This window comes from Anthonomus grandis, chromosome 18 (assembly GCF_022605725.1).
Source record: "Anthonomus grandis grandis chromosome 18, icAntGran1.3, whole genome shotgun sequence".
In the NCBI taxonomy this organism is placed as follows: domain Eukaryota; kingdom Metazoa; phylum Arthropoda; class Insecta; order Coleoptera; family Curculionidae; genus Anthonomus; species Anthonomus grandis.
In genome coordinates this window covers 4117600-4261778 of record NC_065563.1, presented here as the reverse complement: position 1 = coordinate 4261778, position 144179 = coordinate 4117600, and the positions used below count along the sequence as shown (strand labels likewise).

Genomic DNA, 144179 nt, shown 5'->3' with positions numbered 1-144179 from the left:
CATGCCACTGCACCCCTGTATATTAAACCTATATTATAAAATAATAGTGTAAATACCTGAGTCAGTTCCTGCAACAGCTGGAATTAATGACCCCTTATCTTCTGCAATAGCTGGAACTATTATTCTATCATTAAGAATTCGTATTTTTGCAGAAAGTAAGGGGGGTGCACTATAGGAGTGATCATGTACTGCAGTTTTAGAACTGCCTTCAAGAGACGGAAATAGAGTTGAAACGGAACTAAATGTGACATATGTAAAGAAAATTTAACTTTAAAAGATGACCTTCAAATTGATGATAATCATACTCTTATTAAAAATTTGACAAGAGGGTGTCTTAAATTTCCTAAAGATTATATAAGTAACATTGTTTTATATGAATATATTATTTTTAATCAAATTTTACAAAACTCTGAAGATGACTTCCTAGCGATTCATAATAAAAAAAAGTTTTTAGCAATGACCACATTGGAATATCTTAAGAACAATAATTTTCTAGACAGCTTTCCAAAATGTCATATTCATAGTAGTGCAACTAATGTAAAAATTATTATTAATTCTGTTACCAATACTCTTTTAAAAAATTACTGTGGCAAAAAAAATTATCGACTTGGGAAAGGCAGTAAAAGGAAATTAGATACACAAACTTCTTAAATTTGCTTAAATTACACCCCCGCCAATTTATGACATGAATTTTTGAAGTTTAATTTCTTTTTCAAATCTGTTTAAAAAAAAATACAAAAAAACCAAAAAATAAAAAAAAGATGAAATATGAACATACTAGTTAAGATAAGTGATACCTACAATTAGTTAGTAATACTAAGTATTATTTTTGATATTAGTATGAGCCCCAAATTCTATATACAACCCTCGATACAAATAATTTTTTTAAAATTTCAACCCTCATTTCAATTCTTATTTTTGCAATTACCCTTATTGAAATGAAGGTTAAGATAATTCATTTTTAATAATTAGTTTGTTTACATACCTCATGAATTGTTTTTTTTATTTTATCAAAGCCAAATATTTTTCTGTCAAAGAATAAAAACCATCCCTTATTTTCTACCCCTTTTTCAGAACCGATATTACTCAAAAGATATCCTAACTAATAGTTTATAGGAATGCAACATGTGTACCAAATTTCAAATTAAAATCTTAACTTCTTCGAAAGTTATCGAGGCAATACACCGGTTATGAGGTTATTCCAGAGACAGATAAAGACACAATTATTTGCCTAAATTAGGTTTTTACAAGTCTTAACACCCATACTCGTTAAAAAACATTCTACTTTAAATATAACGGCCGATATTATCCTAAATACACGTCCTTATCGCTACCGAGATTCATAAACGTGTGCAAAGCATTTGCCTTCTTGTGATGACGTCACAGCGAATCCCCGCGGCCTTCTTTATTTCGGTGGTGTTGCTCAAAGGCGACTCGCTGAGAGGTGACGAGCGACTGACACAAAGACGCCGCGTGGGTAGCGGTTATTTATAGAACATCAAAAGGCCGTTAGCGGCATGGTGCAAAGGCGACGTTGCCGCGGATTAACTTATTTTAAATTGTGTTGAATTTATAGTTTTTATCCGTTGTAGAATTACAACAAATGTCACAATAAATTATTTTTACATAACGGATTATAAAGCTAAGTTGGTCATGCTTTGGTCAATCAATTTTAAATTCTTTGAGGACAAATAAGCGGTTGAATTAAGTTTTGAAAGAATATTTGTCACTTTAACAGTTTGTGAATTTTAGATAATTAAATTAAATAACCAAAAATATTTCACAATAAATACGCGCTCTTCTATTATTTCACGCACATGTTTAAAATTTCGAATATGTGTTAAGTAGCATTCTGTAGTGAATTGCAAATACAAATTTTGTATTTTTCAGACATACTTAAGATCCTAACGTACCATAGCGTCACTGTACGTTATTTAAAAAAAATTGAGTTTTCTTTCATAAACTTTAATTTTTATTCCTTCTCTACAATAAAAACCGCTAGGTTCTAGGAGTCAAGTTAATTCTTCAGAATATTGGCGCGACTTTTAAAATTGACATAAATAGTAGTAAATAGATATTTCAAGTAGTCTTAAGTTATCGTGTTTAGTGTGTACGTATAAAATAAATCAGTTAACTATTTTTGTACATCGAGTGTTTTAATTTACACCTTAACGGTAAAAATGCTACAATTTGAAAACATACCTGACCTCACTACAACAGGTTTTTAAAGTTACAAAATCAATGTCTGAGGGTTTTTCTGCAGTTTCTGCTGTGGTACCACAGGGCAGTAATTTGAGGCCGTTGCTTTTTTGAATTCCTATTGATAGCCATCCAAGGGTGGTAAAACACTGGGAAAGTCTCCTTTTTGTTGATGACTTTAAGATCTAGAAGTTGCAAGAAGATATAAACTTTGTAGAAAATTGTTGTTGTTAAGCAAAATCGATATCAAATTTCCTTATTTCATTAATAATAAATTATTAATTAATAAAACAGAGATAAAGGAAAATTATTTTTCAAAGTAATATAAAATTCAATAGTCATTTTGAGAATATTACTAATAAAGTGTATGGTGCACTTGGTATTGTTATAAGGAATTCAAGGAACTTCACATATATTAATGCTACAATAACTGTATATAATGCACTAGTAAGATGTGATACAATAAAAAAAATTCAGAAAAAAATATTAAGTTATCTTTATGTTAACATAGGTAATATTTACCTGTACATAGTTTCGTATAAAACCATGCTAAAGGACTTTAATATTCAAACTTTAGAAATAAGGAGAAAAAACTAAATTTTTTAGAGCCGAATAGAGGCCTACCAGATGAAATGCTGTAACTGCACTAAAAAAGTCAATAAAACTGATAATTTAAATATTTGGACATATGTTTCTTTTTATTCACTTATAAATAAAAAAATAATTGTAGCTTGAACTTTGATAGCTTGCTACATCTATAAATGCTTATTCTGCTCTACATGTTGGATAAAAATATGTTTAAGTAAATTCTGTAATGTTGTGACGAATTCATGATGAGTTAGTTACCTATGTTGTTGGGTATTACGTCAGTAATAGAGTAAAAATTCATTTAGAAAATACTATATCATACACTCAAATATTGAAAAGAAGAAAACAACTTATTTTTTGTTTTTAAAAGATATATAAACTTAAATTTTTAACAAAACCTTTCGTTATATTTAATTTAATGTAAGTTCACTAAGTCTTAAATACAATAATTTACTTGAGGTATATTAGATTTTTTTTATATACACAGGAGCTGAGGATTGATCTATTAATCTCTGAGCTCGTTTCTTCTTTTTAATATACTACCTCATTTTATTATAGATATTGAACTTGAAAACGATGAGAAAACCCTAATTTTAAAAAAGGTTGATGTTAATACATACTTTTTAAATGAAATTTAATTATTAATTTTACAAGCATTCCAAACATTAAAAGCAATAATGGTAATGTCATTTAAAATAAAAAGTTGAGGTGATTTTTAGGGGATCACATGTCGGGGGTAGTGTTTATAAGTAATTTTAATTATACATTTTCTTTAAAAAAATTATACTTTAAAATAAAAAAGTTACAGCCTGTGAGGTTTATAGTGGAACACCCTGTATAAATTAAGTTTCCTATTGTAAAACATATTTTATTTTTATCATTTTATTATATTATATTTTTTTTATTTTATATTTTAATATATGTATTCTCATTTAAAACAAAACTCTTTTAATGATCTATAATAATTCTATCTCAATTTAATTAATTCCATATTTAATTAATAACTTGATATATTTAAAATAACGTATATTGCTAAAGATCTCTAATAATCATTAAGTCAAGAGGATACCCAAAAATATTAATTGGCCGGGCAGTCAGAAAGCAACGTTTGAGAGAAATGTGTGTATGTTGGTGTGTTGGAAAAAGAGTTGTGTTTACTGGTTAAATCAGGCTGCTAAGTTTAATAGTGGTGAATATGTGAGAAATAGTTGATCTTGAGTAGATATATGGCCATTATGAGTAAGTCTGTACAGATCTGTTTTTATATTGCGCATCTTGAAGATGCCCGCACAAGTAGGTGTTAAAGCCTCTGTTCAATTAGGAACGAATGCGCAATACCTCGAGTGCTGTCTGCAGTGGCAGCTTTTGGGGTAGAGCCACAGTGCCACGGCTCTACCTAATAAACGTTGAAAATAAAAAAAAAATATTTTTTTAATTTAACTTCAGTCCAAAAAAATATCTGTATATTAATATTTAATACCAATTATAAAATTAAATACTGGAACGCAGCCAGTGCAAGATTCCGCTAATGCGAAATCGAAGACGTAGTTGTCGCGCCAGGCCCCGTATCGATGCGTGTTACATCGAATAATCACAGCAAATGTCCTTGAAACAATGTGGTAAAGCTACGACAAATTAAATAATTTTGGGCCGGGCTCCAAACCAATACAATCTTTTCTAGCAAAACGCGCGTGATATTGTTTGTTTTGATTATCCATCGGGCATTCGCGGTTCCGTAGAGATCTTTTATTTTATTTGGCTGGCGTTTTCGGCTTTGTTGGTGTTTTTTATTTTTATTGAATATTAAAAACAATGAATAAAATTAGTTTTTTAAAAGCAAATCCATTTTCCACTTTATCATTGGAACAAGAAGTAGAAATAAAGGAGTTGCCCGATTTAAATATAGAAAAATTTTTTTGAGTTATTAAAAACAATAAAATTACTATTTGTGTACCTTACTGTAAATATGGAAAACTGTATGTTGCCTGTGACCTGAAGTATTGACATTTCCACGTAGTTTTTGTAAGTTCATTTCCTTTATTTTAAAAATCCTAAATTTCAAAATTTTTAAAATGTATATTTTTATCTAAAAAAAAAATAGAAAACTTATTGCGTTATAATTTTGATAATAAAATGTAATAATTTCGATCACTCGTTCGGTGATGATAAAATTAGATCAAGGTCTGGCCCTACCTCCCTGAACTGTCAGGAGCCGCCACTGGCTGTCTGGTAAGACTGGGGGCCTTACCTGGGGCTCGATTGACAGGAATAAACAGAAGGATATAGTAGAAATATATCCTTTGTCTAATTCGTTGAGATGCTTACTGTTTAGCGGCAGTGGAGCGTCTGGGGAAGCCCTTACTATTCTAGGTGACACTAGCTAGTCGTCAACTAAATGAAGATAACATGTTTGACATAATATGTATATATTGAAATGTGACATTGTGTAAATTGATGTTGACTGAGATGATGCAAGGGAACGGAAGTTTCCCGGTGAGTATATCTTATTATTGCCAAAAGTTGACAGAACAGTAAATATTGTTTTTTTATTTATTTTTATGTGATGTTCGAGTTTATGTCTAACAATATCAGAAGGATGACTGTTGAGTGAATTTGCATTGTAGAGACCCATTAGCTAAGAACAACTCTGACAGGTAATAAACCACATTTTAAAGCGTATTTTACACTATAAAGGAAATAAATATTAAAATAATTATTATTGAGTCTTTTTTGTTCTTGTTAAAATAATTGCCGAGCTCTACATAATTTCGTTTCGGATAATCTCTATGTGGCGTACGTGACCAAGCGCGCATCAGCAGGCGGTCCCGCCGGTTCCAAAAAAAACGACCGAGACTCGACCAGACAACAGCGAGAAGCCGAAGAAAGCGCATCACATCATTTTAACATGAATTTGTATTTTCGATCGATTAAAGATTATTACTTAATATGTAAATATCATAATACGTAATCATTAGAAGTTTTAAAAAGCAGATCATAAAATCGGTTTTATTTCATAAAATTCTACATGGTCCTTCGGCCGTATGGTTTTTTAAACCTAGGGAAGTATAGTAAAAACAACAAACAGTTAAAAATAGCAAGTAATCAAATATTGCATCATTATCTGGACTCTTGTGTTTTGTGGTGTGGTTCAATCGGAAGAAATCATCCTGCGAATGAAGTCAGTTCCTTTATTGATTATCATTTATCTATCAGTTCTATTTTCTTGGTTTCCTTTTTTACCGTAGTAGTTTTATTTGTGTCGTTTAATGTAGATTTTTATTTATTATCGGGCTATAAACGATATTTAACATGGGCTTTTTTTTTAACTGTCATTTTTGTTGGTATATCGATTTATAAACGTTTATTGTTACCTTTGTTAAACAAATATGGCTAATAACGATAATCAAAATCACTCCAGCTCCTCCGATGAGGTCAGCTCGAGGGTTAAGCAATTAATAATAATAAGGGGACAAATAAAGGGTTTCATAACAAGATTTGGTACATTTCTCGACAATTTTACAGATTCTAAAAGCGCAACTTTGGAAATTCGCTTAAAATCTTTGAAAGTAACATACTAAAAGAATTTAATGAAATTCAAGGAGAAATTAGAGCTCCTGGAGGAAGCAGAAATCAACACTGACGAGCGAGAGACATTTGAAGATAAATATTTCGAATTATCGGGTCGCGCTGTCGATATTTTACGACGTTTACAAGAAAAGCAAGTACAATAAAAAATCATGTCAAGGCATTATTTAACATTCATAACGTGTCTCGGGAGTACAGTCTTAGAAATTTTTTAGACGACTTTCAAAAAAGGTTTAGGGCTTTAAAAGTTTTAGATGAACCCGTCGAACAATGGTCAACCTTATTAATTTATTTAATAACTACCAAGTTAGACTTAAAAACATTCAATCAATGGGAAGAGCGAATTATTAATAAGCCTTTAGTTAATCCACACATATCAGATTTATTAGACTTTTTATCAGATCGTTGTAAATTATTGGAAACATCAGATATCCAGCAAAAATCTACTGATTTTAAAACACAAAAAAGTTTGTCAAAACGAGTTTTAACAAGCATTAAATCAACAAATAGCGGCTTTTGTTGTGATCTCTCCCTTCTAGTTCTAAACTCAATAACCTAAAATTTACCCAACGCTTATTTTAAAAAATCATGGTTACCAATACCGGAAGGCATAATTTTATCAGATCGTAGTTTTAATTCGCCTGCACCCATCGATATATTAATAGGGGCAAGTGTTTATTATAATTTATTAAAACCTGAACAAAAAAGATTAGGCGATTCCTTACCGGTTCTTCAAAATACATTTTTAGGGTGGATTATTTCAGGACCTTTACCAATAAATCGGACTAACAAAATAAAACAATAATTTATCTTTAACCAACGCGAATTTAGAAAGACAATTAGAGAACTTTTGGCGTATAGAGGATTATCCTGTTAAAAAATTCTATACGTCTGAAGAACAGGAATGCGAACGAACTTTTAAAGAAACTGTTCATCGTGACGTTGATGGGAGTTTTATCGTATCATTACCTATTAAAGAAAACTCGAGTCTTATAGGAGATTCGCTACCTAATGCGTTAAGTCGGTTAAAATCAATGAAACGTAAATTTAGGAAAAACGCTGATTTTCGCAAAAAATACATAAACTTTATGACTGAATATCAAGAATTGGGCCACATGAGAAAAATTGACATAAAAAACCTAAATCTTGAAAACACTGGAAAAAACATTTTTTATTTGCCGCATCACGGTGTTTGTAATAATAATAGCGTCACAACTTCTTTGCGGGTGGTTTTTGATGCCTCGTGTGCTTCATCTACTGGTACATCATTGAACGATATCCTTATGATTGGTCCAACCATACAGGATGAGTTGTTTTCTATTTTGATCAGATTCCGACAGCATAACGTTGTGTTAACCGCCGATGTTAGCAAAATGTATCGACAAGTTAAAATATTTGTACAAAAAGGGGTATTCTCTCAAAAATATCAACAATATTCGATCCGTTAGGTTTGATTGCACCTGTAATAATACGTACTAAAGTTTTAATCCAAAAATTATGGCAATGTAAACAGGGTTGGGATGAACGTATATCTCCCGACATTGCACAAAATTGGATCGAACTACTGCACGAATTACCATCTTTAAATAATATAAAAATTGTACGTCAAGCTATTAGCCCACATGCAAAGCTCATTGAGTTACACATTTTTTGCGATGCATCCCAGATTGCTTATGGTAGTTGTGCTTATTTAAGGTCAGTAGATTAACCCTGGATAAAAAACTCAGCTTCAAGAAACATGTAATCCAGGCTACAAATAAAGCCACGAAAACTCTTATGTACTGTAAGAGAATGTTCGGTAGATCATGGGGACTGTCACCAAAAATGGTACATTGGATGTACACGACAATGGTTAGACCCATCATTACATACGCAGCACCTATATGGTGGCATGCGGCAGAAAAGCGGACTGTAATACAGATACTCAACAAAACACAACGAATAGCATGTCTGGGCATAACAGGAGCGATGTCAACAACGCCGACTGCTGCCCTAGAGAACCTGATAGGACTAAGCCCGCTACACTTAGTGGTACGGGCTGAAGCTATTTATTTATTTATTTATTTATTCATGCCAAAAAGTATAAAGCTTTTATACAGGTCAGTCAAAAATATAACTCCAAATAAAAGTATTAAACTGTAAATGTTCGTTTTACCTAAGAACAAAAACAAAACACATATAAGCCTAAAAAGTAATGCTTAAAAACACTTAACACTAAAAGTCAAGAGACCCAACCTATACAATAGCACTGAAATTTGAGCTCAGGAATTCCTCAAATGAATAAAAAGCATTGGTGACTAAAAAATGTTTTACCTTTGTCTTATAAGCATTAAGAGGCAAATCCTTAACGGAGACCGGCAGGACATTAAAGAACTTAATTCCATAATAAGACACGCCATTACGGGTACGCTCGAGTCTCCTAAATGGTGCCACCAAGGAGCCGCTATTTCTGGTGTCATGACTGTGAGTGCTAGCATGAGTCGCAAACCTGGGTAGGTTTTCCCTAATGAATACAAGGCACAGAAGTATGAAGACGCTTGGCAAGGTGAGAACTCTCAGAGGCCTGAAGTGGACCCTACAACAATCCCTGTATCCAATCTGCGCAATCACTCGCAGACATCGACGTTGCAATGCAAAAATCCTGGGCATATGCGCTGAATGACCCCAGTTTAGTAAGTTATACGTCATTAGAGAGTGAAAATATCCAAAGTAAGCTGTCCTGAGAGTACCTGCGGGGACAGACCCAGACAAATTGCGAATCAGGAAAGTACACCTTGATAATTTGGTTGACAATTCATCTATGTGACCTTGCCACGTCAAACCACTATCCAATCTAACACCCAGAAAATCCACAGACACACCTAAAGATTGTTGCTGGGAATCAACGTCCCGAAGGGAAAAAATTATATTTTAAGTTTTGGACTCATTTAAGCACAATCTATTGGAAGCGGCTCAGTCTATAAACTGAGAACAAGATTCTTGAGCCTTGAGCGAAATGTTTGCGCAACTCCTATCAGTACACAGGGATGTAGTATCATCAGCATACAAATAGAAAGTGCAATCAGGGTGACAAGTTGGTAGGTCATTAACAAATATAAGAAACAGGATAGGCCCGAGAACGGATCCCTGAGGCACTCCATGCTCAATCGACAAACTCTGAGACCTACATCCCCCAAAACAAACAAACTGACTTCGGTCACTCAAGTAGGACTGTAGCAGTGACAGACTTCTCGAACAAAATTTGTAGTGGTTGAGCTTTTGAAGAAGAATATTATGCTCCACACAATCAAAAGCCCTAGATAAATCGTAAAATGAGGCTTGGGAGTACAGAGCACTTTCAAATCCGTCAAGCACCACGTCACACAGGTTCTGGACCGCACCAGTGGTGGAGTGTTTCTTTCTAAACCCATGTTGGTTCACATAAAATAAAGAGTTTTGTTCAAAATACTCCTCTATTTGAGTCTTGAGTAAAGACTCAAAAATCTTTCCGATGATAGGCACCAGAGAAATGGGACGGTAGTTTTCAACATCCACTTTTGAACCCTTTTTGTGAATAGGAATGACCTTAGCAATTTTAAGACAGGATGGAAATGTGCCTTCAAAGATAGCCAGGTTGATTAGTTTGGTCAGGGGAACAATAATTAAATTCTTAATAGTCTTTATGAGTCTGATATTCAAATCATATGGATCATTGCTTGCATTATTCTTCATGCCATCAATCATCAAGGAAAAGCCGGGTCCGCAAGGGCCAGTCAAATAAGCTAAAGGATTTTTGGGAGGCAGAGGAAGAGTCTCTTTTAGTTTGGCAGGAACATTCACGAAAGATTCATTAAAATGGCTGGCATTAATATCACTCAGCTCCGATTCCTTTACGCTAGGGTTCAGAGCTGTAATTACCCTCCACATTGCCCGGACAGGGTTACTTGACTGGCTAATGAAGTTGTCATTGACCTTTCTCCTCCTTGTCTGAATTTTAAGCCGGTATTTGATACGGTAGGTGCGGATAGTATCACTTGATATCAAATTGGGGTATTGGGGCAAAGCTATATCGGGGGCGAAAAGACTGCTGTCAAATGGCGCAACAATCCTATCGAAAGATGGGCACAATGCCTTATTTGACAAGATACAGGACCTTGGGCGCCTGGCCCTAAGAACAGACAGAACCAAGGTCACATACCTAGACAAACCTTTTGTCATCAAAGAGAAAAGGGGACCACTGGACGCAGAAGCGGACAGGCAAAGAGGTTACTCAGTATGGCACACGGCAACCAAACGATCCAAGATCGGGGTAGCTGTGGGCATGGTGGAGGACAACAGGGCAAACAACTTATGCTAAACCTGGGCCTGGAAACAACAAACTTACAGGCAAGAATAATAGGAATGCAAACCTGTGTCCAACTGATGAGAGAAGGGCTGCCAAGAGGCAAAACCTTCGCAATTTTCACAGGAGACCAGGCTGCAACACTTGCACTACAACAGTTCGAGACTAAGTCAAGAACTGTGCAAAGCTGCTGGGAGGATCTCAGGAACCTCGCCGAAGCGCAAAATAGGCCAGAGATAATCCTAGCAGAGAATATGGGCAACAATAAGGCTGCAAGAAGGGCTATCCAACTTGCAACTCAGGGAGCTAGCAACGGCCTGGTAGGCCCTGAACCAACATGTTGTGTCAACGATAAGACCTGGAAGAGGGAAATCGGCAACTGGCTAACAAACCAGAACAAATCCTACTGGGAACAGCTGCCAAAGATGGAACAATCCAAACAACTTATAGGCAGCCCACCCTTCAAGAAGGGTGAGAACATACTGGGCCTCTCCAGACAACAACTGCAAAGGGTCGCGGGGCTATTTACAGGCCATGCGCCCAGCAGGAAACACCTGCATACGCTAGGGAAATCAGTTACCTCGCTATGTAGGGGATGCAATGAGGAGGACGAAACAACTCTTCACATACTGTGCTTCTGTGAAGCATTTAATCAAACCAGGGCAACATTCCTGGGGGAAGAGAAACCCACACCAGAGGGTATAAGAAATCTACCACTGGGCACAATCCTGGACTTCCTTGAAGCTACAGAATTGAACCTGTGGGACTAAACATATGGGACGCAATAGGACTGCTTCTTAGCAGACCGCAGTGTAGAGAGCCACAAGGCACCACCCAGCGGTGGAGTTTTAGTGGGTATAGGCCGAAACTGACTCCACACTACTGGGGGCGGCGCCGCGTAACCAGTGTTCATAAAGAATGTCTCCACCGACCCCAAAAAAAAAAAAAAAAAAATTTAAAAAAAAAAAATTAAAATGGTATAATAACTACTCATTTGCTATGCGCAAGATCTCGTGTAGCTCCCTTAAAAACTCTTACAATACCGCGGTTAGAGTTATGTAGCGCAGTGTTAGGTGTTAAACTATATCAAAAGATAATAGAGTTAATAAATATAATAATCGATCATTTTTATTTTTGGAGTGACAGTACAATTGTCTTAAGCTGGCTTCAACTATCTCCAAGTAAATTAAAAATATTCGTGGCCTCTAGAACGGCAGAAATTCAGACAAAAAAGAACCCAAATCAGTGGTATCACGTTCCCACAAAAGGTTACCCTGCGGATTTGTTATCTCGCGGTGTAAGTGTTAACGATTTGGAAAATTCGCGTCTTTGGTGGTTTGGGCCAGAGTGGCTTTCGGATGCTGATACCAAATCGTGGCCTATACTTAAATCGATTAATAATAATTTACCGGTATTAAAAACAAAAAATATCGTAACTTTAACAGCGTGTAAAAATGACTTAAATATCTTTGAAAGATTTTCAACGTGGTATCGTTTAAATCGGGTTATTGCCTTTTGTTTTAGATTCTACCACAACTGTAAATATAAAAATCAAAGATTATTTGGTCAGTTAACCGTAGACGAATTGGTTCAATCACAGCTTAAACTTTTAAGAATTGCTCAAACTGAAATGTACCTCAATGAATTAACGAGTGCAAAGCTTTGTAAGCCTTTGCATAAAAAATCAAAATTACTATCTCTTAACCCCATTTTAGGGCCAAATGAATTTTTAAGGGTTGGGGGACGTTTAAACAAATCTAGTTTAAGTTATGATAAAAAACACCAAATAATCTTAGCTCCAAAGCATCCTTTAACAAAACTGATAATCCTAAATGAACATCATAAGCACCTGCATTCAGGTACTTTATCAGTCTTGAATGCTTTAAGGGAACAATACTGGGTGGTTCACGGCCGCCGGGAAGTTAGGAGCATTTTAAATAAGTGTATTACTTGTTTCAGAATCAAACCAAAATCACTTGTCCGTCAAATGGGTAACTTACCATTTGATCGTATTAATCAAAATCGGCCTTTCCTTATAACAAGGGGAGATTTCGCAGGTCCCTTTTTGATTAAGGATGGGAAGCTTAAAAATAGAGCCTTAGTTAAAGCCTACTTAGACAATTTATACAATTTATAGTGATCATGGAACAAATTTTAAAGGGGCCAGTAATGATTTGAAAAGGTTGTATAAAGAAATTCCTAAAATTGTTGAGGATGCAGAAATATCAAATTTTCTTTTAAAAAATGACATCAAGTGGTCTTTCATACCTCCTCGTGCACCTCATCACGGTGGACTGTGGGAGGCTTCGGTTAAACGAGCAAAATTTCATGTAACGAGGATCATTGGTAAAAAACAAATTACTTTTGAACAATTAACTACATTATTCGCACAGGTAGAGGCTGCTATAAATTCTTCTCCTATTTCTCCAATGTCTGAAAATCCTACCGACCTCTCCTGTCTTACCCCCGGTCATTTTCTAATCGGGCATCCTTACCTCAAACTAACTTACAAAACATACCATCGAATCGATTGAACCATTTCGAGGAGCTGCAACAAATGTTCCAGAATTTCTGGCGGCGGTGGTCAAGAGACTACTATAGACTATATACTAGCCATGCAGCAACGCTCCAAATGGAAAGAGGCTATTGAAGATCCATTGAAGGTGTGCTCCTTGGTCCTTCTTATTGACGACAACCTCCCTCCACTATACTGGCGCATGGGTCGAGTGGTTGAACTTTATAGTGGCGTTTCGCGAGTGGCCACAGTGAACACAAGCGGCGGTATTATGAAGCGGGCAGTGCAAAAACTCTATCTTCTCCCTATTGACTATTAAGTTCCTGACTGAAAGACTGTGTCATTTCAAAGACCGCCGGTATGTCGGGCTCTACATAATTTCATTTCGGATAAGCTCTATGTGGCGTACGTGACCAAGCGCGCATAAGCAGGCGGTCTCGCCGGTTCCAAAAAAAACGACCGAGACTCGACCAGACAACAGCGAGAAGCCGAAGAAAGCGCATCGCATCATTTTAACATGAATTTGTATTTTCGATCGATTAAAGATTATTATTTAATATGTAAATATCATAATACGTAATCATTAGAAGTTTTAAAAAGCAGATCATAAAATCGGTTTAATTTCATAAAATTCTACAATAATTATTATTAATTTCTTTGAAATGTCTTTTTTGTTCTTGAATGGCTGAAGAGCTTCTATCTTTCTTCAAGATTCATTGTATTTAGGTCCAATGTAGAAAGATTCGATATTTTTCTTTTATCATGAAAGTGAAAACTGAAATTTAATTTTGAGAGTGATATGTCATTCATAGTTAATTTGGCTCGGTTTATAAGTCCTTGAGAGGAATGGCTTGATTTAGATAATGCATTCATTGGTAGTTCCTATCAAATAACAACTATGAAGTAAGACATTGCCTTTGAAAATTGGGCATGACACTGGAGCATTCGATTGGCTGGAATGGATATCAACCATTTTCCATCCATAATTCTATTAACTTAAATATCTTGGAGTTCTATGCAAAAAGTTGTAGACACGTTGTAGCATTATGCAGGCAGTATGAGCATCTTTACCTTAGAACATTGAATACACTAGATGACTAGAATAAACATTGGCTGCTTTGGATTGAGCGCAACATCTACACAGGGGGCATAGGAGATATTTTGTTGATAAACATGCTTAGTATTCCATGTTGCCAGTGATTACTCAATTTTAACATAAGAAAATAAAGTGATATAATAAATTATTATAATTAGCAGAAACTGAGTTGCATCCTTTATTGTAAAGCAAAAGAAAAGGTGAAACTCATTTAATTACCAAAACTATTTTGTACTATATTTACACTAAACTTTAATAAAGTGCACCTTTCGTACAGTATTAGTATTAAAGGATGTTTTGAGTGGTTTCAGTGCGTTTTTTAAATTAATATTAAGACTAAAAACTCCCTTTTTGCTGAAAAATGATAAAGAAGTCTGAAGTGGGTCACATGTATTCGAAAAAAAAAGGAAATTCAAATCGTTCTTTTCACGGGCGAGTTAGGTGTCATCCTTCTAAATTATAATATTATAAAAGACGGCATATTTGTAAAATATCTATTAATGTATTGGATACCAAAATATTAATAAAAATGTGTAATATTAAGTAGTAGTAGTCAGGGTGGGGGAGCTAGAGCTCGGCAAGTAGGCCTGAGCAGTCCCTTTTCGCCAACCCCAGAATCACCCACCCCCACGCCTCCACTCCCAATGCGCGGTCTCCACTGAGTCGGCCCGTCCTTTTAATAAAGGCATGCATGTTGTCCCAGTCCAGATCTTTAAAATATTCCCTCTGGAGTGTTGTTGCTCTGAAAGTTTTCCTTCTCAGGCGACTCCACCTATCACAGATACCAAGTATGTGGTATGAAGTTTCCTCCCCTGTACCGCAATCCGGACAGAGTGGGCTTTCTCTTATACCAAGAAGGTGTAGATGCCTGTTTAGACTGTTGTGCTCGGTCAGGATTCCCACCAAGTCTTTGATACTTGGTCGAGTCTTTGTTAGCAGTCGCCTTGCTTTAGAGCCGTCTTGGTCTGGTATCATTTCCTTGGCCTGTCTACATCCTTCTGTCCTTCTCCAATTCTTCCTTGTTTTTTCCCAGGCTCAATTATTAAGTGCCTGGGAGATTTGTTTTTTGCTAAAGCCGAAACAAAGTTCAGGGCCTACGAAGGGGTTAACGGAACCTTGTCTTGCCAGTTCGTCGGCCCGCTCGTTGCCACTCCCCGACACCTTGGTGTCCTGGGACCCACCTCAGTCTCACCACAGTATAACAATAAACCAGTACGTCGACTCTCCAACATATCATTCATAATAACTCTCGGCGTTTCGTGACCTTCAAGCAAGCCCGTTTTTACTATGCGAGCAAAATTTTACGATATTCTCAGCGGCTGAATTGGTGCTTTTCATCCATGATCCTCCTGTGTACCAGGCCTGGAAACCACTTGCCTCTTGAATTTGGTTCGCCGACCAATCTTTCTTTTGTCGGAATTTCGACTTGAAACCCCTTCTTTAACCTTAGTTTGCCACTTTCTTTAGTGCATCTGGATGTCACAATTGGTATGTTCTTACACATCCTGAGAGCAATTGTCATATGGCCTTGTCCTAAGTGAACATTGCGCCACCCTCCGCTATCTCTCATCCTCTTATACGCCGCCATGGCCTCCCTCTCAATCCAGACTGGGAGGTCCGGTAGACCAAGAAAAATATTTAGTGGTGCCGCAGGTGTTGTTCTCATAGCTCCAGTAATTCCCAAGCCGACCAATCTTTGCATTCTGGTCAGCTTTTGAGCGTTGGTGACCTTCTATACGGCTGGCCACCATACCACGGATCCGTACGAGATCCTCGGTCGTATGACTGCGGTATAAAGCCACTGGAGAACGTGAGGCTTTGGACCCCATCTTGTGTTAAAATAAATCCATGCTATTCAGTTTATTATTTAGTCTAATGTAAGTAACGCCATCTAGATAATATGTACAATGTAACACATGTTCCACTGTTTGTTTGCTATGTGCGGTTAATGATTACTAGTTAGCAAGCGTGTCGCTTTATTTCGATCCACGAACCCGTTTTTCAATATCTTGTACCTATTGTTCGCCGTAATTGCCATATTAGGGCTGTTGCCTTAGTTACTGCCTGCTCTACGTGAGTTTTAAACGTGAGCTTGCTGTCTAAAATGACTCCCAAGTATTACTTAATGTTACTGCCTTAAAATTAGGCAAGTCTGATACATAATGGGAGGTTTAAAGCCTGTCAAATTCCGCCTCTTAGTAAAGAGAATGAACTCGGTCTTTTCAGGGTTGACCGACAGCCCTGTCTACTGACACCACTGTTCCACTATCCTGCACGCGACTTGCATTCGCTCACAGACTGTGTTCACGAATTTACCGGTGACCATCACTAGGGCAATCTCTTGCTGCCAACTCTCCTGGGAAGGCATGTGGCCTCGTAAGGACTGATGAGTATACTGTTTAGCCGTACTACCTCTGTACCTAGTTCCTCTTTGGAGGATATGGCTCCACCTAGAGTACCCATGAACTGAACATGACCCTCTTTAAATTTGGTCCAGTCGGTGGCCCTCCGGTTTCTCTTGAGGGGCTGTTCCTCCTTATCAATGATCGGACATTGATACGTCCTGTGATACCCTCCAGTTTTCAACCCTTTCCGCAAATGACCGTGTTACCAGCGTTATGTCGATAACCTCTCGTCTAACTCTATTGACAAAAGTCGGTTCCGCATTTACGTTTGTTACCTCCAGGTTTTCCGCTACTACATATTCTAATAATGCCGTACCCCTGGCGTTGGAATCCGTACTTCCCCATACAATGTTGTGAGCGTTTGCGTCACACCCCGCGATTAATGGAAAATTACTATCCTTATTGTATTTAAATACCTTTTTAGTTCTTCCGTCGGGGGAAGTTGTCCATTATCATACGGAAGATATAAACTGCATATTATTAACTTATATTTTGTGCCACTTACCGTGTACTCCAGCAGAGCTGCCGTAGAATTCTTGGAGCTTACTTGTGGTAAAGGTGTTAGTTGAAGCTCCCTGGATGCTAAGAGACACGTTCTGGGCCTCTGGTCTCCTTCACCACCGGCTATAAGTTTAAAGCCAGTGCCCCTAGTCCTCTTATTTGTTCCCTAAAAAAATAGGGTTCTTGTATTAATACAATTTCTCCAGCCTGACCAGTCATGATGCTCGCCAATTCGGCAGTTGCATCTCGACTATGTTGGATATTGCTTTGACTTACATCCATGGGTGTAGGGGTAGCCCTCTTACCTGCCTAAGACTGCCCTTCTGGTGGCTTGGAGGTTACGGCTACGGTGCTGGGCCTGGTGGGCGTTCGCCGAACAGTCACTCGAAAAGCTAGGACAGTGACCAGTTCGAAGAAGAGTGTCCACCTGGCCTCCTCCAGTCGAGCAGCAACGTCCCTGCTCACCATGAAGTGAAGGTTAAAACTTCGAGACTCGCCTTCCGTCCTCAGGTGTTGCCAGCTGGGGACACTTAAGGCCCTATTTTGTATGTCAAGGATTTCCCTGACATACTCTAAGTCTGGCCGCTCCGGTGTCCTCAGAGTGAAGACTATCTCCACTGGCCATGGGGCGTCAGATGACTTCGCCGCGGTGAAGGTGTCACCCTCCTCGGTCAGTGGTTGACAGGAGCTCAAAAGCTAGTCCCTTGAGGGTTTGTCCTCCGCCGTGACCAGAACATCTTTTTGAGGGATGGACCTGCGCTGTTGCCTAGGCTTCTTATGCTGGCGGTCATGTGGGGTGTCCTTTTTGATTTGCCTCTTTTTGCTAGAAGCGCCGGTGCTGGGTGGGTGGTTCGCTGACAGCGGCGGGTGCCGTGGGCAGGATGATTGGCTTCAGCTTATCTACCTCTCGCCTTACATCTCTTGTCCTTGGTCCACGCCCTTTTACTAGCTGGCGACTTCTCTGGTGTTGCCCGCTGTTCGAGACTTTGGTGGTGCCCTTAGAGCTGCCTCCTACAAGAGGATTTGTAGAAGCGGAAGCTGATCCTGGAGGAACTGTTGATCCCTCCTGGCTGGCTTCTCGCTGTAATATGTCAAGGGAATCGTCCTAAAAGGACCAATAAAACAACCATATCTTTGTGTAATGTGAAAAGCTGAACTGATTTATTAAAAGCAATTATTATATCAATTACACCATATTTCTATAACACAATTACCCAAGTTAAATAGTACCTACGTTAGCAAAACTTGCCTAGAAACCAATGAACTACTAATTATTACTGACTACAGCTAAAGTATTAATTTCCACATCAACCAATACATTAATTACCAAATATCCTTATTTATATATTACACGCTCCTCCTTCTTCCTCCGTCATTCCTCTTTGCGCCTCTTTGTGCGGTTGCGTGCAGTTGCCTGCTTCTTTGTTTTTCTTGTGTAGCAATTTTTCGACTTCGGTAGCATTAACTCCCGCCTGGTCAAAACCTTTTGGTCTTCCCTGGTCGAGGAGTTTTCGCTTACTTCAGCTTCTGAGTTGCTGGCGGCTGGTACCTTAGCTGGCGGACCTTAGCAGCTCCTCCTCCTGGATAGATGAAAAGTCCATCCTGGCTTCGGGGGATTTGGGGGTAGGATCCCCTGTCTTGTTTGTGGGCTCTTTTTCTCCGACGTCCCTTTCTTGTAAGTTCATAATAAGTTCAATTTTTGGGTTGGTGAGAAAATTAAGTAAGTATATTATTAAAATCTAGCAAATTTATTGCTTATTCGAACCCGAAAAGCCGCAAAATTAATGTGTGCAAAAATGAAGGTAGTATCTGGTCGATATCTAGCAACCAAAATCGAGAACGCAGCATATGTCGTTTGCCAGCAACATATTTATAGTCGGCGCCCATAATTTAATCAATATAATGCCCGTCCATCGTGCCGAAAATCTCCTGGAATTTTTCCAAAAGAGTTTTAATAATTTTTTGTCTAGATATTAACAAATAAAACAGAATAAAATATAACAGATAAAAAACTAAATCGGTTTATAGTGGGTATAAACCGCGACAAACTAAGGTTTTTTTTAATAAAAATTAATTAAAAGGTTAACTTCCAAAGGATTTGAATTAAACTTTTTTTTGTAATATATATATACCTATCTAAACGGATTTGAGCTGGTTGCAAACCTCTAAGAACGAAAGATTTATTGAGTTAGATGTTATAAACGGCTATAACTACCAAAGGATATGGATAAAACTTTGCCTTATAGCCGTTAGGAGTTACATAGCACTTTATATTTTTTAACATCTAATAATTGAATAATTTTTTACACAAAAACTTTCGTTTGTAGAGGTTTATAACCACTATAAATCGATTTAGTTATTAATTATCAATATCTGGACAAAAAAATATTAAAATTCCTTGGGCATTTCAGGAGATACGGACATTATATCGATTAAAGAACAGCGGGCGCAGACTATAAATAGGTTGCTAGCAAAATACGCTGCGTTCTAGATTTTGGCTGTTGGATATCGATTGGGCGCTAGCTTCACAAATATGAAAAAATATCTAGAAACAAATATCTACAACACAAAGTGGCAATATCGGATACGTGCATTGTAAACATAGAGGTATTCTACGTTGCCAAGTTGCTGTTTTTCTTTAATTTACTTGTCAGGCATCTTTTTTTATTTTGAAAAAATGGTTTATTACTCTCAAAGTAGCCGACCCTGGTAGCGCGGTGGGTATATACCTGCCCAGCAATCGTGTGCCAGACTTGGCATGGTCGTTTGTGATGTCCGATTTAGTTTATACGAGCCCTAACAACTATATATTGGAACAAGTAGTCATTTTACGAATAAAATTCCACAAAACCGTAATTCTTTTAATTTATTTTTTTTTTATTTAAAAATAATAAATTTATAACATTTTTCATGTTTTAGAGAATTATTTTTAAGGTTTAATAAAATTTTGATGTTAAATAATATTCATTTAATTTTTTGATAATCAAAAAATGTTGACAACTAAATGTTGGAACATGGGTTGCTTTTGCTCAAATTTTTCCATATTATTATTTTTTTCCATTAGTTTTATTAGCATGACGCGAAGATGGCTTTGAATAAACAAAAGTCAGTAGTGCGTTGTCAACAACAAAAATTTTGATGCGTCACTTGACCATTAATAATCAATTACTGTCATTTTTATTACGAGTAAAATACAATAATGGCTCGTGGAAAACCTACTGATCTAAAAGTGCACGAAATTATTATCCGGTAGTACCATAAAGGGAAAACAATGCGAGAAATCTCCAGTGAATTAAATGTTGCAACAACTACTATATTTAATATAATTAAAAAAATATGGTGAAACTGCCAGTATTGGTGTTCGCGGCAAAAGTTCAGGACGTCCTAAAGTTGTTTCTCAAAGAAATGTAGGAGATTAAAATTTGTAAGTCGGGAAGAAGAAATACTCTACGAGAAGTAACTGCAAGGTGGAATAGAGAAAGTGGGATAAATGTTTCCAGAGAATGCTGCCGCAAATATATCCACAAGAGCGGTCTTAGTTTTCATAAGGTATGTTTAATAGGCTGTTCTGTGCTATATTATTTTCATTTTTCTCATTTTTTCGCCTAGGCCAAAGAAAAACCATTGTTAACGGAGACTCAAAAAAGGAATCGTTACATTTGGGCCAAATCAAAACTCTCGTGGACCAAAGAAAATTGGAGCAAAGTTATTTATAGCGACGAAAGCAAATTTGATGTCTGTGTCGGAGATTATCGAAAGCGTGTGATTCGGGACAAAACAGAAGCATTCCATAAGGATTGTCTTAAAAGGACTGTAAAGTTTCCACAGGGCATCATGGTGTGGGGTTGTATGTCAGCTAAAGGGTTGGGAACGTTACACTTTATTGATGGCATAGTAAATGCAGAAAAATATCAAGACATTCTCGAACATTCGCTTTTACCAAGTGCAGCAAATTTATATCCATCTGGAGATTTTATCTTTCAACAGGACGCTGCCTCATGTCATACTGCTAAATCTACCAAAAAAATGGATGAGGGAACATAATATGAAAGTGTTGTCACACCCCTCTAGCAGCCCGGATCTCAATCCAATCGAAACACTTTGGCACAAAATGAAGCAACGCCTAAGAAATAGTCCGCAGCGTACTTTGCCACAACTACGTGCTAAACTACAGGAAATATGGGATAGTTTCACCCCTGAATTTTGTGAAGGTCTAGTTGGTACAATGCCTCATAGAGTTCAGGCTGTTATTCAAGCTAAGGGCGACGTTACGCCTTACTAATTTGTATTTTCCTTTTTTAAAACTCACTTGTTCCAATATTTAGTTGTCAGCATTTTTCAATTATTTACCAAGTAATTAAATACTAAATAACTTAAAATATATAAACGAATTATAAAAACAATATTAAACATTATAAAAAAGCTTGTTCATTTCATATTTATGATTAAAAAAAATAATAATAAAATATTTTCGCTAAATAGGCATTTTATTTCAAAATAACTGCTTGTTCCAACATATAGTTGTTAGGGCTCGTATATTAAAAACTTATATAGAGGCTTTTTGTGACTAAATGTGCTCAACACAAGGTCAATAAATTTAAAAAAAAACTCTCAACGTATATATTAATGGTTTTTGGGGTAGGTTTAAGATATAAGAATAGGTATAATTGATACTAGTGATATCTGATTCGACCAATGGTAATACTAATCTAAAGGTGATAATAGCACCGTTTGAGTCAAATTAAATTTAATTTCAATAATCTAAAAATTTAAAATGTTTTAGATATTAACTGGTATTGGCAAACTATCAATTGTTAATCTATTTTTTACCATATTTATTTGTTTTATTAATCCAGTTAGATCAATTACTGAATTATGTAATGGGTTTAACTTAGCAAAAGATATAGCTACTTCTGTTTTTTCCAACTATACTATAAATGATTTGATATATCATTGATGTTTGATGAATTATAAAATGAAGTTTAAAATATTGAAAACTTTTGATTGATAGAGTGATACTTGATTAATTGTCGTTTTTAATTGTGACTTTTTGTTTAAATGTGACTTTTTAGAATATATTGATTTGCAGAAACATTTGATCGCATCATTTTGATCAATATTTCCAGTAATTACTTTTATTAAGGAGCCAAGAGGATTTAAAATATCTCGTTTTTGTTTTTCAATATGTATATTTGTGTTTATTTGTCTAATACTATGTTCAATTCGTTTTTCATAAGCAAATAACGCTAACAAGGTGTTTTCACATTCTCTCATATAAATAAAATCAGTATTTAAAGCGTTAATTAAGATTTTCGCATAATTTTTGAAAGTATAAAATTCTTTTATAATAAGAGTGAAATCTTACCTAATTTGTACGGCAGTATTCCAGGATTATTATTTAGATCATGGAATTTTACTCCATTCCCGTTGGTATAGATGATTCCGATCATCAATCTGCAACAAGTGGCATTATTTTAGCTTCCTTTACATGAATTATTTCTTTTTTATTGTCATTTTGATTTTGAATCACTGAAATTTTATTATCTTCTAATATCTGTGTTCATATAGTGGATCTTGATTTAACTTTACCAAGCCTTTATACTTGATATTCTCATTGTAGATTTCCAGATTTTCGATTTTTGTTATGTTTTTCAATATTTTGTTCTTTTAACTTAATAGTATCATTTTAAATTTTTTGGTATAATGCCTCGGTTTAAATTCGATACAAATTTATATATTCCGGATAAATATGAGCAGCCATTAATTTCATGGGATCTTATGTATCCATAAGTAGATTAGTTTAAAGGATGTAAAATTTGTACTGGAATGTATAGTATTGTTAGAAGCAATAAATGCATATGGCATTATAAATACAATGTCTTTATTTTTATCTTTTTCTTTTAAAAGTCTAATATGTTCAATTAAAGTTGAATTTAATCTTTTATTAGGGCTGTTTGATTCGGGCTGTTGTGGGGTTGTAAAATGAAAGAAAAATACTATACCAGAGTTTAAACTACTGAAATTAGTGTACCAAAATAGGGTAATACTTCATCAAATTCTGAAAAAATTATCAATTAAGACAAGGAATATTTAATTTCAAAAGATGATAAAAAAGTTACTTTTGTGTTTGACAGCTAGTCAAAAGCAGGCATTTATAGCAGGTGACTTTAATATTGAACTTTTAAAACCTAATAGAAATAAACAAGAACTCATTTAATTACTATCCAATAATTACAAAAAAAAAAAGACTAGGTTAAATATTTGCATTGATAATATATTTACCAATATTGATATTGCTTGTGTGCTAGGCATGACTGCAAACTCATATTTCAAATCATAAAGGGCAAAAAATAATCTTCGAAACTAAAAACCAGTATATATACCGAAAACAATATAAAATTTTTTTTCCTCAAACAAACCTTTTTTTATTCAATAGCTAAAAGAAGAGAATTGGGCTGACGTTTTTGGTCAGAATGATTGTGATGTAAATAGCTAATGGTGTGCTTTTACAAATATATTTGAACCAATTTTTAATCAAAGTTTTCTAAAAAAACTAATATGTAAGAAAAATAAAAAAGATCTCTTTAAATATAATAAGGAAGTAAAGTATCAATTAGATGTTTATTTGATGATTTTTTTCGATGTATGCAAATAGATACAAAATTGTAAAAACAGAGTGAGATAACCAGAGGTTGATAAAATGCACATAAATATAGCAGCTAACCATAGAAGCTTCTTGTTAAGGCCTATAAAGCCCAAACGAACTTTTAAGTGTTCCTAAAAAAGTAAAGCATGGCCTGCATCCTAATGCATTTGACAACTATACAGTGTGTCTCAAAATAAGCGAATTTATACGTAAAAATTACAAAAAAAATTGTAGTTGAAATTTGACCGTTTGACATCTAGCCCTGCTTGATAAAAAAATAAAATTTCGCATATTTTTTTTTTTAATCAAGCATGCCTTGATGCGAGCTTGTTTTAAATTTTATGAGTAGGTAAAGTAGTATTTCTAGGCAAGATATAAAAAAAGTTCATAAGAAAAAGTTGTTTAGAATGCAAAATTATGCCCGAATACCAAATTTCACAACCATACGCCTACTTTGAGTTTTACTTTTGTGTACCAATTAATTTTTTTAATCATATTTAATTATTAGAGAAAAACTAACTAATTTATCTAATAGTAAAATAATCTAATAGTTAAATCACTGATCTAAGAGTTACAAACCATCCCCAAAAATGTGTTTGTAATAAAATGTACATAGTACGTCTAATTTAATAAGAAAATTTATTTTATTTACTTATTTTAAATTTATTCAATGTAGCACCTCGAAACATTTTTCAATCGAATTATCGAAACATTTTCCAATACCTTTCCTAAACTTTTTTAAAAGAATTTCTAACTTGTTCAATGTTAATTTAATTACAAGGGTCTCTAATTCTTTGTTTTAATAATTCCCTGTTATTTGCTAATGGCTCGGAATAAACAATTTGCTTCAGCCGGCCCTATAAAATAGGAATCAAAAATGGTTAAATCAGGTGATTAATCAGACCATTGATTTGGAAAAGTTCTATTCAACCTTCTGCTACTCGAATAGTGGAGTGTGCTGGACAACCGTCGTGTTGAAAATAAAGATTTATTCTTTGATCAACTGATAAAGGTTGTAAGTATTATTCAAAAAATCTTTCCAAAATTTAAAGATACGTTTTGTAATTAAGAGATTCTTCAATAAACTATGGTCCAATAATCCAATATAAATGGAAAGATATGGCACACCATGCGTTGACTTGGAAGTACCTTGGTTTAAATGCTTTAATATTATTGGCATGATAAATTCTTTGTAATTCAGATTTTCTTATGTTCAGCACCGCCGACCTCAGCAATTGACTCAAAAGCAAGGATTGTAGCAGCATCGTTGTCATCGTATTTGTCTGCTTTTTCTTTTATCTCAACACTACCCGTAGCCTCAAAAAGTTTAATTAGTCGTCTAAAGTAAAAAGTTTAATTAGCAGAAGATATTGTTACTTCGACTTATTCGCGGATATTTTTCACGAAAAAAAGGATTCAAAACGTACTTTAACGACATACTATTTCCACTACCATACAATTGCACAATGACAATTATCTGCTCCAAATTATTTTTTTTTTTTTAATTACTAACTTTACGATAAAATAATGATATAAGTTTTTTGTACATAACTTTGACAGTGACAATGTTTTATAGTAGCTGCTACATTTAATTGAGAATGTTTATATTTTAAAAAGTTCAACAAAAACTCGTAAATGCAGTAAAAAAGAACCCAATATAATAAGCAGCATGCATTCCACGAGCCGAAAAAATTCCTACCGATCGTAAAAAAAATTAGTCCAAGAACAATAATTCTTAAAATAATTTTCACTATTTTAAATGTTAATATTGAAAAGTGAGAATAAATAATAATTTAAATGTAAAAACAAAGTAGGCCTATGGTTATGAAATTTGGTATTCGGGCTTAATTTTGCATTCTAAACAACTTTTTCTTTAAACTTTTTTTATATCTTGCCTAGATATACTACTTGATCATGCTTGATTTAGAAAATTAAAATATGCAAAATGTTATTTTTTAATTAAGCAGGGCTGGATGCCTAACGGTCAAATATCAACCCTAAATTTTTTTTATAATTTTTATGTATAAATTCGCTATATCCTGGGACGCACAGTAGACTGATCAGCCTACTTCCAAGTTTTTCAAAGCTGTTTAAGTTAATTGTTTGCAATCAGCTTCTCAGTTTTTTAAAAGAATGCAATATTTTGTCTGATAATCAACATAGATATCTTGAGAATAAATCTACACAAACTACCATATTTCAGTTTCACTTGTGTAGTCTTGAGGAATTTGGAGAGGCAAAAGCTTTCATGAGGAATATTTTTTAGATCTTTCTAAGGCATATGATTGATTAGATAGAAATTTATTAATAAAGAAATTACAGTAATATGGGGTGAGAAATAATTTCTTAAAATGGTTCACTTCTTATCTCAACAATAGAGTCCAACAAGTAATGTTAACAAGCAAAATATCACAAATTTAGATTATTTAATTAATGGTGTTCATAAATGACTTGCCTTTTCAAATTATTGACAATATTCAAACAGTATGTAATTTACCCTAAGAATATTTGCAGATGATGACAAATTTATTAGTGGCTTTTCCAGACATACTAAGCTATGCTAGAATAAAGATCTACTGTTTCAAGAAAGCAAAGATTGGTTTAGTAAAAACAAGTTTTTACTGAATGAACAAAAAACGACTGTTTTGATTTTTAAAGCAAAACAAAACAAGGAAGCGACCCCAAAAGAAGTAAACCTCAACAATTACAAGGTTAAAGTGTGTGTACATATTGATGAATTTTTAGGCTTTTTATATCACATTAAATATTTACAAATTAAATTAAATAAAGCTTATTTTTGTTTCTGTACAGTGCTAAATGAATGGATTAGTATTTTGAAAACTGAGTCCGCAGCTAGGCATGGCATTATTTTCTGGGCAGCCAACTCTAAGATAAAACATATATTTGACATTCAAAAAAAGGTAATTAGAATAATGTTTCAGATGCAGTAGTTAGAATCTTGTAAAGGTATTTTTAGATCTAAGGGAATTTTAACTGTGTAACTTGTTTATATTTGAAGCAGTGATGTTTTTATTTAAGAATAGAGATAAGTTTCCTACTTCTGTTAATCATGGGTTTAATACTCGCATATGTAATATTAACTACCCTATACAGGGTGTCTCACGACGAATAGACGCGATCGATATCTCGGAAACTAATTTTCCAAAAATTTTGAAAATTTGGCAACATGGCACAGTCGATGGGGGCTACACAACTAAAATATTTTGACACTTGTGACGTTTCCGGTTATACCGGAAGTAGGTGTCAACTTCGTTATTTTAAATGGAACACCCTGTATATTTTTACATTTTTGACTTTTACGTGAAATTCTAAGTATATTTTGTGTATAATGTCCTATACCTAAGTGTAACCGTTTTTGACATATTTTTAATTTCATGTCAAAAACTATGTTTATAAGCCCTAACATAATTACCGATTACTCCCTTTTAGTAGCCTTCATTTATTGGTTAGTTTTGGTTTTATTTTAGAGGAAGGACCACTTTAAAAGACTAATATAATATTTGGCTAAAAAAAAGATACAGGGGGGTCAAAAACTAGCATTAAAATGAAAAAATCATTAAAAGTCAATTTTTTTAATGGAAACCCCCTATTTTTATAATTTTTTCATAAAGATAATTAAAAATAAGGTTAATTTTGTATAAGGTTATCTAGTCCAAAAATTGATAGTTTCCGAAATATTGGCAGTTTAAATTTGGCCTAATATTAAAGGTATAGGACATTATACAAAAAATATACTTAGAATTTCACGTAAAAGTCAAAAATGTAAAAATATACAGGGTGTTCCATTTAAAATAACGAAGTTGACACCTACTTCCGGTATAACCGGAAACGTCACAAGTGTCAAAATATTTTAGTTGTGTAGCCCCCATCGACTGTGCCATGTTGCCAAATTTTCAAAATTTTTGGAAAATTAGTTTCCGAGATATCGATCGCGTCTATTCGTCGTGAGACACCCTGTATAGAGGCTTTCACTCTTTGAACAGAGTCCCTACTATATGTGCATTAAGTTATTTAATAAACTTCCACATAAAATATAAACTATAGGATATCAATCGAAACAGGTTTAAACAGAATGTGAAACTGAAAGGTGAATACCTAAGCATGTAAACTTATATGTAGTTATGTCAGGGAGATGTTTTTTTTACTAAATAGGCCTTTTTTGGTGATATCATTTTATTTGATATAAGTTTTCATGTATAATGTTACTTCATAGTACTAAATAAAGAAATATATTATTATTATTCCCTAATATGAGTGTATCTATATAAATAACTTCAAATAGTTTCAAATGTTTGCTATTATATTTAGATTTTCGACAGATTTCACAATTATCAATATATTTTATAATAAAATTTTTCATTGATTTCCAATAATAGATTAATTTTATTAGAGTGAAAGTTTCTTGAATTCTGCAATGAATAGTTTTTCCCTTATGAGAAAATTGAATTATTCAATTTTTTTCTTCAGGTTTAACATTATTTATTACTTGGTAAAATTCAATTAATGTCAATTCATTAAAATGGTTACTTAAAACTTGTTGGAAAACTGGACATAAATCTTGTGAGAAAAAGCATATGTAATTTTTTTTTCTAAAAAGAAAATCCTAAAGTTATTATAGGAAATACTCTTTCAAAAAGTGCTTATAAGAAGACTATTGAACACCCCCAAATCCCTTAAGCAACTTTTCCAACAAAATATTGATGCTAACCACATCAAAAGCCTTTTTCAGATCAATGGACACTGCCACAACCACTTGTTTTTTTATCCAAAGCTCATTAAACATAATCTATAAAATCCACAGCGACACCAAGTGTGCTACTATTTTTTACAAAAATATATTGAAAATTATCAATGAATTGATGAGTATTAATAAATATTACTATTCATTTTTTAAATATTTTTTCACTATTTTGGAGTATACGCTCACTACTGAATTAAGCCTGTAGTTATTTATTTTTCATGTCCAACAGAGAACACATAACCAAAATCCTTGAAAAAATAGTACCCATGCTTTCTGCTTTGTATAGGAGTAGCAACTATTTAACTAGGGGAAGTAAATTTAAGATTTATAATGCTTTTTTTCTAACACATTTTCAATACCTTTTGCCAGTTTGGGGTTTGTGTGGGGAAACTAACTTTTATAAGGCACAAATATTAGAAAATTGAGTTGCTAATGTATTATTAAACTATGATTGGCTCACCAGTATTAACATGATTTATCTAGAACTGAATTTACATAAGTTGAAGACATTTTAGAAAATGAACAATGTAAAATGATTTATGAAATTCTTCATGGTCAGCAAAAATGTAACATAAATATTTTATTTCATTGTGATGTGCATAATTATCAATGCATAATTATAAGCCCTATATACCTTAAAAGAAAAAGATCAATGATAAAGAAAGCATCAAGTTTACAATAAGTATCACATGACTGACCTGGTCAAAGAAATGCCCTTTTCCATACACTGTAAGCAAGTGCTTTGTTTACAAAATAAATCTTTTAAGTAATCTTACCATAGCAATCTCACCATTTTAAGAATATTTGAGCAATGCCACAATCCTTTATTGCTATTAATGATAATCAAAAATATTGGGAATTTTCTTTAAGTTATTCTTAATTATATTAATTAATAAATTGTTCATTGGCAAGTATTTTCCAAAACCACCCATTGCTCTCTGAACCTTAAAAAATTAAAGGATACAGTCCATCTGATTGCTGCTTCCTTTGATCTTTTATGTGCTAGCTTCTTGGTAATTATTAAAATTGTGGAGTTCTGAACTAAATAAGATGGCAAAGACAGATATACAGTATCTTCTAGCGAATTAAAAATTAGTTTTTGTTATAGGGTTAATACTTGGTATCTGTTTGCTAATACTATTACAGGCCTATATTAACTAATTTCATTATTATACTGTTCCATAAGTTTTATAATGATAGAAGTTGTTTATTTGATATAAAAAATATTATGACTTAGAATAGGGCAAGAAAAAAGCAAATACATATACTCTCAAAAGTGTTATAAACTATATAATTAAATTTCTAATTAAGAGAAAAACAGGGATATTCATTTCTTAGATGGGTAAGTCGGTAAGTGATTGCTCCCTTACCAGATTTATTCAGGGTCAAACATTATTAAGTGTAAACAGTATTAAGTGTCAAACATTAAATGAGAAATATTTTGACTTACGCTATTTTAAATCAAATACATGGGTCCTTCTTGCATGGATCCCTTTGGCCATTGCTGCCTCCTTATTCAGGAAAAGATTTAAAATCTTATCTACCAGCCCTATGCATGCCACTTTCTATCTTGCCGTCTTCCATGGGTGCGTACACGATATGCTGGAATTGTAAAAGGGTCTTTTCTGGAATTTCACACTTATTTTCTGACCATTGCCTACAACGTAAAAGAAAAAAAAAGGAAATAATGGTTAGTATTCAAGACACAGAACAAAAAATATATAGCTTGCCGCCGTCTCACATTTTAACATTTAACACTGTTAGTGATGCGAAGAGTCCGGATTAATCGTCCGTTCAATCCGAATATCAAATTATTCCGAATCAATCCGGATATCTAAATCGTCCGGATACATGCCGCCCGTTCGTTCGACCGACAATGAAATAAAAGCTTACACGAAGTGACACGATGTTCTACGTTCCACCGGCTAAGAGAATCCGAATTAAATCGTCCGGACAAATAACCCGGCAATCGGCAATATCGTCGCGTCGCCTTGTGTAAACCTATTGCTTTATCTATCCTTATTGTACTCATTTAGAAACATAAGAGACAATATGAGAACGCCCAAACTTTTTTGTAAACAAAGCATTTTTGTAGTGTTATTTTGCATTGTTTAAAATACACTTGATTTATTACATACATAATTAGCTATTTCAGTTTGAACATCATGTAGAAATGCGTAAAAACGAAATGTCTAATGGGTTGCATAATGCATACCTTATATTCGAAAAACAGCTATAAAAAACGTTTATCGGACGGTCGAGCATCGAGCCCGAAACATGGCATAATTTGCCGAACGGGCGAGACATCGAGCGGATGAATTCATCCGGATGAAAAAACCGAATTTTCAATTCATCCGAATCAATGCTGTCCGGATATTGAATTAATCCGGATTTTTACAACACTAAACACTGTTGTTACTGACAGCTGCCAATGTTATCTGTCAATACCAAGTGTCAAACGAAAAGAAAACAAACTAATGCTTCATCCAGATGTTACAGATATCGACGCTACTGGTCGATATTAATTTGGGATTCATTCTTCATTCCCTCGAAGTATCGTATACTTTTGTATATATATGTTACCGCTAATATGCATAATAGCTAGACATATTGGGAATTATGCGTAAATACTAAAACCGTTGGTAGTTATGCAAAATAGCGGCGCGTATCAGAAATTATTATTAAATTCAATTAGAAATTAAATATTTTATAATTATTAAAGATTTCTTAAATAGTTTTTATTATTGTACGTTTATGGCCACGGTTGCTCCTGATTTGATGTTATGACATAGTATATGAGTAAACTATACAGTGCGAACGTAAAGGTTGGAATAAATTCATTTAAAATTCAGGGGTATGTTCAAAAAAAAAACGCTCGGACATGTCGATTTTTATTTTTAACTGCGGGTTTTCTTACTATAATTTTATGTATACAGGGTGGCCCAAAAATAAGTTACGGTCATCAACGTAATTTTTTTAAATGTAAACACCTATTTTTTATTTTAGATTTAGGTTCTACATCAAATTCTAAGTACATTTCATGTACCATGTCCTATACCTTAACTCGACCGTTGACGATTGAACACAATAAAAGGCTATTTTTGGAAGAGTTATTTATATCAAGCAAGAATACATAAAAATATTTTAATTAATTTATTAAGTGTTGAAAATGGCTGCCACGAACCTCTTGGCAATATCCCAGTCGATGCTGAAATTCTTGTAAAACGTTATCGATAACAGAAGGTTCTATCAATCTTATTTCTTCCGTTATTCTAATTTTTAAGTCTTCAATGTTGTTTGGCCGATTAACATAAACTTTGGACTTAAGATACCCCCACAAAAAAAATCTAAAGGAGTCAGATCCGGCGATCTGGCCGGCCATTCAATTGCACCCCTCCGACCAATCCAACGTCCAGGGAAAACGGTATCCAGGTACTGGCGCACGGGACGAGTGTAATGGGCTGGAGCTCCATCTTGCTGATACCATAAGGAATTATCTAATATATCCGGGTCTTCTGGATCGGGGTATAAAGTGGCAAGGCATGGAACCAAGTCATTTTCTAAAAACTCTAAATACCTCTCACCATTCAAGTATCCTTCAAAGAAAAAGGGCCCTATAACCCTGTTTTCAATCACCCCCGCCCAAACATTTACTTTTTGAGGGACTTGGCTGTGGCACTCCATCATCCAGTGCGGATTTTCAGTAGCCCAATATCGGCAGTTTTGCCGGTTTACACTACCATGAAGACAAAACGTTGCCTCATCAGAAAATACAATTTTTTTTGAAAATTGTGGATTAGCATGGCACAAGTCCATAAGTCTCTCACAAAATTCTAAACGCCTATCTGGGTCATCTTCATTTAGTTCATGAACCAATTGAACTTTGTAAGGGTGCCATTTATTTATACCTAAATACTTAACGACGGATGTCTGGGATATCTGATTTTCTAACGCAATATTGCGAGTCGTTTTATGGCAATCTTCTTCAACTGCCAGCAAAACATTTAGTTGCTTCTCTTCTGATATACTTGACCGACCTTTCGTATAATTATCCCTGACATGACCCAAATCCCGATATTTCTGTTCTATTTTACTGACAGTACTTTGAGATATACGTGGCCTATCAGGATACTTGGCATGATAAATTTCAGACTTCCATCTGAGTGCGCATCCTGTTTCCATAACCAATCATCATCAAAATCTCTATTTGCTCTCGCTCACTAAGACGTACCATTTTTTGAAATTTTAATTTTATCTTTTGATAAACTTAACACAAGCAAAACTTTGCTTAGGCATCTAAATCAAACTAAATTCACTCAAAATTATTTGATGTCAACAAATTGTGACAAGTTAACAATCAAAAACACCAACCACAAATGTAAATAACCAAACAATAACTGATAGGTCGCTTGATATAAATAACTCTTCCAAAAATAGCCTTTTATTGTGTTCAATCGTCAACGGTCGAGTTTAGGTATAGGACATGGTACATGAAATGTACTTAGAATTTGATGTAGAACCTAAATCTAAAATAAAAAATAGGTGTTTACGTTTAAAAAAAATACGTTGATGACCGTAACTTATTTTTGGGCCACCCTGTATACATAAAATTATAGTAAGAAAACCCGCAGTTAAAAATAAAAATCGACATGTCCGAGCGTTTTTTTTTGAACATACCCCTGAATTTTAAATGAATTTATTCCAACCTTTACGTTCGCACTGTATATTATATGAGTGAACTTGAGAAAAGATCGGCTTAAATCGCATTTTTTCCCATGGTGCGGGACAAACAGCACAAGTTTTTACTATCGCAATGGTCCACAAAAACACTCAAATACGTCTTTTTTCAACCAAACACTAAAGAAAAAATAGAACTTCTCAAATGCCGTGTTACCATTTCAAATTTTTTTCAAGCGGTTTTAGGAATAAAATGTTAATAACTTTTTTTGCATTGAAGACCTTATTTTTGAGCTTAGAATAACATATATCTATTTCTACTTTTTATTTTTAATCCAAAATCTAACATCAATAAGCTAAATTAATATTATTAGTTTTTCAATTTATCTCTTTCTTTGAAGGATTTTTTGTTTTGTTTATTACAGGTCGCAGGGCCAGACTCAAAGACAGCAGAGATTGATTTGAAACAGGATTGCTTTACGCATTGACAATTCTATGTAGCCTGTTCTAGAACAAGTTCACCAAAAAATTTATCAATTCTGGCAAAAGAAGGCAAAACAAAAAAAGTTGTTTACAAAGAAGTTCTTCAGTAGAACTTTTCTTTTATTTTCAAATTTGACGCAAACAACGCCGCGGGCATTTAGCTAGTTCATAAAACGTTTGTTGGCATTTAGTAGAATTATTTATTTTTATTATTTTATATATTTCTATCCATTTTCGGGTCTTCTGGCACCGTGATTACCACTTTGAGTACACTGTTCTCTGTTGCAAGAGGGCTACCTACTTTTATAGCTGTGTATACTGTGTCGGCCCATTTTAAGGCCTGCTATTTTCTCAAAATTATCAACTTTACGTAGTAATAATGTCTTTTTTCGGGACAGTATTATTTTCCCCTAATTTCATAATTAGTTTAAGTGTAGTGGCAACAGCGCTCATGTGTCAATCTATTTATAATTACGCGCTGTTATTTCCCCGCTGCCCGGACAATAAGTTAGTCGTCTATTGTCGTGAGTCATCCATTCGGTAACGATTAAGTAACGTCGTGCGGCCACCTTGTTTTGGCCCTCTGTAATTATGCGGTTACTCATGTATATTTTAAGTTTAATGTTTGCTAAATACTCCCTATAACTGTATGTGTGAAAGTGAAGAAGTGTTTATTTGTTTTGTTTATCATTTGTAACTCAAGTAAGAATAAATTACGTTCTGAGTTCGAGGAATTCGTAGTTTATCATTTGCCCTGTATCCGAGTATTTTAAGTGGATAAAGCAGCTAAGACGGGTAGTTTCAGCTGGCCCCCACAGTCTTCTTCTCCCGTTTGTGTTTTCGCATCTGTAGATTTCTTAGCTACTAAATTATTTAATATTTTTTCATATTTTGCGATCTTAGCGTTTTGTTCCTCTTTTGTCTGATGACTTTCGTATTTGTCACTTTTATATTCTGCAACCGTTTATGGAACTGTTAATCCTATTTGCTTTGCTAAAGTTTTAATATTTTTGTGTACATTTTGCGTTTGGTCACAAAACTTCATTAGTTCGTCAACCCTAGTTTTCAGTACTTCAAGGTTTCTCGATATAATCCAAAATATATTCTGTGCTTCTGGAGTAGCTTTTCGTTTCCTTTTTTTGTTTTTGTTGCATACTGCTTCTTCCTCTTCACTTGTCTGGTGTTCCTTTACCTCCTACGGTATGGTACCCTTTGCCAATAGGGGTGTCCTGGATATATTGTTTCTCGCTGGGAAGAATCCATCTCTAATAATCCCTTTCTCTTTCTTTTCTAAGTCGCATAGGTCTGCTCCCAGGCCTGGTTCCCTGCCAATGGAAATGGGCAGTTTTTTGGCTGAAGGTCGGGCGGGGCCTGCTCGCTTACCCGCGTCACCGACCGGAACTGGGGATCCATGCCCGTGCTCCGTAAACTTTTCTCCTGTAGTTTTACCCTCCTATTATTTATTTATAGTTCTTGTCCAAAGCCGAGTCATTATCATGTTATCAATTTATTTTATTTTCATTTTTTTATGTTTTATATTTTTTATTGGATCCCTAGCCTTCGCTACCTTATAAGCCCTAAACCTAATAGCGCCGGGATCGGAAATATCAAGGGTTGACCAAGAGCGGTCGAAATAGAAAGACGAAAAAAGTCTCGCCATAAGTTTAGAGGAAAGAACGCGGGTGAAGGAAAGAAAGTGAGTATGAAGGTAAGTACCTGAGCCGCCCTTTGCATACAGTAATACAATCTCGCCGTAGAAGCATTCGAGATTGGATAACTGGGAAACAGCTCGTTTATTACTTCCGACACTCTATCATCTGTCAATTTTATTGGTTCTGTATCGCCTTTTATGTTTTTCCTGACAATGCGATAGGCTTGTCCCCACAGGTCGTTCTCCAGTTCATTGCAGAGTTCTTTCCACATTTTTGTTTTTTCCTTTCTAATTTCGTCCTTGAGCGCTTTTCTTGCGTTTATGTGTTCTTCATGGGCAGCACTTTGCTGTTCGACTGTTGCCAAGTCAAATTTTGTTTGTTTGAGACCTTTGTTTTGCCCTGCGAATTCTTTGGCAGCTCTTTCTTAGTGTCTCTATTTTTTCACTCCACCAGTATGGGATTCTTTGTCTGTTTGGTCCATAATGTTTATCAGTAGAATCGTTGAGAATCTTTCTGACCATATTTGTCAGATTGTAGCGATTTTCTGGTTTTTCTTCCTCGGTTAATTCATTCATCTTCTCACGTAGCCTTTCTCTGTTGATTATGGTTTTATTTTTGAATGTCATGCTTGATATGTTTTTCACGAGAATTTCAAAAGCTATATGTAGGTGTAGTGATCCAAAACCCTCCACTCTCTAATTTTTTTAGCTATTCCTTGCGTAGATAGAGTTAAGTCTATGTTAGATCTCGTGTTTCTCCTTACGAATGAGGGAGGTTCCGTCATTATGAACTGCTAGTCCAAGTCTTGCCACGGCCTCCAAGATATATTGTCCTTTTTTATCTGTTTCCGGCGAACCCCATTCTTCTGTTTCGTATTGAAATCACCAGCTATTACTGCCTCTCCTCCTGTAGTCTCTACCATATCTAGCAGTGTATCAATGTAAGCTTTATACTGTTGCAGCAAAATATTTGGAGATGCCTAAAATCCATAGATATTCTAGCTGAAGTCCCAGCACTCCATTCTCTTTTATAACCCTCTTAACATTATTGTTTTTGTTTAAGAGTTTAAGGGCCACCCAGCTTGCCCTGTCTGTAATCCAGGATGGCTTTTTTGTTAATTTTATATTTTGCTCACTCACTACTAAAATATCTGTAGATTCTTCTGCTGCAACTTTCGCTGCCATATCGTGGGCACCAGCGGAGCGGTCGGTGTTTATTTGGAGATTCTTTAACATATTTGATTGAATTTAGTAAACAAGTAAAATATGTAAATCGATTAAGAACTAGTACTAGAAGGAATATATCACAGTCTTTTTCCAGTCAAAGTTCATATCACAGTTTTATCACAGATATTAGGTTTCTCTTTATCACAGTCGTATTTTCTCTCCTTCTTGGCTTACGAAATGGCTCTCTTCAAAGCAGTACATCGGCCTGTTCCCATTTTGTGTCCCTTATTGCACATGAGGCAGTTTGCCTGCTAGCAGCCAGTGTATTTCGGGCATTAGAGCGAAGTGAACTGAGTCTAAGTTCTTCTGTTGGCTTTATTTAGTTTTATAATAGCCTCTCTAATATCTTCTTCCGTCGTTGTTATATCCAGACCTGTGATGTGTAGTACTACGTTTTGCTAGTTCTTATACCCAGCTATCCTAACTTTTATGTTTTCCATAGTTTCTTCTATTTTTTGCTTAAGGAATTTCACTGCTTAATCGTTTTTATCCGTAACCAAGAGAACACTGCCACTTTTTGCTTCTTACATTTTCTGAATTCTCTTTTTACTGTGCCTCTTAATTTGGCTTTCAGTTCCTTTGCAATCTTTTCAAAGGGGTGGTTGCCCTTCTTGAGGATTATGGCGGTTGTGTCTCTCTGCCCTCTCCTTCTGTCGTTTTCTTTTAGTCTTTCTTCTTTCTGCAGGTCTTTCTCATTGTTTGTATAGATGGTTACGTATGTATTTTGGCCATAAAAAATGGCCTCAACCATTTTTGTAAGCCTGTGAATTTCCATTCCTTCTATCTTATGGATTGCCACTTTTTCATCATCTATAGTTTTCTCTATTGATTCTATTTCCAAAGTTCCTTCTCACTAGTTCCCTGGTTTGTTCTAATGATCTTTTGATTTGTGATTTCTTATTTGGTTTTTGTGGTCTTTAGTATTGTGCGGTTGTAGACCTCAAAATTGGCTTCCGTGTCGATGATTTCTCGATATCGCTCTTGCTACTTAAACACCGCCTGGATGCTCGTACACATTTCTAATTCGTTTGGAGATACTAAAACGACTTTAACCGTTGCCTCTTTTGTTTTGAGGGGGTTACCTACTTTTATTTCCGTGTTCAGATAAACATTGTCCTTCCAGTCTTTTTGAGGTTCCGTGTTCCATACATCGTAAGATGTTAGTTTTTCTATGTCAAGTAAATCTCTTTCACCTTGCTGAATTCACACTGAAGTTTGTGTACCTTCATCTATCTTCTCCCTTTTTTTTTGTTAGGAAACTATCAAAGTTTTCCTAACAAAAAAAAACCTTTCCAATTTACTGGCCGCTTGATTGATAGGCTTGTGCTATCTTTTACTTGTTTGTAGACATTTTGATTTGCTCGTCCGAACTTCGTTTATGTTTTGCAATAATTCTGTAATATTTTATTGCATCCTTTGTTGTGCCCTTTGTTGTGCGTATCCATCTTGTGGCATTCTCTTTTGGGTTATGGAGATATTTCTGTGAGTGATACATCCGTACGTTTGCTCTTATCTGTTATTCTTGTAAAAAACTACTCTCCGATGCGTTTGAATCTCTTCTTACAACATCAGGTGAATCAAATGTTCTTCTTATTGATCTTCTGCGTTATTCGGGGTCTTCAAATCTTAGTAGTAGTTCACGTTAATTTTTGTCAATACTTTGGTTACATAGTTTGGTGTTAGTGCTACTTAGTTTGATGGATTCTGTGTTCTGTAATGGTAGATTGTCCCCCCCAGAATCTGTGGGATAGCCTTTCATAGCGGAGGAGTGGGATTCCCCGGTATAGCACATACCATTGCCGGTATCCACCTGGGGTACTTTATTCATCCCTTTGTCTGCCATTTTGGTTTTTGTTGCAGTTTATACATACTGCCAGGTAAGTCCATTATTCTTTGCCAGGTCATCATTAATCATAATCAAGTAAGTTTTTTTTGGGGTAGGGATAGGAAAAAGAAGGAGTCTCCTAGCCCTCGAAAACCTAATAGCATCGAAGGGGATAAAAACACAGCTCTTAGCAGGGGTACTAAGAAAATTGATTTTAAGAGGTAAGTATAACCAGTCAAAGGTAGGTAGATTAGGAAACGTTAAGTAAACGTCTGAGCCGTCCTTAGCAGACAAACTCTCGTTCCAATTGGTCTCGAGTTCCCATGCTTGTCCGAGCCCGCTCCACTAACGGCAAGGTCCAGCAGCTCGTTGAGGGGGAACCCAACCCAACCCAACCCTTTTTTTTGTTTATAGACGGAAACTGCATTGACGCGCCACTGGCGAATTTTCAACACCAGTGTTGTGGGACTCCACCACCTTTATCTTTCGCATAGAAACAGAGTATGCTCCGGGTATCGACATCCTCACAATATATACATTTCCCATCAGCGACTTTTTTAATCCGGAATTCCGGAAAGTATACGAAAGAAATAAACCGTGTCCCGAAAGGACCGGTGTTAAAAAGTAGTCTAAGGTTCGGTGATAGCAGTTTACCCAAGCGTCAATGTTTGAATTAATCGCTTTGTACACTGCGCATTAGTTTTGTTCATTTGTCACTTTTGCTGCCATTTTCTCAAGGTTTCCTCCCTTGCTAGTCTTCTTTATTTCTTCCTTGTTCTGTCTTAACTATTTCTTCTATAATATACTCAATCGGTGAAATACCAGTGATTACTTGAATTGCGGAACTAGAAATAATGCGGTACCCACATGCTACTCGAAGAAGGGATTTTCTTTGTGTGCTTTTCAGAATTTGCTGGTACTTTTTCATGCCGGGTATGTAACCCCATACCGTACATCCGTAGAGAAGTGTTGACTCTGTGACCAAATAGAGAACTTTGCGTTTTGCATATTTTGGCCCTTCCATATTTGTCATCAGTATTGCTAATTCGCGAATCTTAACGTCAGCTTTTTTGCATGCCATTTGCACATGTGGTCGGAAGTACATATTTTGCCCGATTCTTACACCCAAGTAATTTATGTATGGTGATTGTGATAGAGGCATACCGCCTACGTTAAAAACAATATCTTTGCGGTCTTTCTTCCCCCATAGAATAACAGCCTCCGTTTTCTCCGGTGCTAGCTCCAGTTCGTTTCGCGTCATCCAATTCTCGATCTGTCCGATAGCGGAGTTTGTAATTTGTAATTAAAGTTTTGCTATGGTGTTTATTAGGCACAGGGGTCTATAGAAGGTAGGTTGGTCGAAAGGTTTTCCTGGTTTAAGAAGAAAAACTAGCCGAGCAATTTTCCAATTATCTGGGAATATCTGTTCTGCCAGCAACTGGTTAATTAAATTAATTAAGATCCCCGGAGCCTGCTCAAATTCCACCAATACTTCTGCTGGCACTCCATTAGGACCTAGTGCCCCTTTTGTTTTCATTGTCTGAGCCGCCTGATTAATTTCCTTGATGGAAAATTGTTTTGGTGCATCTCCAGTAACTCTTGGATGTTGCTCCTTCACCTTATTTTCTCCAATTTAGCTGGGCTTACAGAACCTCTGAGCTCTTAACCACTAACTGGTATGCTTGTCTCCAAACATCGTCTTCTAATTCTCTGCATAGTTATGATTATTATTTAATTATTAAATTACATAATCTCTGCATTTTTCCACCTGTCTCTTTTTCTTTTCTAATTTCGTCGGCTAAAGTTTTTTAATTTTTTGAAATTCTCTTCAATGCTTCTATTTGCTCTTCCCTTACGTTGTTTCTGTACGCCCGTTATTTTATTCTGCGCTTCTTAATGCATTCGCTTCTAAGGCTTTCTATTTTGTCAGTCCACCAGTAAGTCGGACCTTGTCGGCTTGGGCATGAAATATTCTGGGTTCTCTTTCTATAGATCAAACTTAAGGTTTCGCTTAGTTGTAATAAAGTTAAAGAATTATCTTGATATTGCACGTCTCGGATAGCCTCAGTGAGCAATTGTTTATTTACTTCTTTGCAGTTCTGCTATTTATTGTTAAAAGTATATGTCTATAATACTGTTCTATGTCTATATAATATGTTTTAATAGATTTAATGCTAACGTTTAACTCATTTGGCTTCTTTTTTGACTAAAGATCGGCTTTAGTAACTTCGGCTCGATAAGCACTGGTGGGATATTTTTAGGAGTATAAAAGTCGTGTTGGTGGTTGTGGAAGAGCAGGAGAGGGAGCAACACTTGCATAAGATTTAGTGCTCTCTATCTTTTTTATTTGTTCCTGTAGCATATCAATTATTATTGGTTCATCATTTATTATTGTAGTTTTGTCTAGAATTGTGTTTTTGAGACAGTCTTTAAAATCATGCTCTACAGGATTTGCAGAAAATTTTAATTGTCGCTCTGCGGGGCATGCATCTTACCTCAGATCTAGTTAATTCAGAGCAATCTCAGTAATATGTTTTGCAAGAATCACAGGCAAAAACATACATTTTTTCCCTCTTATTTTTTTTGCACTTTATGCAGGAATTATCACCCATGCTTTATTTGACAATAAACTTAACTTTTTCAACCAAATTATAGACGAGTGTAAACAGTAATACAAGCAGTGTTGAAGCGTCGCTGAATAAAGTTGTCGAAAAAAATAGTCGAACATTTGTAGTAGTCATTATTTTTTTCAAATCTTCCTTCAATGTTTTTTTCAAATCCTTGGATTCAATTTTCCTTTTCCCTGCCAGCGTACCCAGGTAGGGCCAGTCCTAGAAAATGAAATAAACGTCAATTTTCCTGGCGAGTGGGAATTAAAAACGTGTTACTTACTCTGCAGAAAATTAAGTGTTAGAAACAAAATATCTTTTCAGTCAGGTGTTATGATTTAATTTTTTTTTAATCTATAATTAAATATTCTCCAACATTCGATATAGTATACTGTTAGCGGCTCAATATAATTTAAATCCCGCGAAACCATCGCATCTCGTAGTTTCCGCTCCCGACGAGACAATCAGAGCCATCTAGGATTAAATCCGAATATAATTGGTAGAAAACAACATCCAGCGCTATCTAGTTACAGACGACAGTACTTTTTCCAGTAAAGGGAATAAGAGAAATCTGAAATAACATCAATTTATACGGTCAATAGCAACATCTTCTATTGAATAGCAATACCACGAAGAACGTTCTAGCTGGAAAGGAAAGGCAGTAATAGCGAGTATGAGACAAGGACGGAAATAGAGTCGAGAATCAGTATTTTCTACGTATTTCCGGAGCAGGAATATTTCAATATATAAGCGGGTTCGTGAGTCAGAGCAATGCAATTCAATTCGACGAGACAATGAATACAATTCAATTCAGTTCGGAGCTTAATACGAGCGAATATTTCATGCACCATAGTGTCTTATAGTTTAGTTGCGTCGACACGAGATTTAATTTACGTTTACTGCGCAACAATTTGATACTGGAAATATTACTTTGTCAAATGGATATCCGGAAATTTTTTGAAAGAGGAGAGACAAAACAAAACAAAACCTAATATGACTATTTGATACGTCATGGAAGTTAGCAACAGAATCAGAAACGAAAATCAAATTTTTACAGTCGCCCAGATAAGTTCTGCACGCAATCTATTTTTTTGCATATTGAAGGATTAAATCTGATTTTAAACATTTAAAATAAAGTTAAGAGAAAGACTAAATTAATTATATATAGACCAAAAAAGTGTAGATTTGATTTTTTTTTCGGTATAAAAGATAAATGTTTGTTAAATAATAAATAACGTAAAAAAAACACAGTAATTGTTAAAAATTTTGTTACACCTTTAAACTTGGTGTATAAATATAAGATAATAAAATACATGATATATCTCAGAGACACACGTTTTTTCAGGGGATGAAGGGGTGTAAGCCACCCCCAAATAGTTTAAAAAATTGTAGTAATTAGTAATAATTTTGTTACACGTTCAAACTTGGTGAATAAATAAAAGATAATAAAATACACCATATATCTCAGAGACACAAGTTTTTTCAGGGGATGAAGGGGTGTAAGCCACCCCCAAATAGTTTAAAAAATTGTAGTAATTAGTAATAATTTTGTTACACCTTCAAACTTGGTGTATAAATATAAGATAATAAAATACATGATATATCTCAGAGACACACGTTTTTTCAGGGGATGAAGGGGTGTAAGCCACCCCCAAATAGTTTAAAAAATTGTAGTAATTAGTAATAATTTTGTTACACATTCAAACTTAATGTATAAATATAAGATAATAAAATACATGATATATCTCAGAGACACACGGTTTTTCAGGGGATGAAGGGGTGTAAGCCACCCCCAAATAGTTTAAAAAATTGTAGTAATTAGTAATAATTTTGTTACACCTTCAAACTTGGTGTATAAATATAAGATAATAAAATACATGATATATCTCAGAGACACACGTTTTTTCAGGGGATGAAGGGGTGTAAGCCACCCCCAAATAGTTTGAAAAATTGTAGTAATTAGTAATAATTTTGTTACACATTCAAACTTGGTGTATAAATATAAGATAATAAAATACATGATATATCTCAGAGACACAAGTTTTTTCAGGGGATGAAGGGGTGTAAGCCACCCCCAAATAGTTTAAAAAATTGTAGTAATTAGTAATAATTTTGTTACACATTCAAACTTGGTGTATAAATATAAGATAATAAAATACATGATATATCTCAGAGACACACGTTTTTTCAGGGGATGAAGGGGTGTAAGCCACCCCCAAATAGTTTGAAAAATTGTAGTAATTAGTAATAATTTTGTTACACATTCAAACTTAATGTATAAATATAAGATAATAAAATACATGATATATCTCAGAGACACACGGTTTTTCAGGGGATGAAGGGGTGTAAGCCACCCCCAAATAGTTTAAAAAATTGTAGTAATTAGTAATAATTTTGTTACACCTTCAAACTTGGTGTATAAATATAAGATAATAAAATACATGATATATCTCAGAGACACACGTTTTTTCAGGGGATGAAGGGGTGTAAGCCACCCCCAAATAGTTTGAAAAATTGTAGTAATTAGTAATAATTTTGTTACATATTCAAACTTGGTGTATAAATATAAGATAATAAAATACATGATATATCTCAGAGACACACGTTTTTTCAGGGGATGAAGGGGTGTAAGCCACCCCCAAATAGTTTAAAAAATTGTAGTAATTAGTAATAATTTTGTTACACATTCAAACTTGGTGTATAAATATAAGATAATAAAATACATGATATATCTCAGAGACACACGTTTTTTCAGGGGATGAAGGGGTGTAAGCCACCCCCAAATAGTTTGAAAAATTGTAGTAATTAGTAATAATTTTGTTACACATTCAAACTTGGTGTATAAATATAAGATAATAAAATACATGATATATCTCAGAGACACACGTTTTTTCAGGGGATGAAGGGGTGTAAGCCACCCCCAAATAGTTTAAAAAATTGTAGTAATTAGTAATAATTTTGTTACACCTTCAAACTTGGTGTATAAATATAAGATAATAAAATACATAATATATCTCAGAGACACACGTTTTTTCAGGGGATGAAGGGGTGTAAGCCACCCCCAAATAGTTTAAAAAATTGTAGTAATTAGTAATAATTTTGTTACACATTCAAACTTAATGTATAAATATAAGATAATAAAATACATGATATATCTCAGAGACACACGGTTTTTCAGGGGATGAAGGGGTGTAAGCCACCCCCAAATAGTTTAAAAAATTGTAGTAATTAGTAATAATTTTGTTACACCTTCAAACTTGGTGTATAAATAAAAGATAATAAAATACACCATATATCTCAGAGACACAAGTTTTTTCAGGGGATGAAAGGGTGTAAGCCACCCCCAAATAGTTTAAAAAATTGTAGTAATTGGTAATAATTTTGTTACACCTTCAAACTTGGTGTATAAATATAAGATAATAAAATACATGATATATCTCAGAGACACACGTTTTTTCAGGGGATGAAGGGGTGTAAGCCACCCCCAAATAGTTTAAAAAATTGTACTAATTAGTAATAATTTTGTTACACCTTCAAACTTGGTGTATAAATATAAGATAATAAAATACATGATATATCTCAGAGACACACGTTTTTTCAGGGGATGAAGGGGTGTAAGCCACCCCCAAATAGTTTAAAAAATTGTAGTAATTAGTAATAATTTTGTTACACGTTCAAACTTGGTGAATAAATAAAAGATAATAAAATACACCATATATCTCAGAGACTCAAGTTTTTTCAGGGGATGAAGGGGTGTAAGCCACCCCCAAATAGTTTAAAAAATTGTAGTAATTAGTAATAATTTTGTTACACATTCAAACTTGGTGTATAAATATAAGATAATAAAATACATGATATATCTCAGAGACACACGGTTTTTCAGGGGATGAAGGGGTGTAAGCCACCCCCAAATAGTTTAAAAAATTGTAGTAATTAGTAATAATTTTGTTACACCTTCAAACTTGGTGTATAAATATAAGATAATAAAATACATGATATATCTCAGAGACACACGTTTTTTCAGGGGATGAAGGGGTGTAAGCCACCCCCAAATAGTTTAAAAAATTGTAGTAATTAGTAATAATTTTGTTACACATTCAAACTTGGTGTATAAATATAAGATAATAAAATACATGATATATCTCAGAGACACACGGTTTTTCAGGGGATGAAGGGGTGTAAGCCACCCCCAAATAGTTTAAAAAATTGTAGTAATTAGTAATAATTTTGTTACACCTTCAAACTTGGTGTATAAATAAAAGATAATAAAATACACCATATATCTCAGAGACACAAGTTTTTTCAGGGGATGAAAGGGTGTAAGCCACCCCCAAATAGTTTAAAAAATTGTAGTAATTGGTAATAATTTTGTTACACCTTCAAACTTGGTGTATAAATATAAGATAATAAAATACATGATATATCTCAGAGACACACGTTTTTTCAGGGGATGAAGGGGTGTAAGCCACCCCCAAATAGTTTAAAAAATTGTACTAATTAGTAATAATTTTGTTACACCTTCAAACTTGGTGTATAAATATAAGATAATAAAATACATGATATATCTCAGAGACACACGTTTTTTCAGGGGATGAAGGGGTGTAAGCCACCCCCAAATAGTTTAAAAAATTGTACTAATTAGTAATAATTTTGTTACACGTTCAAACTTGGTGAATAAATAAAAGATAATAAAATACACCATATATCTCAGAGACTCAAGTTTTTTCAGGGGATGAAGGGGTGTAAGCCACCCCCAAATAGTTTAAAAAATTGTACTAATTAGTAATAATTTTGTTACACCTTCAAACTTGGTGTATAAATATAAGATAATAAAATACATGATATATCTCAGAGACACACGTTTTTTCAGGGGATGAAGGGGTGTAAGCCACCCCCAAATAGTTTAAAAAATTGTAGTAATTAGTAATAATTTTGTTACACCTTCAAACTTGGTGTATAAATATAAGATAATAAAATACATGATATATCTCAGAGACACACGTTTTTTCAGGGGATGAAGGGGTGTAAGCCACCCCCAAATAGTTTAAAAAATTGTACTAATTAGTAATAATTTTGTTACACCTTCAAACTTGGTCTATAAGTAAAAGATAATATAAATCATAGTATTTCATTAACATATATAACAAAATAGGTTTATAATAATGTTCTAATAATTCGTTAGAACAATAATTACAGTTAACATCATATGCGCTTGAGGCTTAAGCGGACGGTTCTCTAGTCGAGATCGAGAAGCAAAAACCCGATTGTAAGGCGTCGCCGCTATTTATACATTGCCCCCACTAGATGCATTTTGCTTCGAGAAGACGGTGAAAGTTAATATACTGACGACCAGGAGTCCAAATAATATATCAATATTTTGGACTTAGGACGGAATTTTGTGCGCTTATTCGCTTACTTTGCTATATAACATTTAGATGTTTTGTCTAGTGAGGTTGTAAAGTAGAGGTTTTTTATTAATTAGTTTGGGTGATTTTAATTTATGTTATTTATTTGTTTATACAAATGTCTTTCTAATTTTTTTATGATTTTCTTTTTACACTGCAGTTAAGTTGGATTATATTAGGTTAGTTAAGGTTAAGTTAGGTAATTGGGTAAGGTAAGCTTAGGCAAAGCTGGGTAAGGTTAGGTAAAGTTAGATATCTTAAAGGTCGGATATCTTAAAATGCGGTAGGTTTAGCAATGCAAGTGTTGAGTCTTGGTTTAAAACTGTAAAATATGAGATTTTAAACGAAAAGAGAAATTTAAAACTAGGTCGTTTTGTAACCGAAATTCAAACTCGTATAAGATCTAATCTAAAAGTTATAAAACTATCGATAGGGAAAAAACCATTTAATCCTAATAAAGAATTGATAAATAAAAGGAAAAGACTTGAAATTGATAATCCAGCAGCTGAAGAAACTTGGAAAAAACAAAAAAAAACAAAAAGGTTTTTTTTAGAAAAATTATTTACAAAAATACGTTAATGCCAACGTATTAAAGACAAAAGATTCTCAAACTGACCTAATTGTTGAAAATCTTCAAGAAGAAGTTAAAGAGAATTTTAAACCAATAAATATGGAAGAACCACCAGTTCTAGAAGAAAATCATGTAAATAAAAAACTATTACTTGAGTTAGGGACCGAAAAAAAAAGTAAATGATATACAAGAGCAACCAGCAGAATTTGCACTTGAAAATGGTCTTCTGTTTAATAGTGATTACTATATGTCGTGCTCAGAAATTTGCTCATTTAAAGTTGGACGTTATTCTTATATGGGACAAACTATTACCCTCACTAGTTCAGATTTTAGAACATTAGAGTCAACATTACAAAATTGCAATGAAGTATCGAAAGTTCGATCGTGTACCAGTCGATGGCTAACGGATTACGTTATTGATTGTGCGGCATTTAGTATTTTGAAAGAAATAGATAACATTTATTACGTTGACACCATTTCATCCTCGTTAATACTAAATGATGATCTACAGAGTTTTGCTCATTATTCTAAATTTCAACCTCTTATAAAATCTTTTGACGGAATTAAGTTAATGTTAATGCCCTATAATGTTTTTAGTAATCACTGGATTTTAATAATTTTGGACCTTTCAGAAAACAAAATATTTATATTGAATCCGGGTGGTGCAATGCCTTCCGAAGAAGAAATATTTAAAAAAATTAAAAAATTCTTTATTACCAGAGATCAAAAAAATAAAATTGAAAAATTAAATGTTAGAAAATGGTCAATGTCTCATATAGACTACTACCCCCAACAAACAGACTTGTACAACTGTGGAATTTACGTAATTTATTATATATTATTATTATCAATAAATTCCAATATTCAGTCCTGTTTCTTAAATAAAAATATTTTCAATCCCGAAACTTTTCGAATTACTATTCAAAATATACTTTTAATTGCATCACAAAAAATGTTTCACGTATGTCTAATCTGTGGCCAAAAAACCACAGATCCCTATATCGAATGTCATATCTGCAAACGTTGGGTTCACTATAAACAATGTTCCAATATTGAAGAAGACCAAACATCACTGGAAAAGGCAGCAAATGAAAATTATTTATATTTTTGTTCTTTATGTCAAATTAAAAAAAATCCATTTAAAACTACGGATAACGACAAAGAACTTAAATTAGGCGATATAGAATTACAGTTTTTAGTTAAACATTATAGAAATGTATTGACAAACATCTATAAATACCGCGACTCGAATAAGGAAAGTCTTAGATATAATGAAACAAAAGACGTAATGACTCATTTAAAATGGGATTATTTTGTAACCTTCCTAGATATTGAAACAGCGACAAAAGTTGCTAAATGCATTATAAAGTGTACAGGGGTAACAGATAAAATGTTTGTATGTTTTGTACTTTTGGGAAGATTTTTACAAAAAGTCATCAACAAATATTACGGATTACATGAAAATGGCCTAGTAAGTATTATTGATAAATATAAAGAACTTAACGAAATAACTGACCATGAATTTGAGTATCCAGTTCCCTATACATTAGATAAAATATTTATTAACCTATAAAAATCTATATTTAAAAAATTATGGAATAAACACATTCAACCACATTAAATGTTTTTGTTATTACACTAAATATTCAATCTTTTTACAAAAAAGTCAAATTATTAGTAATTACTACAATTTTTTAAGTTATTTGGTCCTTCATCCCCTGAAAAAACGTGTGTCTCTGAGATATATGGTGTATTTTATTATCTTTTATTTATACACCAAGTTTGAAGGTGTAACAAAATTATTACTAATTACTACGATTTTTTAAACTATTTGGGGGTGGCTTACACCCCTTCATCCCCTGAAAAAACGTGTGTCTCTGAGATATATGGTGTATTTTATTATCTTTTATTTATACACCAAGTTTGAAGGTGTAACAAAATTATTACTAGTTACTACAATTTTTTAAATTATTTGGGGGTGGCTTACACCCCTTCAACCCCTGAAAAAACGTGTGTCTCTGAGATATATCGTGTATTTTATTATCTTTTATTTATACACCAAGTTTGAAGGTGTAACAAAATTATTACTAATTACTACGATTTTTTAAACTATTTGGGGGTGGCTTACACCCCTTCATCCCCTGAAAAAACGTGTGTCTCTGAGATATATCGTGTATTTTATTATCTTTTATTTATACACCAAGTTTGAAGGTGTAACAAAATTATTACTAATTACTACGATTTTTTAAACTATTTGGGGGTGGCTTACACCCCTTCATCCCCTGAAAAAACGTGTGTCTCTGAGATATATCATGTATTTTATTATCTTTTATTTATACACCAAGTTTGAAGGTGTAACAAAATTATTACTAATTACTACGATTTTTTAAACTATTTGGGGGTGGCTTACACCCCTTCCTCCCCTGAAAAAACGTGTGTCTCTGAGATATATCGTGTATTTTATTATCTTTTATTTATACACCAAGTTTGAAGGTGTAACAAAATTATTACTAATTACTACGATTTTTTAAACTATTTGGGGGTGGCTTACACCACTTCATCCCCTGAAAAAACGTGTGTCTCTGAGATATATCATGTATTTTATTATCTTATATTTATACACCAAGTTTGAAGGTGTAAAAAAATTATTACTAATTACTACGATTTTTAAAACTATTTGGGGGTGGCTTACACCCCTTCATATCCTGAAAAAACGTGTGTCTCTGAGATATATCGTGTATTTTATTATCTTTTATTTATACACCAAGTTTGAAGGTGTAACAAAATTATTACTAATTACTACGATTTTTTAAACTATTTGGGGGTGGCTTACACCCCTTCATCCCCTGAAAAAACGTGTGTCTCTGAGATATATCGTGTATTTTATTATCTTTTATTTATACACCAAGTTTGAAGGTGTAACAAAATTATTACTAATTACTACGATTTTTTAAACTATTTGGGGGTGGCTTACACCCCTTCATCCCCTGAAAAAACGTGTGTCTCTGAGATATATCATGTATTTTATTATCTTTTATTTATACACCAAGTTTGAAGGTGTAACAAAATTATTACTAATTACTACGATTTTTTAAACTATTTGGGGGTGGCTTACACCCCTTCATCCCCTGAAAAAACGTGTGTCTCTGAGATATATCATGTATTTTATTATCTTATATTTATACACCAAGTTTGAAGGTGTAACAAAATTATTACTAATTACTACAATTTTTTAAATTATTTGGGGGTGGCTTACACCCCTTCCTCCCCTGAAAAAACGTGTGTCTCTGAGATATATCGTGTATTTTATTATCTTTTATTTATACACCAAGTTTGAAGGTGTAACAAAATTATTACTAATTACTACGATTTTTTAAACTATTTGGGGGTGGCTTACACCACTTCATCCCCTGAAAAAACGTGTGTCTCTGAGATATATCATGTATTTTATTATCTTATATTTATACACCAAGTTTGAAGGTGTAACAAAATTATTACTAATTACTACGATTTTTTAAACTATTTGGGGGTGGCTTACACCCCTTCATCCCCTGAAAAAACGTGTGTCTCTGAGATATATCATGTATTTTATTATCTTTTATTTATACACCAAGTTTGAAGGTGTAACAAAATTATTACTAATTACTACGATTTTTTAAACTATTTGGGGGTGGCTTACACCCCTTCATCCCCTGAAAAAACGTGTGTCTCTGAGATATATCATGTATTTTATTATCTTATATTTATACACCAAGTTTGAAGGTGTAACAAAATTATTACTAATTACTACAATTTTTTAAATTATTTGGGGGTGGCTTACACCCCTTCCTCCCCTGAAAAAACGTGTGTCTCTGAGATATATCGTGTATTTTATTATCTTTTATTTATACACCAAGTTTGAAGGTGTAACAAAATTATTACTAATTACTACGATTTTTTAAACTATTTGGGGGTGGCTTACACCCCTTCATCCCCTGAAAAAACGTGTGTCTCTGAGATATATCATGTATTTTATTATCTTATATTTATACACCAAGTTTGAAGGTGTAACAAAATTATTACTAATTACTACAATTTTTTAAATTATTTGGGGGTGGCTTACACCCCTTCCTCCCCTGAAAAAACGTGTGTCTCTGAGATATATCGTGTATTTTATTATCTTTTATTTATACACCAAGTTTGAAGGTGTAACAAAATTATTACTAATTACTACGATTTTTTAAACTATTTGGGGGTGGCTTACACCACTTCATCCCCTGAAAAAACGTGTGTCTCTGAGATATATCATGTATTTTATTATCTTATATTTATACACCAAGTTTGAAGGTGTAACAAAATTATTACTAATTACTACAATTTTTTAAATTATTTGGGGGTGGCTTACACCCCTTCCTCCCCTGAAAAAACGTGTGTCTCTGAGATATATCGTGTATTTTATTATCTTTTATTTATACACCAAGTTTGAAGGTGTAACAAAATTATTACTAATTACTACGATTTTTTAAACTATTTGGGGGTGGCTTACACCACTTCATCCCCTGAAAAAACGTGTGTCTCTGAGATATATGGTGTATTTTATTATCTTTTATTTATACACCAAGTTTGAAGGTGTAACAAAATTATTACTAGTTACTACAATTTTTTAAATTATTTGGGGGTGGCTTACACCCCTTCAACCCCTGAAAAAACGTGTGTCTCTGAGATATATCGTGTATTTTATTATTTTTTATTTATACACCAAGTTTGAAGGTGTAACAAAATTATTACTAATTACTACGATTTTTTAAACTATTTGGGGGTGGCTTACACCCCTTCATCCCCTGAAAAAACGTGTGTCTCTGAGATATATGGTGTATTTTATTATCTTTTATTTATACACCAAGTTTGAAGGTGTAACAAAATTATTACTAATTACTACAATTTTTTAAACTATTTGGGGGTGGCTTACACCTCTTCATCCCCTGAAAAAACGTGTGTCTCTGAGATATATCATGTATTTTATTATCTTTTATTTATACACCAAGTTTAAAGGTGTAACAAAATTATTACTAATTACTACAATTTTTTAAACTATTTGGGGGTGGCTTACACCCCTTCATCCCCTGAAAAAACGTGTGTCTCTGAGATATATGGTGTATTTTATTATCTTTTATTTATACACCAAGTTTGAAGGTGTAACAAAATTATTACTAATTACTACAATTTTTTAAACTATTTGGGGGTGGCTTACACCCCTTCATCCCCTGAAAAAACGTGTGTCTCTGAGATATATCGTATATTTTATTATCTTTTATTTATACACCAAGTTTGAAGGTGTAACAAAATTATTACTAGTTACTACAATTTTTTAAATTATTTGGGGGTGGCTTACACCCTTTCCTCCCCTGAAAAAACATGTGTCTCTGAGATATATCGTGTATTTTATTATCTTTTATTTATACACCAAGTTTGAAGGTGTAACAAAATTATTACTAATTACTACGATTTTTTAAACTATTTGGGGGTGGCTTACACCACCTCATCCCCTGAAAAAACGTGTGTCTCTGAGATATATCATGTATTTTATTATCTTTTATTTATACACCAAGTTTAAAGGTGTAACAAAATTATTACTAATTACTACAATTTTTTAAACTATTTGGGGGTGGCTTACACCCCTTCATCCCCTGAAAAAACGTGTGTCTCTGAGATATATCGTGTATTTTATTATCTTTTATTTATACACCAAGTTTGAAGGTGTAACAAAATTATTACTAATTACTACAATTTTTTAAACTATTTGGGGGTGGCTTACACCCCTTCATCCCCTGAAAAAACGTGTGTCTCTGAGATATATCGTGTATTTTATTATCTTTTATTTATACACCAAGTTTGAAGGTGTAACAAAATTATTACTAATTACTACAATTTTTTAAACTATTTGGGGGTGGCTTACACCCCTTCATCCCCTGAAAAAACGTGTGTCTCTGAGATATATCATGTATTTTATTATCTTTTATTTATACACCAAGTTTAAAGGTGTAACAAAATTATTACTAATTACTACAATTTTTTAAACTATTTGGGGGTGGCTTACACCCCTTCATCCCCTGAAAAAACGTGTATTTCTGAGATATATCTTGTATTTTATTATCTTTTATTTATACACCAAGTTTGAAGGTGTAACAAAATTATTACTAATTACTACGATTTTTTAAACTATTTGGGGGTGGCTTACACCCCTTCATCCCCTGAAAAAACGTGTGTCTCTAAGATATATCGTGTATTTTATTATCTTTTATTTATACACCAAGTTTGAAGGTGTAACAAAATTATTACTAATTACTACAATTTTTTAAGTTATTTGGGGTGGCTTACACCCCTTCATCCCCTAAAAAAACGTGTGTCTCTGAGATATATGGTGTATTTTATTATCTTTTATTTATACACCAAGTTTGAAGGTGTAACAAAATTATTACTAATTACTACGATTTTTTAAACTATTTGGGGGTAGCTTACACCCCTTCATCCCCTGAAAAAACGTGTGTCTCTGAGATATATCATGTATTTTATTATCTTTTATTTATACACCAAGTTTAAAGGTGTAACAAAATTATTACTAATTACTACAATTTTTTAAACTATTTGGGGGTGGCTTACACCCCTTCATCCCCTGAAAAAACGTGTGTCTCTGAGATATATCGTATATTTTATTATCTTTTATTTATACACCAAGTTTGAAGGTGTAACAAAATTATTACTAGTTACTACAATTTTTTAAATTATTTGGGGGTGGCTTACACCCCTTCCTCCCCTGAAAAAACATGTGTCTCTGAGATATATCGTGTATTTTATTATCTTTTATTTATACACCAAGTTTGAAGGTGTAACAAAATTATTACTAATTACTACGATTTTTTAAACTATTTGGGGGTGGCTTACACCACTTCATCCCCTGAAAAAACGTGTGTCTCTGAGATATATCATGTATTTTATTATCTTTTATTTATACACCAAGTTTGAAGGTGTAACAAAATTATTACTAGTTACTACAATTTTTTAAATTATTTGGGGGTGGCTTACACCCCTTCAACCCCTGAAAAAACGTGTGTCTCTGAGATATATCGTGTATTTTATTATCTTTTATTTATACACCAAGTTTGAAGGTGTAACAAAATTATTACTAATTACTACGATTTTTTAAACTATTTGGGGGTGGCTTACACCCCTTCATCCCCTGAAAAAACGTGTGTCTCTGAGATATATCATGTATTTTATTATCTTTTATTTATACACCAAGTTTAAAGGTGTAACAAAATTATTACTAATTACTACAATTTTTTAAACTATTTGGGGGTGGCTTACACCCCTTCATCCCCTGAAAAAACGTGTGTCTCTGAGATATATCATGTATTTTATTATCTTTTATTTATACACCAAGTTTAAAGGTGTAACAAAATTATTACTAATTACTACAATTTTTTAAACTATTTGGGGGTGGCTTACACCCCTTCATCCCCTGAAAAAACGTGTGTCTCTGAGATATATCATGTATTTTATTATCTTTTATTTATACACCAAGTTTAAAGGTGTAACAAAATTATTACTAATTACTACAATTTTTTAAACTATTTGGGGGTGGCTTACACCCCTTCATCCCCTGAAAAAACGTGTATTTCTGAGATATATCTTGTATTTTATTATCTTTTATTTATACACCAAGTTTGAAGGTGTAACAAAATTATTACTAATTACTACGATTTTTTAAACTATTTGGGGGTGGCTTACACCCCTTCATCCCCTGAAAAAACGTGTGTCTCTAAGATATATCGTGTATTTTATTATCTTTTATTTATACACCAAGTTTGAAGGTGTAACAAAATTATTACTAATTACTACGATTTTTTAAACTATTTGGGGGTGGCTTACACCCCTTCATCCCCTGAAAAAACGTGTGTCTCTAAGATATATCGTGTATTTTATTATCTTTTATTTATACACCAAGTTTGAAGGTGTAACAAAATTATTACTAATTACTACAATTTTTTAAGTTATTTGGGGTGGCTTACACCCCTTCATCCCCTAAAAAAACGTGTGTCTCTGAGATATATGGTGTATTTTATTATCTTTTATTTATACACCAAGTTTGAAGGTGTAACAAAATTATTACTAATTACTACGATTTTTTAAACTATTTGGGGGTAGCTTACACCCCTTCATCCCCTGAAAAAACGTGTGTCTCTGAGATATATCATGTATTTTATTATCTTTTATTTATACACCAAGTTTGAAGGTGTAACAAAATTATTACTAATTACTACATTTTTTTAAACTATTTGGGGGTGGCTTACACCCCTTCATCCCCTGAAAAACGTGTGTCTCTGAGATATATCGTGTATTTTATTATCTTTTATTTATACACCAAATTTGAAGGTGTAACAAAATTATTACTAATTACTACGATTTTTTAAACTATTTGGGGGTGGCTTACACCCCTTCATCCCCTGAAAAAACGTGTGTCTCTGAGATATATCATGTATTTTATTATCTTTTATTTATACACCAAGTTTAAAGGTGTAACAAAATTATTACTAATTACTACAATTTTTTAAACTATTTGGGAGTGGCTTACACCCCTTCATCCCCTGAAAAAACGTGTGTTTCTGAGATATATGGTGTATTTTATTATCTTTTATTTATACACCAAGTTTGAAGGTGTAACAAAATTTTTAACAATTACTGTGATTTTTTTACGTTATTTATTATTTAACAAACATTTATCTTTTATACCGAAAAAAAAATGAAATCTACACTTTTTTTGTCTATATGTAATTATAGTCTTTCGCTTAACTTTATTTTAAATGTTTAAAATCAGATTTAATCTTTTAATATGCAAAAAAATAGATTGCGTGCAGAACTTATCTGGGCGACTTTAAAAATTTGATTTTCGTTTCTGATTCTGTTGCTAACTTCCATGACGTCTATTTGATTTATTTATTCAAACCACAAATTTAACGAATTTTGAATGTCGCAATATTACTTTAACTGATAGGAAGTCAGAGGTAAATGATATTTGAATGTAATGTTATTATATTTATTTTAATCTTTATTTTCCGTATTTTCATGCTATGCCTAAACACCGTAATAGTAATTTTGTGCATGCTGGTTTAGGTAAGAAGTTTTGGGCAGAGGCGGTAAATACTGCTAGCTACATCAGGAACCGATGTATTTCAAGTGGTTTGGATGGAAAGACACCCTATGAAGTGTGGCATGGTTCCAAGCCAGATTTGTCACATTTTAAGATCTTTGGGAGCAGCGTTATGGTACATGTTCCAAAAGAAAAGAGACTTAAGCTGGATAAAAAGTCTAATATGTGTATCATGGTTGGATATGCAGAGAATATTAAAGGGTATAGAATTTATGATCCAAAAATAGATGACGTCACAACTAGCAGGGATGTTCAAATTCATGAAGATATGAAATCCATGGTGCCAGTGTTCTCAAAGGAAACTGTAGTTTCAGTGGGGGACAGGAGGAACAGCATTCCAGAGCAGAATGATGAGAGTGATTCCATTAGTAGTGAATATGATTCAGTAGAGTACGGTATTGAAAATGATGTTTTTCAGGATAACCCAAGTGATGCAGACTATGTACCTGAAATATCAGATACAAGTTTTGACAATAATGGAAGCTTAGAGGCAGCAGCTCCAAGGAAATCAACTAGAGAGAGGTCAGCTAAGAAGTACGATGATTATGTTGTATTTTTTCTGTCCAACAACTGGATACCCAGTCTGTACACCAGAAGTGTCGCAGATGCTGTCTAGACCTGATGGTAATCAGTGGAGAGCGGCGATGCAAGAGGAGATCAAATGTTTGGAGGAAAACGAGACCAGTTGTCGAATGTAAGTGGGTTTTTAAGTTAAAATCTGATAGTGACAATAAAAAAACATATCGTGCACGTCTAGTAGCCAAAGGGTATACACAGAGAGAAGGAGTAGATTACTCAGAGACTTTTTCGCCTGTAGTCAGGCACTCTACCCTCAGATTGTTAATACGTTTAAGTGTAAATTTAGGTCTAGATATTGTACACCTAGATATAACAACAGCCTTTTTACATGGTGAGCTAAGTGAAACAGTTTTCATGAGGTAGCCAGAGTGTTTTGTAGAGCCAGGTCATGAAAACAAAGTTCTGAAATTAAATAAAGCGATATATCGTCTTAAACAATCCTCTCGTGTTTGGTACCAAAAGGTTGAGATTGTTCTTATCGAGTTGGGTTACAGTAAGTCTAAATTTGAGCCTTGTGTTTTTATTAAGTCAGAGAGTGGTTCTATGACTGTCATTGCACTTAACGTGGATGATTTTTTTATTTTCTCGAATAATGATGTTGAAATGAGTAGATTAAAAGCAGAATTGTCTTCAAGATTTAAGTTGAAAGATCTAGGACAAGCTAAACAAATATTAGGTATGAATATCTCTATAGATAATTCAAAGAATGTTATAACATTAGACCAGATCAATTATATAGATTCTTTATTAGAAAAGTTTCAACTGAAAGATTGTAAGACGGTTGAAACTCCAATGGAGAAGAATTTAAATTTAATTAAGGGTGATAAAACACTATTTTTTATCAGTGCCATACCGTCAAGTTATTGGTGGATTTATGTATTTAGCTATAATGACTAGGCCAGATATTTCCTATAGTGTTAGTTATTTAAGCCAGTTCAATAATTGCTTTAATGAGACTCACTGGCGAAGTGTTAAAAGACTTCTTAGATATTTTCAGAAAACAAAGTATTATTGTTTAAAATATCAGAAGATTGTAAAGAGTTAGTAGGCTATGTAGACGCCGATTGGGGTAGTAATATAGTAGACAGAAGGTCCTATACCGGTTTTTGTTTTGTGTATGCAAATTCTGTAATTTCATGGGAAAGCACAAAGCAAAGGACTGTTGCTTTGTCAAGCACAGAAGCCGAGTATATGGCGCTCTCGGAGGCTTCAAAAGAGGCAATTAATTTGAGAAATTTGTTAGGAGAATTGACAAATTCTTTTAATCTTGTTATGTTATTTAGCGATAGTCAGAGTGCCTTAAAGCTATCTTCAAACCCGGTGTTCCATAAAAGGACTAAACATATTGACGTCCGTCACCATTTTGTCAGAGAAGTAATTCAGAATGGATTGGTGAGTCTTGAGTATATTAAAACGGACGATATGCCCGCAGATGTTTTGACGAAAGCTTTGGGTTCTAGCAAGCATCATAAATTTTTAGTTTTGTTAGGCTTAGTACCAAAATTATGTTAGTAGTTAGTTCTCAATGTTTTCGGATTTTTTTGTTAAATATTTTTAACTAGTGGGGGTGTAAAGATAAGTTCAAAATATTTAAATATAACGCCCTCTATTATAAATGCCGATATATATTTCTAAAGCAACGTGACAACGTCGGCTTAGCGAGTTTTGTAGTCTCTACTATTTGGTTGAATAAACAGTTTAAACAATCGTTGTTAATCATCAGAAACTATGACAAGCGTGTTTTATTTTCGCCGGTCTTCCTATTCCACTATTTATTTTAACATCTTAAACATAAATATCAAAAAAGAAAACTTATTAGCTATAATAAATTATGTGTCATTTTTACAAAGGAAATAATTTGTTGTTTGTTTTTATTTTTTCCCGCACTTATTTCAATATCTTTGACATTTGACGTTTAGAAAACAGCTCCGGACATGGGTAATTACCGTTCCAAATTGATGACGTATAAAGGGCTAATTGGTGACGTCACGTATCTCAAGCGGTTATAGTTATAACCGCTTGGATTATTTACCATTTAGGAATGGTAATTGGTAATTACCGGTAGACCGCTTGGAATCGGTTTTGGTATTGACAGACAACATTGGCAGCTGTCAGTTAAATGTGAGAAGGCGGCAAGCATCTTGAAGTCTTGAATACTAACCATTACTTCTATTATTTTTCTTTTACGTTCTAGGCAATGGTCAGAAAATAAGTGTGAAATTCCAAAAAAGACCCTTTTACAATTCCAGCATATCGTGTACGTACCCATGTAAGACGGCAAGATAGAAAGTGGCGTGCATAGGGCTGGTAGATAAGATTTTAACTCTCTTCCTGAATAAGGAGGCAGCAATGGCGAAGGGGGTTCATACAAGAAGGGCCCATGTATTTGAGTTAAAATAGTGTAAGTTAAAATATTTCTGATTTAATGTTTGACACTTGCTGAATAAATCGGGTAAGGGAGCAGTCACTTACCCCTCTAAGAAATGTATATCCCTGTTTCTCTTAATTAGAAATTTAATTAAATAGTTTATAACACTTTTGAGAGTATAGGTATTTGGGGTCTTGTCGACTTCAAGTATTTCCGATTTTGCAATATTTTAAAATTTGAGCATAAAGAGTACTTTGAAAAGAATAGATTAAGAGAAAAAAATTTGCAGATCATTCACATAGGATGCTAAAAAATAATATTAAATTATGTCAAAAAAGAGGTCTGCTCTACTCTATTTGATGTTCCAAACTCATTGCTATTGATAATTACACGTTTGTCTCGCCACAGTAATTTTCGCTTAGTACTAAGGTGCATTTTCATCCATCACGCCAGGCAAAATCCTTGTGATTATGTCATAGCGGTGATATTAGAAATAATTTAAAAATTTTATTATCCTATGCTGGTTTAAGTATTAAAGCATTAAGTATTAATAAAGCAAACTAATTTAATATACAGGGTGTCCATGGATACAGTGTGGGAATAAGGTTAAGTTCGAAGTTAGAAGCTGAATGTTATAGGCAATTTTATAGGTACTGCTGGTTGTAAGCACAGATCTTGAGTCAAATGAATTGATATTTTAAAGTGGTTGACTACAAAATTAATAAAATTTGTTAAATTTAATTGGTTAAAATAGTGTGATCAGAAGTATCATGAATGTTTAAGATTTTCGAATCACTTTCTTCTAAAAAGGAGTTTTGAATTATGGCTCGCTCTTTTTGAGAGACATGAGGTATAATTTTGTGTTTTTTTTTTTGATTTATCACAAAAATCTGGGTTGAGTCTCAACTTTTTTATTTACATTAACTTTTGACTTTACAAAATTAATGTCTTCGTTGCTATTTACCTCTTTAATAGCATTATCAGGCTGTTTTGTTATTTTTGTTATAGTACCGTCTTGTAAATTAGATCGACTACACAGACCTGACAGTATCTCACATTTACTTTTAATAATATCATAAGTACATGTATTGCCATTTTCGTTAATACTTAGGGAATTATTTAGTATACAAGGCAAAAGAACTTGAACAATATTATCATTAGAGTTTAAAGCAGGATCAAAGCTGGGACTTTGCAGGCCTATTAGTTGGGCAATCGCATGGATGTGTTTGCAAATATTAAAATGGTATAATATGATATGGTATAACATTGTCTAAGCATGTACATTTAAAGCTGTGCACATAAATATTGCATAAAATACACGTTAAATTGCAATTTTTAGTTATAAAACAGTCATTATTATCAACCAGTTCTATGAAATATTTTATAGATTGGTTTTTAAAAGAAGCAATCTCCCATTTCTTTCCCTAATTTTTGACAATTTTGAAGTTGTTTTTCGATAACATAATGATTTGGTCAAAATATGAATCTGTAACAAGTAATAACAACAAATTTAGGGTTTTATCTAACCTTTTGCATTGTTTCCTTTCCAAATAGTGATATTTAATTTTTTTGTGCAGAGCTTCAAGGTACATGTTTGTATTTATTCCTAAATATTTTCTAGCCGAATAGGACCATTTATTCGTTCTGTTAAAATAATTTTTTAAAAAGTAATCACCAAAAGATCTAGTATCCAAATTGTTCTGTAGATCACTTAAAAATGTATCCAATCCGCATTTAAAATTTTCAAAATCAGTTTCTGTATGCCATGTTGCAATGTTTTAAAAACAATTTTTCTTTTTTCTGCACTATTAGGTCCAGTAATTTTATTTAGGTTTAGAAACCAATTTCTTTTGACATGCCAGGCACACAGTAACTGATGGTTTGATGGTCCCATAATTAAGTACCAAGCTTTATAAAAGGCAGGAGCATCGTCGGACATGAACACATTTGTTTTTATGGTACCTACTCGATCTTTTATGCAAGTAAAATATAATTTAAAAAGTTCGGTGTCACACTTGTTGGAAAAGCAAAAGGCTGCTCGAACACCTTTCCCAAAGCCATCAACAACCATAATTGTATACAATTGAAAGCCATAAGCATTTAAGCCATGGGTCCCATCAATACAAATTTTGTCATGGCCATATCTGCGCAACATATTTTCTTGAAAATTTGTTATGACAATTAAAATAAAATCGTCATTGCTAAATGGATAATTAGGTTCTCCCTGCTCTTTATAATAGAGTACCTCACAATTTTCTCCATGGATTTCTTTCATGGTATTAACCCATAGCTTAATACTTATGGCATCATTCTCATGTAACTTAGTCGAATACGAAATATTAAAATCGCGTTTGATATTGTGAATGTCTTTTTTCCAGCAAATGGATGCGTCGATCAATACAACCAATTTTTACGGCATCTTCTTTAACATCATCCAAAACTTGTTGTACAGTTACCCCTTGAAAAAGTTTTCCTAAAAGAAAAATGTTAGTGTAGTATATCTAAATACCTTATTATTAGAAATTTTGATTGTTATAAACCTAATTTGTAAAAAAATCTGACATTAAGAATAATGGTTTTTATTACTTAACAAAGAGCAAAATATTACATTTATCTTTAAATAATTTAATAATATATTTTTAGGATCGTATAGATATATAGAAGAGTATATAGGTATGTTAAAACCTAGAAAAGATATGAAATAAAGAAATAGATAAATAACAAAACAAGATGACAAATTTTTTTAATGGTAAAATATACAGGGGGTCCATTTAGTACTCCCTTCCTCAAATTAAGTATAAAAAAGAGCCCCAAATGAAGACGGGAGTACTAAATGGACACCCTGTATATGAGTAATAAAAAAAGACAAATATTTTATATTAGGTACCTGTTATTTCATTTCTATCTTCCTTTGTTAACCGCAATCGCCCTAGTTCACAATCATGGCCTACATGACTAAAAAAAACTTTACTTTCACAGTTTCTTCAGCTAATTTAATTGGAATTAAAGCAATTATCATTGCTGGACATGCCTTGTGAAATTTATTAGAGCCACTGTTTTTAAGTTGACCTTTTCGGTTTTGCACCAGTTTTGTGGAATAGGATCTATGGTGAATATGATAATATCTTCTTGCATTTTTGACAGATTTTGGTGATGTATCTTGGACAAAAGCGGTTTTATGTAGCCTTTCCAGAGAAGGAAATCTAGGAATGGTTTGGTCAATAGACGCAAAATAGATGAATCACTGGGTAAATAAATATATATATGTTAATACCTAAGTATGCCTCCCTAGGTTGTAGCATTTTTTTGTTCCCTTAGCATCATCTTAAAAAAATACTACAAACTTTCTTTTTATTTAGTTTACTTTAATTTGGAAAGAATATTGTTTATTAATTATTCTAATTTATTTATGTTAATCTCGGCAACATCGCTTTCGGAGGTATCCGTAATTTAAACAAAGTATGTACTGTGTGTTGCCTAAAAGCTCAAGGGACTTTTAAATAATTAAATGGACTCTTGAAGTACTTTTAATTTATTTCGACATCAGTAAACCTGTTTTTTATATTGTGTTACATATTTTATTATTAACAACACAGTTTACGTTTGTATTTAAGTATTTTATTATCAAAAAATGCATAAACAAAATCCAGTCTAACTTGACCTTGCTTTAAACAATCAGCGCATATCGATCTTCGGGTTAAGGTTCAGAGTTGCCATATTGTGCTGGAGCGGAAAAGCGGCTGATCTTATTATTTTCAATATTCAAAATGAATTAAAATCATTATCATTATTGATTGAGAATCATATCATTATTGAAGGATTTTGATAGGTCCTGGTTTATGTTCTTCAGTCGTACATAATTATTTATGTAGATTTCCTAGCAGCTCTATTCCTTTTCCTGGTAAAAGGTACGTTGGCAACAACGGCAATGGTTCGGTGGTGGGAGGTCACCAAGCACCAAGGTGAACCTTGATGCCCATCCATCTTTCCTTTTGGCGTGCGACCGAAGATCTGACAAGTCGTTCTAATTTTGCCTAGAAAAAAGGGCGAATCAAGTAAAGTTTTCCATTTCGGGATGTGTTAATATTTTAAACTTACTTATTTTTCGCACTGCATCTACCGATGTAGTTTTCCTTTTGCTGACGGGCGTGGTTTATCTGATTTTGCGATTTTTGAGTTTTCCCATGACATCACGTAAGTAGCACGTGGTTCCTTTGTAAGTGTCTTTAAATCAGGTATTCCTTCTTTTATTTAGATATTCCTTCGTCCTGCCTTGCTGCCCAATCAACTTTAACGAAGGTTGATAATTCTACGCCACAAAATATCTTTGATTGATATTTTTGGGGGGTCCTTCTTACTTATTGCTTAGTCCTTATGTCATTTTGTCTACTTTTACCTGCCCCAACCACGTGATTGCTGCCATACTGCTTGACGCCATTTTCAACGCCGAGCCCTGCCTTCAACCCTTGCTGCTTCCAGACTGCTGACCTTCATCCTCATCCACCTAAGGCCATGCCTTCAGGCATGTCAATCGCTGGATAATGCTTCCCTAGCATTCCTACGCAGTAACGCTGAGCAGGAAGTGTTTAAGCTGCGTGGCGGAGTTGGTAAAATTTCATCATATTCCATTTCATCATATTTCATCATATTCTTATATGAACTTGGTTTAATGATTTATTTATTCTATTTTGATTGATTGTAGTATTTATTTTTGTTGGTACACATATTTTGATTTATAAGTAGCCCTGTGCGTACTGTCTATTTAATCCTTTTTTCCTGCGCAGAGAATTCATGAATTTTCCCCAGGTTTAACGTCATATAATTAATGTCATATTCCCATTTTAATTTAATATAAACCCATAGAGCTACACGTTCTCTTTGTGATATTTAAGTGTTACTATCACTATTTTCAGTATTTTTTTATCTATTTTTTTCACTATCACACCACCATTTGTAAATAGTTGTAAATATTTTATTGACCGCACGGAATGCAATGTTTCAGTTGACATCTAGGGTATAAAATAAATTTTGTTAAAAAATTAAAATAAACCGTTTCACTTGAAGTTGATACCAGTCCAGACTATTGCTTTAAAAAAAAAAACATAATTAAGTTTCTTGATTTACTTAATTATAAACAACATCTTTAATCATAAAATTTAAATAAACTTTAATTAAATTAAGTGGCGTCCAAAGATGAAATCAGTAAGTATAAAAAGGGAGGGATGATCTGCCCACCACCACGCTCACCAGACTAAAAGCTGCCGTGCATTTATGAGGCAAAAAAAAATATCCATAGGGTAGAAAAATTGCCACAAGGTAAGATTAAAATATTGTTGTGAATGACATAATTCCATTTATTACATTTATATATTATATACTTAGAACATTGAAAGGCTAGAATTAGTAAACAACAACTTTGTTTGAGTCCAACATGTGCACAGGGGCAAGAGGGGTGTGTTGTTTACAAATATATTTGCCGATTCTCTGTTGTCAAGTCGACGCGAATTTCCAATGGAGGAAATTTTTTGCTATATTTTAACAACCATTATAACGTTAATTTAACTTACTTGTGTTGTATTTTATAGGAAAATTTAAATTAAAAAATATAAATACTACAATTAACCTATTTTAAGAATAAATATAATATCCTTAAGCAAAAAAAAACCAAAATTATTAACATTCTTATCCCTAAAACCGTTTCTAAAAAATTTGAAGCGACAACACCGGAACTTAAGCGCCTGAGCCATACGCATAGTGTCATCTGTCAAACGGCTTTTTGTTTATGTTCGAGATTCGTGTATTTTCTTTAATTTTTTGGTTTCAAAAGGAAAAAGGCCACATTTTAGTGTTTTTTTAAATTGCTAGGATGGCAAAAACTTGTGTCGTTTGTGCCGCATCATGATAAAAAGGTGATTCAAGCCGATCTTTTCACAAGTAAGTACCGATACTTTCATAACATCACATCATGGGGTAACCATCATCATAAACGTAGAATAGGGGATCTTATAGATATAAACCTAATAAAAACTTGAATGTGAAAGTGTGTGTAAAATACCAAAATATTTATATTTTTAAACCTAAATATATTTTTGAACATATTCATCTATCAATAGGCTATAAAAAATATAAAACTAGAATTTTGTCCCTGGTTTTATTGCAGGATTTTATGTTTTTTTTGTTGTTTTGGCAGAAAGATGGCATAATACCCATATACCTATCTATATATAGTTATGTTTTTTAATATAGACATTAGGTAGATAGATGAAATTACTAATTTTTTATTGCCTATGTATAGTTAATTTTGTCTTTCCCTAAAATTTGGTCGATAATTTTTTTTTGTTTTACCATATTGCAACTTATAATAATATATATATATATAGTAATTGGCACCACATATTAATTTATTACTGTAATTTTTTTTGCTTTTTGATTAAATATCAAATACTTATAATAAATTGCCTAATATATGCACAAAGGGAACAATGGATTTCATTAATCGAAATCAACACAATTAAAAAGAATATATTTGTTCAGATCACATCCTTAGAAGTGATTTATTATATAAGGAAGATAATATTATCAGTAGCCAGACTTTATTAAAAAAATCAGCTCTACCTTAAAGGTAATTTTTTTAAAATATATTTTTCTAGTATAAAAAATCGTCACAAAAAGTATTAGTTTTACTCATATAAGCTTTATTTATACCTAATACTTATTAAATTAGGTATGTGTGTAAAACTATTTTTTTACTAGGATTTCTGATGCACTGGTTAAAAACACAGCAGCCGATAATTCAGTGAATTTACCAAGTGATTTACCCTTCAAAGCTGCAAGGGTAGTTTTCCTGAATAGTGCAAAAACTTCTTTAGCTTCCAAAATGGTATATAGTACAGACAGTGAAGCTAATATAGACAAGTATGGATAATTAAAATAAATTAATATTCTTGATACACCAAATTTTGTATAATTACAGATCTGATCATTCATCATCAACAATAACTGCATCTGAGATTAATAGTTACTGTGGGGTCTAGGTCAACAATTACTATTTCCCATCCAATCCGTTTTTGTTTAACTGCTACACATTCCCTGACTCTGCCAAGGAAAAGGTAAAAATACACTCAAAATAGACATCATTATAGCAAATTTAAAAATTATTGTTCAATTCTTTTTCTAAGTACAAATAAGACTTTTATGCCATGTATCATCTTATTCTATATATCTTATTTAAAAGTGATACAGTATTTTATTGTGTTATATTTGTAATTAAATGCAATTAATCAAATGTATAATATTTCAAAGATTCTTTATAATAACATACATTTTATTGATCAATTGGATTATCATAATACATTTTTTAAATTTTTTCTTTTTAATATTGGTAATACTATATTTTTATGTATATTACTCTAGGGTAAAATGAAAATGATATCCTGAGGACTTTTTAAAAGCTAAATCACTTATCACCAAATTATGGAAAAAAAAAGAACAAGAAATTAAAATTCGAAGATTGCAACAAACAAATTTGCGCCAAAGAAATTGAATTAGATGTCTCAAGTTATTATTAAAATACTTAAGAAATATTACATATATTACATATTTTATTTGACTTGTAAAAGTACTTGTTTGTATATTACTACTAATAAACTATCTAATCTAATCTATTGTACATAGTCTTCATTCTTAGGTAAGCTTTGTTTTTTAGTATAAATTAATCTGATATAATAATTGGTATTAGGTATTATATAGGTCACTGTTAAATGTCTCAAAACCATTGTACAGGCTAAATACTCATAATAAAAATCTTATAACCTATAAAAAACCTGCAACTCCTTCACAATTTGAACCTCCTTGTAGTTTTAACTCTTTCCGCTGAAGCAATACTGTCCCTTTGAAAAAGTCAGCATCATAGAAGTATATATTATGTGATTTAAAGTAAGTGATGTAAAACTGAGTTTTGTATAATATAATAATTATAATAAAATTTTGCAAAATGTTAAAAATGTGTGTCTTAAAACATGATTTATTAAGAAATCTATAATATTATATTAATAAAATATTTTATTTCCATAAAAATGCCTTGACAAAAATGCTGCCTTTTATTAGGACCTTCCTCTAACGAAGTCCGTTAAAAAAACACATAAATAGCTCATAAATGGTAATATTACTTATATTTAAACTCTATAATAATTAATAAAAATTTATCAGGTAAATATTTGTTGACGACGTCACTGGTAGAGAGTGCTTGTATCGGTGGCGTCAACAATGCGTTCGAGCGGCGTTGCGATGCCATTAACGTTTTCTCGTTGCTTCGTACTTTATTTTCATTTATTTAACGTATATTGACTTCGATATAGAGTATCTTATCAAATTTATTTTTAAAAAATGCTTGATATTTTATTAAAGGGGAGCAGTAGTATTGTTTTAAGTTTTCGGAAAAAACTGAAAACTTTTATGATATTATAAAGTGATTTTTGCCATTTCTCTATAAGCATTTGGCATCATTGTATCAGAGATGTTGCAAGCAAACAAACCTGCCCATAGTTCCACGGCATGCTACTTCTAGCCTTTCAATGTTCTAAGATTATATAAGAATATATAATATTTACCTACCATCTTTATTTTTAAAATCATGTTCCTCTTCATTGCAGTGTATTTCATGTATATCCAATAAGTGCTTTCTTAAGGAATTATATCTTGTGAAGTTATTTTCACATTTATCCACTGGACATAAAAGCCTTTTTTGATTATGCTGAGTTTTGAGATGGCACATAATTTCTAGCTTATTTGTATATTTTAAGCCACAATGATAACATTCATAATAATTTACAGAAGAACTTGTTTCAGTCTGATTTGACGATCTTATTCTGGTTCTGGGGCATTCTACTTCATGATGTACTTGCCTGATATGCCTATATAGGGATTCTTTTAAAGAGTAAACTTTGTCGCAGACATCACAGACGAACTTTGAAATACTGACTTTTTCAATATTCCTATGTTGCCTACAGTGTTGTAACAACATCCGTTTTGATGTAAAAGATTCTTTACATTTATCATATTTACAGCTATAGGAAACCGTAACATAAAGAAAATGAATGTCCTTATTATGTTTTTTCAACGATTACTGTGAAGCATTTGCTTCACAGAGACTTAGACGGACACACATTAAACTTAAACATCTTTCAGATTTTAATACTTTCTTTCTTGGTAACAGAAATCAATAATTAATTAGGTAATACCGTATCAAATACAAAAATAATCAACAGTATTGATTAATAGTTATATATATTTACCTAAACATAACCTATAAAAATCCGACTTGTCAAAATGTAAATGCCGTGGCGGATGAAAATGCACCTTTGCACTAAGCGAAAATTACTGTGGCGAGACAAACGCATAATTACATTGTCAAACTTTTGACATATGATCTCGTAGTTGCCAAATTGTGTATATATGTAATAAGCAACAAGCACATCTAAAAAGCATATCTTATATAAGAGAAAACATGAAAGACATCTAAATCTATCTGCCAAAATGATAGCACTATATTAGTGAATGGGTTTTACTTTTACACACATTTGTACACAAGCAAAAAATTCATTCCTTTATACAAAGGTTCGTAGCCTCCATATTTTCTAACATTTTGAGATTCTATTCATATGAAAAAATATAGAGAGGGCTCGTAAATGTCGAGCCCCCCACGTGCTCGACATATTCTGATATCTATGTTGATTATCAGACAAAATATGGCATTCTTTTAAAAAACTGAAAAGCTGATTGCAAACAATTAACAGCTTTGAAAAACTTGGAAGTAGGCTGATCAGTCTACGGTGCGTCCCAGGATAAGCGAATTTATACGTAAAAATTATAAAAAATGTTAGGGTTGAAATTTGACTGTTTGGATCCAGCCCTGCTTAATTAAAAAATAAAATTTTGCATATTTTAATTTTTTTTAAATCAGGCATGGTAAAGTATAGATAGATAAAAAGTTTATAAGAAAAAGCTGTTTAGAACGCAAATAGAACTGTTTAGAACGCCCGAATACCGAATTTCATAACTATCGACTTACTTTGATTTTTACGTTTAAATTATTTATTTATTCTCACTTTTCTAAAAGTTTAAACAAAAACCAAATAAATATTAATATTTTAAATAGTGAAAATTATTTTAAAAATTATTGTTCTTGACTAATTTTTTTTTACGATCGGTAGGAATTTTTTCGGCTCGTGGAATGCATGCCGCTTATTTTATTGGGTTCTTTTTTGCTGCATTTACGAGTTTTTGTCAAACTTTTTAAAATGTAAACATTCTCAATTAAATGTAGCAGCTACTATAAAACATTGTCACTGTCAAAGTTATATACAAAAAACTTATATCATTATTTTATTGTAAAGATAGTAATTTAAAAATGTATAAAGTTATTAATAATATCGGAATTTACAGAAAAATATTAAATTTGGAGCAGAAAATTTTCATTGTGCAATCGTATGGTAGTGTAAATAGTATGTCGTTAAACTACGTTTCAAATCGCACCGTTTCTTATTTTCTGCTTGGTTAGGCAATAATATTCTCGGACGAATCTACTTTCATGACAAATAGTGTAATTTCATCCCAAAATTGTCGGCTTTGGTCCAATTAAACGCCAAACTTAGGGAAATCCATGGCAAGAGGCAATATTTTAAAAAAGTCAACGTATGGTGCGCCATATCTTACCATTTAGGTATTATTGGACCATAGTTTATTAAAGGATCTCTTAATCAAGAAAAATATCTTCAAATTTTGAAAAGATTTTTTGAAGCATACTTAGAACCTTTACCAGTTGATCAAAGAATAAATCTTTATTTTCAACACGACGGCTGTCCAGCGCACTCCACCATTCGAGTAGCAGAATGGTTGAATAGAACTTTTCCGAATCAATGGATTGGAAGACGCGGCCCAATTGGGTGGCCGCCAAGGTCACCTGATTTAACCATTTCTGATTCCTATTTACGGGGTTAAGCAAATTGTTTATTCCGATCCATTAGCAAATGACAAGGAATTACTAAAACAAAGAATTAGATATGCTTGGAATTCAATTTCCATTGAACAAGTTAGAAATTCTTTTAAAAAAGTTTAGGAAAGGTATTAGAAAATGTTTCGAGGTAGCTACATTGAATAAATTTAAAATAAGTAAATAAAATAAATTTTCTTGTTAAATTAGATGTACTATATACATTTTATTACAAACATATTTTTGGGATGGTTTGTAACTCTTAGATCAGTGATTTAACTATTAGATTATTTTACTATTAGATAAATTAGTTAGTTTTTCTCTAATAATTAAATATGAATAAATAAATTAATCGGTAAACAAAAGTAAAACTCAAAGTAGGCTTATGGTTGTGAAAGTCGGTATTCGGGCATAATTTTGCGTTATAAACTTTTTTATATCTTGCCTAAAATTCTATCTATCTAAAATTTAAAACAAGCTCGTTTTGTATTTTTTTTTTGTAATTTTTGCGTATAAATTCGCTTATTTTGAGACACACTGTATAGTTAGTTGTCAAATGCATTAGGATACGGGCCATGCTTTAATGAAATGTGCAACATGTGGCAGAAAACTTTAGATGTTGTTGGAAATAATACTCGCTGATATATCATTTCGGTAGCTCAATTTATCTTTTACTTTTTTAGGAATACTTAAAAATTCGTTTGGGCTTTATAGGCCTTAACAAGAAGCTTCTATGGTTAGCCGCTATATTTATGTGCATTTTATCAACAGGTCATCTCACTCTGTTTTTACAATTTTGTGTCTATTTGCATACATCGAAAAAAATCATCAAATAAACATCTTTAATATATTGATACTTTACTTCCCTAACTTACTTATTATATTTATAGAGATCTTTTTTATTTTTTTTACATATTAGTTTTTTTGGAAAACTTTGATTAAAAATTGGTTCAAATATATTTGTAAAAGCACCTCATAAGCTATTTACATCACAATCATTCTGACCAAAAACGTCAGCCCAGTTCTCTTCTTTTAGCTATTGAATAAAAAAAGGTTTGTTTGAGGAAAAAAATTTTTATATTGTTTTCGGTATATATACTGGTTTTTAGTTTCGAAGATTATTTTTTGCCCTTTATGATTTGAAATATGAGTTTGCAGTCATGCCTAGCACACAAGCAATATCAATATTGGTAAATATATTATCAATGCAAATATTTCACATAGTCTTTTTTTTTGTAATTATTGGATAGAAATTAAATGAGTTTTAAAAGTTCAATATTAAAGTCACCTGCTATGAATGCCTACTTTTGACTAGCTGTGAAACACAAAAGTAACTTTTTTATCATCTTTTGAAATTAAATATTCCTTGTCTTAATTGATAATTTTTTCAGAATTTGATGAAGTTTTACCCTATTTTGGTACACTAATTTCAGTAGTTTAAACTCTGGTATAGTATTTTTCATTAATTTTACAACCCCACAACAGCCCTAATAAAAGATTAAATTCAACTTTAATTGAACATATTAGACTTTTCAAAGAAAAAGATAAAAATGAAGACATTGTATGTATAATGCCATATGCAGTTATTGCTTCTAACAATACTATATATTCCAGTACAAATTTTACATCCTTTAAATTAATCTACTTATGGATACATAAGATCCCATAAAATTAATAGCTGCTCATATTTATCCGGAATATATAAATTTGTATTGAATTTAAACCGAGGCATTATACCAAAAAATTTAAAATGATACTATTAAGTTAAAAGAACAAATTATTGAAAAACATAACAAAAATCAAAAATCTGGAAATCTACAAGGAGAATATCAAGTATAAAGGCTTGGTAAACTTAAATCAAGATCCACTTTATGAACACAGATATTAGAAGATAATAAAATTTCAATGATTCAAAATCAAAATGACAATAAAAAAGAAATAATTCATGTAAATGAAGCTAAAATAATGCCACTTGTTGCAGATTGATGATCGGAATCATCTATACCAACGGGAATGGAGTAAAATTCCATGATCTAAATAATAATCCTGGAATACTGCCGTACAAATTAGGTAAGATTTCACTCTTATTATAAAATAATTTTATACTTTCAAAAATTATGCGAAAATCTTCATTAACGCTTTAAATACTGATTTTATTTATATGAGAGAATGTGAAAACACCTTGTTCGCGTTATTTGCTTATGAAAAACGAATTGAACATAGTATTAGACAAATAAACACAAATATACATATTGAAAAACAAAAACGAGATATTTTAAATCCTCTTGGCTCCTTAATAAAAGTAATTACTGGAAATATTGATCAAAATGATGCGATCAAATGTTTCTCAAATAAATATATTTTAAAAAGTCTCATTTAAACAAAAAGTCACAATTAAAAACGACAATTAATCAAGTATCACTCAATCAATCAAATAGTTTTCAATATCTTGAACTACATGTTATAATTCATCAAATATCAATGATATATCAAATCATTTATAGTATAATTGGAAAAAACAGAAGTAGCTATATCTTTTGCTAAGTTAAACCCATTACATAATTCAGTAATTGATCTAACTGGATTAATAAAACAAATAAATATGGTAAAAAATAGATTAACAATTGATAGTTTGCCAATACCAGTTAATATCTAAAACATTTTAAATTTTTAGATTATTGAAATTAAATTTAATTTGACTCAAACGGTGCTATTATCACCTTTAGATTAGTATTACCATTGGTCGAATCAGATATCACTAGTATCAATTATACGTATTCTTGATCGCCAAAATTAATTTTTCTTAAACCTACCCCAAAAACCATTAATATATACGTTGAGAGTTTTTTTTTTAATTTATTGACTTTGTGCTGAGCACATTTAGTCACAAAAAGCCTCTATATAATTTTTTAATATATAAACTAAATCGGACATCACAAACGACCATGCCAAGTCCGGGACTCGAACCCAGGGCCACACGATTGCTGGGCAGGTATATACCCACCGCGCTACCAGGGCCGGCTACTTTGAGAGTAATAAACAAATTTTTCAAAATAAAAAAAGATGCCTGACAAGAAAATTAAAGAAAAACAGCAACTTGGCAACGTAGAATACCTCTACGTTTACAATGCACGTATCTGATATTGCCACTTTGTGTTGTAGATATTTGTTTCTAGATATTTTTTCATATTTGTGAAGCTAGCGCCCAATCGATATCCAACAGCCAAAATCTAGAACGCAGCGTATTTTGCTAGCAACCTATTTATAGTCTGCGCCCGCTGTTCTTTAATCGATATAATGTCCGTATCTCCTGAAATGCCCAAGGAATTTTAATATTTTTTTGTCCAGATATTGATAATTAATAACTAAATCGATTTATAGTGGTTATAAACCTCTACAAAGGAAAGTTTTTGTGTAAAAAATTATTCAATTATTAGATGTTAAAAAATATAAAGTGCTATGTAACTCCTAACGGCTATAAGGCAAAGTTTTATCCATATCCTTTGGTAGTTATAGCCGTTTATAACATTTAACTCAATAATTTTTAATCAAAAAACCTTCGTTTTTAGAAGTTTGCAACCAGCTCAAATCCGTTTAGATATTTATATATTACAAAAAAAAGTTTAATTCAAATGCTTTGGAAGTTAACCTTTTAATTAATTTCTATGAAAAAAAAAAACCTTACTTTGTCGCGGTTTATACCTACTATAAACCGATTTAGTTATCCATTGTTAATATCTAGACAAAAAATTATTAAAACTCTTTTGGAATTCCAGGAGATACGGGCATTATATTGATTAAATTATGTATGGGCGCCGACTATAAATATGTTGCTGGCAAACGACATATGCTGCGCTCTCGATTTTGATTGCTGGATATCGACCAGACACTACCTTCATTTTTGCACACATTTGTTTTGCGGCATTTCGGGTTCGAATAAGCAATAAATTTGCTAGATTTTAATAATATACTTACTTAATATTCTCACCAACCCAAAAATTGAACTTATTATGAACTTATCGAAAATATTTATGAAAGGATCGTCGGAGAAAAAGAGCCCACCAACAAGACAGGGGATCCTACCCCCAAATCCCCCGAAGCCAGGATGGACTTTTCATCTATCCAGGAGGAGGAGCTGCTAAGGTCCGCCAGCTAAGGTACCAGCCGCCAGCAACTCAGAAGCTGAAGTAAGCGAAAACTCCTCGACCAGGGCAGACCAAAAGGTTTTGACCAGGCGGGAGTTAACGCTACCGAAGTCGAAAAATCGCTGCGACTCAAGAAAAACAAAGAAGCAGGCAACGAACCGCAACCGCACAAAGAGGCGGAAAGAGGAAAGACAGAGGAAGAAGGCGGAGCGAGAAGCCAACCAGGAGGGATCAACAGTTCCTCCAGGACTAGCTTCTGCTTCTAGAAATTCTGTTGTAGAAGGCAGCTCTAAGGGCAACACCAAAATCTCGAACAGCGGGCAACACCCGAGGACTTGCCAGCTAGTAAAAGGGCGTGGACCAAGGGCAAGAGATGTAAGGCGAGAGGCAGATAAGCTGAAGCCAATCATCCTGCTTACGGCACCCGCCGCTGTCAGGAAAGGGGACACCCAGCACCGGCGCCTCTAGCAAAAAGAGGCAAATCAAAAAGGACACTCCACCCGACCGCCAGCATAAGAAGCCTAGGCAACAGCGCAGGTATATCCCTCAAAAAGATGTGCAGACAGGCGCGTCTCCCCTTCTAAGGAGAGATACCCAGTCAGGGCATCCACGAGGGACAAATGACCAACCCAGTTCCGGCTCCTATAGCAGGGCAGTCAACAGGGCAAATCAGGTCGTTTTTAGGTCAGACAGAGAAGGTGGTGGTCAGGTCACCCTGACTAAAGAGGAGACGGACCGGACCGCCTAAGGCTCCATCTCATCTCTAAGATGAGGAGGACCAGGACTGAGCTCCACTCCCGAAACTCCGGACTCACAGAGACTTTTTGGTCACGACGGAGGACGAACCCTCAAAAGACTGGCTTTTGAGCTCCTGTCAACCGCTGACCGAGGGGAGTCACACCTTCACCTTCACGGTGAAGTCATCCGACGCCCCATGGACAGGGGAGATAGTCTTCACTCTGAGGACACCGGAGCGGCCAGACTTAGAGTATGTCAGGGAAATCCTTGACATACAGAATAGGGCCTTAAGCGTCCCCAGTTGGCAACACCTGAGGACGGAGGGCGAGTCTGGAAGGTTTAACCTTCATTTCATGGTGAGTAGGGAGGTTGCTGCTCGACTCGAGGAGGCCAGGTGAACACTCTTCTTCGAAATGGTCACTGTCCGAGCTTTTCGAGTGACCGTTCGGCGAACGCCCACCAGCCCCAGCACCGCAGCCGTAACCTCCAAGCCACCAAAAGGGAAGTCTTAGGCAGGTAAGAGAGCTACCCCTACACCCATGGATGTAAGTCAAATCAATATCCAACATGTCGAGATGCAACTGCCGAATTGACGAGCATCATGACTGGTCAGGCTGGAGAAATTGTATTGATACAAGAACCTTATTTTTTTAGGGAACAAATAAGAGGACTAGGGGCCACCGGCTTCAATCTTATAGCCGGTGGTGAAGGAGACCAGAGGCCCAGAACGTGTCTCTTAGCATCCATGGAGCTTTAACTAACACCATTACCACAAGTAAGCTCCAAGGATGCTACGGCAGCTCTGCTAGAGTACACGGTAAGTGGCACAAAATATAATTTAGTAATATGCAGTTTATATCTTCCGTATGATAATGGACAACTTCCCCCGACGGAAGAACTAAAAAGGTTCATAAAATACAGTAGGGATAGTGCTTTTCCATTAATCGCGGGATGTGACGCAAACGTGCCCAACATTGTATGGGGAAGTACGGATTCCAACGCCAGGGGTACGGCATTATTAGAATATGTAGTATCGGAAAACCTTGAGGTAACAAACGTAAATGCGGAACCGACTTCTTTCAATAGAGTTAGACGAGAGGTTATCGACATAATGCTGGTAACATGGTCATTTGCGGAAAGGGTTGAAAACTGGAGGGTATCACAGGACGTATCAATGTCCGATCATTGATAAGGAGGAACAGCCCCTCAAGAGAAACCGGAGGGCTACCGACTGGACCAAATTTAAAGACGGTCTTGTTCAGTCCATGGGTACTCTAGGTGGAGCCATATCCTCCAAAGAGGAACTAGATACAGAGGTAGTACGGGTAAACAGTATACTCATCAGTTCTTACGAGGCTACATGCCCTCCCAGGAGAGTTGGCAACAAGATATTGCCCTGGTGGAATACATTTTGGACCGTCTCAAAAAAGACGTAAGAAGGTCGCACCACCGCGCTCTCAAGGGGGGAACTCAATAGAACTGGGATTTACACTTAACAGCTAGAAGGAAATTCAAAAACGAACTCTGACGATGCAAAAGAGACTGCTGGCGCAAGTTCTGTGGAGAGATGGAATCTCTCTCAGACACAGTCCCTCTTCTGAAGCTCTGGGCTCTGACAGGAAAACCGAGATAGGATGCTTGAAGAAAGGTGAACTATGGACCTCAAACAAAGAAGAGACCATTGAGCTTCTCCTTAAAACTCACTTTCCTGGAAAAGGAAACGCTGCACCTTGGGGCGAGGAACCAGATCCGTAGCCGGACTGGAACGTCGCCAAAAACATAGTAACAAACGAAGCCATAGCTTGGGCAGTGGGTGAGTTTAGTCCATATAAGGCTGCGGGACCTGATGGAATCATACCTATGATGTTGCAAGTAGGCCTCGAAACCACACTGCCTTAAATAAAAGAAAATTTTTGAGGCCAGCATTGCAATGGGGTATGTTCCACTAACATGGAGGGCGGTAAATGTGGTCTTTACCCCAAAACCGGACAAGAAAGTCTACCGTCAATCAAAGGCCTAAGGGCAGTAAGCCTGACTTCATTTCTACTAAAGACTATAGAAAGGCTTATAGACAGGTACATAACAGAGGAGATTCTAATAAAATCGCCACTACATAGGAATCAGCATGCCTACATGAAAGGGAAGTCGATGAAAGCGGCACTTCACTCTGTAGTGTGCAAAGCTGAAAAAGCCATAGATAACAAGGAAATAGCACTTGCCCTTTTCTTTGACGTGGAAGGAGCATTTGACAAAGCAAAAAGAGACACTTCTGCCAAGCCCTCCTGACCAGGGGCACCCCGGCTCATCTTGTCAGGTGGGTGAAAACGGCGCTGGAAGACCGGAAGATCAATGCGGCGGTTGCCCGCAAGGCAGTACTAACTTTGAGGCAGCAGGTCAAATACTTGGGAATCATTTTAGACAGCAGGGTCACGTTTAAAACTCACGTAGAGCAGGCAGTAAATTAGGCAACGACCCTAATATGGCAATTAGAGCGAACAATAGGTACAAGATGGGGTCTGAAACACCACGTTCTCCAGTGGCTTTATACCGCAGTCATTCGACTGATCCGTGGTATGGTGGCCAGCCGTATAGAAGGTCACCAACGCCCAAAAGCTGACGAGACTGCAAAGACTGAACAACACCTGCGGCACCACTAAATATTCTTGGGCTACCGGACCTCCCAGTCTGGATTGAAAGGGAGGCCACGGCGGCGTATAAGAGGATGAGAGATAGCGGAGGGTGGCGCAATGTTCACTTAGGACAAGGCCATATGACAATTGCTCTCAGGATGTGTAAGAATATACCAATTGTGACATCCAGATGCACTAAAGAAAGTGGCAAACTAAGGTTAAAGAAGGGGTTTCAAGTTGAAATCCTGACAAGGGAAGAATGGTCGGCGAACCAAATTAAAGAGGCAAGTGGTTTCCAGGCCTGATACACAGATGGATCACGGATGAAAAGCACCAATTCAGCCGGAGCCGGAGTGTACAGGATCGAAACGAACATAGGGGAATCCTTCCCGCTAGAGGAAAAAAAACACCACAGTTTTCCAAGCAGAGATGTTTGCTATACTCGAAGTAGCAAACAAACGAGAGGCATTGGAAGGTAACGGGGAGATTTGCATCTACTGCGATAGTCAAGCTGCCCTCAAGGCGATTCAGAAACCCAGGGCCAGCTCAGCGGTAGTCCAGGAATGCAGAGACGCATTGGAAAGACTTGCAGCACACAAGGAAGTGAGACTGAGGTGGGTCCCAGGACACCAAGGTGTTAAGGGCAATGAGTGGGCCGACGAACTGGCAAGACAAGGTTCCGTTAACCCCTTCGTAGGCCCCGAACCTTGTCTCGGTCTTAGCAAAAAACAAATCTCTTAGGCACTTAATAATTGGGTCTGGAAAAAAAAAGAAAGAATTGGAGAAGGACAGAAGGATGTAGACAGGCCAAGGAAATGATACCAGACCATGACGGCTCTAAAGCAAGGCGACTGCTAACAAAGACCCGACAAAGTATCAAAGACTTGGTGGGAATCCTGACCGGGCACAACAGTCTAAACAGGCATCTACACCTTCTTGGTATAAGAGAAAGCCCACTCTGTCCGAGTTACGGTACGGGGAGGAAACTTCATACCACATATTCGGTATCTGTGATAGGTGGAGTCAACAGCATCTTTAGTTTTTTCAAAAAATAGCACAAAATAGTCGCGAAAACCGCAACTCTCTATCTCTAAAAATAACGGAGATATCCCGCGAAAGTACCCAAAATGGTACACCCTGTACTGTTCGGTATAGGTAAAGTTACATCATTGGCCCGTCCACTGCTATATTCATGTCTTTCTGTTACATTGCTGTGGTTTCTATATTTTTTATGAATAAGACAAACGAATTCTAAAACGAATACAGAAGGCAGAGTTAAGATTTTGTGTGAAATGAAGTTTTTTGCATGAATCCCTCGCACCAATTTTGCAGATGTATCTGATAGCTCTTTTTTGCAACACAAAGACACTTTTGAAAAGTTGGTCACAACATGCACCCCAGAAACAAAATCCATACCTTAGATTTGATTCAATTAACGCAAAATAAATATTTTTGGCAACACTAAACTCAACCTCCTGGGACACTACCTTAAGAGCATAACAATTTGATGCTAGTTTATTGCTTAGTAGCCTAATATGGCTTTCAAATTTTAATTTATGGTCTATGCCTATTCCCAAAAATTTATTTTCACTCAAATTTTTTAACGCATTTGTACCCAAGGATACTTTACTTAAACTGCATTTAAAATTTATAATACTGGTTTTGGCAATATTTAGAGTTAATTTATTACAGTCACACCATTTTTTTATCACAGCAATGTTCCTATTTATTCTTTTATTTAGATTTGCAGCATTAATATCATGCCACAGCACTGTTGCATTATCTGCAAATTGAGTAAATCTACCTGTGATCTTTAGACTTGCCATGTCGTTTTTGTACAGTAGAAACAAAATCGGACCCAACACTGATACCTGGGGGACACCATGTGTGACAAATTGCTCCCTTGACAATTCCCCCTTTTACAGTTATAGTCTGTCGCCCATCTCTTAAATATGAACCAAACGATTGAAGCGACAGCCCTCTAAATCCGTACCGCTCAAGCCTCCACAGCAGCACTCCATGATCAACACAATCAATGCGTTGGTAAGACCACAGAATACCGCTGCAGCAAGCTGCCCATTGTTGAGTCCCAGATATGAATCCTATAAAAGCAAAATCCGACAAATCCACCTTTAGAAAATTTTGGGAAATGAGAAAAAATGATAAGGGGAAGTTAAAAGCTCAATATCTTTTTATGTTTCCTTATATACATAGAGCAAGTCATCAAGCATCTAATTTTGAACAATTCAACCTGGAGAAACCTCTTAGTGTAAAGTTATTTGAAATTAATTTTTTTTTGTCGGATTTTGAAACTGACCATCGTGGATTTGTCGTATTTTGTAAAAAAAAAACTTTTGATTTTGAAATACATATTTTATTACGGCAAACTTTAACAAACATAGATACTTATACCGACATTATTTAAAAAATAGTTTAAACCAACAAATCACTTAAATAAGGAATGTTTTCACACAAATTCTCTTCATTTTCTGGAATTTCTATGTTTTCCAGATTTTCCAATTCGTATTTTTCAAGAATATTCTTATAGTATTCCAATTCATTCAGTTCTTTCCATTTATCTCCATAATGTTTGGTGAGGAGTGTTTGGACATCCTTTAGCTTTTTAGGATTTGGCTGTATACCCTTTTGAACTAATACGGGTTTTATGTCGGTTGGTGGCTTGCCCTTTTTTAAGACTGATTTGAAAACTGTAACGAAGTTACAAGATTTTGTCTTTATTTTATAGTAATAAGGGTAAGCCCAGGCAGTCTTTTATGAGACAACTTAGATAATTTTGCTCCGTTAACATTTTAACCTCCAATTTTATAATTTACGTAATAAAAAGATACATTTTAAGCTTTACCTGCGAGTCATGAGGGGTTTATAATTGTAAACATACATAAAGAAATCAACTTAAAGAGGTTTCTAGCTTGATAGTATCCTAAAAAGGTTCGATTTCTTATAGGTTAAACTTTGTTCTCTGTTGACTATGTTGTAGTCTCTGGCCTTCATTGTTTTTAGTCCTGGTTATTCTTAGGATAATAAAGAACCACAAATGCCTAAAACTGAGAGGGTTTTCATCACTATGCTTCCAGTTTTCCGGTTATTTTCATGAAATTTTCCTTTCATGCTGTTGCATTGTTTACATGTTCTATTTTGCAAGTTTCAGGGTTTACCTACCTTGGGAAGCCCTGTTAAATGAAGGGACATGCCCGGTGTGGCAAAATATAATATAAATCATGATTCAGTTCCCCGCGGTTTTCCTGAAAAGCCGGTTTTCTTGTATACATGTGACCAGCTTTTGTCCCGCTGTTTTCACCTAGAAATACCCGGTTTTGAGAGCTGAAACTAAGTTTGTTTACCATATAAGGTCATGGCCTATAAATCTGTACCGTTTTCATGAGGAAAAACTCTATTTTCATTAAGTTTTCCCAATTGCATTTTTATCCCACGATTGGTTCCGAGGATGTTCTAAAAGATGGATGGTATAAAAAGGTTCCAGGACCACCAAGGTGGCACATTCGTCGCAGTAAGGTCGTACCATACCTTTCGAGCGAAGTACCAGTATTTTCTCCGTATTTCAATACCGTTAAATTTTCAATATTTACATTAAAACATTGTTTTGACATTGACAGTGTGAATTGGCTTAGGTAAGAGCCACCTGTTGACTCGCGTATTAAGATCTTTATCGAATCCATTGCTATCGATATCGTTCCGTCCCGTTCCGTTTTATTTAATTTTGAAACTGTTGTTTGGGCCCATCTTTCTTCGTGTTTTGTAGGGCAGGTAGTAAGCGGGATGTATTGATAAAATAATCGTAAAATTATCCGCGTTACGGTATTTTAGTTGCCATTTTTTACAAGCTTGGAAGACGGTGGTATTTTAATTTTTCACTGTGAGTTTTTATCTGTGATTAATTATTAAAATATTCATATTGATTCCGTTCCGTTTTATGAACTTTTAAAACTGTGGCTTGGACACTATCTTTCTTCGTGTTTTGTAGGGCAGGCAGTAGCCGTGTTTATTAATTATTACTTGGCTTCTCAAAGTAGTGAGAGACAAGTAATAACCGAGTCCGTGATGTCATAATTACTATCCGTATAGCAACAGAGCAGAGGTAAATGTTGACCGATTGATTGAGATTGCTTCGCTTGATTGGTTTTGAGTTGACACATCATGACCCCGTCCCTTAAATCATACTATTTTGCATCATTAATAGAGTTCCGAATTTTCCGGTACATTTTCCCAAATAACTGCCTGTGCTTATTCATAGAAATTGGTAATGGGGATTATTAGATTTTAAGGACACATTTGTTCATTTAGTTTTAAGCAACCAAACCTAGTATTTGTAATAATAAAGATTAAGAGCAATAAGATCTCATTATAATCGGACAGTCTACTTTTAATCTGTACCTGGTTTCTCCACTGTCTGAAGGCTTATCCAAGAGGCTAGAGGGGACTCTAAGCTCCTTTAATTACTTAGAGTGGCGCCAGAGGCATTTTGTCGACTTTTCTCAACTACAAAGAAATAGTGAGGGGGGTTGACGGATACCCTGCGACGTCAAAGGTTAGAGGGTGGACATACGGCAAGTACGTAGAACCCCCGCTACAAAACACCCAGATCTGATTTATAGGACTGCTCTCTTCGAATCGTAACCTGTCCAGAACTAGTGCTATTCAATATGTACCTCTTGCATGCATTAAATGAGAAGTGCCATTGTCCAGTAGGTTTTACTGTTTCCCTTACAAGCTTTCTTCCAATTGTGCACTTTTAAGTCAGATCCAAATCGATAAACTTTAAGACTTCTTCTTTTTTTATATTTTTTTCAATTCGAGCGAACACACGATCTGCAGGGAGAAAAGAATGCTCAACAACTGGAAAGATAATTTCTAATTTTGAGTCTGACTGAGGAGCCTTCTGACTAAGCCACATGGTACACATTGTAATTAAAGTTGAGTTTTTATTCTGACCTGCACATCCGTCAGCAACAAGTTTTACTTTATTTTTATAAAAAAATATTTTATCACTTCGCAGGTTTGAGACAAAGAAGGACCAAGTCCCTCCGTATGTTACGCCACTGGCAATTTTTAAAAAAAATTAACTTCATCAGTAATTGACAATTCACTACAATAACCTGCATGCGAAATTTAATTAAAATTAAGCTGGTAGTTTAAAAGTTATGATAAATAAACGAAAGATAATGTTTAATATCTTTGTTATTAAACATTTCTGAGAAAAAATGTATAATGAAAGTCTATTTCACGTTATAATAGTGAACGGGTTTCACTATTTCTATACAAGCTATTACCCAGCGATGAAAAATTCATCGCTTAGGCAAAGGTTCGTAGCCTTCATATTTTCTAACATTTTGAGATTCTATTCGTATGAAAAGTATATAGAGGTCTCGTAAATGTTGAGCACATGGAGAGAGCTTAGATCGTGTTGGTTGGTTCAGGTGTTACAGTTCGTAGATCTTATCTTAACACACCATGGTTCACTAAACAATCCACCAGTATTCGGCGATTGAAACTCATCACTAAAAATTCGCTGATTCTAAAAGCACAACTGTCACAAGCCATCGGTGCCACAAGATAAAGGAAAAAGAGGGTCCCATTTATTAGAGTATATGCTCCGAATTCAATTTTTTTTTCTGCTTAAAGACAACTTAAAAAGTAGTAAAAAAGCTTTATGACAAATTTTTCTACGATTCATACGAGTGTCACAATCTAAAGAGAAAGATCAGGTCCCATAAGGAAGCAATGTATTAGGATAGGAAAAAGAGGTTTGTTTCTTGTTTTTTTTTTCAATTTTATTTTAAAAGGCAATTACAATAAAATAAAAAAAAATTAAAGGAAAAAAACAAATAAAAAAATTTATCAACTTATTGAATAGAAGCTATAAAAGTTGTGATATCAGTAATATAGTAAAAAAATACACCTTTTTTTAACACCGCATCAATGTTTTTTTTTCTAAATTGGTGAACTATTAATATAAATTTATTACCAATTTAGCAACCCCCACTAAAAGAACCTTAACTAAAATAAAACTATTATTACTGTTATTTTTTTTTCCAGATACAGTGAGGTCTCGATAATCCGGATCAATAAAAACAACGCTGATCCGGATTAGCAAAAAATCCGGATTACCGAAACACTATGTTAAAATTGAGGATATTGCCCTAACCTATTATAATTATTAAATTAAAAACATGGAAATGGTGTTTTATCAAATTTTCTTTATTTAAAACAAAACAAACACATTCTTTATAACGAATAGAAAATTATTGGGTAATATACATATAAATACATATGTATGTATGTACATAATGTACTTAAATGCAGCCATAACACATACAGTAGGTAAATTTTTTTATGACAATAACATTAGTTTGGGTTAGTAAAAAAATGTGTAATTTGGGTCTGCCTACAGGTTTTTAAATTTTTTATCACTGCTGTTTCTCTCAGCCTCCTTAAGGTGACAAGTTCTGGCAGTTCCACGTCATTTTCTTCCGCCCATTGCAGACACACATTGAAACTCTTAACTGCATCCTGATGCTTCACAGTATTTTTAAGTTCAGGAACAATTTCCACCTCTTCTTCTGAATTCTCACCACTTGCTAAGTCTGGAACTAGCTCCTCATCTGCATCAATCCACTGATTTACATCCAAATGTGTAAATGAAGTTTCTTTTCCTCCTAGTTGATTAAGCATGCCAGATATATTATCTTGAATGTTATCGGTTAAGTTTTGTTGGCCAATTTTTTCCTTCAATACACTTAGTGGCATCAAATCGTCGGAATCATACTCTGTATCAGATGAAACAGCTTGGGTGGTTTTTGATAAAATATTGCGCCAGCATTTTTCTATGGTCTTTGAAGGAATTTTGCTCCACGCATCATTTAAAATAAACATAGCATCTTTAAGAGTCACTGACTTTAAGCTTTTGGTAATGTCTTGTTCGTCTGAAGAAATAATGGTAGCCAAAATACTATTGCGGTAATGCATCTTTGTTAAACGGATAACATTTTGATCCATTGGTTGGATTAATGCTGCGCAGTTGGGAGGCAAAAACATTGTCACTATATTTCCATCTTCACTAACTAATTCTTTTGTTGCATGAGAAGGCGCATTATCAACAATCAACAAAGCCCTTTCTTCCAGGTTTCGACTTCTTAGAAAAGTTTTCACTTGCTTTACAAACGATTCGTGAAACCATTGTTTAAATAAAGCAGATGTCATCCAAGAGTTCTTAGTTGACTTGTATTCAAGTGGAATCTGAACATTCTTAAATGATCTAGGGTTCTTAGCCTTTCCAATAACTAACAAGTTTAGTTTGTGGCTACCATCTCCATTGGTATATACCAAAAAAGTTATTCTTTCTTTACTAATTTTTCGGCCTGGGGCAGATTTTTCTTTAATATGTGCCAACGTTCGGTCAGGCAACATTTTCCAAAATAGTGCTGATTCATCAGCATTGTAAATTTGCCGGGGCGATAAATTAAGTTCTTTAATCTTATTTTGGAGCTCTACTAAAAATGGCTCAACGGCTTCTGGGTTATTGCTTAGTTTTTCGCCACTCACTTTTAGACAACGCAAGCCATGTCGCTTTTTAAAATTTGTTAGCCACCCTCTACTTGCAAGAAATTTGTTATCACCATAATGTTTTTGATAAAGCTGTTTAGCCTTTTCGGATAGTATATCTGAGGTTATAACAGCATGCCTCTGCCTTTGAATTAAAAACTAATTCCGTAAATACACCTCGATTTCGGGATATTCCGCTTTGCGTAAGCTTTTCTTGGTGCCTGGTCCAGTAACACAATGTCCAATAAACCTAGAAACAATAAAAACAACTTGAAAAACCCCCCACATATAAACATGCATGCAATTTATCTTTTATCATGAAAACTCGTCCATGCAAGTCAAAACTTTTAAAATAAAATGTCATGCGTCCACATTTTTATCTGTCACACAACTTTATCTCTCAGAAAAAAAAACAATAAAAACTTACTCTTCTATCTTATCAGAATGCTTCTTGATGTCTGATATTGTCGATGTTCCAACGTTATATTCCATAGCTAAATTTTTAGCCATATATCCTTTCTTTAACTTTTGAACTATATCATATTTCTGCTGAATAGTTAAAGCCACGTGTTTCCGTTTTGGAGCCATCCCTACACTGTCCTACACACGTAATGGTCAAGCGACTAATAACAAGTAATAAGCTGGAATAAAGCGTTCTTTGCTACAATCATACGAGCAAAATCATCCAATCACAGCCGCTGAAAAAGCATCGTTCGCGATCCGGATAACCAAATCATATAAAATCCGGATTACAAAGTACATAATTGGAAAAATTCTTGATTCGGATAACCGAGGAATCCGGATTATCGCAATTCGGTTTATCAAAACCTCACTGTATTTATATCTTGTCCTAACCTCTATGCTGCTATTACTATTATTATAAATAATATTTTCCTTATTTACGCCCTTAACCTTAAAACTCCCCGTATAATTCTATTTTTATACTATTATTATCCGCATAAATATCCCGTAATATCAATACCCTCTGTATATGTCAACTATATATTAATATTTATATTCATTTTATTTATCCTAGTAATTTATCAAAAATCCCTTCAAAATTGTCCCCATAATACTAATAATTCATTAATAAAATAACTCATGACGTTACGAGACGAACACGACACGTTTATAATTGAATCGATTATTTCAGAAACCCGTCAAGCGCCAAAGTATGCAAAAATGAGTTACGAACGGAAAAAATTCCTTTGGATATAGTTGCATCGTTTAGCGCATAAACCCGGCAAACGCCGTTGCCGTATAAGGGGTATACGGACCATATTTATACCGTTTAGTGCAGAAATCCGTCAAGTTATGTCGCTTAACGGCTTTCTGCGCCAAACCGAACATGGCCGCCATTATTAGCTGCCAGGCGTTTGTTTTTGTGCTGTTCTTATTAGTCTTTGTTTGTTGGTGTTCCTGAACGTTACGTAAAGTGAATAATAATCATTTAAAAGTAATTATATGTAGTTCTGCATGATAATAATAGTGTTAGTGCTCGGTCAGTCATGTTAAGCAATTCAGAAGAGGATGAACCTGGGCCTAAAAGAAGATGTGGAATAACCCATGAGGATTTGTACAAGCGTAATAAAATGCGCAATGCTAGATTAAAAGGTGAGACTTATACAAACTATAAGAATAATGTAGTTCCTCAGAAAGTTAAGCCAAATGGAATAACTTGTAAGTGTGCTAACAAATGTCATTTAGAAATAAATCAAAATATAATAGATGATACATGGCATAAATTTTATTTACTACAAACCAAGGATCTTCAAGATACCTATTTACAAACTTTGATAGAAGTCAAAGACGTCAAGCGAAGACAAAAAAAGACCGAAGAACCTCTAGAATCTAAAAGAAAAGTTGCATATAGATACAATGTAAAAGTACATGGTGTAATTAAGTTGTATGTAAAAATTGTTTTTTGCAAATACACGGAATTTCACGTGACAGGGTAGATAGAATCTGTCAGCTACTTGGAAAAAACCTTGGAACGCCAACTGATAAAAGAGGTAAAAATAAAAATGGAAATGCTAAGCCTGGAGCGGTTTGTTTTCGCATCCATGAACATATTTCCAAATTTGATGTAAAAGAGACGCACTATGGCGGAAAGCCAAAAAAATATCTAGATGCACGTTTGAATATTAAACTAATGTATCAAATGTTTATATCCGAAAATGCGGACTTGGGAAATGAAGTTAAATATAACTATTATTATATGTATTTCAAGGAAAACTTTGGTTATTCATTCGGGCGGCCTCAAGTTGACGTTTGTAGTTTCTGCGAGAGTCAAAATGTTAAGATAAAAGATAAAGCTCTAAATGACACTGCAAAACGGGTTGCAGTAGCAGAGTTAGTCATTCATAAGAGAAGAGCAAAAAAGTTCTATGCAAGGATGAAAGTTGCATCAGAGAATAAAGATGATGATACTACTTGTTTCCTGTGCTTTGATTTTATGCAAAATCTGCCTCTGCCAAACATTCCCGTGCAAGAAATATTTTATATGCGTCAACTTTGGGTAAATGTCTTTAGTATACATGATCTGAAAACTAATAAGTCAAAGCTATACGTATATCATGAGGGGGAAGCAAACAAATCCCCTGATGAAGTTTGTAGTATGATTTTAAACTACATCAACACTGAAGTACCTGCAACTGTAAAACACCTTGTTCTATTCAGCGATGGTCCCTCAGGCCAAAATAAAAACCATACAGTTACTCGTTTTTTGACGAATCTTTGTGACAGGAAAAGGTTTTCTACAATAAAGCACAACTTTCCAGTCAGAGGACATTCCTATTCAGCATGTGATCGCGACTTTGGAAGTATAAAGCGTATGTTGAGAAAAGTGGATCGCGTCTACACGTCAGAGCAATACGTTGAGCTAATTTTAAAGGCTTGGACCAAGAACCGCTTTAAGGTTCGCTTATTAAAAACGTCAGAAGTTTTAACTTTCAAGAAATGGTGGCCAACACATTACAAAAAAAAGCACATATTCTGTTGACAGTCATGGCAGAGGAATCCCACAAGCATAAAAAGAGAGTTTTAAAATATCTACCTACAAGCAGTTCTTCTATAGTAAAGAAACCAAAGGAAAAGTAGTAGTTAGTGAATACATGGACGGATTAGTAAAGTCCACATTCTCTCTGCTGAAGACTGCGAATCCTCCAAACTTACCAGTGGAAGTAGGTTATCCAGGGGGAAAGATAAAAAAATTGGCTCCATGAGTCTTGATGACTTGATAAATTTGAACATTTTTTCAGGTACCCATAAACATCAAGAAAATGAGAGATTTAAAAAAAACTGCAACCTTACCTTGCCGGCTACGAGGCATTTTATGACCGGATTTTTGAATGGCCTACTACAGATAGAGATGCACCACAATCCATTGAAGAGATTTAAATTTAAACTTTAAGATGTATTTTACTCGCGGTTTTAAGAATATTTTTTCCTAGTTATCTATAAAATGTAATAGAAAAAAAAGTGCTGCAATATAAATAACTGACAACATTATTTCCTAATTACTCCAAAAAAACTTCTTAAAAAAAAAAACTTAAAAAATGTAAATAAGATAAGACGTCAGATGCGCGACGAATTTTCCCGCCGCAATGAAAACCATTCGATAAAAGATATGCACATATTCGGAAAATTTAAAGTTTCCTGATATCGTCACTACCAATTCCTGATCATTTCCACCCATTTTAAGCCGCTAATTTTCGAATTGAGAAAGTCGGATACGCCCGAACATAGAATTTGCCGCCGTGACACCGAAAACCCCGCGGTTGCGTCATCTGGCCATGTACAGCGCGTTGCGGAAAAACATTTAAAGAAAAACGGTTTTTAGTGGATTATAGCCAGATAGTGTCCGGTGATTTCAGAAAAAAAATGGTTTTCGTAGGTGTCATAGGTATGCCGGTATTAAGCGTCAAAGTTAAAAAAAGGTGTAGAGCAAAAACTACTCTACGTAGGAGGTTGTAGACTATGTCGAAAAATAGGATTTAAAAAGTTCTTAAAACGCTGAAAGTTTAAAATCTCTAGGTGCCGCCAATAAAGAGTTATTAAGAAAAGTGGAAAAAAACGGTCAAAAAAAGGCTCAAAAAGGGGTTTATATTTGTTAACACAGCTCACCCTGTATAATACGTAGCGCCATGAATAATACCTCTATTTAATCCTAAAGGATTAAGCTTTTAAATGGTGTAAACAAAAAAAAAATTTTAGAAGTAGAAAAAAATTTATTTCTCAAAAAATTCATTATTTTTTTTTTTTGAAAAAAAAATTTTTAAGTTTGAGCTCGTTTATCTCGGAAGAAGTTTCTTTTTGAAAAAAATAATTTAACAAAAAAGAAAGCTACATTTACGTAAAAAAAGGGCTGTTTTGTCCGCATTTTCTGGAACGTTACCGTTTAGGCCCCACAACCGTTTAAGTCCGCGAGGTACCCCGCAAAAAGTTCAAAATTCATTCACAGAAAAATCCGACTTCTAAAGGGTTTATCTTAAAAAGCGCCCTTTCAGAGCTGCTTTATATAAAGGCCTTTAACGTCAATGAGTTTCAGAAAATTCGGCTAGGTCAGTTTTCCAGAACGGCTTAATCGAAATGTTTTCGTCAAAAAACCGTTTTTTGCCACGCCCACCCCTTCGGGGTGGATGTGGCGAAAAAATTTTTCTACCATTATATACGCTCATCCTTCTTACATAAAACGGTAAAAGCCCGAAAAAAAATTCGCGATAGAACCAAAGTTATTAGCGTTTATGTGACGCAGGGCCGAAAATCGCCCGATTTGTCACGAGCACATAATAAGAGCTTCGATTTTATAATAATTATTCTCCGCAAACGCAGGTATCATTTTCGGCTTGTGACAGTTCATTCAACATTCTGCCGCTTATTTATTATTAATAAGATAAACTAATAAAAGGTTACTACTGGATTTTGTGTTTTAATTTTTCAACCCATAGGTTCAATACTTGGCTACTGGATTGAGGATATATAAATGAGGAGATAATCAATAGGGAGGATATACATATAAATGGTATTCACGATAATTTTCTACACCGACACCTAGGAACCAATCGGATAACCAAACAGAAAATCAAATGCTTCGGTTTCACGATTTTTCCATTTTAATTTTTATTATGTTTTAATTTTGTATGTTTGTAATTTTGTAATTTTATTATGTTTTAACTTTGTCACTCTCTTTGTGATGCATTTATGGAGCGTGACAAATTTTAAAAAGTATCTATTCCGAAAGGTTAAAGAATGATTGTTTGTCTCTTACGCTTTCCCATCTAAAATGCACGCTCTTGAAAATTTAAATCAACTTGAAATCGTGAGCCTGATTTCATTAATAAGGTCATCTGCTGTATTATGTTTATTAGTTTATACAATGGCAAAACACCAGCTTTCAAAGTGCAAGGTCCTGAATTGAGTAAGGCATCTTTGCAGAAGCACTTTGTAAGATGTGTTATTAGGTATTATAATAAGTGATGACTTTCTTTTTGGTTATTTTCGAAGTGAAAAACTACATTTAAAACGATCGGAAATTGAATAACAATTGTCAACCATTTGATATTATTTTGTATTTTTCCAGATAGTATGAAATAACCATGAACACCAGCCTTTAAAGTGTAGAGCCTGAATTGAGTAGGGCATCTGTGAAGTAACACTTTGTAGGACGTGTTGTAGTATATTTGTTGAGATTCATTTATCTCACAGTCCTATGATGTTTTCTGATAAAACAAATAAGGTAATTCAATGTTGTAATTCACCTTACCAGGATGGGATATTAATATAAATTGTCGATTCCGTTTTGATATAAACTGCAATTTGTGATATTAAATAAAACAATATCTGGTAGAGTGAAAGAAAAACCACCCTAATGGGAATTAGATATAGAGATTAAAGATTTCATCTGCAGGATAATTCTACAAAAATTTCACAGAACCATTTACTTCCTATGACCTGCCAGTCCCACTAATTTTAAGAGGTCCAGTACGAAAAATCAAATTCGTACAGCCACTTCTCTTTAATGTTGAGCTGAATCTAGACTTGAAGTGTATTAAGTATATAAATACGTTCGCACGGAACTGATGTAGCGACAACGCTTCGTCTCCTGGCTAATGTGTAGAGACGTGGATATATATGCTTCCTTTCTTCCCACCAATGCAGTGGATCTTCAGTTCTTCTGATGAGTGGCTCGTTAACGTATCTATCCATTTCTATAATACTAGCTGATAGGGGATTTGTTACTGAAAAAATATTCTTGACCGAGTCATCAAAATCGTTCCAAAGTGAACTTTTAGTTTTATCAGTTAGAAGTTCAGGTTCAGAAGGTTGCTGCGCTGAGTGGGGTTGAGTTGCATTATTGACTTTAAGAGATGTAATTTTGACCTTGATATTTTTTAATGTAATCTCAACTTCATTAAATAGTTTTAAAACTTCTACAGATCATTCTAAAATGTACCAATCAGATGGTGATCGTGTATTTAGCCGTGGTTCCTCCACTACTAACACAGCCACGACGGCGTTTTTAATTAAAATTATCCGAAAAAGCATATCGTACGTGGAATTCTACCGTTTACACAATTACCACATCTTGTTTTAGTTTTAAATGTGGGAATCTCATTTGTGATTCCATACTTTCTAATTTCACTAATGCACTGGAACTTTGTTTAAAATATTGCACAATTTTTTTAACTTTATGGATTTCCTCTTGGAGTTCTATTATGGCATTCTGTAACACTAAATTAAGAGTATGTGCAAAACAAGGGAAGAAACGACAGTTAGTAATCCTTATTGCAGCAGTGATATTTGCAGCATTATCTGATATAATGCAGGAAACTTTATTTACCCCATTCATTTACTTGAGACTTCAAAAACTCTGCCAAGTTTATTGCCGTATGTTTCTCGTTGAACGGTATACATCCTAAAAGACAGGAATCAAGCTTATGTTTTCCTTTATAAGTTTTAATAAAATTAGGGCAATAAAGCTTTGATTATTAATGAAAGTCCATCCGTCTGTGGTTAAACAAACTGTATCTACTTTTGACATTATCTGTAGTAACTCTAGCTTTCTTTCATTATATAGGGTGGCCCATAAGAAAATTCAAGAAATTCAGTAAAAAATAGCAACAATGTTTTGGTATTGTTTATTGACTCAAATATATAGAGAGTACATGGGAATGTATCTTTTAAAAATTAAATCGTCCAAATGATGTCCTCTGCGATGACGGCATTCGTCCAATCGTGTGCGGAAATTTTGGAATACCTTAGTAAGGATTTCTTGTGAGATTAATCCAATTTCCTGTCGGATATTGTCCTTAAGTTGAGGTATAGTTGTAGGATTATTACAATACACTGTTAGCTCAAAGTAGTGGACTGTATAGAAGAAAATTATGCTGCATTTTACTAAAAGAAATTAAAATTTTTTACTCCCAAAATTACAAGTAAAGCGCGAGAGATTCTAGCGGGACGACCTTCTAGAACACATACATAAAATCTACTCTCTCTCTCTCTCCACGTCGCAGCGTGACTAGTACGAAAACGTACTAGCCACGAGGGGCAAAAGCGTCGTTGTCGGGTTGTTACATAAATACTTTTAAAATGTCTTGTAAAATAATAATTATGCTCAAACATACACTTTACTCTTAAGGTGTCCCCATAAGAAGAAATCAGCTGGAGTAAGGTCTGGACTTCGAGGGGCCATGAAATATCGCCTCTCTCGCGGGAAACATTTCTCTTACCACTGCAATACTCAAGTTGGAAGTATAGGATTATGTGCCTTAGGGTCACCAATTTGGGTCGCTGGTCGCCCCAGATATGCTCAATTTCCTACTAATATAATATCAAACCAAAGGTGCTCGGGATGAATCCGGACCACTTAATGAAACGCCCGATCAGTATGGAAAGAACTTCTTTATTCAACACCTTTATGGCACGACAACTTTATACGAACACACGTATGCGCATAGACTAATACTACTCTTACAGCACCTACTTATTATTCTAAAGTCTTTATTAACTTTTTTAACACGTTAACCTCCTAACCTCATTAAACAAAGATACCTTATATTATGCAAACGGGCAGAGAGGGCAGATGTCACACCTACACACTCCCCCCCTATAGTGCTAACGACAAAGAAAAAAAATAAAAAATACTTAAAATGTTCACTAAAATCTTGTACATGTTATACATTACATAGCAAAAATAATTTTAGAACTTAAAATACCTAAATATCGTCGTATCCCTGCGAAAAGTCACTAACACGCATTTATTAAGTTTTAAGATAAATCAATTTAAAGTTTTATTCCTATTTATTAAATTAGTCTTAATTTATTTTAAGGCAAGCTGTGTTTCAACGTTTTCCTATTTAAATGTACATTTGAATTTAACTCTCAAAATGCTACTTTTTTTCCAGAAAGTATAATAAAAACCAAAGAAAAACCCAATTAGTGACTTTTAGCAATAAAAAAACTAAAGTGAACCAGTAATTAGTTACTTTATTGGACCAGTTACAAGTCAATAAAAAAGATACAAAATCACATAAATAAATGAAAATCACATGCAATCAATGCAAGTGTAATGCCTAATTGTAAATCAGGCTTATCGAGGCTTAGTCGACAATTTAGCCACTTTTTCCTACTTCTAACCTTCTTCTTCACTTTCATCCTCATTTTGCTCAGGTTCCACAGTGTGGTCTTTTACGTTGGTGGCAGTTGGTAGTGACTGATACCATAAGTGAAGTTCTTCTGGTATAATATTTTTCTGACACAGTTTTATAGATAAATAATTTAATACATCTTGCTTTTTAGGAACACTAATGGGAAGAATTTCTTTATAAGCTTTTTTAATATCTGCAATTTTATTTTGACGACCTCGCTTAAAAACATTTAAAGTACTGCCTACAGTACAGATCCTAATCCATTATGGCTATAACGAAACTTTATTATCCCTGGGCTTTGTTTTTCGCAGCGTAGACATTTGATTTGACTATGTTGCCATCATCATCTTTAAGGCGATTTTTAATCATGCGATTACTAAGGTCTTTGAGGTCAAGAATATCAGAAAATTTTAATTGACTTACATGATAGGGATTGGCTGTTTTTCTATTCCTATTCGATCTGGCCTTTTGCATTATGTTCATCCACTCCAATACAGAATTCACACTAACATGCCTCTTTTACCTTTCGATCGCACTATGCATACTGTCCACTTCCATAAAAGAGTGTCCTGACTCCAAAAATTTTTGTTCAATGACATCTATGTGAGTGGTCTGTGTAAGGAAGAGTAGTAATGCAGAGATGTGCTGATTCCTATTTTGGTCTCCGCACGTATCCGAAAATAATGAGATTTCTTTAATATTCTCAGGAAGTTTTAAAATCCACTGCATCAGGGCAGTCCCGATTTCATTACTTCCTCTCTTTTCATTTACTTTAGACCAGACAATGCAGTACGCCTCATTAGGTAGTCTGGATTCGTAAATACACGAGCTGTAGATACAGAGTTTCCTTGAGTAGTATAACAGCGATTCCTCACCCGACGGTATTTAAAGAACACTCTGTAAGTCGAATGTAGCAGAAAGGAATGTAGCATCTTCATTTGACAGCACCTTGTCTTGTTCTTTAGCTAAATTAGTTTCATTTTTTTTGAACAATATGATTATTGTAATCAGACTCAAGTTGCTCAGTAAGTGTTGTTGTCTTTTTGGCCTCTGAAAATTTATTACACAAGGAACACTGGTCTTTTTTCGGCACAAAAAATTACAGGTTAAATGACGTGCAAAAGATTTTTCTGTACACTGAGTGAGTCACGGGTGTTCGATTATTTTCCACGCAAAATTATTTGTATAAAAAAACATTTTGCTGATGGATAACTTTGAGTCCAAATAAAGTCTTTTTGTAGTTTTTCTGCAGTAGTGTGACTCCATTACAGGAAACATATTAATGTGCTGTTTTACAAAGGCAACATCTTCGTCTTTAGTTTTATTATAAGGCGGTTTCTTGCGCCTCCTATCATCCGGTGCGAAAACCCCATCTTTACAACCTTCAAAGGCTTTATTTATTGGGCCATTACTTATGCTTAATGTTTTTTGGAAAAATGTTTGACATACCATGTGCTCTGTTTAATTTTTCATAAAATAGCATGCTCTACTACATTTGCGTTTTTTGGCTAGTGGCACATTTGTTCCAGGTCTCTCTGGTTTTTTTCGTTTTATAAATTTTAAAATAAAATCATTTTGCCTCGTATAACTGGAGAGACTCCAAAAGTATTTGCAAATGTTAAGCCTGTCTTCTTCACTAAAAATAGTGCTGCACTTATATTTACAAGTGTCGCAGTTAACTGGCTTGGGTTACTTGGCTGGTCTAGATTTTTTCTTTGCTTTGAAAGGCTGACAATTAAACATCTTTTTTTTTTTCAATATTTTTTCGCCAATTAGATGGATAAGCTTGTGTCCACCGACATTTTTTTTTCGGGGGGTCTTTACGCCATCGAAACAATTTTCTTCTTCCTCTTCCCTTCCTTGTAAACTTTCTTGTTCCTCCTCACTGCTAGTCTCATCAGCAGCTGGTACCCATAGGTACCTCTGCTACAGAGTCATCGTCTGATTCATCCTGCAATAGAAGGACGTTTTAATCATAAATTTTTGCAGTTTTATTTAAACAGACTTACAAAATCGTCAAGTACAGCAATTGACAGTGGGCTTCTACGTTCTCTATTTAAATCTCCTAAAGGCCTAATTGTACTGCTGCAGGAAGCTATTTCCTCAACAATTAATGGATTCTGCAATTACTGAAAAATATTCTTAATCTTAATCTCAATATTATTATCATTATTTTGCTTACAGAACACTTTACTTCAACGTTACTGGAAGCGGGGGCTGAACATACACTTTCACTGTTCTCACTATCTGCCGTGACATGTATAGGGATTTGATCGTTTTTTTCCTAAAATTTAAACGAAACTATATGTATAATGTAGTCCTAAATTAATTTATTTAAGTGCACACTACTAAAATTTCTATCATTTTACTTTTATTACAAGCAAATAAAAAATACCTAATTTTACAAAAATTAAATTTAACATTATGCGAAAAATCATCAACTGATTTTTTTTTTAAAAAGCCATTTAAAATTTAAAAATAAAAGCTAAAAAATATTAAACCAAACAACCTTAAAGTACTGTGTTTCTTTTAGTCTTAAACATCTCAAATGTTGTCATATTTATATCATTTTACTATGCCAATAAAAAATACCTAATTTCATAAAAATCAAATTTAACATTATTACGCGGTTTAAATATAAGGACAATAATCTTTTTGTTATATAGGTTCGAAATAAGTGTCAGTTATTTATGGGAAAAGTAATGATGTGCGGCACTTAAGAAGTACGTAGCGATAGTCGAGAAATATTAGTTTGTAACTTGATACTTTGTTTAGGTTAAAAAGGTTTAGAGGATAAGGCGTATTTTTGGGTAAGAAACAAAAAAAAACAGTTCCATATGAAGTCGTGGCGGATAAAGATTAAATAAAAGTTGATTGAATTTATAAAAAGAGTTTGTTTTTCGTTATAAATTTTAACATCAGAAGTGGAATGAACTCTACGCGCCGGAGTATTAGAGTCGTTCGCTGAATTAGACTATTTTCGTATAAGTGATTGTTTGATAGTGCAGGTGGCAAAATTAATTGTGTAATATACAGGGTGTTTCGGTGTTTGTGTTAAAAAAAAAATCATGAGTGATGATGAAAATAATTTATACCAAAGCTTGCTGGAAAAGCACATTGAAAGGAAAGTTGAACAAGCATTAAAGAGGAAATTTGGACAGGTTGCTGAGGTTGATTTAACCGAAAGGGAGAGTGATAACGGGGAGAACTCTTCGATCATTGTACGGGGTGATATTCTTCCTACCTTTGACCCAGACGATAAAAGTACTACAATTGTAGGGTGGCTTCAGAAAATCGACCAATTAAGTGAGATTCACGGCTGGACAGATTACCAGAAAACGGCGTATATGCAACAAAAGTTACGTGGTGCTGCGCGTAGCTGGTTTAATCGTCTTGACGACTACAGAAAAACGTGGGAAGAATGGAAAATGGCTATTACCAGGGCATTTCTCAGATGTACAGACTATGCCACAGTTTTGGAAGAGCTAGTAAATAGAAAAAAAAGGCCAAATGAGACAATGACCCACTATTATCATGATAAGTTGTTGCTAATTCAACAATGCAGGCTGGATAAGGAAGCAGCAATATCCTGCGTTATTAAGGGTTTACCCTTAGAATTGCAGGCAAATGCCCGTGCTTTCCAATGCACTACTACAGATGAACTGTATGCTGGTTTTATAGCACCTTTAGAAAATTATCAAAGTCCTACGTATGAACCTAAATCAAAAAGATTTAAGCATGAAGGTGAGACCGAAAAAGCCAATCGAATGTTACATTTGTGGAAAACCGGGCCACATAGCTAAAGACTGCCGTTTTAAGAGTACAATTGGGCCATAAAAAGGAAAAATGCCGCCTACGAAATTCACGCAATATTGCTACTCCTAGCACGTCACGTGAAAACGTTGGGGAAAAATCTGTCAAGTTTTTAAACAACGACGTGAATCAAATTTACAAGAAATCCTGTAAAATCAATGGGCATCTGGTAACCGGATATATTGATAGTGGTAGCCAGGAAAATATAATAAACTGCGATGTGGTAAACCAAATGAAATTGCCAACATTTCCATGCAAAAATATTTTAACTGCTTTTGGAGGTGGCACTTACGTAAGTGAGGCAACAACTAAATTTACCATTGAAATTGATGAGGTTAAAATAGAAACATCCGCTTTAATAACTAACCTTCCAATAGGTGATTTTGATGTTTTAATTGGACAACCCATTATTAACGCTACAGGAATTTCTTTAGTGGTCCACTCTGACGAGGCAAAATTGAGCCAAGACATTGCTGGTTTATTGGAAGAACTGACACTTGAAGCTGAAGATCTGAGGCCACTTGTGTTGCTTAAAGAGGATAGTATTATTAGTCCACGGTCAACCCACGTCGTTTCAGTGGATATCACGGGGGTGAAGGATGGAGAAGACGTTTTTGTAAATGGAAAATGTTTCCACTTGGGCAAATCTTTGATTTGTATACCAGGAGCTATAGTTAGGGGACCTTTGTCGATGCTGCCAGTTTCTAATATGGGTGAGGAGGCCATAACATAGAAGGCTGGAAAGTTGTTGGGCAGAGGCACCAAATGTGCTGCGAACATGTCCGGGAAAAATAGTTGCGAGGTGAGTTTAGTACAAAATAAAATAAATATGAGTAGATTAGACCTGAACGATGTAGATATGAATAGTGAGTTAGAGAGAGAGATAAAAGAAAAGCTTTTAGTTTTGTTAAATAAATGGCAACACTGTTTTTGCAGTAAAACAGAGGAATTGGGTACGGTCAAGGGTTGTGAGCTAAAAATTGAGTTGAAAGATGAGTCAAAACCAGTGTGTTATCGCCCTTATAGATTAGCCCTGAAAGAGAGAGATGTAGTAAGAGAGAAAATCGATGACTTGCTTTCTGCAGGTATTATAAGAGAATCTAATCCAGATTTTGCTAGTCCTATTGTTCTAGTGAAAAAGAAAAATAATTCATATCGTTTATGTTGTGATTATAGGTCATTAAATAAAATAACTAAAAAACAAGTCTATCCTATGAAGAATATTGAAGAACAATTAAATATGTTAGGGGGGAAATATTATTTCACAAGTTTAGATTGTAATCAAGGCTTCCACCAGATAGCTGTTGCCTCGGGCTCTGTTGATAAAACGGCATTTGTCACCCCGGATGGTCATTTTGAGTATATAAAAATGCCTTTTGGTTTGATAAATGCGCCAGCTGTATTTCAAAGTGCTATTGACAGAGCTCTGGGTAATTTGCGGTTTGATCAAGTTCTAGTTTACATGGATGACCTTCTAATCCCCACTAGTACTCCTGAGCAAGGTTTAGAATTATTAGAAAAAGTTTTGCAGTTATTGTCTGAGGCAGGTTTTAAATTAAATTTAAAAAAATGTTCTTTTCTAAAACAAAGCATTCAATTTTTGGGTCATGAAATAGGTCCAAATGGTTTGTCTCCGGGTTTAGCTAAGATAGATGCGGTCAAAAATTTTAAACAGCCAACTAATGCTCACGAAATTCGACAATTTTTAGGCTTAGCTGGGTACTTTAGAAAATTTATTAAAAATTTTGCCATAATTGCCTTGCCACTTTTCAGATTTACGATGAAGGAGTTAAACCTGTGGCTTATTTTAGCCGAGTGACTTCGGTGGCTGAGCAGGTATATCATAGTTATGAATTAGAAACTTTAGCAGTAGTAGAAAGCTTGAAACGTTTTCGTATTTATCTTATTGGTTCACATTTTAAAATTATAACTGATTGCTCTGCAGTCCGGTATACTTTTGCAAAACGTGATTTAGTTCCAAGAATTGCTAGATGGTGGTTATCGATACAAGAGTACGATTTTAAAATTGAACATAAGCCTGGAAGTACTATGAAGCATGTACATGCTTTAAGTAGAAATCCGCCGGTGCATATATCAAAAATTAATATTGAAGATTGGTTTTTAACAATCCAAATGCAGGATGAAACACTACAAAATATCATAAATCAAATTAAAAATAATTCTAATCCCGATTTTAAAAGGCAATATGTATATAAAAATAGTCGACTTTTTAAGAAAACATTAAATGGCGAAAAATTAGTTATTCCAAAATTTGCACGATTCCAAATATTGCAAAAATATCATGATTACGGAATCATGATATTTTTCAGGTCATCCAGGCTTTGTACGTTGTTTAAAATTAATAAAGGATCAATTTTGGTTTGCAAAAATGTCTCGATTTGTGAAAAAATATGTTTAAAGTTGTTTAGATTGTAATTATAAAAAGGGTAGTTACGGGAAAGAAGAGGGTAAATTACATCCTATAGCAAAACCTGATGTGCCTATGCACACAGTTCATATCGATCACGTTGGTCCATTTCCTAAAAGTAAATCAGGGTTTACGTATATTTTGACCATTGTTGATTCCTTTACGAAATACATGGTAGCAAAGGCTTGTCGTACTTTAGGTTCGGCGGAGTGTATTAAGAATTTACGAGAGATTTTTGGTGGTTATTTAATTTAGGGTATCCAAAACGTATTGTTTCTGACAATGGGTTGGCATTTACCAGTAGATATTTTAAGGAATTTGTAGATAGTAAACAGATTAAACATATAAGGACAGCTACCGCGACGCCTAGGGCTAACGGTCAAGTAGAAAGGTTTCATAGGACACTTTTAGACGCAATGAGAACAATGACTAGTGATAGTGATTTACAATGGAGCGATAAGTTACCTGAAATTATTTGGGGCATTAATAATACTGTCAATGAGAGTACTAAATACAGTGCTTTTGGGCTTTTATTCGGGTATAAAAATAATGTTCAAAGAGATTTAGAAGGGTCAATCACGGTTGATTTTTCAGATAAAAGAAAGGACGCTAGTAAAAATTTGAAACGGGTTTCTGAGCAAATGAAAGTTTGTTTTGATAGAAAGAGAAAACCACCGAAAAAATATAAAAAGGGTGATTTAGTGTTATGGAAAGGTGGTGAGTCTTGTAGTAAGACCGGCGTTAACTCTAAGTTAAGTGGTAAATTTACAGGGCCTTATGTAATTGAAAAGATTTTTGATAACGATAGGTATAAGATTAGAAGTGTAAAGGGTATGAGAGGCTATAAAAAGTTTAACACACTGGTTGCTGTTGACTCTTTACGACCGTATCGTAGCGTAATGATTAATGAGAGTTCAGGTAGTGAATCCGATGAAGATGCAAGAGATAGACATCATTTGATTGATTTATTGGAAAGTTAATGTAGAATTTAGAATTTGAACTGTTGGATTGTTGTTTCTTTTCTTAACTACAGCACTTGGCATTTTTGAATAAAAAAAAATAGTCGGACAGGACGACTTAAAAGGTAGCCTGTGTTAAATGTAATAGTCGGACAGGACGACTTAAAAGGTAACCTGTGTTGAATAAAAATAGTCGGACAGGACGACTTAAAAGGGAACCTGTGTTAAACAGTTGAATTGAAAAAAAAAAAATCTGGCCAGAGTAATGTATGGGGTGAATGACCTGTAAATAGGGTTGAGAAAGTGACATAAGATAGAAAATAAACTAATTGTTGTGAAATGAAAATTAGTCATCAGATAGTTTCGAAAATAGCTATGAAATGCTATGATTGATTAATAAATCGCTGTGGAGAAAATGTAAAGTATTTTCGGTTAATTAAGAGGCAAAGTATTAAATTAATTAAAAAAAAAACATATTTAAGAAAATGAACAACCAAGATCCACACTAAGCCATCTTGCTGTTGTAGAATTTTGTATTTCAGGATTGTTGAGGTCATCAAGGATTGTTGGCCAGGAAGTTATGATCATTATTTTCCGAGGGCGGAATGAGAATTAGGATGGCCGAATATTACGCGGTTTAAATATAAGGACAATAATCTTTTTGTTATATAGGTTCGAAATAAGTGTCAGTTATTTATGGGAAAAGTAATGATGTGCGGCACTTAAGAAGTACGTAGCGATAGTCGAGAAATATTAGTTTGTAACTTGATACTTTGTTTAGGTTAAAAAGGTTTAGAGGATAAGGCGTATTTTTGGGTAAGAAACAAAAAAAAAAAACAGTTCCATATGAAGTCGTGGCGGATAAAGATTAAATAAAAGTTGATTGAATTTATAAAAAGAGTTTGTTTTTCGTTATAAATTTTAACAACATTATGCGAAAAATCATTAACTGCCAATTTTATTTAAAAGAAGCCATTTAAAGTATAAATGAAAAAGCTAAAAACATTAAACAGTAAGTACGTTTTTTTTAGTCTTAAACATCTCAAATGTTATAATATTTTTAGGTTTTAAGCAAACGTGACGCTAAATATTTTCATTTTTAAGGTTATGTTTTTTACTTACCTTATTCAAAGCTAGTTTTAGAAGCTTTAAGCTTCGAGAACTCATCATTCTCAATGTGGTTCACTTAAAACTAAGTCGTACTCTTATATTATTAAGTTTTTAAGTCTTTACATCAAGCAAATATATCTATCTTACGGCAAAAAATAATCAGGTGCGTATCGATTGAAGTACACGTAAACAATGGCGCCAGTTAGGCGAGAGATCACTAACTGCTGTTGATGATATTTTGAAATGCCGTGATATTTTAACGCGCATAAATCTTTTATACGAAAAGTCATTAAGTTACTTAATGGTTTTTCGCATAAGGAATTTTTACTTTTATTCTTTTGGTGATTTTTAACACATAAAAAAATAACTTATTAGTAAATTTATACAGTTAGTGACTTTATAAAATTAAAGATATAATAAAAATATAATGTGGGACGCAGTTAGTTAATTTTTCTGTAAAATGTTACTTAGTAACTTTTCGCAGGGATACGACGATATGTAATTCAACACATAGCAGAATTTAAGTAGGTACAAAAAGTGTAAATAAAACTAAAAATTTAAGTAAATTCAAAATTGAGAATTAAACTACTCCCAACTTCCTCAGACAACAATCCCAAATCGAAACTATGTAACTTAAGACGTGTATTTAGGATAATATCGGCTGTTATATTTAAAGTAGAATGTTTTTTAACGAGTATGGGTGTTAAGACTTGTAAAAACTTAATTTAGGCAAATAATTGTGTCTCATCTGTCTCTGGAATAACCTCATAACCTGTGTATTGCCTCGATAACTTTCGAAGAAGTTAAGATATTGATTTGAAATTTGGTACACATGTTGCATTTCTATAAACTATTAGTTAGGATTTCTTTTGAGTAATATCGGTTCTGACAAAGGGGTAGAAAATAAGGGATGGTTTTTATTCTTTGACAAAAAAAATATTTGGCTTTGATAAAATAAAAAAAAACAATTCATGAGGAATGTAAACAAACTAATTATTAAAAATAAATTGTCTTAACATTCATTTCAATAAGGGTAATTGCAAAAATAAGAGTTGAAACGAGGGTTATATATAGTATTTGAGGCTCATACTAATATCAAAAACAGTACTTAGTATTATTAATTGTAGGTATTACACTCGGTATTACCTATCTTAACTAGTATGTTCATATTTCATTTTTTTTTTGTTTTTTTTTATTTTTTGGTTTTTTTTGTATTTTTATTTTTTTTTAAACAGATTTGAAAAAGAAGTTAAACTTCAAAAATTCATGTCATAAATTGGCGGGGCATATTACTTGTAAGCAAATGCAGCAACAATACCCTCCTAAATAGGCAATTACTGGCATTTCTTCTTTGACACCATAGGTACTATTTATAGCGCGCGATAAATGGTCGCGATATTGCTTTTACACTAAAATTCATGTTTTTTAATGAGCCGTTTTCATACATAAGCGCTACCATAAAATATATGGTGACGACGACGCTTTATGGCGTGTGCATGCGATTTGTTCTACTAAAATCGCGTAATTTTTTGTCGTCGCCATTTTTGTAGCAATAGATGTCTTATGCGATCCTACACACTACTCACCATATATGTTAGATGAGAATATACCACGAAATCCGATACCAAGGCCAACCCACATGTTTACCGTCTCAACCAGATCCGTAGGCGTTTCCAGGAATAAGCAAACGTAGCACCTTTTATGCTTAGCTGTTGTTTGTTTAACCCTACAATGCATGATTTTTTAAATTTATTTCAAAAAAATATTTTTGGTTAGGAATTAGTGCTGTGAATGGGTAAAAAATATTTAAAAAAATCTTTTGTTTTTTTATTATATATTTTTTTAATTTTGTTTAAATGTATCACATATGCTACAACACGCACTTATGATACAAAAAAAAGGAAAAATGGTCTTAACAGTTTATTGATGGAAGTTACCAAAACAATTTTTATTTTTATTCAAACATAGGTGAACTTTGCATTTTTCACAAAAAATAAAAGAAAATCCTTTGCAGCCGGGTATTTTACATCGTTGCCTGGTATTACTCCAGTTCGGAATGTGACCAAAGTTGTCAGCTCTTACATCTTTTGGAGGAATTGCGGTTGAAGATGATTTTTTCTTTTTCTGTTCTAAATTTCGGTCAAGTGAAGAAGATGGCCTTCCCCTCTTTTTTGAATCACTCTGCCCAACGTTGCACAGACAATTGGCGATTTCAGCACGAAATTTTTCCATTGACATTGTGGCTGTGGTTCCTATTTGCCTCTCTACCCTCTGATAGAGAAGCCATGCGTTGATGATGGTAATGTCAACTAAATGATAAAAAATTCTGCAGTACCATTTTCTGGTTCTCATTGAGATTTTGTAACGCCCTAAAATACTATCTAAAAGATCCACTCCGCCCATATGTTTGTTATATTCTAACACTAAGTTTGGACATGGTACTTCCACTCGTTTTTTCTCTTTTTTATCAAACCTTTTCACTTCTTGAACTGGAGAAGAACCCATGTATGTAGAAAGTAATGTGACTGCTTTATTATCCAGCCATAAAACTGAGGCAAAAGGAGTATTTTGAAAAGAAGTTACATATTCTTCGAAAGAACCTCGCGTTTTTTTTTGAAAACAGTATCACTAGAAAATTTGCAGTTGGGCAAACGATTCCTTCTCACTGTTCCTAGCGAAAGAATGCCATTTGAGAATAAATATGACATCAGAGGAATTCCTGTATAATAATTATCAAAATAGACAATGTAATTGCAGTTTTTGGAAACTGACCGGCACAAGCGTATAACAACGTTTGCTGAAGCCCCAAGGTCAGGCTCATTTGGAAAACGGTATTTCTCAGAATTTTCTTGGCCCGAGTATATTTCAAATTGGTACGCATATCCCGTAACACCACATAAAACATATAATTTATAGCCCCACTTGTGAGGCTTTAGTGGCATGTACTGTTTCATGTAGTGTCGGGCCTTTGTTGCACACATTTGCTCATCTACAGATAGACACTTTTCAAATGGAACAGTTTGGTACGTTTTGTTCAAAGAGTCGATAACTGGTCTCAATTTATGCAGACGATCATGATCCGCATGATCTTTAGGAAGCATTTTCGTGTTATTATTGAAGTGTAGCATTTCACGAATTTTTTCAAATCGATTGATACTCATGGTGTTTTTTATTTTTTCGAATCCATATTCTTCAGACCAGTATCTTCTGATATTTGACATATTTATTACCGACATATAAATGCAGATACCAATGTACTTCTTTATTTCTCTAGTCGTTATATTTGCCGGTTTCGAATTTTTTTTTTGATTGCTGTAGAGGTTCGATTCTTCAGTGATTTTCTCAAATAGCTCATCGGTAAAAAAGTATCTGAAAAAAAAATCAACAAATTACATACTAAACTGCAAAAGGAATAATTGACTTATTAGGTTTTAGAACTGATAGGGTGTTGATAACTCCATTATATTTGTTGGAAGATTTTCATCACCTCTAAATGTTGTACCTTGAACATTTTGTTCAAAAGATGCTTTCTTCCAGCAAATAGATTGGAATGCAGTGTAAATAAATAAAATATATAAATAAAAATCCAGTGTAAATATATTTTCTTCTGTACCGTTCGCGTCTTCATTCTCAGGTATTATTTCGTCGACAATATCTGCCTCATTATTATTTTCAACGTTCGAATTGGTTAGTTCTACACCATCTAGTTCATGCTCAAAAATAATTGGAGTATTTTCAATATCCAAATTGGCGTAATCCACAGGATCTTGAAACTTTTGAGCAGCCAATTCTAAGCAATTATCAACGTTTTCACTTAAATTATCTTCGTCCAATTCTTCCAGATCATCGTCACTTTCAAGAAAACGCTCTGCCAACTTTTCCAACTCCTGGATTATCAAAGGTTTTCGAAAATCCCTTTTTTTGTGCATCGCCCTGAGATTAAAAAAAAAAATCATAAAATGCATGTTGTAGATATATTTGCTACATTTTATTAGAATACTCGGTAATTTATTTTTATGAATTCTGGATACGCACTGATATAACAAATAGTTTGAATACTTACCAAATTTATCGAGTTTGTCTGCCAAAACCGCTTCAAATGTTCAAAAAAACACAAATTTACTACGTCAGACACACACACCAACCGCCAAAACAACACAGCTGACATTAGAATTAAAATTCTGTACTTGCTGCGCCATCTATTGCCAGCAAAGCGAAACCCGATTTAAAGTGTGTATATAGTATGCTACACTATGCATTGTAGGGTTAAAAAGACTGTGGAAAGAACGTTATCATATTGTTCTCATGATAGTCAGCATTTTCTGTTTATATAAAAAGCCATTGCTTGTTAGCTCTAAGAGCATTATTATTAAGTATTTAGTATAAGATAAACCTATGTCGTTTTTTTTTTGTATTTTGAAACAAAAGTTTTTTTTAAAAGTTATTTTTGGAATCTACAATCTAACATTGGCGCAGTCGGAACGGATAGTTATACGCCGCGAAAACAGGTTGATCCAAATTCGCGAGTGATATTAGCTACAGTAAGAACAACTAGCACCCTAAGGTAATCCAGCGTCCTCACTCAGCAACAAGGGTACGGAAGGAACACCTGGTGAAGCCCCTGGTATCCAACAAGCAGAGAACAAGACAATGGTTAAGAAGGTTCTTTTGTAAGTAAAAGCATTGAATCATTCGTTTATATTTTTGTTTTTGTGTATTTTAATATTTTATACACATTTTATTTTACTATTTTTATACTGTTCGATTTTCTAATTTCGTATTTCGAAAAAAGTATTTAAAATATTATAATGTCTACCACAAACGAAACTGAACAACATAATCGACAAGTGAATACGTCAGTTCACGATATTCACCTTGAAACTTATAAACTATCTGAAATTTTTTCTCTAATTACTGAATTTGATGGTAATGCAATATTTTTACATGCGTGCGATTGTGCTTACAACATGGCAGTCGGTGAACAACGCGATCTTTTAGTTATACATATAAAAAATAAATTAAAAGGAAAAGCCGCACAACTTTTCAATTCTAGAAATTTATTATTATCATATTTAGAAGTTAAGCAATTATTAAGTTTACATTTTGGTGATAGTCGGGACCTCTCTTCTTTAATCCAAGATTTGTAAAGATTAAAACAATTACCAAATGAATCCCCGTTAATATTCTTTAATAGAACAATACCACCTTGGCAAAAACAATTTACACCGCGGAATTAACGAAACTAGTCGAAGAATTAGACAAAAATAGAATTGGCGCGGTATGAACAAGAACATCGAAGACTTTATAAAAAAGTGCGAAATTTGCCAAAAGGTCAAAATTGTTAGGAAAAACCTAAGTAGACCTCTAGTAATTACGGAAACCCCCCGAACACCATTCGAAAGAATAAACATTGACATTTTTGAATACCCAACTCGTAACTACGCTTTAACCATTAACGATGAGCTCACGAAATTTGTTCAAGCTTATCCTTTACGGGACAAAAAAGCTTCTACCATTGTAAATAAACTCTTAGTTTACTTTCAACACTTTGGTACGCCCCAAAAAATTCATTGCGATTGTGGCAAAGAATTTGATAACACACTTCTAAAAGACCTATGTCAACTTTTTGATACGAAAATAACATTTTCAAGTGTAGAGTCCATAAAATGAGAGAATATGCCGGTGACGTCAGACTTCGCGCATCTAAGCTGGCTATCGTTAAGCGTAGAAGCGTAGAATTCTAGCAGATAGTTTATGACTAAACAATCAGTGCCGGGGGTGTATTGTGTTAAAATATTATTAAATAAATGGGGTTTAAAATACTGTTAAATAAATTTAAACTTTTCTTTGCTTTATTTATGCGTATGTGGATATAAGTGTTAGCTTTACATACATATATTACTTTAGATACTCAAAATAACGTTTACGATACGTGTTAAAGAAATACATATGTTTTTTTTTATACTCATTATGATACGAACATTATTTGATATTCATTAATGTAATCATCATTTAAGATTATGTCCTTTGAAATACTTTTGTTTAAAAATCAGTTGAAATCTTAAAATATAAAAAAAAAAATATTTAAAACAAAAATAAATTTTTAAAATATGTTTTAAAACATCTATTTCTTTTCTTTCTTCAGCTATTAAAGATATTAAAAATAAAACTCCACATAAGGGTATATAAATTTTACTGCTCATAAAAACACTACATAATATTATTACGGTATATAATACATATTCATATTATTAAATTAGTCACTATCTGACAAAATGTCCACATTGCTGATAATTGATTCGTCGGAACTCGTTTCCAAATCTTCATCTGATGAGCCAGTGTTTACCGTAAATTTTAGGGAATCTAAAGTTTCATCAAAAAGATTATGATCTTTTATATATTTGTCTTCAATTTTGTCGACATGGTCACAAATGCTTCTCCAATCATCGACAGATACTTCTGCAAATTTTTGCCTCGTCAAAGCTTCTACATCTGCTAACTTAAAAGTTGTGTTCCTGCTTGCTACCCAGTTTTAAACAGTGGCCCAGATTTTTTCAATGGGGTTCAATTCTGGGTGGTATGGAGGCAAACGCAAAGTTAAGTGTCCGTGACTTTCCATTAGTTCGTCAAGTTTGCACTTTATCGGATAAAATCTTTTATTTTGAAGAACTATTTCATAAAGTTCCGTTTTTGTCATTTTCTCGTCATGTTCTAAATTATGCTCCTTAAGCCAATCAATTATGAGTTGTTTCTTACTTCCTGAGGTAACATTCTTTTTTACTTGTACATTATGGTATGATGCATTGTCCAAAACTAAGACCGAATTTGGTGGCAAATTCGGAAGTAATTGGGTTTCCACCCATTTCATAAAATTTTCATGATTCATGTGGTCATGGTAATCGCCACTTTTAGAACCTGAAATGTTATAAGTAAGAAATTAATAAGCACAGAATATATATTTTTTATATCTTACCTGAGCGGAATATAAGTAGACCGTCTTTAACAAAACCATTTTTTCCTCCAGCATGAACGATGATTAATCGCTGTCCTTTTGAAATGGGTTTTCGTATACCGCTTAGGCTTTCGTCAAACCAACCTTTGTCAGAAGTATGACTACTGTGTATATAGGTTTCGTCAGTATACACTATATTTCTACCTTGATTTTTAAATTCGGTAATTTGTTTTAAGTATTTTATTCTCTTCAAACGTATGTCATATGATTCCATCAAGGCCTTTCTATTATCTATCATCTGTCTTCTTCCATCTAAAAAACAATGTTTAGAAGTTAGAAATTTATATACATATTAACATCTAACAGGTACATATAATTTTAAAAAACTCATAACCCTAAAAATAAAATTCAAGATAAATAAAATCTTACAGGTAACATGCTTATGCATCCTACAGGTGTGTATTTATAAATAAATAAAATTAAAAAAGGGTTTGTAACAGGTAGTCAGGAAATTGTAATAGCTATATTATGGGTAGCGCAATTTAGAATTTGAACTTAATTTAAATATTTTTTTAATTTTCTATGTTTTAAGTTTATATAAATGAAAATATCATATGCATATCTTTTCAGTGTTCTTTTTAGTATTTTTTCAATGAACGCTAAGACTAGATAAAAATTGTAATATTACAAACGAATGCAAAATATAAATATGGTTGAACCATACATACCTAAATCCAATGCTCTTTAGTAGTTTTGCTAAGGATGGTATACTCATAGGCTCATGAATAACAGATCGGTCAATGATCTTTTGTAGGATTACTGCTAATAAAAAATAGGATTAAAATTAAAAAAGCACAATAAAGGTAAATACGTACACTTGAGAGTAGGCCTTCTTTTTTCCACTATATAAAAATCATTAACTATGCTCCTAATTTCTTTAAGTTGCGTCGAAGTAATGTCAAGTATACGTGATTTCCTGGGCCTCTTTTTTCTTGGACTGCTGAATGAACAAGAGGGGTTATTTTTTATATTGGCCGACTCCTTCAATTATTTTTTGGTAGGTAACTTTCGATATTTTTGTAGCAGCCAACGTACGTTCTCTGGAAATAATATAGGATGTATAAATTATATGAATATTAATATTGTGATTTTTAAACGTAATCGGAAAATCTCTAAGACGTAACATAAAATTTATTTATATACATATGTATGTATACAGTGCTTTTCTTTGAAGCCCCCCCCCCCCCATTTATTTTTTGAACGGGTCAAAAAAAATTTTTGAAACTTGGCATAAGTAAATTGGTCTATAGATACTATTTTTCACTGTAAACTAGGTAGTTATAAATTCCAAGATGGCGGCTGGGCTACATCTTGAGAAAAAATTTTAAATAGAAAGGGGGTCGTGTGGTACCTCATTTTAAAGGTCTCAATGAGTACTTTATAACCCTGAAATATTAGACCCATATCTTAACTCGTTTCAAAATGGCGGCCTAATAAAAAAGTATTTTTTTTATTTTAACGTTTTACATTTTTATGATTTTTGAATAGGTAAAAATCAGTGTACGAAAATAAATGCGTCACTATTTTATTTTGACATCAAAACGACAGTTCTAAATGTCAAAATAACACATAAGCGCCATCTTGAATAAATGCATTAAATAGAAATCTTGTGTTACCTCATTTAAAAGGTTTTATTGAGTACTTTTAATATTTATTACATGGACTCGGTGGACTCCATTTTGACCTGTCTAAAAGTAACAGCCAAAAAAATACACTGTTGCGATTTTATTAACGTTTTTAATAGAATACAATAAAATACTAATTTACAATTAGCAAATAAACAATTTATCAAAAGAAAAACAATATTTAATTTAAAAGATGCTGGCAATGATTTCCTTGTACCTCTTGACACATAAATAACCTATCTGAAAATTCACGTCGAACATTTTCAAATACATCTGCCTCAATATTTTGACAAATGTTAGTGATTCGATATAGTGAAATGATAAAATCGCAACAGTGTATTTTTTTGGCTGTTACTTTTAGACAGGTCAAAATGGAGTCCACCGAGTCCATGTAATAAATATTAAAAGTTCTCAATAAAACCTTTTAAATGAGGTAACACAAGATTTTTATTTAATGCATTTATTCAAGATGGCGCTTATGTGTTATTTTGACATCTAGAACTGTCGTTTTTATGTCAAAATAAAATAGTGACGCAATTATTTTCGTACACTGATTTTTACCTATTCAAAAATCATAAAAATGTAAAACGTTAAAATAAAAAAAAAACTTTTTTATTAGGCCGCCATTTTGAAACGGGTTAAGATATGGGTCTAATATTTCAGGGTTATAAAGTACTCATTGAGACCTTTAAAATGAGGTACCACACAACCCCCCTTTCTATTTAAAATTTTTTCTCAAGATGTCGCCCAGCCGCCATCTTGGAATTTATAACTACCTAGTTTACAGTGAAAAATAGTATCTATAGACCAATTTACTTATGCCAAGTTTCAAAATTTTTTTTGGCCCGTTCAAAAAATAAATGAGGGGGGGACTTCAAAGAAAAGCACTGTATATTAATTTTACCAAAGAAATAAAAACTATATCATAAAAAACAGTAATGTAGCTGTTTTGTATACTTAATTTTGTTTTATATTTCATATTTTAAACAGCCACAAAAATATCTATATTGTTATATTAATAATTTATTATGTTAATTATAAGTAAATAATATTTTATTTAAATGTTACATTATTTTAATAATAATTAATTATCTGTGATTTTTTAACCGTTGGATAACTTACCTAAAGCGTTTTAAAGGAATAGTTAATCCTTCTTCTGCCTCTTTATGCATAAACTCTGCTACATTGGCAATAATTTCTCTTCCCTCGCTATGTATTATTTGCCCTTTCGTACCTAATTTCTTTGGCGACATCTACAAAACAGTTAAATATTTTACATAGATCTATAAACTAACTAAATGATTTGAATAACCATTCGTTCTTATTTTTACATGTTTTGAAAAAAAAAAAACAGACAATATGAATAAAATCAAAAAACTTCAAAAATAAAGTTAATGTAAATTCTTTGTTTCTTTGGAGTTGCACTTTTGGTTTATTAATTTGCACTGTAAGATACCTTTTAAAAAGACTACTACATTTTCTTACCTTTAATACGTTAGTAGTAACAAACACACACAAAATAATAGTCTTTAAATTAAAACACACCAAAATTGGAAGAAAAAAGTAGGTAAACACAAATTAAACTGAATTTACACGCACACTCTACACTCTCAACGCGTTCCCAAGTGCGACCACACTGACTTATTGCGAAACACCATCGAACTTCCAAGGGTACTGTGATGAATAAAGCGGAGAGGTATAACTATTATAACGACTTTATCTTTTTCCTTGTGAAAGAGAGAGATGCATGTATTCACGGTCAAGTAAACCTAATCAGGGAAATATGGGGCCTCCCCTTTATTGATTTTTTGGTTTAAAGTGGGTTTGTGCGCATTTTACGTCACCGGCATATTCTCTCATTTTATGGACTTTAGGCCATCCTGAATCGAATGGCTGTTTAGAACGTTTCCATACGACCCTAGGCGAAATGATAAGAGTAAATCTGGCCGAACATCCTGAAGACCAACCTTTCTCGATTTTACCTTATGCTGTTATTTGTTACAATAACACTAAAACCAGAACACACGGTTTTACTCCGTATGAGCTTGTATTTGGCCATACATCAAATAGACTCCCAGAAACACTTTACAATCAAGAAGCCCTTATTTCAAAATACATCCGCGATCTAAATAATAGAATGAGCTATTTTTATAAAGTTGCTAGGCAAAGAACAGAACATGCTAAACAAAAGTCAAAAGAAAGATTTGATCAACGTATATGGGAAAAACAACCCGAATTCTCCGTTGGTGATAAGGTTTACGTTCGAGAATAGGTTTTATCTCCCTATCATTTCCTTGCAGGTTACTGGGATTGACTTCGATCGCCAGCAGCCAATACCGAATAACGCCCATTAACAATACAGTTGGACTCTTTTTAATGAAGAAATTAACATTAAAATTTCAAACGACAAATGGACACCTTTAGTATATCAAGATTTACTTCCCTTTAAACAAGAAATTGAACATAATGATAATATCCTGAACGGTTTATTAGACAGCCTGTCAATCGAAAAATCTAATCGAATGATGGCAGCTTTTGTTGAAATACAAACTCACACTAGTCTTCTTAAGTAAATTTCGAAATACGTAAACGTTAAATATCAAGAATTAATCATCGGTACTAAAGATATTAATTTAAGAGAAAAACGAGGAATATTCGACGGTATCGGAACTGTTTGGAAAGCAATAACTGGAAACTTAGATGCATCAGATGGACAATACTTTAATGACTGTATTGACAAAATCAATAGTAATGAGGCAAATATCGAACGGCTTATGCAACAACAAATTTCAGTTACAACTTCTGTTATAAAGAGTTTTAATTCTACCATACAAAAACTTAAAATCGATGAAGAAACCTTTAATCAGAATATTTGCGAAATAGAAACTTTAATTGCTTCACTTTCAGATGATCTAGCTTTTTATCGTGCACAATTTAAAACCCTAGACTTATGTGAATCGCTAATGGAAAGCTATACATTCATTAAAGACACTATAAATGACGCCTTAAATGCAGTCACCTTTGCACGCTTAAAGTTATTACATGGCTCTATAATAAAACCATCAGATTTAGAGGATTCACTTGGGGAAATCTCTCACTCTCTACAAAAATACAACTTACCTTTGCCAATTTCAACTTCAACTATTACTCAATACTTAGATTTAATCAAATTAGATGCTTATCAATCTGATAAAAAATAGTATTTGTTTTAAGAATACCTCTTGTTGAACCCTCAGTATATACCCTGTATCGCCTTTATCCAATCCCGATCTTAGATAATTGAACAGGTCTTTATCACACAATATCAACTACAAATAATTATATTGCGCGTGATTATGATTCATTGTTTTTCACTACATTTCAAAACTTGGACCATTGTAAAAATATCGACAGGGCAACGAAAATCTGTACTAATGTACTTCCGTACCCCATCGACGGTGATGCGATCTGTGAAGCACAACTCCTTAGCCAACATACAAAATTGCCTAAAACCTATAGACCTTCAATTTTCTATGCAGAGGGTTACCATGTGCAGCTTATCCGTCAAAACTCATGGCTAGTCACAACATCAAGTCCAGTTCCAATCACCATTAAGTGTCAAAACAAAGGTATAGTCTCAGAAATTCTCACGGACAATACCGTAGTCATCCTTGGAACTACCTGTGGTGCGTTTGTTGGAAGTACGAGGATCCAAGCTTCACTTGAACGAGAAACAAATGAGACTTCGTCGAAGCCAAACTCATTGATCCAATATTGATTCCATACTCTTGCTGTGATCAATTGCCAGAGAAAACGAAAATGCCGAAACTGAAACCATTACGCATCAGTGAACTAAATGTTGATGACCAGAACATTGCCGAACATAATCTCAATCAGTATTCCGAACAGCTTGACAAACTAATCAATCAACCCTTCATCGAAAAACACATGAATTGGTTCACCATTACAACAATTGTATCCATAGTTCTGCTCATAGTTCTTTACATTACTTGCAAGTGCCGAAGACGTCGAATTCCAACCATTGGTATAGAGACGAATAGTTCAAGCAATGATGACTTCCCACCATTCCAACCTAAGCCCAGAATACAGACATTTAGAGAGCAGCTTTCGAGGATGGTCCCAAGAAGACGTCCTAGTATCCACCTAGGAGACCAAGAAGAAGAAATGGAACTCAACGCCAATAAGAGTTCTGCTTAAAAGTTGCTGTTTAGATTAACACCAACTTTTCTTTTAAAAGGGGAGCTGTTAGATGAGAATATACCACGAAACCCGATACCAAGGTCACCCACATGTTTACCGTCTCAACCAGATCCGTAGGCGTTTCCAGGAATAAGCAAACGTAGCACCTTTTATGCTTAGCTGTTGTTTGTTTAAAAAGACTGTGGAAAGAACGTTATCATATTGTTCTCATGATAGTCAGCATTTTCTGTTTATATAAAAAGCCATTACTTGTTAGCTCTAAGAGCATTATTATTAAGTATTTAGTATAAGATAAACCTATGTCGGTTTTTATTTTTGTAATTTGAAATAAAAGTTTTTTTAAAAAGTTATTTTTGGAATCTACAATCTAACATATATTATCGTGATTTATCCAGTATCATTTGGACAGCGTTGCGTGTTGGTCAACATGGCGAAAAAAAATACGAAATACACCTATGACCCGCTAAGTCTGATCGAATTAATTGAACAAAGGCCATGTCTATGGGATAAAACAACAGACGATTATAAAGATCGGGTAAAAAGAACAAATGCATGGACGGAGATACAGTGTGGTGACTTTAACTGGAATAAATTCAGTTAAAACTAATCAAATTTTATCTCGCAAAATGCCTGAGACCCGTCGATTTTTGTTTATTTTTTTTTCACATTTCAAGATAGTTTTTGTATTTTTTCACCTACAGGGGGGTCCAAATTAACCCAAACTTTTTTTTTCAAATGGAAAGCCACTTTTTTTAAACTCTCATTGAAAAGAGCCCTTTTTGCTGATTAAATTTCCCTATTTACTTTTGTGATTATCTAAAGGAGAAATACGAAAAAAAAAAACATTAAATTATTAAAAGTCTCGAAATAATTTGTGTTGGTAAATTTTTGGCGTGTTTGTTTATTTTATTGGTTTCGAGTCATTTCCTGACATTGTTGTAGTGTCACTGTAAAAGTGAATTTCAACCAGTTGTTAAATAAGTTAACTTATATTGAAAAAATGCCTTATTTATCCGAATCTCACAAGATTGAAATCTTAATGATGATTGGTTATGGGGACAGAAGTCGTACTTCTCGTCGTACTTACTAACACCCAATTAAATGTATTGTTAGCGATGGAAGAAAATCCGGTAACTGCAGCCAGAAGAGTAGCTCGCGAAAACTCTATTCATCATAAATCTGTGTTAAAAATATTAAAAAGTGCAAACAAACGACCTTATAAAATGCAACCCGTTCAAGAGTTATTGGAAGACGATTCAGATCGCAGAGTTCAGTTCTGTAAATTAATGATGAACGCCATTGACGAAAATCGCATATCTTCGGAGTGAATCCTTTTTTTCCAAATGGCTATGTTAATAAGCAGAACTGTCGGTACTGGTCTGACGAGAACCCACACTGGGTAAGGGAAACTAATACACAATATCCCCAGAAAACTAATGTTTGGGCTGGCATAATTGGCAGGCAAGTTATTGGGCCCATATTCTTCAATGATACTTTAACTGGGGAAAGATATCTAGAATTTCTTGAACATGAACTAGTTCCAGTCTTACGTGCCTTATATCCCAGTCAGTTAGATCCAGATTTGTATGATGAAAGAATCTGCATGCAACAAGATGGTGCTTCCCCACATTATGCCCGTAATGTACGCCAGTATTTAGATGACAATTTTCCAAACAGATGGATTGGTAGAAGGGGTGCAATCGAGTGGCCGGCACGTTCTCCCGATCTCACCCCACTTGATTTTTTTCTGTGGGGCATTTGAAAAGTCAAATTTATATGAGCAAACCAGGAAACCTAGATGAACTCAAAGAACGTATTAGGCAAGATATCCGACAAATATCTCCAGAAGTGTTAGAAAATGTCAGAAACGAATTTTATTATCGTCTTGGGCTTTGCCAACAAGTAAATGGTGCTCATTTTGAGCATCTTATACATTAAACGCAACTTTTAATAATTTAATGGTTTTTTCGTATTTCTCCTTTAGATAATCACAAAAGTAAATAGGGCAATTTAATCAAGAAAAAGGGCTCTTTTCAATGAGAGTTAAAAAAAAGTGGCTTTCCATTTGAAAAAAAAAGTTGGGCTTAATTTGGCGCCCTCCCTCCCCCTGTAGGTGAAAAAATACGAAAACTATCTTGAAATGTGAAAAAAAAAAATAAACAAAAATCGACGGATCTCAGGAATTTTGCGAGATAAATTTTGATTAGTTTTAACTGAATTTATTCCAGTTAAAGTCACCACACTGTATATCAATAATAGATGGTTTTGACAATATGCAAGACGAAAAAGTGGAAGCAGGTAAGACACAGTTTAGTTCTAAATAGTATAAAATTTATATTTATAAATATAAAATTTAATTTTAGTGATAGTTTGTTAAACAAAAACTTTTGGCATTTTAAAAGTTTTGCAAAGTTTATTGTAAGTTCTCTAAATTATATTTTTCGTCTGCTAATGTTGGTCTAATCATCCGTCGTTAATAAGGCAAAAATAAAAATAATTAATTTAAAATGAAAGCATGTTTATTTAATCATTAATTAAATTTAAATGAATACATAACGTACAATAAATTATATTTTCGTCATTTGCCAAGGTAAGGAGCCGATTGGACTTATAAAATATTCTGTAAATGCATCTCTTACGTTATTGGCATGCCTTCACCTCTGACAGCTCCGCGATGGGGAAAGTTTTGTAATCCTGTAGTATGTAAAGCAATATCCATGTCAATCTGGCGAAATCCATCTTTTTGACGAACCACATTGTGTAAAATTATAGCAGCTTTAACAATATCTTTAGCGAATGCTTTAGAAACATTTAGTGGTCTATGAAAAATTCTCCATTTGTTGGTTAATATACCAAACGAACATTCCACAAACCTTCGTGCTCGTGTTAAACGATAGTTGAAAACCCTTTTTTTGACGCTTAGATTATGTCCCCCAAATGGCCGTAACAAATGTTCACTTAGAGGGAAGGCCTCATCCCCAACCAAGGCAAATGGCAAGCTTATATTTGCATCTTTTAAAATAGATTGGTTGGAAATGTTCAGAGTGCCAAATAAGTTTTTATAAAATATGGTTTCTTGAAAAACCGAGGAATCACAATCTTTTCCATAAGCTCCTATGTCAACATACACAAACTTAGGAGTCCGCAACTGCCATTAGAATTATGGAGAAATAATGTTTATAATTAAAGTTCATGGAGCCACTATGTCGGAATTTTTAAACTCGAATGTGTTTTCCATCTACCGCTCCAATGCATTGCGGAAAATTTGACATTTTCAAAAAATATTCTGAAATATTCATCCAGTCTTCTTGGGGAGGTGTAGGCAAGTATTCTTCTCTAAAATGATTCCATAACTCTTGGCAGACCGTTCGAACACATTCACTTATTGTAGAAATACCTAACCTATAGGTATAATGTAGGTCCGTAAAAGTGTTTCCACTCGCTAGGTATCTGTAAACAATAAGATTATTCAATTTTTAAGTTTAATTCTGGAGCAAGTAAAAACTTGCAATAGAAAATATTACTTAAGACAAATAGTTAAAAAAAAATATTATATTGTGCAGATTTTTTGACCGCCATCGTATAACTTTCCAAAACAAATAAATATATTTTTTGCAGGAAAAGCCATCAATGACAAATGGAAACACATTAGAGATGCTTTCGCAACTTCGTTGAAAAAAAAGAGCGGGGATAAACGACTTAAGAAGTACGTGTACTTTGACCAACTGCAATTCTTGTTGAAGATTTTAGAGAAAGATGATACTGCTTCTAGTATTTGCGACAATACCGATAATCAACAGAGTGACGATGAAGAATCATTTTGTTGAATCAAGGTAAAAGTACACAGCCAGGACCAAGTTCTTCTTTCTCTAGAAAACGAAATAAAATATCAGAATTGGATGAAACAGATTTTAAAAGCTATAGAAGCATCTTCTCAAAAATCGGCCTCCTCCAGAAGAAATAGATGAAGATACAGCGTTTTTTAAATCTGTAACATCTACGATAAAAAACTTTACAGAGGACGAAAAGCTAGAATTTCGTATGGGAGTACTTACATTGATTAAAGAAATTAAAGGAAAAATATCATCAGTAGAAAAATATATCAGTAGGCTCTTCTCACCTTACGTCTACATCTCATCAGTCATCTTATCCAAACCAGACACCGGAATATGGGTACCACTCCCCTAGAGATTATGTACTTTAGGATTTATCAGCGCATAATAATTTTCAATAACTTCATTTCCAATATTCATAATTAAAATATTATATTATTTGTAAAGTTAGTTAGAATTTGTATCATTTACGTTATTTGTAATAAAAAAATAAACGTTGCTTACCTTATAGTAACTGCCAAAATTTCTTTGGGAGGTATACTTAACCTCATCGTTGTATTTTCTTTTTCAATAGAGTCTAATAAACGCTCCAGTAGGTAATTAAAAGTTTCTGGGCTGATCCGGAAATAATTGAAAAATGTTTCTTTATGTTGAAGCAAGTGTATAAGAAGCCCCATCTACGTATCTTGCTTGTAACAAAGGATGTATCCAGAACTGCCGAGTTTTGTTAAAAGCACAACGTTTTTTTTTCTTCTCCTAAAAAGAAGCGCTAATAAAGCTACACGTCTTTGATCCATGGCACTTTGGAACATACTGAACTTGGCAACAACGCAAGATCTGTTATATTATATGGTAGCTTTTTATACTTGTGTGTGAAAAATAATTACCATATGGTGTGTAAACGTCGGGCTAATCATTGACGATTGACCATATTCCTTTTTTAAATCTTTATTTTACCGTAATACATTTACAATTAAATACAACGAAGAAAACCAAAACGTATCGTTCGCCATGTCGAATGGAAGAGAGCGAGGACGCGACGTGATAGTTGCAAACTTAAAATTAATCAATGTTGCCGGTTATATAAAATAGGTCCATTTGCTTATAACACAAAATAAGAAATTATATTTATTCTAAACATGCCACCCGCCTTGAAAGGACGCAGTTCTTTCGAAAAATAATATAGATTAAAAAAACTCTAAAAACTTACAAAGAATAAATCTAAAACAACATAGTTCTGTATTAAACCTAAGTAGATAACCTTTAAATCTAAGTATCTATGGGTAAAACGCACACACGATTTATGACTCTCCTTACTCCGGTACCACGCACTTTAAGTGTCACTACTCGGGTTACACCATCTAGTCCTGGATGTAGCGCAGTTACTCTACCAAGGGGCCAGTGTAGCGGAGGTGCATTATTGTCCTTCACCAAAACTAGGGATCCAACCTTCAGCATCTGGTCAGCGTTAGTACGCCATTTTTGCCGCATTTGAAATTCATTTAGATATTTAGACTATAGTTGCTGAACCATTAACTGTATAGATTGCCATTTATCTAGACGGTTCTCGGGAACATGAGTGATATTCAATTCTGGTAGCATTGTTAAGGTACGTCCAATTAAAAAATGGGCTGGCGTCAAGGCTGTGTTATCATCAGGGTCGCTAGATAGAGGACAGAGTGGCCTAGAATTTAGTATACTTTCCACCTGGAGGAGCAATGTATTAAACTCTTCAAACGTAAAAGACCTTGAGCCCGTTAGCCTCTTTAAATGAGACTTTATGCTTTTTATTCCAGCTTCCCATAAAGCGGAGAACACATATACGCGATCACGACCACGATCGCGATGGCGATCCTTGCGTTCAGAAGGGGTGGACACATATCCGCGATCGCGATTAGGCTCAGTCGAAGTGCACGCATACATAAACAGCTTATTTTAAATCTGAGGGCGGGTTAAAAGTGTCAATGGAGGATTTTGAGGAAGAGGCACTACTTCTTGCAATATTATTGGATGAAGATGAAAATTGCAATAATGATAGGCGAAGGTAATCTCAGATTGTCTAATTACTTCTCGTCCATTAGACAAGAATCCACTTAGGTTATTCTGTTTTTTATAGGATAAAAAGACGGAACGTTTGGGTACACGAGATTAATAAAAAACGTAAGGACGAAGGCGAATTTCATAGGTTATATCCTGAGCTCCGTAGAGACGAAAATCGATTCTATACTTACTTTAGAATGAATTTTGAATGTTTTGATGAAATAATAAATCTTATCAAGGACGATATTACAAAACAAGAAACTACATTTAGAGAACCGATTGGCGCAACAGAACGATTAGCCGTCACATTAAGGTAAGTCATAAACATTTTGTAAGCAAGTTTATTATTCCAAAGTAATATAAAGAAATTAAAGAAAAAAACACATTTTATGGAGTTAGATGGTGGTTTTACACAGATCCTCATACCAAGTTGCACCGGAAGAATTCAGGTCATTAGAACTTCCAGGTAGATAATGATTTGATAATTCGTGATAGGAAGATTCATTGTCAAATGGAGATCGCAAATCCATTTCGTAAGATGAAGAAGCGGAAGCCCTTGAATAACTTGTCCCTGGCCGGCTTTGCTCCTGAGCTTCCGCCTCCTGTGCGAGTTCTTCTTCCATAATTAATTTAGCAATTTTAAATTTAATTACAGTCTGCCGTCGATTCGATAGTCTCTTCACGCTTGCAGCATATCCTTGAAATGTTAGATCTATGCTGTTGCAGTTACTTTTGATGTCAGAGTGCCTTTCATTTAAGTACTTAATAACTTTATCAGCAGATGATGAGTTGTTGGGTGCTGGAAGTTCCATCGATTTTCTTTTTTTCTCTGGTCTTCGATTATGACATGAAATTTGCTTCGATGTTTCTTGGTCAGTACTTGCTTCGCTTAGTATGTTTTCAGTCATTTGTGTAGCTTCATTTTGAACGTCAGATGCTTCAATTTCTTCACTTACTCCTATGTTGGTATCAGCAATATTAGAATCTGTTACAGCAAATTGTAAGAAAGGTCGAAAACTTTCCATATGCTGTGCCCAAGGCCAGGCTTTACAGCGAGAGATCGACTTAGCTGCTTGTCCAGTTCGGGTTTTCTCGGAGCGTAAGTGTTTTGAGAAACAATCCTTCAAATTTTTCCAGCGCTTCTTTAAATCGTCGCCTGCAAATAAAAATAGTACACCATTAAAACATGCCCGTTTAAATAAATCTAAATTAACAATGAAATATTTTTTGCTAATACCTTTTGCTGAAATATTTTTTATGTCCTACTCGTATAATATTATTTCATAACATCATAGTTACCAGACATATTAAATGCTATATAATACCCTAGGGCATTAACAAAAATAACTAATTAATAAATCATTCTAAAACCTCTTAAATTCTTTATTGTATAAGTCTTTTGACTGCTCGGGAATGAGATTTGCCACAGCTTTGGCAGCATTTAGGGAGGTTTTATTCGATATTTATAAAAAAATTATGATTTTATATGAAATTAATTAAGTTTTGACTTTGACACTTAACAATAATGAACACACTTTGTTTATTTAGCAACTATGTAGGTAAAAATTTCGTGATTTTAATTTTTCTTTTAATTTAACTTGGAATTTTATGAAGTAGGACATAAAATATGGTATGTACCACGGGCATTACTTGATGTCTATATCCTCGGGCAACTCACAATTCGGGCCAAAGGCCCTCTGCTTTGTAAGATTGTTGCCTTCGGGGGCATAAACATCTTCATAATACCCTTACAACATAAATAACTATTGGTATCAGAAAGAGAGATTTAAGACACCATATTTTTTCTAGATTTTTGGCAACCGGCGACTCTTACAAAACAATCGGTCACAGTTTTCGATTGGGATTTTCAACAGTTGCTATAATTGTTGAAGAGGTTTGCACTGTTATATGGAGTAAACTGCAGCCAATTTATATGCCAGAGCCCACACAAGAGCTATGGGAAAAATCAGTTTTGGGCTATGAAAACTTATGGCAGTTTCCCAACTGTTTAAGAAGCATAGACGGGAAGCACGTGACAATCAGGTGTCCCCAAAATAGTGGATCAAATTATTTTTCCTACTTAAAAAAATTTTCAATTGTTCTCATGGCGATTGTTGACCCTGAATATAAATTTATTTGTGTAGATGTTGGTGCCTATGGTAAAAATAGTGATGGAGGTATCTTCGAGCAATCTGCTATGGGAAGAAGATTTGAAAATGGCACATTTAATATTCCTCCTAACATGCCATTTGCCGGTAAAGATGATGAGGTTCCATGTGTTTTGATAGGCGATGAAGCTTTTACCTTAAGTACTTACTTAATGAGACCATTTCCCTACAGACAAGCGAGATATGACCGTAATAAAGAAAAATTCAATTACCATCTATGTAAAGCTCGTCGCGTTGTGGAAAACGCTTTTGGCATACTGGCACACAAATGGAGATTTTTTTTTAGACCCTTAGAAGTAAAAGTTAGCACGGCTACAAAGCTTGTAAAAACAGCCTGTGTATTACACAACTTTTTACGGGAAAAAAATATTGACCAAAAATATCTTAATCTACAAGAACACAATGATATGCCAGTACAGATATTCCATCCCTTGCCAGTTGATAGAAGAAGAGCGGTAAACCTAGCGTTTGGGATACGTGAAAAATTTGTTTCCCATTTCAGTAATTTGTAAAAGTATGTCACTCATAATAAACTTACACATATTATGTCCAAAAGTATGGAATTGTTAAGTATTTTTCTTGATATTTAAGATTTTACTTCTTGGTTTATTTAAACATACTTAAATTACTTTACAACACGACTTAAACAGTGTACAGGGTGTCTCCAATTCGTGCCTCAACATGGGGAATTGCCGGCATATTTGCCATTTAAAACATTTGCTGAAATTGTTGGTATTTTAACCATATATCACGATCATACATGTCAGGGGTTATAACATTCCTATTAAATGGTAAAATTCCTCCTTTTCGAAATCCACTTTTAATATTGTTTCCAAATTGGCCCAAATCTTTCCAAGTGCAAACTCCCGTTTTGAAACACGCCTTCCTGGATTCTTTCGTTGCCAAACGCACAAACTTTCATCCCAAGATACTTTAACTGATTTAAAAACAGAAAGGTCTAGGGGTTGCAACAAATGACTTGTATGGGCTGGTAATTTTAAAATTTCAATATTTTGAGTTTTTGCAAACTGTACAACTTCTTCGGTAATATGGGTGTCATGTCCATCGTATATCAGCAGTACAGGCCTCTCTTCAGTGAATGTGGTAACCAAATTATTCTTTAAAAAGTTAATAAAGATTTCGCAGTTTATCCAGGCATTTTTACTAGCCGCAAAAGTCATGTTGGGACATTTATTATCCGTACTTTCAGGAATCAAATTGGATCATAAGTTTAAACCCTTAAAAATTACTAAAGGTGGTGCCTTTTCACCACTAGCATTAGCAGCTACTAAACACGTGAAGTTTTTTTTCCGGTGCCTCCAGTTGGTTTTTCAGACGGTTTTCTCTTTTCTCCTACAACTTTCGTTTTACTAGGATCTGTACATTTACTCGTTTCATCCAAATTTCATATGAGATGTGGTTTGTCAGCCAAATTTAACCGTTGAAGGCTTCCCTCAAGTAAATTGAAATATTCATTTATAATAAACGGATCGGTTTGCTTTTCTCGAACGTACACTACAAAAAATATATATGTAAATTTCAGTAATTTTACGTTGGCCATAATGGGACCCACGTAAAGTACCGTAAAATTACCGCATATTTATTTTGACAGTTTTAAGTAATTTGTACTGTAAACTTTTCCTTTATTGGTTCTGTAAAGTTTTATGTAATATATAGCTTAAATTCATATAGTTTTTGTATATAATTAGTTTTTTTTCCCACTGAAATGTACCTAACTTATGATTGAAAATTATTTTTTTCCGTAATATATTGCTAAAAGCATATTCTCTTTTCTCATAATTTTACATAATATACACCTTAAAATAATTTAGTTTCTGTATATATTCAGTATTTCCTCGAATGAAATATACCTAACTTATAATTGAAAATAATCTTATTCCGTAATGTATTTCTGAAAGCACTAAAATTTTTCAGGATAAATTTTACGTAATATATATACTATTAGTTTTATTTTTAAAATATTGGTTATTGAATTTTATGTAGGTAATATTCTGTAAAAAAATACATGTACAAATTAAGTTAATAAAAATTTATTTCTTAAATCCAGTAACAACTTCACAAACCGCTATCTTTTGATATTTTTCTTGTTAATAATTTGTGAATAATAATTATGAAAATAAAAATTAGAATATATACAAGTAAAAAATATAATATATATAATAATTAATAACAGCTTCAAGAATAATAAAAATTAAAGAATTTATATTTGTTTAAAGAAAGAATAATATAAAATGGTTATAAATCTTAAACTTATAATAATAATTAATATAATTAGATATTATGGAAAAAAATTATTTAAAAATTAAATTAATTATTAATTAATTATTATTTAAAAAATAAGTAACAAAATTAATTCTTAATATGTAATTAAGAGTATTTTAAAAATATTTAAAATACTACAAAATTCTTATTCTTGAAAATTATTTGTTAATAAAATAATTAATACCAGTTTGAAAAGAAATGCCAAAAATTGAGAATGAAGTCCTTAATAACTAAGATTAATTTTTTAATAACCAATAATTATTAATATTATAAAACCTTTAAAAAAAACTCCTTAATAACAACAAAACATCCTTAACAATTAGAAATAATTTTTAGAAGAATTACATTTAAAAATAAAAAAAAAAAATTTTTATTAATATTTTGAGAACTCCTTATTTAATAGTTTAAAAGACTATTAACAAAAGTTGATACAACCAAATATCATTTCTACAGTTAAGAGTAGGGGAAAGTTGGCCAAAACGGGATACCTAAAGTGCTTTAACCCATTACTTACTAACTATGCTAATGATATCCATAATTTTTTACCTGGAACTTCCTCATTGACTCTCTTTTATGGTTAACTATTGTTATTCTTCATTATCTTGATTATAACATAGAAAAAAATATATTTTTAAAAAAATATAAAGTATCCCGTTTTGCCCACCTGGTCGGGTAAAATGGGATGGTGTTTAAAAATAATTAAAAAATCATATTAATTGTTAATTTTAATTTAATGTTAAGTTAAAAGTTTTAATGTTAATTTAAGTTAAAAACAGAATAAAATAAGTGTCTTATAAAATCCTTAAAAGTAAATAAACATTAAAATTACTAATTTAGCCATGACAAAAATCGCATGAGTACGGCCCATCACCATTCTCCACTCCGGCTTCCAGCTTCCTCCGCAAGCTTCGTGAGCCCAATGTCGACAGTAGTGATGTAAACTTCCGTTACTTTTAGGTACTTGTAACGATTCGTTACTTTCGATACAAGTATTCGTTACTTTCGTTATTTTTGATATTATGAGTATATTGATTAAAATTCGTTTAAATTTATTGCTGTTTTAGATACAAACTTATGTACGACGTATGTTCATGATATTGGACAATCAATCAGTTATAGAATTTTTTTTTGCACTTTTAAATCTCCTAATTTTTCCGAATATGCAGTGTTATATTATGATTGTTTAGGTATATTTTCTTTATAGTATAACGATTACGATTAGATGTATTTAGACCGTACAAAAAATGATAAACATTTAGTTTATATTTTTTCCTATAAAGTAGGTCCTATTAGATCCTTATAAGTAGGTATATTTAAAAAAATAAATAAATGAACGCATTCATAAGACAAACTTATATTAATTTAGGCAAATTACTACAAATCTAAACAAAAAACAAAACAAAATGAATGTGTTGGTAAGCTCACTTAAAATTAAAAATAAATTTAATACCATACATTAAATATATGTATAACAAATTGAAACTTAGGGTGCTACTCTTTCCAAATAACATTTTTTTTAAAACAAAATTTAACCTAATAATTTAATATTATAACAAATACGATTCATTATCATTATAATATGTCATTATTACAGTGCAAAAATATAAGTTTCTCTACGTTTTTTGATTTTAATCGGTTGCGCCGTTCAGAAAGAATTTGTCCTGCTTTTGAGAAGAGTCTTTCACAGGGAACTGAAGTTCCAACAACAGAAAGATGTTTTTGAGCCAAAACTGATAACTGGGGATATGTTAAATGACGAGTTCGCCACCAATGTAAGGGATTTTCTTTTCTACCGATATTCGGTTCTGATAAAAAAGTTCTAATTTCTGTGATAGCTGCAGCTGTAGGACTTATACTACTTTCAGTAGACCTGATAGTTTCATCAAAGTCCTCCCAAATTAAATCTGCACTTAGAGTGTTTGGTTGAGTTTCTATTGCGGTTTCTTCAGATTCATTAATTACAGTAGGAACAGTTTCAGCCTGTATTTTATTAATTTGTCTTACAACATCTTCTTAAATCTTTTCTTTTACTTTTTGTAGAGCTATATCAAAATTAAAAGCTTTTGCTTTAAATCTAGGATCAAGAAATGTAGATTTCGCCAAAGTAATATTAGTTTCTATATTTCTAAATCTAAATTCAATGGAAGTTGATAACTGATTGATTAATTGTTTTCCTGTATCTGTAATAATTGTGTTAGAATTTAATTTGTGCAATGCTTTTTTTAAACCTCCTACAATTAAAATGACCTTTGAGAGTGTAACTGATTTATCCGCACACATTTCAACACTAACTTGCTCAAACGGTTTTAAAATCTTACATACTTCATCTAACAAGGTCCACTCTTCCGCATTTGGTAATTCTATCGGATTCTGTAACACTCCGACAGTCGCTCTTAAGGGTTCACTTAATTGTAGGAAACGTTCAAACATGTAGTATGTAGAATTCCATCTAGTTACAACATCGTTTATTAATTTTAAAGGGATAAATTTTGGATCATTGTTCATTTGCTTTTGTGTAGATAATAGTTTTTGGTTTGCCTGAGAACTGCTATGAAAATATTGAACCGCTGTTTTCACAGCAAAATAAACAACATGATATTCTTTCTCTTTAGAACGGAGAACGGGGAATCCCAGATACTATAGCCTCCGGCTAATCATAGCCCATATACGAAGTAGGTGAATCCCAGCCAACAGCAAAAAAAGAACATTTGACATCACCGGCATCGGCAATCTGCATGGCATTATAATTATAATCTCTTTGGATTGGACCCCGAGTGGCAACCCGCAACGCGCAACGCAACCCGTTACATAGACCCCCCGTTATCCCGTCATAGTCGGTCGTAGTTCATAAAATTTTTTAGACTCTCTCGCATCTCGCTGTTCGGTTCGCATAAATTTGGCTTTTCGTGATTCGTTGCTTGTGGTTAAAGTAGAAAAAATCAGTCAGAAACGAAAGTAACGAAATAACGAATAAAAATTAGCTTTTGTATTCGTTACTATAAGTACATCTTAAGTAACGAATACTTCAGTTTTTGACATCACTATTCGACAGTCCTGACACATAACCCAACCGTCGTCAGCTTGAGATTTCGAGTATAGCTCTGTACAGTAAATGCAACTTTCACCATTTTCTTCCTCTTCCTCTGAACTGCTGTCAATTTTCTTTTTTTCTGTCATTTGTTTTTTTTGCTTGTTGACAGATTTATTATTTTTATTTTTTCCTTTATTATTCTTTACTTTTTGGTTTTCTTCTAGGTTTAGTTTGGGTTTCTTAATGGGCTTCTTTTCCATAGATATTTCCAGTTCTTCTTTGTACGGTGTTGAAGTTAGCACAGCCGTTTTTCCTCTTCTCCTGTCATTAGCATTTACTTTTCTTTCGGCGTGAGGAATTGGAACTATTTGTTCAGGTGTTACTTGAAAATTGGTGGTAGTGTACGAACATGAGGGAGTCGCATTTCCATAAAAGTTTCTGCAGGAAATAGGAGGAGGGATATTCTGCAATGTTTCCTTATCCGCTAGCGGTTGGCGAGGTTTCTCTGGTGTTGAAGAATCTGGTCTGATCTGATCTGGCGATGTTCTTGGAGAATTCTCAATATTTTCCATGTCACACCCTATTTCTTCTTCCTTTGTAACTTGGTCTTGTGGAGTTGGTGATGGTGTACGTACTGAAGGGCGCCTATTTTCTTCGATCGGAACTGCAAGATTGTGCACAGGCGTAACTGTAGTTTCAGCTGGCTCAAACATCCAGTCTTCAAAGATTTCTGGATTAAAAGGTTGAATGCCTGTTTTTCTAAACCCATTTACACCTGTTTGGATGCTAGCAGCTTTCATGTATGCGCTTCCGAAAAGCTTACCAATTTGGGTTATCGTAACTGGCCGACCTGGGTGTTGTTGCATCCATTTTTGAACCTCTGACGTATAAAATGTACTAACCGGTGACATAAAACTAACGTCTAGTGGTTGTAACCGGTGTGTTGTATGCGGTGGGAAGCATAGCATTATTACACCGCATTCTCTAGCTCTTCTTATTACATCAATATTTTTTGTGTGGGTTGTATGTCCGTCTAACAGTAACAGGACAGGTTGTTCTGTAGAGGCCTTTGAAAAGTCAATAAATTGATTAAACCACTTTAAAAATATCTCTTTTTGCATCCAGCCTGATAAATGAAAAAAGGCTGTACTACCAGGAGGAGCATCATCTAGCAGCTCTGGCTTTGCTCTTGATCTTGGGAAAATAAAGGCAGGCGGCATAAATATACCAGTGGCACTCATGCAAATTTCCACCGTAACCAGAACACCGCGTTCAGCGGAAGATATGCAGCCAACTTGCCTCTTCCCACGCAGCGATAAACATTTGGATCTTTTCTTTGGCACTGTCATTATACCTGTTTCATCGACATTGTAAATCCGCCCAGGCGGTATTTTATATTTTTCAAGCACGTCAGAAAGTAAAAAGAAAAAATTTTGTACAGCTGGTCTATTAAAGCCCATAGCTCTAGCAAGTGATGTTGATTCGGGTGTGCGAAGTTTAACGTTTGGATGTCTCTCTAGAAATTTGTATAACCAAGCTTTACCTGCCATTTTTTTGTTTTTATTAAATTGATGAGCTAATCCATTGCGTTCTGCTAACTGGAAAGCCAAACTTCGGAGATCACTTAAAGTAAATCCAAAAAGTCTTGATTCCATATGCAAAATGTGTTGCACCAATTCTGCTTCTTGCTCCTCAGAAAAAACTGGTCTGTGACGCCCTAGTCCTTTTTTCGCCAAATTTTCTCGTTTAAGAGTCCCTTTTTTAATTTTATCAACTCTGGCTGCAATTGTTGTTCGTGGTACCCCAAATTCCTTTGAAGCCTTAAGGTAACCCATTCTTCCTTCGAGAACCTCTTTAGAGTGGGCAATCTAACTTTTCGTAGTTATCTTGTCACTTCTAAGTAAGGGTTCTAATCTGTTTCTACAGAAATAGAAAATTGATTTAACGCGTGGTAAATCTAATTGTAACACCATAAGGCAACCGGATCAAATTTTATCTTGCTCTTGGATTTTTTTGACAGTTGTGTCAGTTTGTTTACCTTCAATTATAAAAGGTTGACTGAAACTAGCAAATAAACACTTCAAATACTGGGTTATAGTTTATTACAACCAATATGTAAATAGGTTACACTTGTCACCGTAAATAAACATTTAACTTGTGTAATAACACATAATCAAAACCAAAAGAGATCTTTGTAATAACCTTATGAGTAAATGTACTTAATTCTAATTCATCCACACACCATTTAAACCAATAATGTTAATTACAAAATGATTAAACCAATATATAGTTAAAAACAATTATTATTGTTTGGTTTAGTTCTTAAATTTAACAAGAGAGAACGTTTAATTAAAAGAAATGCACTGGATTTATTATTATTAGTTAATCTAAAATGTGTTAATTTTTCTTAATTGACATATTCATGTTACTTGACATAAACCAAATTTGGGTTTAAATTAACATAAAGTTGACACCAAAATATCTTGAAGAAAAACAAGTTATTTGTTATTTTATACAAGTTTTAACTAATGGAGCACTTTTATCATTTGTTATTCACTAAATAACAATTACCAAGGTATTTTTGTTAGACACAGTCATCCCATGAATATACTTTACAGAGTTACCTTGAGTTCTTCAATTAAATATTGGGAATTGGAACAATACCATAAACTAGCTGCCACCAACAATTGAACTTAGACTTCAGCTTTCATTTGTTGTCACTGGGCCACTGCATACAAAACCAACAGGTTTTGTTTTCCACCAATACACACATAAATAGGATATTTATATGGGTAAACGTTAGTTTGGGACAACTAAACGTTTCTGGTCACAATCGTGAAATTATACGTTTTTATAACGTAGAGCTTCATACAAATTAATTTTATAGTAGAGAGTACTTGAGAGAGAGAGTTGCGTTTTTAACTTTTTGAGCGAGAGAGCGACATTACTCCCAGCAGAGCTAACTTGTGACTATTACAATAAGTATAAATACAATACTTCCCGCGTCGCAAGAAGCCAAAACACAAACGTCTGCGGGCAGACCCCGAGTATCGATATCAATGAATGGCGCACGTCGAAGTTGTTCCAACTTCAACCTGTTTATTTAGTTTATTATAAGGGGCCTTATACGTTATCTATAAAGTTTAAAAATATGTATTTGGGTATTACGCTAAGTAAAAAATTAAATAAAATGTAAAAAATTATCTCACGGCTTCTAAAAAATTAAAAAAAAAAAGAAAAATACATTTTTTAGAAGCAGTAAGATTGGTCCGTCCACATTTAGTTTGTGAACGTTCAAATATTATAAATTTCTTCTTTTTATAATATTTCTTTGTTTTACTCTCCAAATTAAAACTACCATTTCATTTAAATTTCTCCTTTTATTATAACCAGTTTAATTAATATTTTTATATTAAGTCTTAACAACAACAAATCTGCGCGTGTAGAATAGCCTTTAAATTTCTAAATTCCTTTGGTTTGTGCTGAACGGAGACCAGAGAGAAGACGACTTCCTTGTTAGCACTTTTATCATCGCGCATTGATTCCAGTGTCGTGATCTATACGTTTATTTCCGCAACTGTTGTCTTAATCTTACCGCATCACAGATCGTGATTTACTTATCAAACCCGCAACCACTCTTAGTGATTCAACCCGAATTGGAAGACCCAATAAGTCCAGAGCAGGCCTGCTGAAGCTGGATACAGACATATTAAGGTAAGGATCTTTAAAGGCTGGTTTTTCGACCTTTCCACATTTACTTTTAATCACACAAATACAGTCCACTTTAAATCTCTCACTGAATTGTCTAAATCCACCTTGTGCTTAACTAAAAAGATAAGTAACAACTTTACAAAGGAGAAACAAAAGAAAAAGTTCTTTTTTTCTTACCAGACCAACCAAAGATAATTTTTTAGATTTTATTTAATTTCCAACCCAACCCAACCTCACTCAAAACTAGACGAAACCACGAAAACAAGCGTTGAACGTTCAACCGTATCGTCGATACGAATACAAATTGACAAATTCGTTTCTGGGCACATGCACGTGCGCGATCCATTGAAATCGATACTCGGGGTCTGCCCGCAGACGTTTGTAGCCAAAACAGGCGAATGTAGGTCACTGCGCCTGAAGAAAAAACATTTGCACGTCCTTCGACCGTGAAATTCACGTGCGCGTGCTGGAGTCTGAAATATTCTATTTATAGACTGGTATTTTATGTTTACATTGGAAATATGCGATTCGACGATTTTTATTTTATGGGGCATTTTTTCTTGTTTGGAAGGTTTTCCAAACACTCTTCTATTGCTTGTTGCATACATTCCTCATCCCAAGACTGTCGATTAGTTTTTCTTTTATATGCTTTATTTGCCCATTGTAAGCCTAAAAAAAATAAACACTCATTATATAAAAATCTCACTCTATCTTTTTAGCAGTTGGGTAATATTTTTTGTTTAAAATCTATTTAATTTTGTAGTAATTTTGTAAGAGGCATCTGAAAATAGATACAAGCTAATAAAAGTAAATAAATAGGTTAATATTAAAATGTAAAGCCTAAAAAATAAATACCAAGCTAAGCCATAATAAATTTAAATAAATAAAATTTAGGCTGTATTGAACTTTTATTCAATAACAGCATATTGATTAAAATTATTATCAGCAATTTAGCCTCTGTCATAGAATAAACATATCATGCCTATATATGGCGTTGGGTAAACGAGTAAAACGGTCCCGTTTTACCCACCTCCCAGGTATCCCGTTTTACCCAACTGCACATGATTAAAGTTTTTTCTAAATTTCCACAACAACAACAAAAATTATAGCAGTCACTTATCTCTCAAAATACAGCCAATGACCCATAGAATCATAAAAAATACTCACCCTTATTTAACTGCCGGCTTTAATCTGACAAAATCGTAACAAAACTCTACAAAACAAAATACCGTAACCTTGCTTTATTAAAGTGTCAATTGTCACTCACCGCAATAACAAAATTAATAAGAATCTCCACTTCGCTATATTTCGACAGACGTTATTTTTAGCGATTGACACCGTCATTCAACAGATGGCGCTGCTTGTTTTAAGAAAAGGACCGGTATCCTGTTTTACCCGACTATCCCGTTTTGGCCAACCCTCCCCTACTTACATTTTTGTGTATATTTATTCTAAAAATTATGAAAAATCAACAGAAGTCAAACTCTATTCATTGTTTATAAAAAAACATAAAAAAATTAAACAAAGTAACATTCTTAATGAATAATTTTTTTTAGTTATTATAAATTATGCAAGTTTCTTTAACAATGAAAAAATCTTTTTTTTTCGTTGCTGCTACATTCTTGGATTTTCATCCAGTGTCCGGGTGGATTTTAAATATGTAGCGTTGTATGAGTTCCAGCGTTACGTATGTTTTTGGTGGATATTTAATATTAAAATTGAAAAAGATCGCAAAAAGTACTTTGAAAGCTCCTTCCAGGGTTTCGTATCCCTCGCTACATATTTGTTGTTTTTCCAAATATATCCAAAAATGAGATATATTGTCTGAAATAAGAATACCATTAACACAAGAATTGGCATCTGAAATAAGAATATGTAAGAATGGGCATTTTTTTAAATATTAACTAAAAAAATATTTTTTTATATAGTAGGTATAATTTTCTTAAATATATAATCTTCTTAATTAAAATTACTATTGTCATTTTTTTTGTGAATGAAAACATCGTTAATTTTGATTTTAAGTTAAAATATGATTTATGAAAGAATGTATTATTATTATTATATATAGTTAGAAAAATTGTATTATTATTATATATAGTTTCTTACCATTTTGTATATAAAGAATGACGGGTGTGATAGGCAAATCTTCTTCAACCAATTCAAATAGATTCTGGAATTTAAAAAATATGCTATATAAGGAAATATTATGTAAAGCTAAATAAAACAAACAGTTACCTTATCAAATTTAACGTAAATTTCATCCAATTTTCAAAATAAATTTAATCCAATGGGTTCTGTGTCAGGATTAGAATTTTCATTACCCTTAGTAGTTTTTTGGCAATAGCGTACTAGCTTTTCAATTTTTCCTTTACTCTGATCTAATAAGTGTATATCGCAGCTTGTTAGTTTTGAAAAGTGCCAAAAAATTGCCTTTTTAGAAAGAAGAATTGGCCAATCCTCTTGTATTTCTGTTATGGATGGTGGGGAAAGCCTGTTCAGAAACTGCCTTTGTTCGGCATAATTTTTTTCCATTACATCTACAAAATTTTCTTCTGTTATCCATGAAATTTCTTCCCGGCTTTTATATTCTTCTGATATAGCTGGTAACTGAGGAGACCAATTAGTGCAACCTGCACTTGCACTAACTTATCTTTTTTTTGTTTTAACTGGATTTTCAGAAAGCGAATTAGTATTTTTATGCGGCCTGTTTAGATAATTGTTGCGTTCCTGTAGTTTGTGCATAAGAGAATGCGTTCCATCTAACACAATTCCGTCCTCGTCGATATCCCTTAGAGCCACAGGATATTTGTCAATCAATTTTTTGCTTATTATTTTGAATGCTTTGCTTGGTATATTTTTTTTTAACGACCTCATTTTATTTACAATCAGATGAACCAAGTTAGATTTTACTTGCTTAGGGCACACTCCTTTTTCCAGTAATTGCTTATGTTCCTCACTTAGAGCCTCATAAGGAATTTCAAAAGTGTGCCAATAATACTCGGTGTTACAATCAGTAACTGTTGTTATTTCTATAGAAGAATTACCGGTTGCGTCTGAGGCTGTGAGTTTCGAATAGTCGGATTCCACAGTTACGGTAGTGGCCATTGAAGATGATGTACTGCCACACTCGGACGATATTTTGAACCACTTTGCGTCCTTGGCCAATAAAGTAAAAGTTTTTTCTTTAACGAAACTTAAACATTCGTTCTCTATAGGCGTTCCATCTTCTTCCAAGACCAATGATGAACCATTAATTCCGAACTTTGCGGAGGCTAAAAAAAAATTGTTAAATCATAGGTATTTAAAAAAACTTATTAATACCTCGTTTACCTTTTAAAATAAGTTCGGCATACAAATCGCCACTCTCCTCATCATCAACAACAATGAAGCTTTTTTTCTTACGATCCAGGGTCCAAATTTTAAAAAGAGATTTCATTATCTAAAATGAAATGCATGCGGTAAATAAACTTTATAAAACTATTATTGCAATTAATAAATTCTTAACCTACCACTATATACATTTAAATTATAATATATGTATATATTGATTGTATACATACTAAAAATTACATAAAACAATATATACATATCGGTATAATATATAAAAAGTCACATCTTTCATCATAACTACACAACATAATCACCTCATAACATCATAACATAATCACCTTTTATCATAACTTTTTTGACAGAAATGTTAGACCACCTTAATTTTATGTTTATTATGATACTTTTTAATTACAAACCAGCAATCCTGAAAAAAGGGTTAAATCAATAAAGTTGTAAATGAAACCATATTTCAAAGATACTCTAATTATGAATACGCATAATGGAGTAATTAAGAACTTATTGGTTATTGTTAGGAAAGCTTACCAAAAACAATTAAAAACATTAAAAAAAAATTTTTAAATATTAACTCAATAAATCTAAAAAGCTAAGAGTTAAGTTTTACTATATGTATTTCCATAAAACTTTTAAATTAAATATTTTAATGTTTTTGGCATTTTCATCCTGTACATAATATAAAGAATAATAAATTTTTGCGTATTTTTAATTTCTTAGTTGTGAATGTAGTTTTAGACATAAAGCTTATTTTGTATAACTCCAAGGATGCAGATTTAAAATAAAATAAAATTTCGGATGTATCTTTAGATGTTTCAAATTCTAGCAATGGTTCAAAGCATAATAGTTTTTCATATGCAATGCAAATATCATAACTTTTATTGTTTTCGTAACTTTCAACTTTTTCATACAATCCAATCCTTAAATTGTACTCAATTATAAGTTGTTTGCCAACAAAATAAATTTCTTTTAGGTTTTCAGAAATTAAAATATGCACAATTTTACAAAGGGAATAATAACAAGTATCAATGTCTTTGTAATAACAAAGACTCATGTCTCTTTTATAAGTAATTCCTCTATAATTAAGGTCTTCTGTTATATATCGAAACATACTTAGGGTATGTGCTTTGGTTAAAATAAATAAAAGTTCATCAGAAAAATTGGTTATGTCAAATGGAATAAAGTTATCGGATTTAGCGTTGTTAGTATACAGATCACAAGACAGATGTTAAAGCTTGTAGGTATTGATGTTTAGTGCTTAACGTAAACAATGGATTTTTAAAATTTGGAGAATGTCTAATCACGTCTTTAAAATATTTATGTTTACTTTCAAACCTTAACGTCCAAAGGTGTCTCAAAGGTCTAAACATTGCAACTAATTTTGGATAATGCTGGAGAAAATGATGTTTGGGTCTAAGTTTAACGTCTGGAAAAAGCTCAACTCGTAGCTCTAAATATTCTTTAATTAAATTCCTTAAGATGGCAATTTGATTAACGGATATTTCAAAACCTAACAATATATTAAGAATTTGACGAAATATTAAAATAAGTTCATATTTTTGGCAATTGCTTAATAAACTTTCTTTTGTATATAAAATAAAGGGCAAAACATCCAAAATATACATTATTTCATTAGCTGAACCCAATATTTTATTTGAAATTTTTATTTCAGCAACTGATGTCTTACTTTCGTTTTTAAAACGAATTGTCTTCAAAGAGTCGTTTAAAATTTTTTAAAGAAACTTTTTATCTTTTATCAAATAAGTAATAATTATCATAAGATCGTAACTTACAATTCCTTCAAGTAGATCATGAGCCAAACAAGGTGGAAGGCCAGGAGAATATACATGAAAATATGTTAACGAATTCAGAATAGAATCCTTTTTAACTCCCCTATACATTAGATTATCAGTAAGTGGCACCATACTAATATCAAAATTATAGCTCTCGATATTCTAGATAAATTCTCGGTATCAAAAATTTATCTATATAACAATATCTACAGAAATAGTTTTCTGTGTTAAAAGATTCTATAAAACCACCGAGTTGATGGCTTCCAAGATTATCTCCCACTAACGACACTACTGTGCCTTTTAAATAAATATTATTATTAATAAGAATACCTTCTGTTTCAAGAACTTTTAAATAATTAATTAGAACTCTTAAAACTGTATCCAAACCAAATTTTTTTTAAATCTTTCTCATAAATAAGTGCGACTAACTGAATATGTTCCAATCTGGTTGTGTTCCAGGGAAAAAGATTAGCGAGAGTCATATATATGCCAACAACTTTGTGTTTACCACGAGATGATCCTAAAGGGTTACATAATTCAAATGCATCCTGATATAAAATAAGCTTTAAAGAAAATGTGTTTTCTTTTAAAAAAATATTACTTTTTTTTAGAACCACTTTTCCATCTATAATATCTTTATAAATATTGTTTTTAATATCAGAAGTTCTAAAAACTTGCTCTAGAATACTTTTATTTTTTAATAACATTTTTATAGTCTCTAATATTGGTATGTAATAGAAAAAACAATCTCGATCATTATTTTGACCCACTTTTATTTTAACAGGTTCAACAAAGCTAAATTTTGTTTTATAAAATATTTTTCTTAGGCCGGTATTAGACTATAAAAGATATTTGACAAAGATCTTTTATAAAACATTTTGTTTGATTCTAGTTCTTTTAAGAAAAGTTTTTGAGCAGTAGAACAGTATTACACTATCAAAGAACTTTGTAAAATTTAAAGAGAATCCCGACGTTATTTTTATTTAAAAATGGATGAAAGACGTGCATTAGCTTGCGCTGTTGCTATGAGTGCTGCTTAGGTTACAATGTGTTTAGTGTTAAAAAGAAAAAAAGAAAAAAACCGTCGACTTTGGGAAAGACCCTGGGTAGCGAGGCGTAATTTAAGAGGAATCCATCATAATCTGCTAAGAGAGTTACTATCTGAAGATAGTAGGAGTTATGAAAACTATTTAAGAATGGATCACGAAACATTTACGTTTATTGCTTCAAAAATAGCACCAATTATATCCCGACAAAATACACACTTAAGGAATCCTATCAGCGTTGAGGAACGCCTTATGGTGACCCTTCGATTTCTGGCAACTGGAGAGAGTTATTCCAGTCTTCAATACAGCAGTCGTATACCTCAATGTACCCTATCAGGCATAATCCCGGAAACGTCCAAGGCCATATATCAGGCATTAAAAAATGAATATCTGAAGGTATGTAGTAAAATTACTTTGTAAAAAATAATAAAAATGATTCTTTATTTCTATTTATAACAAAACTAGAACTTAAATAGGAACAAAAAAAATGAAATAATACAAATCAATATTTATTCAAATATTTTCTTGCTGAAAATCTGTGCTTGTCACGTTAGCCATTCTAAGTGCATCGCTAATCAAATTATCGGAATTGGTTAGCCCATTCTCTTCATTGAAATTATTATTAAAATTATACTCCAACGGAGTATAACTATGATGGGGTGGCTGTGGTAATGACCTCCATGATTCTTGGGATGAGGCTGGACTTAATAGCCTGGTCGGTTGATCAAGAGTATCCCAAGTATCCATTAATATTTGTTGAATTTTGCGTTTTGTTTGCCTTAGTACAAACTCATTGCTGGCTCCCTGTATCCCACGTAATTCAGATACTACAAATTTCCCGAAAGTATCTAGGGCATCATCCTGTGTTTGATTATGCACTGAAGTTTGTTTCACAATTTTACCCATTTCTGACATGGTTGCAGAAGCTTTAACTAGTAGGTCATCGTAAGGAATAGATTTTCTTTTTTTATTTATGGAAACCGCTGGTTTTATGCCATCTGTAGCAGATTTGGAAGCTAAAGTTGTAGTTTCTGCCTTTTCACTGGTGTCATCCTGTAAATAAAAAAATGTGTTAGATACTTTTAAAATATTTATTTTTCTTACAGACACCAACAACTAGAGAGGAATGGGAAAATATTGCCAAGGAGTTTGAAAACAAATGGAATGTGGTCAATACAATTGGAGCAATGGATGGAAAACACATTCGAATTAATTGTCCGGAAATAGGCGGCTCTCATTTCTTTAACTATAAGTCTTATCATAGTATCATATTATTTGCTCTCACTGACGCCGACTATAAATTTGTGTATGTAGATGTTGGAACGAATGGCAGAATCGGTGACAGTGGGATGTTCGCTAAAAGCCAACTAAGAAGATGCTTACTAGACAGAACAATATTAAACATTCCCGACGGCAAAAATCTTCCGAACACAAATATTACCATGCCCTATGTTGTTCTAGCTGATGACGCGTTTCCTCTGAGCTACAATGTTATGAAACCGTATTCTTTAAAAAATATAACTAAGGAAGAAAAAATATTTAATTACAGACTATCTCGTAGAAGACGAATGATCGAAAGTAGCTTCGGAATATTAGCAAGCCGATTCAGAGTTTTTTTAACTGCAATTAATTTAGCACCTGAAAAAGTTACATGCATCACACTTGCTGCTTGCACATTACATAATCTGTTAACTGAAAGACGAAAACATCTATATACACGCCATGACGTTTTTACTCGAACTGAAAATGGTTTTCAATACCAAGACGTTCATATCGATGAAGATCTTCAGGAAATGCAAGTTCTTACAAGACAGGTTCATATTGGAGGGAACCGCCATGGTCGAGAAATAAGAGATGCATTTAAATCATATTATAACGGTTCTGGAAAAGTTCCATGGCAAGAAAATTATATATAATCATATAACTTACATTATTTTGATTTATGGCATTATAAATGTCACTTCCCGCTTGGGATTGTTCAGACTGGATTTCTAAATTGGATTCTGATGTATCAGCTTCTGTTGACTTGTCCAAAAATTTTAATAAAGGAAACCAATATACCTTAGGCTTATAAACATCATGCTCTTCGGCTTCACTTTTTTTGGACTGAATTACCTGGAGCATAAAAGCAGAAAATAAAATAATAAATAATTAACTTTTAATTGTATTATATGTCAATAAACCAAAAAGTAAAATGTTATAAAAAAATAAAATATTTACCTTCATTTTCTCTGATAAATATTGGCTTCTTAACCCATTTAGTTTTTTTTTAATATCCTCCACCTTGCAACCTTTGCTTACTGTATTTATTATTTCAGCAATTCGTTTATATGTATCTAGTCTTTTATTTCGATTTTTGTAATCCGGATGTTGATGATTATATAACATTTCGTAACTCTCATATTCGGAAATTAATAATTTGGTCGCCGCAACGCACCAAACAAACTTATTATCCGCCATATTGCTTTGAAATGGTCAAATATTTTATCAAATGTAATCATATGTTATTAAATGCTATAAAAGATAGTTTATAAAACTAATCTTTTATAAAAGAAGTAACATTACACTGTAAAATATTTTATAAAATTTCTTTTATAGAAGATCTTTTATAGTCTATTACCGGCCTTAGATAGGAACTTCTAAGTACCGCATTTTCAGGATTGTTTGCTAAATGAAGCAAATATTTCTTTAAATATTCAGATATATCTGGGTTAAATGTATTATCAACTTTAAGTTTTAATTCTGTATATTGGATATTTAATAGGTTAAGATCATTAAATAAATTGATAACAGTATTCAAAGCCTCTTCAGTTATCATAAATTTCGCCTGAAGAGTTAAAAACGTTTTAGCTAATAAATTTAGGCTTAAATTTTTGATTTCCTCTAATGACGAATTCTGGTTATTTGTAGTTTCGGTTTCCCCAATGTCGTAACCGAAATCATCTTCAAAATTTGATGTATCCGACTGCGTTAAAATTTTTAACATATGAATGTGACCTATATTTCGTATAATTAATATTATCTTTGTGTCGTTTCATAATATGGGAGTACATGTTGCCTTTATTAGAAAACAAATTTTTGCATTTACAAATGGTCCTTAATGGACATTTTAGTTCTAATCCTTGATTTAAATGTTTACATATATGGGCAAAAATTTGTTTTTGATCGCCTTTAGGCGAATAGCGTGAATAGGCACATTGGGGCGCAGAACACTTAAAAATAGGACTAACCGATAATAACTGATCGTTTTTGTGTAACGCGTATACAACGTGTTACACAAAACTTTTGTGTAACGCGATTGTGTTGGATTGGACGGATCGTATTTGGATGCAACCAATCCAATCCAACACAACCTAACCCAACTCTCCTAATCCATCTTAACATCTATTTCCAAAACGGGGTTTTCCTACTAAAAACTACTTTTTACTGAAATCGGGTCTTTACGGTAACAGATACATTACATAACAATAACTTTATTAACAAAATAACTAATTAGGGTCAGTTCACTGGTTCTCGGCCTTTTAACGGAAATTTTGACTTTGTAACCAAATTAAACATAGAAGGAGGCTTTGAATTTTAATTTTACCCAATGCAAAATGTTAGTCAAAGTGTTTTTAACAATTAAAAAATTTGTTTAAGTTTTTTTTTCAAAGATTTTGCGTAAAGCGAGATAAAACTAAAAAAAGGGCCATTTCACTGTTTCTTGGCCCCCCCTCACAGTTCTCGGCCATTTTTGTATCGGTTCTCGGCCACCCCAAAACCTATTTTATTTAAATAATATTCTAGATTTTTCTACGTAGGGTTACACATTTTTAAAAAAGTTTTTGTTAATAAATACTTACCCATCTTTAAATTAAAGAAAATCAGTGTAAAATTTTACTGAAAATGTTACTCACCTTTTGCAGGTATTTTTTACAACACGGGCACGAAAACACTTCCAAATTTTTAAACACGTGCATGTAGGTAAATGGAGGAATGTATACTAGCTCGCAAAGCGCCAACTGTTTTGTTTTAGATCTGTCTACACCTAGATGGTGCCACTAGGACCACAGAATATTAAGGTATCCGTTGGGATAACTTTGGCTTTATTACCTGCCCGGCCTTATTACCCAACAGTACCTTATAGAATAATTTGGTTTGCGTCACACCATGTACTTATTGCCATATTAAGGTGGGATTTATGCCCATCCACAAATAGAATTACAGGCTTTGGAATTTCTTCTTTAATTAACCAATTGTTAAAATCGTTACATATAAATTCAAAAAAGACATCCGATGTCATCCACCCTTTTTCAGACTTTCCCAAAACCCATCCACTGGGCATATTGTCAATGACAGACCTAGGTGGTCTTACATATGGGAATAGAACAAGTGGGGGGGCAAAATTTCCATTAGCGTTGAAAGTTATGAATACAGTAATGTTTTCTTTTTCGTTTCCTTGTTTAACAGTCAGCAAATTACGAAAACCTTTAGGACCCAAAACTTTCCCACTGGATGGACACAGTGCGAATCCCGACTCATCACCATTGAAAATCCTCGTTGGATCATTCATTATGTAAGACAAATTATTACTCTCTAAGTACTCCTTGAGGTCATGAAACCATTTTCTTACGGATTGTTCTGTAACTGCAGCTCTGGCTTTATTTATTCCCTCAGCTTCTCTGAGGGATATCTCGGGATTTCTTTTTAAGAAATTTGAGTACCACGTTTGTTTTGGTACACCTTTCTTAAATAAACACTTACCAGAATCAGCGTTAATTTTTGACACTGTATCAAAAAGCATCTGCTTTGTAATAGGGAAACCGCATTTTGCCAGATTAACAATCCAATTTTTAATTTTTTCTTCACCATCAACAGTTAATAGAGGAGGTGGTCCGGGTTTTCGCAGGACGTCTGGTACTCTCCCTTTTATTCTATCTTGGATGGTCGCCCTGGGAACACCAAATGTTCGACTTGCCTCCCTTATTGGCATTTTGTTTTCTCTAATTTCAAAAAGTGCATTTTTCAAATTCTCTTCACTGTACTTAAACAGTTTCCTTCGAACCTTCGATGGATTGGGTCGAATAACCTTGGTATTAGTGGTTCTTTTTTTCTTCGATCTAGCCACTGAAAAAAAAGTTAGAATCAAAACTTTTAGAATTGCGTTTAGGCCGAGAACCGAAATGACTTAACTCTACAATGATTTTAATTCTCGGCCCCCGCAATATTCACAATTGCCGAAAAATACCAGATCTCGGCCCCTATCTTTCAGGATAATTTTATTATTAAAATAAACACCATCTTCAATTTAATTTGCAGGCCGCAATCTAATATCAGGAAAGAAGCATTGTTAATCTAAATGTAAAAACTAACAAAAACCTTATAACACTTATTTTTTACAGTTTTATTTAAAAATAAAAAATAATCTTTTAAACTAATTTTCGGCCCCTCTGGCCGAGAACTAAAAAAGTTAACTTTTTTTAAACCGGATCGCGGCCACTTAATATTTTAATTGTAAAATCATTTTTTGCTAAATTTTAGCAATAAATTTACACGTTTTAACCCTTCCCTTATAATCTAATATATATTACATTCACCTAAAACAAAAACATTGTAAGAGACTTACTATTTATTTGGTTCACAACACTAAGCAAAATTGCACTTTTCACACACGTGTGGTCTGTTGCTTGGAAGGTCGACAACTAAATGATTTTTCGCGCGCTTGTCATTTGCAATGTCATCTTAAGCCCCGGCGTTTTTGACAGAAAAAAGTTGCGGGAAACGATTTTATCATTCAGAGTAGGCCAATAGCAATAAATTTCCTTAATATTTGGCTTTTAGTCACAAAAAGGCCGAGAACTAGTGATGGCC

At 33.5% G+C, this 144179-nt stretch overlaps 2 protein-coding genes and 4 long non-coding RNA genes across 8 annotated transcripts; 2 read left to right on the top strand and 4 right to left on the bottom strand.

Moving 5' to 3' along the window:
* Positions 1-589: 589 nt before the first annotated feature.
* On the bottom strand, positions 590-30374 carry LOC126746938 (uncharacterized). 2 transcript variants are annotated; one of them, XR_007664040.1, is made up of 6 exons: positions 30069-30374; positions 22576-22664; positions 18538-18882; positions 17516-18315; positions 17215-17376; positions 590-2384 (listed from the first exon to the last, which is right to left on the bottom strand). It is a non-coding gene; the product is annotated as an uncharacterized LOC126746938 (long non-coding RNA). The 2 variants fall into 2 exon arrangements; XR_007664039.1 differs by having other exon boundaries at positions 18538-18878.
* A 28593-nt stretch (positions 30375-58967) lies between these two features.
* On the top strand, positions 58968-90205 carry LOC126746939 (uncharacterized). The gene is made up of 5 exons (XR_007664041.1): positions 58968-59233; positions 72172-72260; positions 74229-75589; positions 75728-75890; positions 88545-90205. It is a non-coding gene; the product is annotated as an uncharacterized LOC126746939 (long non-coding RNA).
* A 3423-nt stretch (positions 90206-93628) lies between these two features.
* On the bottom strand, positions 93629-102635 carry LOC126746937 (uncharacterized). Of its 2 annotated transcripts, none has more exons than XR_007664038.1 (4): positions 102258-102625; positions 96118-96219; positions 95945-96064; positions 93629-95886 (listed from the first exon to the last, which is right to left on the bottom strand). XR_007664038.1 is itself a non-coding variant. In XM_050455362.1 (4 exons), exons 1-4 carry the CDS (start codon positions 102303-102305, stop codon positions 95833-95835), a joined length of 315 nt encoding a protein of 104 aa, XP_050311319.1. In that variant the 5' UTR covers positions 102306-102635; the 3' UTR covers positions 93629-95832. The 2 variants fall into 2 exon arrangements, 1 of the variants encoding a protein (XP_050311319.1); XM_050455362.1 differs by having other exon boundaries at positions 95945-96055; positions 102258-102635.
* A 6164-nt stretch (positions 102636-108799) lies between these two features.
* On the bottom strand, positions 108800-110230 carry LOC126746943 (uncharacterized). Its single transcript, XR_007664044.1, has 4 exons — positions 110073-110230; positions 109926-110016; positions 109219-109509; positions 108800-109160 (listed from the first exon to the last, which is right to left on the bottom strand). It is a non-coding gene; the product is annotated as an uncharacterized LOC126746943 (long non-coding RNA).
* Positions 110231-119954: 9724 nt separating this feature from the next.
* On the top strand, positions 119955-123636 carry LOC126746936 (uncharacterized). Its single transcript, XM_050455361.1, has 3 exons — positions 119955-120959; positions 121032-121268; positions 122765-123636. The coding sequence occupies exons 1-3, from the start codon at positions 120880-120882 to the stop codon at positions 123633-123635; spliced, it is 1188 nt and encodes a 395-aa protein (XP_050311318.1). The 5' UTR covers positions 119955-120879; the 3' UTR covers position 123636.
* Positions 123637-138742: 15106 nt separating this feature from the next.
* LOC126746830 (uncharacterized) lies at positions 138743-140381 on the bottom strand. The gene is made up of 2 exons (XR_007664001.1): positions 140259-140381; positions 138743-139382 (listed from the first exon to the last, which is right to left on the bottom strand). It is a non-coding gene; the product is annotated as an uncharacterized LOC126746830 (long non-coding RNA).
* Positions 140382-144179: the final 3798 nt, after the last annotated feature.

What these genes read in the sequence shown, in the direction of transcription:
- LOC126746937 (XM_050455362.1), bottom strand. Translation starts at nt 102,305, where the DNA reads ATGATGAGTTCTCGAAGCTTAAAGCTTCTAAAACTAGCTTTGAATAAG. An exon ending in TAAAACTAGCTTTGAATAAG is followed by an intron (nt 96,220 to 102,257) that starts GTAAGTAAAAAA and finishes TTTAAATTTTAG; the next exon opens with GAAAAAAACGATCAAATCCC. An exon ending in TTGCTGTACTTGACGATTTT is followed by an intron (nt 95,887 to 95,944) that starts GTAAGTCTGTTT and finishes CTTCTATTGCAG; the next exon opens with GATGAATCAGACGATGACTC.
- LOC126746936 (XM_050455361.1), top strand. Translation starts at nt 120,880, where the DNA reads ATGGAGGATTTTGAGGAAGAGGCACTACTTCTTGCAATATTATTGGAT. An exon ending in TGCAATAATGATAGGCGAAG is followed by an intron (nt 120,960 to 121,031) that starts GTAATCTCAGAT and finishes TGTTTTTTATAG; the next exon opens with GATAAAAAGACGGAACGTTT. An exon ending in CGATTAGCCGTCACATTAAG is followed by an intron (nt 121,269 to 122,764) that starts GTAAGTCATAAA and finishes TATTTTTTCTAG; the next exon opens with ATTTTTGGCAACCGGCGACT.